The following is a 139,688-nucleotide window of genomic DNA, read 5'->3' on the forward strand; positions in this document are numbered from 1 at the left end:
TCCTGCATCCTGCACAGGAGACTGGAATAGAAAACACTTTGACCCGGGTCTCCACTTAGCCCAGGTGGAGCCCTCCACTGAGCGTGACACCACTGGGAAATGGGCTTTCCCTGGTCTGCCACTCCAGGGAACAGCCTTGCATTTTCACCATCAGCCATAAAGGCGGCCCTTACGTAAGCCTCCTTGCTTTGGGGCTTTACACGCAGGAGAGGAGGGCCAATTTCATGCAGCCGTCAAGACGGACTGCGCCAAACTGGGCTTCCTCCCTCTGTTTCAGACCAAGACTCAGTGAAACATCAGGACACCCCAGTCCCATGACAGGAAGGAGACAGGAGCATCAGAGAAGGGTTACAGTGAACCCCTGGGCCTTCTGCCATCACCATAGGATCAAGGGCTCAATGTACTCTGAGAAAGAAAGTGGGTACCTGATCCCACAGTGCCATGTGACTAAGTCATAATGATTTGTGGTTATGGTCAGCACAAAGGGCCCCCTCTCTGAAGTTCACTGGGCTTACTGTCCATATTAAATACAACAGAAAACTTGGAACTCACCTTTTGGAAAGGCAGCTATAGCAGTAGAAGAGTACATTTAGACAGCCCAGTTTGGAGGAAGACGTTCTAAACATAACAGATCCATCTACATGCATGGTAACAGTCATTTCCCCAAGTCCCAGCAGCCTGGAGGACAGGTGACGCATCACAGTGGCACTAGGCTCCGTGCGCCCCAGCCTGCTCTGAGGATCTCCACACCCGGTCCCCCAGGCCTCCACACCCCCACACAGCTGTGCAGGGCTCTGCTCCCACGGCTGTCAGGTTCCCCACTGTTGCTGTCCATCCAGCCGCTGCTCTGCCTGCCCCTGTCCTCACGTCACCACCACGCCCTGCGGTTCCCAGAGGAATGTTCCTGCCTCAGAGGAACATGCTCTTTCCTTCAACCTTCAACCTTAGACACACCTTAGACAGATAGGTCAGGACCAGAACACCTGAGAAAACTTCCCTGATGGCAAGACCCGAGTGCTATGAGAGGTCACACACCTTCACTCTCTCCAAACCCCGATGGGAGTTCCCTGCCTTCCAGGCATCCAGTTAGGTGACATTATTTACTGCTTTATTTTTTACCCTCAAGTCCCCAGAACCTAGCCATCACTAACAAACTCTTCACAGACATAAGATTCCTGGTGTCTACACAGGCAAGCATTAAATGTGATTTAGAGTGTGAGTTCTGGTGCCAGGCCCACTAGGTTTGAAGGTCACCTTTACCATCACTTAGCTTGAGGTAGTTAACTTCCTGGATTTCAGCTTCGTCATCTATAAATGAGCGCACCACACGTTTCTTCCAAACGTTAAATGGCAATATACGCGAAGTGCCCAGCACAGTCCTGGTTCACATAAGACTCCAAAAGAGCATCAATGCTCTGTCCCGGGGCCACCTGGAAAGAGTGCAGATGAAACCCCCACTACAACTACCCGACGCAGAGATGCACATTTTAGAGAACTGTATTCTGATGTATATACTATCTCCTTTCTTTAGCACTGCTTTCTTATCTCATAATGCTTCTGTGGAGAGTGGGAATTCTAAAATTATGCTGGATTGTGACTTTGTTTGGGGGACTTCTGAATAAAAAGTATTCATAGGATGGTAGCTCTTAGTACCCAGGGGCCTTCAGAGATGATGTGGTCCTGCCCCTGACTTCAGGTAAGATCTTATTAGCCCCAGTGGAAGCCAAGAGAGCTCAAGAGACCTGGCTAGGGTCTCATAGTAAAGGATGAGGGATCAAAGGCAGAAAGAAGTTAGAATTAATCCAATAAAATTAGGACATTTGGTCACTTCCATTGTATGTGAGTGTCCATGGTTCTTGGTGTCAAACCCTCAACTTCCTAAGAACTAAGGGCATTTCTGTACAAAAACTATGCTTGTTCACTGCTGTCCCCAAAGGCCAGTTACAATTAGATGCTTCCTCCAGACTTTGCTATAAAAGGAACAATAATTATGATAATAACAGGTTAATGCCATTTTTCTATTTTCCTACTGGTTTTCTTTCTAGTTCTGAGAATTGCAAAATGACAGCGAGGGATGTATTTCAAGCTGGAAAAGTGACAAAGGAAGAGCGAACAGAAACAAACCCTCACCAGGAAATGAAAGACAAGTAAAGGGGCTTCTCTGGTGGCGCAGTGGTTAAGAATCTGCCTGCCACTGCAAGGGACACGGGTTCGTAGTCCTGGTCCGGGAAGATCCCACATGCGCCACACCTACTGAGCCTGCGCTCTAGAGCCCGCGAGCCGCAACTACTGAAGCCCGCGTGCCTAGAGCCTGTGTTCCGCAACAAGAGAAGCCACCGCAATGAGAAGCCCACACACCACGAAGCCCACGCACCGCAACGAAGAGTAGCCCCTGCTCGCCACAACTAGAGAATGCCCGCGCGCAGCAAGGAAGACCCAATGCAGCCAAAAATAAAAACAAACAAATAAATAAATTTTTTTTAAAAAAGACAAGTAAAGGACAAAGTGAGCTTTGGTGCCTCTCGGGACAAATCCCCGCCCGGGGCAGAAGCCCAGGCCCACGGGGAGGATGCTAAGACCCGGCCCGAGGGAGCGAGCTGGAAGGCAAAGGACCGGGAAAGAGTGACCTTCATTTTCAATCCAGCTGGGCGGCTGGGAGACAGAAGCAAAACCTCCGCCGCAGAGCAGCAGCAGGAACAGGACACATTAGACAGAGAACATATCATTGTGTGCTTGTCCTACCAGGCGCCCAGCAACACGGCAAACAAAAGACTGGCCTGCTCCCGGGTAAGTGTCCTCGGCACCGGCACCCGCTCCTCCCAAGAAAACCGAGGTCTGACTCCAGCGCCCCACACCATGACTTCGTTTGGACAGAGCCTCTCTGGGGAGGCAGAGGCGGCGGCTACATGCCCCATCACGCCTCAGTGCACAGCTTCACAAATGTCCCCTTGAAGTATCTGGGCCGTTTTTAACCAATGTTCTGCCCCAGAAGTGTCACCAGGTTAAGCCCATTAACTATTTCCTGGCAATAAAAATAAAATCTGGGTAATAAAATAAGGCCTAACCTTTCTTTTTCCTTTGTACTTAGTCGGGTTTCACTTGCTCACAGGGGGCTACGTGCTGAGGCCTCACACCCGGCTCTTCCGACCAGAGTTCCTAGGGCGGAACGACGGCTGCCGGTACCTCGCCTCAGGCGGGCGTGTGCAGAAGTGAGGCGAACGACACTGCATCCAAGATGGCGGCCGGGGGCCGTGTGCAGAGAGGCTGCGCGTGACGGTGCAATCCAAGATGGCGGCCAGGGCCGTGTGCAGAGAGGCTGCGCCTGGAGCTGATATCTGGAGCCGTGAGCAGTGCTGCTGCGCTGGAAGGGGGAGAAGTCTGTCCCGTCCCTTCTCCTCCCCGCTGCGGAGATCCCTATAAAGCAGCCCCACCCACGGCCTAGGTGGGGAACACTGTGCTCTAAAGCAGAGCTTGCATCTCTCCATTTTTTGACCAGATAATAAAGCTTTCCTTTGTTTCTGAACCAAACTTGGCCTCATTCTATGGGCTCGAGCGATACCAGGCAGGAGGACCCTTGTTGGGTCCTGACTCGAAAGGGTCAGTAACAGAAGGCACCTGCCGCATGTCCGCCTACTCTCTTGTTCTCTCTCGAGCCACCTTCTTCCAAGGCCTCTCTGGTTCTCTGCCTCTCCGTCGCCACCGCCAATCCCGTTTCTCAGTTTCCCCAGCCCGCACGCCCCACTCAGCCAAACAAAATCCTCATTAACGATTCTGATTCCAACTACGGTCCTGTTCCCAATTCCTACGTTTTTTGCCACAGCACCAAACAATTCCTCAACACTGGCTGAGTGTCCTACAATTCAACAGAATTCTGACATTATCTACCCCAGGTTAAGGGCTCATTCCCACCAGACTGCCCCCACTTCCAACACCAACAGCAAGTCTATAGATCAGAGGCTCCCATGACCCCCTCCTCGGGTTGGATTAATCTGCTAGAGCGGCTCACAGAACTCAGGAAAACAGTTTACTTATTAGATTACTGTTTTATTATAAAAGGATATAATTCAGGAACTGCCAGATGGAAGAGATGCACGAGGTAAGGCAGGGGGATGGAGGAAGAAGCTTCCTCTCCAGGCACCAGTCTCCCAGAATCTTCATGTGTTCACCTACTCAGAAGCGCTCCAGATGCTGTCCTTTTGGGGTTTTATGGAGACTTCATTATGTAGTCATGAATGGTTAAATTTCGGGCCATTAGTGATTGAATAGAGCCCCTCTCTTCTCCCAAGAGATTGGGTTGGGACTGAAAGTTCCAACCCTCTAATCACATGATAGGTTCTCCTGGCAACCAGGCCCCCTATCCTTAGGCTACTGAGGGCCTTTCCACAAGTTGCCTCATTAACATAACAAAAGACACTTTTTATCTCTCTCATCAGAAGAAATTCCAAGAGTTTTAGGTGCTGATCAGAAACAGGGACAAAGACCAAATATATATTTATTAAATTACAATATCACATTGATTCATCACCATTATCTCTAAAGCATTTAACCCAGGGGGAGGGGGAGGAGAAGAGCAGACATTCATTCCAGAACACTTACTTCCACAATGAGATATGTCTTTTAAAAATCAAAAATATGGGAATTCCCTGGTGGTGCAGGGGTTAAGAATCTGCCTGCCAATGCAGGAGACACGGGTTTGAGCCCTGGTCCGGGAAGATCCCACATGCTGCAGAGCAACTAAGCCCGTGCACCACAACTACTGAGCCTGTGCTCTAGAGGCCGCGAGCCACAACTACTGAAGCCCACGTGCTGCAGCTACTGAAGCCCGCACACCTAGAGCCCATGCTCGGCAACAAGAGAAGCCACCGCAGTGAGCAGCCCGCGCACCGCAACGAAGACACAACACAGCCAAAAATAAATATATAAATATGTGTATATATATTTTTTAATTCAAAAATATGCCTCAGGCTTCCCTGGTGGCGCAGTGGTTGAGAGTCCGCCTGCCGATGCAGGGGACACGAGTTCGTGACCCGGTCCGGAAAGATCCCACATGCCACGGAGCGGCTGGGCCCGTGAGCCATGGCCGCTGAGCCTGTGCGTCCAGAGCCTGTGCTCCGCCACGGGAGAGGCCGCAACAGTGAGAGACCCGCGTACCGCAAAAAAAAGAAGGGAAGGAAGGAGGAGTGGGAGAAAGAAAGAAAAAGAAAAGAAACAGTGCTGCCACTTTTGCTTAGTCGGTGCTCTGTCCAGATGATGGGCAGCTTGTCAACAAGAAGGCTTAAGCAGAGTGAAGCCTCTCTCTCTAGCTTGTATCAAGAGGACAACTTTCAAATAATGGTCATTCTTTTTTCCCAGCCAGCATCTCCTAGACGATTTGGTTTCTGCTTTTCTGTCTGTATCTAGAACTGAAGCCAGAAGGTAAGGCAAACCCTTCATCATACCACTATGAGCCCTTCCGTCTCTTCCTTTCCCGCCTGGGTCTTACCTTCCCTCCTCTCAGAGGCTGTCATTACTGGGATGACACCGACAAGCTAAGAGAGCTACTTTCTAGCCTAAAGCCTACCCATTATCATTATCATAATAACTAGAATTTTTTAAAAAAATCACTGTCACCTTCACATCATGCTGATGAATATCCCCAGGACATTCTAAAATTTTATAAACAGTAATTATCTGCTGATAGCATACCTGGAATTTGAGGATACAGGTGCAGTTACCCACTTTCATCACCAGGTGGCGCTCACACTTTATGACCTGTGGCCTGGGTACCTTCTAAACCCAGGGATTGCATTCGGAGAAGTGTACTATTAACGTTTTTAACAGAGGTGGTTGGTATCTACCATTCAAACATGTATGTTTCTGTGTGTATACATTTATAACAGTAATTTCCTAACTAGAACTTGCTGGAAGAAGTTATAGATTGTCCTATTAGAATCTCTTTATTAAAAACTTCTTCAGGGTTTCCCTGGTGGCGCAGTGGTTGAGAGTCTTGCCTGCCGATACAGGGGACACGGGTTCGTGCCCTGGTCCCGCGAAGATCGCACGTGCCGCGGAGCGGCTGGGCCCGGAGCCATGGCCGCTGAGCCTGCGCATCCGGAACCTGTGCTCCGTAACGGGAGGGGCCACAATGGTGAGAAACTTCTTCAAAGCAAAAATTAAAAGGAATCAAATTTATGCTCAATTAATAGGCCCCATACTTATCTAATACTTCTTTTATAAGACAACAATAACTATTGCCTTCAGACCATAGGACCAGTAAATGAAAACTGTAAGTGTGTGTTATAACCAGCTACATCTCAGCCCTCTCTAGAGATTAGTTCCCCAGAACTCCCAGCCTAGACTAGCAATAAAATTGGAAGCTTTACAAATAATCTTGGTTAACCAAAGCTGATGGTTTATTTCGACCTTCTCCTCTCTCATACTAGCTAAACTAAAAATGACTTGGAAACATAGCTAGTTTACCTCTTTCGCTTCTCTTCCAGCGGTGTAACCCTCAAACTTCTTTTTTTGCGGTACACGGGCCTCTCACCGTTGTGGCCTCTCCCGTTGCAGAGCACAGGCTCCGGATGCACAGGCTCAGCGGCCATGGCTCACGGGCCCAGCCGCTCCGCGGCATGTGGGATCTTTCCAGACCGGGTCACGAACTCGTGTCCCCTGCATCGGCAGGCAGACTCTCAACCACTGTGCCACCAGGGAAGACCCCGCAAACGTTTTTTGATGAGGACAAAGCTATCTCTCTTCACCCAAGGGATTCTGGTTTAACAGTTGTCTCGACTTGTTATTAAATTTCTGACATGCCCCAGTTCACTGAGACTCATTTGTTCTCTTCCTTCTTTTCCTCCCTCCTACCTGCCCAAGCATTCATGCAGCGTATTAATTTCTCAGGTCAGCCAAAGCAAGCAGGTTAAGGTAGGAACACAACAATTTCTCATGAGACGCACACAAATATCAGTATAAGGAATTCTGAGTCTTCATGCGACTGACCCTTCCACGATTTCATGTCACTACTCCAGAAACCAAAGGAAATAACAGGATGGTTGTGAATTGGTTTTATTTTTACTTTGGAGTGAGATCAGTTAAGAATGGGAATGAGGAAGGTGTGGTCAAGCTTGTACCTAAATGCGTGCTTGGATGTAATGCATAACCCCAAGAGAATTCCCATTTCACCCCCTTTCTCTCTCCCAGCAGCACCAGAAACAATCTGACTTCCTTCTCTGTGTCTGCTACTATCCATTCTTCAACTCAAGTTTCCACTTCCCTGTGGCCCATGCTGCAATGCAATGGAAGCTTACAGCTTCTCCGCCACCTTCTTGCCTCTAAGACAAACAGAATGCTTTGGAGGATGTTAACATTGCAAAGAGAGACAGGATTTTTTTAAGTGCAGGGAGAATTGCAATATGACCTGACAGTGTTAGAGTGGTTTTATTCCCATAGTGCCTCACAGTCTAAATGGCTCCAGAGCGATTTCTCCCAGCTCTTTCTTTACTCTTCTCTTGCCTCTTCTTGAGATCTGAACTTCAACATAACATCCCTTTTAATTCAGGGGCTGATGCTACTCAGACTCCGCCATCCTTCAGCAGACTTTCCCTTTGATTCTCCCAAATCTGTCTTGCAAATAACACTGTGTAGGAGGACACGAAAATGAAAAGGAAGTGGCCTTAAGTTATGTGGGGTACCAGGAATATCTGTTTGCACACTTGATCATATTTATACTCTCATTTACCGTGAGGTAGGTGTTTAGGACCAACATCATTCTCACCATTTCCCCCATTTTGTAGATGAGGAAGCTGAGGCTCAGGAAAATTAGATGATTTGCCCAAGCTCGCACGGCTATGAAGTGACAATATTAGAACTTTCTAATAGCCAGCTTTGCTCCTAACATCTCAGAGAAAACTTCAAACTGCCTTTATCTCAAAACAGTCCTACTTCTGGTATGAAGAGTTGCAGCTACTTAAACATCAGGTGTTTTCCTCTTGGCAAAGTGACAAGGAACAGGGGAGGGACATGCCGGAGGAAGGGGGGGAGGTAACCAGGTCAGCGGCATTGCTCACAGGCCACCTCTGCACGTATTTAATCGATTAACGAGCCGTGGGGCTAGCAAAAAGTCTCCTTTAAAAACGGACATACCGGGTTCCCTGGTGGCGCAGTGGTTGAGAGTCCGCCTGCCGATGCAAGGGACGCGGGTTCGTGCCCCGGTCCAGGAAGATCCCACATGCCGCGGAGCGGCTGGGCCCATGAGCCATGGCCGCTGAGCCTGTGCGTCTGGAGCCTGTGCTCCGCAGCGGGAGAGGTCACAACCGTGAGAGGCTCGCGTACCAGAAAAAAAAAAAAAACCAAAATAACCGGACATACCTTCTGGGCAGTTTAAGCAGCTTTCAGAGACACCCAGACAAGCCCAATCAACTTCAGGGGGTGCCCAGTAGATAATTCAAGGGCAGTACTTTAACCACCAATCAAGAGGTCTTTAAAAATAAGGTGTTCTTTATACAGTGGGATACCACACAGTGATAGGAATGAATCAGTACACAACTACGTGAATAAATCTCACAAACAGCAGAGGAAAAGAAAGAACTCAGACACCAAAGAACACATATCAGGTGATTCCATTTTATGAAGCTGGAAAAAGGCAAACCTAATCCATGGTGTTTAAGGGGTGGAGTGGGGATTAGGTTGGGTAATAAAATAAAATGTAGGTGTCCCTTACCGTCTTTGCTTCTGGAAACCCTGAGTAGAGGCCACGGGCCCCCGAGTCAGACAGACCTGGGATCAAATCCTAGTTCTGCAACTGAGTGATTTTAAACAAGTAACTTAAATCCCTGTGCCTCAGGTTTTTGCATCTATAAAATGGGACTAATAATACCTTCCTCAAAGGGTTGGTGTGAGAAGTAAATGAAATAATGTATGTGAAATGCCATGGCAGCGTGCGTAGGTGCCGTAATAAATGGTAACGACGAACATCCTACCCCGTCACCTGATGGTAAAGCAGGATATGCCAGGTCAGCAAGGAACCGGGTGTGATGGGGTGCAGCGGACAACTTCAACGGGGTAGTACTAAGGTTGGTGCTGTAGAAGAGGAGCCAGAGCCCAGAAGCTCCAGGCTGTAGAGGGATGTGCAGGCTTCCCTTCCTGACTACAGAATGAGAACAGAGCCAGAGAACTTGGGTTCCCTCTACCTGAGAGGGGGGACAGCTGTCCCTCCAGGAAGGCCTATCAGCTAAAAGATCTATGGCTCCTGGGAAAATAGAGCTGGGGAAGACTCTTTGATTTGCATTTTGTATCGTTAACTGACATCCAAGGGCATCCCTACAGGAGAAGCAAATCACGGTTGCCACAACATCGATGGACTTGGGGGCGTCACGCTGAAGGGGGAAAGCCAGACTCAGGAGACTGCATGAAGTTCTGAACCAGGCAAAACAGAAAGCCTGGGGCCAGAGGTGGGATTGACAGCAAAGGGCACGAATGTTTTTGGGTGATGACAGTGTTCTGTTACTTCACTGAGCCAGTGGTTACCAGGGTGTATGCATTTGTCAGAACCCACTGAACTATACACCTGGGATGGGTGCCATTTATGCAAATTATCCCACAATAAAGTTGCCTTTTTTAAAAATACATTTATTTATTTATGGCTGTGTTGGGTCTTCGTTGATGCACGCGGGCTCTAGGCATGCGGGCTTCAGTAGTTGTGGCATGTGGGCTCAATAGTTGTGGCATGCAGGCTTCAGTAGTTGTGGCTCACGGGCTGTAGAGCACAGGCTCAGTAGTTGTGACGCACGGGCTTTGTTGCTCTGTGGCATGTGGGATCTTCCCGGACCAGGGATCAAACCCGTGTCCCCCACATTGGCAGGCAGATACTTAACCACTGTGCTGCCAGGGAAGTCTCTAAAGTTGCTTTTAAAAGAAAAAAAAAATTGATATCTTAGTCCTTGTGGTTGTTCCACTCTGGGAGTAACTGGGGAAGCCTGTAGGAGAAGGTCAGGAAAGTCCTGGCCTCTATCATTCTTCCAGCACATTAATGTTTGCTGTTTGCTCAGTACCTTACAGTTAGCAAAGCACTTTCTCCTCTTTTGACCGTCACACCTTCCCTATGAGGTGGGCGTGATGATTAACCCCATTTTGTAGCTAGGGAAACAGAGACACACACATGCTAAAAGGGCTGGCCTACATCTTCTAACTCCGTATCCCAACGTCTTTCCTGGAAATGGCCTCGGAGATCACCTAGGTCCAAGAAAACTAAGGTTCAGAGGGTGGAAATAACTCTACAAAACTGCACTGTTCGTTAAGGAGAGAGGCCAAAATTGAAGGCGTGCCCCCTCCTACAACAAAGGGAATGAGGAATTGTCCAGTTGGGCTCACCCTGAATACAGGTGGCCCTTTCCTTCCCCTTCTGCAACACTTCCAGACCCGGCACAAAGAGACAGAGGGAAAACAAGAGCCAGGCTCCTCTGGGCTCCACCTCTCCCTGCATGGGGCTGCCACCGCCCTACCCCCTTGAGTCCCAAGGGTCTTGTTACTGTAACGAAGCACAGCACCGAGCCCATGCATTACCTCACCACAGTCTGGCTTATTTCCTAGCACGATTGTCCAGAGCTTGCTCCATTTCCCCCCTCTGTTGGCTGTGCACCCTTAGCCCATTCCTCCCTGCTGAAATCACAAAGCTCTGTCCTGAGTGAGCCTGCAGGAGCCTCCCCCTCCTTCCCGAAGTCCTTTACTTTAGAAAGAGGCCCATGGGGCAGAGCCTGTGTATCCTACCGCCCCTCTGTATATACATTCTAAAAGCATGCGTGTGTGTTGGGCCGGGGGAGAGGGGGTTAGAGCGAGACATATATGATAGTGTGTCCATAGGGGAAAACATCCTGGGTGAATCACAAGAGACAATTGATGGTGTGTAACTTTGGGGACAGGAATTGGAGGGTGGGAGGAGGGAGGATTCTACTTTCCATTTTGTTTCTTTGCTGTTCAATGTGAATTTTCCAACCAATGGACTTGGATTACATTTATTTATTTATGCCAGTGAGGCTAGTCTGGGCCGGGAAACTATGAGCCATTTTCTTCTTATACTTATCTGTATATAAAAAAAGAAACACGAGAAGGATTAATTTTTGAAAATAAAATAAGCACCTAAAACGCATCACCTCCCTTCCTCCAGGGTGACCAAAACACGCAACAATTTAAATGATAGAAAAACTATGAATAATTCACCCAAATGAGATGGAGCCAGAGAGGGGTGTAGGAAGGAGAGGCCCCAGGAGGGGGGCTGGCTGCCGTTCCTCAGTGGATGACCACTCCCCTTGGAGCCACTGTCACCCCTGATTTGCACCTCTGCTGGGGTCCTCTCCTACCTGTCATTTTAGCCATCCGTGTGCTTGCTTTACGCCCTGGCCCCCGACACTCCTCAGACAACAATTTGTTTAGGGCCAAGACTGTCGTACTCTTCTCTGAAGCTTTCAAAGCTTGCTGCACGCAGGGTAGAAACTGAAGAAACATGTATCGAATATACTGGAAGCCAGTCTCCAACAGGTGGGAGGGCCGTGGGTCTACCCCACTAGCTTCCCTACCACTCGCGCTCGGAAGCCCTCACCAGTTTCTCACGTTGCTTCGTAAAGGGCATGGCAACGTTCAAACTCCTTAACATGTTTACCGAGACCTTCCCTGCCCCGGCCCACACCTGTCTTTCTGCCTGGTTCCCAAGACAGTCCTGAGCCCCAGCAGTCAAACTGGTCCCTTCACTCCCAGAGGCCCCTTGAGGCTCCCTGGCTTCAGGCCCTTGCTCGCGTGTTGCCCAATCTCTACCACCGAAACCCGGCTCACACAGTCTACTCCCGGGAGACTCAGTGTGCTCCCGGCTGGGCCTGCTTCGTCTGCCAACCAACCTCGCCTTGCATTATGGTCATCCAAGCCTCCCCGACGGGAACGTCAAGATGTGCCTCTTACCCGGCCTTCCTCTGTGTCTATTACAGTGCTGGGCCCTGAAGAAAGGGAGAGGGAGGAATACAAATTCGAGGTAGAATTAGGCGAAAGGCTGGATCGAGACAGGGTTGGGTTTAGGGTTAGCATTAGCACTGGGTGAGTCAATTCCCGATCCCACCCACTAGGCGGCGCCCGCAGTCTCATTCCGGTCAAGACGCCTCCGCTTTTTGAAGTTTATTACCTGTTTTACAAGTTTCCTTCCTGCCCTACTGTCCCTTTAAGAAGGTGATCCAGGTGAGGCCTGGACTCCGCCCCGGGCTCTGGCCCCGCCCCCCGCCCCTGTCCGGCCGGCCCTGCTCTCCCAGTCCTCGCACCCAGGCCCAGCCGTCCGGGCCTCGGTCCCAGGTCCCGGCCCCGTGCCATGGAGCGGCGCTGGCCCCTGGGGCTCGGGCTGCTGCTGCTTCTCTGCGCCCCGCTGCCCCCGGGGGCGCGCGCCATGGAAGGTACCGACCCCCGCCCCGCCCCTCCCCCTCCTCCTGGAGTCGGCATTCCTGAGGAGGCCCTCTCCAAGAGCCCCTCTCCAGCGCTCTTGTTTTGCCCGGCTGCCAGGCGATCGACTGGCCAGGCCAGTCTTTGGTCTTTAACCCCAAACAGCTGCTTTCCCTGGTCAGTCACCCCCGCCCCGGCTGGCCAGCAGTTTTCTCCTGGGGGTGGGGAGTGAGTTTCTGGCAGAAGCAGCGTCCAGACCTCCTACCCCAGCAATGGTGGGGACCCCTCATTCCCAGGCAGCCCCGGCCTCAGGCGCCCAACCCAGAGATCTGAACCCTCTGAAGTCAGAAGTGGAAGTCGCTTTATGCCAACCTAGGCCGCTGGGGGATGGGTTAGGTACTCGGGAGGCAGGGGCTCCGGAAAGCAGGGGTCAAGCCTTCCATGTGGACCCTTGCATGCTCTCTGACCCTACTACCCCCGCTTCCTGGACTCTCCGCTCTGTCTCTACCCCCAGTCCACACCCCCAATCAGGGGCAAGTCAGGCCCTTTGCCAGGGGGAGGGAGCCCCTGCACCCAGGACCCCCCTCCCAAGTCCCCTGTCCACACCCAGCCCACTCATGACCCCCCAGAGGCTGAGCTCCTCTCTCGCCCATCCGCCCTTCCAGTTCTGCTGCTGATGGGTCCCCCAGGCTGCACCAGCCCCGCTGAGTGAGAGGCTGCCCGTCCTCTCTGGGGCTGCTCTTCCTAACGCTTCCTGCGTTGACTTTGGTCAAAAGTCCAGCGCTCCAACCCTTGCCCCACTCTGCTTTCCTCCCTTCACACTCGGGAGGAAGACAGACTAATCATCGTAGCCCTTCACTCCTCCTCCCTGGGCGGGTTTCCTCCCCTAAATCTCAGGAACTCATAGCTGTTAACGGGATGCTGAAGCCTTGGGGCTGGGGGGCCCAGGAAGAGGAATGTGGGTTGCACGTGTGCGGGGGGTCTTCTCCCCCAGAGATGACAGGCCCCCTTTCTCTCCACCTTCAGTCACTCTGATGGATACTAGCAAGGCACAGGGAGAGCTGGGCTGGCTGCTGGATCCCCCAGAGGATGGGGTAAGTGTCAGGGGAGGGAAGGACCTAGGGTGGCTCAAGGCTGAAGGCCAGTGTGAAATGGGGTGGTGAGGTGGGTGGAGGAACGTAGAAAAGAGCAGGAAACACTGGAAGTGTCTCCTCTGGGAGGGGGAGGGGAGGGGAGGTGAATCAGAGCCTCCTGAATGTGTGGAGCCTTGGGGGGGGGGGGTCAGGCTTCACCCCATGGGGACCGATTCAAAGCCTGGCTCCTCCTCTCCCTGCCCCAGCGAGGGAGGGCTGAATACTTGTGAGGACCTGGGGGAAGATGAGAGTGACACCTCCTGGGAAGAGAATGGACCATCCCTGGGATGGTTGAGAGCTGAGACCCAAACATAGAAGAGTGTCCTCAATCTGAGGTCCGTCCATCCCAATGGAGTTGCATAGACAGGTTTCAGGGGGTCTGGAAACCCCATAAAAGAGTATTCGAAGTTGTGTAGCTGTATGTGGACTTTTTTTTTTTTTTTTCCTGGAGAAGAGAACCAGAGTTTTCATCAAATTCTTCAAAGGGTCTTTGACTCTCCCAGAGTTAAAAGCTGCCCCATTAGAGGTCCCTCAGCCCTTGACACCTCCCCCGCCTTCCCCAGCCCAGGCACACCATGCATTTCAAGCCCCTTCCCTCCTTGGATATTCCGAAGACCCAGTGAGCGGAGGTAGGATCTTGTGAGTCCCATAGAGCACCTTTCTGTCACTCAGCAGAGCTGGCCCTGGAAACACAGGAGCCTCCGCAGGTGCTGCAGCCTCCAGGACTCTGGCCTCAGGCCTCTTCCCTCTGGTCCTAGACCCTGTTCTCTGGGTGTTCCCTTTTCTCTTTCCTACTCCAGGAGGAATCCAGCCTGTATTTCTGGGATTGGGGTTACTTGCTTTCTTTCCCTCGGAGTCCTAGGGCCCTGGCTCCACTCGGCTCTCCCATGGAGTGGCCTGTAATTAGAATGAATAGACTAAACCATAATGTATCCTACAGGAGGGGCTGCTCAGAAAATCCTGGATTAGGCCAGCTCTGATAGGCACCTCATCTCATAAAGCAGCTAATCACTCCACAGTGAGGGCTGCAGGTCCGTCTGCTGGCTCCCACAGGCCTCCCCTGCCACCCCACCCAAATAGCTCTTCCCTAATTGGGCTGCAGTGGAAGCAAGGCCCCTTTTGCAGCTCAGGCTAAACAGCTTTGTACTAGGAAAGCAAGGAGACAGCAGCAGTCACATTCCCACTGTCTGCCTTGTTCCCCCTCTACCCCTCCCCATCTTTTCAAAACACACACACACACACACACACACACACATTCAGATTCGCGCTCCCCAGAATGTATCTATGTAGTAGCCAGCATCCAAAGCGGTAAGTGAAAGGATCCTTGTTGCTGATCCTGGGCAGCTGCTTCTCCCCCATCTGTCACTGCTGGAACTGGGGGAGGCGAGTCATAGCTGGGAGTCATAGCTGGGAACATCTGCTGCCCCTGGTCCAGCTGCAGCCCTGGTGGTCTAGCTAATGAGCTGCGCGTGAACCCCGCACCACCTTTCCACCTGACCTTCACCCCAAGCCTTCCACTCCGGCTTCCCCATCACAGCTTCTTCCTAAGAACAGGCTCTAGGTGCCTTCTATCACTGCAGCCTGGACAACCCTTGTCTGATCTTTGAACTCCCTAACGTAGTACAAAAATACATGCCTCACAGCAACATATACTTCTGCCCCTGCCCCCATGCCACCCCAGACTTTAGTTAAGGGTGCTTTTTCTCACCCTCCAAAGCTGCGAGTAGCAATGAAAACCCTTGGGAAAGTGAACTTTCTATGGGCCTCAGCCTCTTCTTTATAAAATAAGGGAGTTGCAACCAAAATATCAATGGAATATTTTATAGAATTTGAGAGCTTCTTAAGTTCATCTGGCAGAGAATATACTTAAGAATGTCTGAGAATTCTTTTGAAAAAAGAAGAATGAAATAGGAAACTTGTCCTACCAGATATCAGAACGTACCATACAGTACATCAATTATAATTAAAACATTTGGCATTGCACGAGAATATTCAGGTCAATGGAACAGAATAGAAAGTCCCCAAACAAACCCGCATATTAGAGATTTTAGTATGTGATAACACTGGAATTGCAAATCAATGTGGAAAGTATAGACTAGTCAATAAACTGACAATTTGGTGTCCATAATTTTTTTTAAAAAAAAGGAAGAAGATAAAGTTACATCTTCACACTCTACAGACAACAAAATTAATTCTAGGAAGATTAAAGTCTAAACCTAAAAACCAAACCTAAAAGAATCTTAGGAGAAATATAGAAGATCTTTATAAGTTTGGGATGGGAGGGCTTCCCAAGCAAAATACACAACACAAAAAGGAAAGAAGATAAATGGTATTATGTAAAAATTTTAAAAGTATGTCAACATCACAGACATCATTAGCAAAATTAAATGGCATGACGGAGAAAATATATGAAATACGCATTTCGAGCAAATGATTAATGTCTATAATGTAAAAACGAAAAAAAGATCCAAATGAACACTCGGAAGATAGCAGTAGAATATCAGGCAAAGTTATAAATATGTAACTGCATAAAAATACAAATAGACAATGAACAAAAGAGAAACGCACAACCTCCTCCTCAAAGAAAGGTACATTACAATGGCCAGAAGCTGTTCTGTCCATAAGATTGCCAAAAGTAAAAAGCTCATTAATATCCCCTGTTGATGAGGTTTTGAGAAAATGCGCCCTCCTGCATTGTGAAAGTGTAAATTGATAAAGCCTCTGTGGAGGACAGTCTGGCAGTATCTTCTTATAAAATTTGTACTATATTTACCCTTTGATACAGCAGGTCTATAGAAATCTTACAGGAATCTGTACATGTTTACTTAAAAAGTAAACAATCACTAGAAGTTACTTAAATGTCCAACAATAGAGGAATGATTAAATAGATTATGGTACATCCATACAGTGGGATACTATTTTATGGATTGCTAAAAAAAAATTAGGTAGCTCCATATACTCTTGTGGACATCTTTCAAAGACTTTTTATTCGTTATAAAAAAAAGAAGTAAGTTACAGAGTAACACTTGTATATTTTTAAAAATTATGTTAAAAACACACGCACACGAAAAAAAACATTCAAATGTTTCTCTAGAGGCACTGAAAATGATCTGGAAAGTTTTACTCCAAGTTGTTAAGAATGGATGGGTGGATGGGAGGACTTTCACTTCTTGTTATATGTAAGTTTTTATTCTTTGACTTTTTGTAATAAGCACATAGAGGCATAATGATTAAGAGCATAAACTCTGGAACTTAGAGTGTCTGGGTGCACCTCCCAGCTCCTCCTCTTAATAGCTGGTGCCTTGGGCAATGTGTCCTTTAACCTCACTGTGACTCAGTTTCCTCATCGAAAGTGCTTAGAATAGTGACTGGCCCATGGTAAGTGCTACATTATTGCTGGCCGTTATTATTATTAAGATTAAATGTAAAAGAACTTAAGGATGGTCTGGATGGTATCTAGGGGTCCAACCAACTCTTTCCGTTGTTGATATTTTTTAATTTTTATTTTATTTTATTTAAATTCTTTTTTGCGGTACGCGGGCCTCTCACTGTTGCGGCCTCTCCCGTAGCGGGGCACAGGCTCCGGACGCGCAGGCTCAGCGGCCATGGCTCACGGGCCCAGCCGCTCCGCGACATGTGGGATCTTCCCGGACCAGGGCACGAACCCGCGTCCCCTGCAACAGCAGGTGGACTCTCAACCACTGCGCCACCAGGGAAGCCCCCGTTGTTACTTTTGATAGTGGCTGTAACTGGAAGGAATTTTGTAGAGAGTGAGATTCCCTCCTACAGAAGAGTTTTATGCTTGCTCTCACCCTCCAAAGGTCAGAGGCCTTAATATTAAACGCTGTCTCCTCGTCTCTGAACAAATAGGCAGAAAGTTTTTGTGCATGAGCTTTTGCTACAAAAATCTGCCTTTGGGGTACCTGACAGCTCTGCTGAGGGTAAAAATGGTGCTCATATTCTTGCAGTTGGAGGGGCTCATCGAAGGGTCCAGAGCTGGCCGGGGTTGTCAAGGGGGTGTTGTCTTGCCCATGCTATATCCGAAGAAATCTCCGACCCTAAACATTTAACCTACTATCCTGGGGCCATGGGGTGGGGAGAGGGCAGGACAAGTAGCGTGAACCTGGGCATCTCTGACACCAGCTTCCTCGCCATCCATTCTAGAAATTGAGCATTTGGGGAACAGGTGATGATGGCTTGGAGGCTGACACTCGTTTTCCTCTCGCAGTGGAGTGAGGTGCAGCAGATACTGAACGGGACACCACTGTACATGTACCAGGACTGCCCAGTGCAAGAAAGCAGAGACACTGACCACTGGCTTCGCTCCAATTGGATCTACCGGGGGGAGGAGGCCTCGCGTGTCCACGTGGAGCTGCAGTTCACTGTGCGGGACTGCAAGAGTTTCCCCGGGGAAGCTGGGCCTCTGGGCTGCAAAGAGACCTTCAACCTCCTGTACATGGAGAGTGACCAGGATGTGGGCATTCAGCTCCGGCGGCCCCTGTTCCAGAAGGTGCTTCTACCCCTCAGGGCCCTTTCAGCCCTGACACTGATCCTTGCCCCACTCCCTTCCATGACCCCATTCCACTCAGAAAAAGAGAAGGTGGCAGAAACAGGAAGAGAGCGTAGGTGTGGAATAGTGGAAAGAATGTGGGACTAGAAACCAGAAGGTCTGGATTTGAGCACCTTTTCAGCTGCGTCCTGACATGGGGCGTGTCACTTAACCTCTCTGGGCTGTTTTTCGTTGTCTTAAAGGAGTGATAATAATATTTTATTATTAATAGTATGACTGTCAGCCTCATCTACTCGAGAGGCTTTTACAAGCATCCACTGAGATAAGAGCATGGCATGGTGGAGGCAGGGGAGAGGTATTTGGACTTTTCCGTCCATGCTCACTACATTCGTGTGTGACACACGCCCATGAGTATCCCTAGAGTTGTGTAGGAAGACAGTTCTCTGCAGGCTACTTTTTAATCCCTTCCCTCTCTTTCCTACTCAAGAAAACATACTGGAATGCAAAAGAGAAGGGAACATATTAGAGGATGGACTCTCATTTTTTTCCAAAGAGCAGCTGTTGTAAAGTTTGTTATTAGTAATAAATTAATGGTGACGCACTTTATAACTGATCACCTCGTTGGCACCTTTGAATAGTGGAAATTATCTGGGCTGTAGCGTCCCACAGCTGGGCTCCAATCCCAGCCCCACCATGTAGTAGCTGTATCGTCTTGTTCGAGGTCTTCAACTTCTCTCAGCCTTAGTTTCTTTATCTGTCAAATGAGGAAGGTGATGCATCCCGCCTTGTAGGATTACTGCATGGACTCGACCGTGTAATGCACATACAAATGCTTGGCTCGGTAGCTCCCGTGTAATCAGCCCTCTGTTTATGCCTGTGTAAACTGCCAAGTATTAAGCAAACAGTCGTTTCTGTTACGTGGGAATGAAGCACGACTTTGCCATTTTTCCCTCTTCCGCACCCTTCTTCCCAGGTAACCACAGTGGCTGCAGACCAGAGCTTCACCATTCGAGACCTCGCGTCTGGAGCCATGAAACTGAACGTGGAGCGCTGCTCCTTGGGCCACCTGACCCGCCGAGGCCTCTACCTCGCTTTCCACAACCCGGGCGCCTGTGTGGCCCTGGTGTCTGTCCGGGTCTTCTACCAGCGCTGCCCTGAGACTGTGCACGGCTTGGCCCAATTCCCCAACACTCTCCCTGGACCAGGCGGGTTGGCCGAAGTGGCAGGGACCTGCTTGCCCCACGCCCACGTCACCCCTGGCCCCTCGGGTGCACCCCGCATGCACTGCAGCCCCGACGGCCAGTGGTTGGTGCCAGTGGGGCGGTGCCACTGTGAGCCTGGCTACGAGGAAGGCAGCAGCGGCGGTGTTGAGGGCTGCCTCGGTAAGGAGACTCCAAGAGGTGGTAAGAACCTGGAGGGACCACTCGGGGGAGGGTCTACCGGGTGCCAAGGGAAGAAAGGAAGCCGACGCTCCATCTCAGTTTTGTTTTGTTTTTTGGTTTTTTTTTTGCGGTACGCAGGCCTCTCACTGTTGTGGCCTCTCCCATTGCGGAGCACAGGCTCCGGACGCGCAGGCCCAGCGGCCATGGCTCACGGGCCCAGCTGCTCCGCAGCATGTGGGATCTTCCTGGACCAGGGCACGAACCCGTGTCCCCTGCATCGGCAGGCGGACTCTCAACCACTGTGCCACCAGGGAAGCCCATCTCAGTGATTTTTAAACGGAGTGTCCCAAGGCCCTAGGGAGACACATGCGGGGGTGTTCCCAGCACAAGCGATTTGCGGGAGGGGTGTGATTCTCCCAGTGAAACACTGGACAACCTTGGCTCTGTGTCATTCTCTCTCCAGCCTGCCCGAAAGGCTCCTACAGGGCGGACGTGGACACACCCAGTTGTCTCAAGTGCCCTCAACACAGCACAGCCGAGTCTGAAGGGGCCACCGTGTGCACCTGCGAGAGCGGGCACTACCGCGTTCCTGGGGAGGGCCCCGCCGCAGCATGCACGCGTGAGTCCGGGGCCGGGGCCTGGCCGCCTGTGACAAGGCGCAGGACCTTGGCTTAACCCGTGTTGGGGTCCGAACTTTCCAGAGCCTATCAGATATCAGGGACCATCCAGGGTGCCGGCCACTTAAAGGCCCCAAACGCGCACCACTGCTCTCCCTGGAGGAACACAGAGATGCGGTTAAGCTACCTTTTCCCCACTAGGAATCGAATCTCCGGGCAAAGGCCGCAGAGGACTTGGAGAATCGGGGTTGGGAGAAGGCTAGGGGCCAGCAGCTCCAGTGAGGGCCGTGCTGCTTCCTACTGATGGCCTGTCTTCTCCCACAGGCCCCCCCTCAGTCCCCCGAAACCTGAGCTTCTCTGTTTCGGGGACTCAGCTCTCCCTGCGCTGGGAGCCCCCAGTAGACCTGGGGGGACGCGAGGATGTCAGATACAATGTGGGGTGTTCTCAGTGTCGGGAAGCAGCGCTGGACGGGGAGCCCTGCCAGCCCTGCGGGGGAAGCGTGCGCTTCTCCCCGGGGCCCAGCGGGCTCACTACGGCCGCCGTGTGCGTGGATGGCCTCGAGCCCGACGCCAACTACACCTTTAACGTTGAAGCCCAGAATGGAGTGTCGGAGCTGGGTGCCTCCAAGCCCGCCAGCGCCTCACTCAGCATCAGCATGGGGCATGCAGGTGAGGGGTCTGGGGGGCCAGCAGGGCCTGGAGGAGACCGGAGGGCTGAGGACCCCAGGGACAAATTGACCAGCAGGAAGCAAGGAGCGGCTTCTTGAGTGATTTCCTCCCTCTGGACTCACAGTGACCCTGTCAGGCTTGTCCGTGAGGCTGGTGAAGAAGGCGCCACGGCAGCTGGAGCTGACCTGGGCGGCGTCCCGGCCTCGCAGCCCTGGGGGGAACCTCAGCTACGAGCTGCACGTGTTGAACCAGGTGAGCTCACGGCGGAGCACCTCCAGCGTTCCTCTCCTGGGGCGCCGGATGGGAGAAAGCTGCCCGCAGTGAACCATGTGGCTTTCTCAGGACAGAGCCCTCTGAAGAGCCCTACCCTGATCACTCCGCAGCCCACCCCTCACACGTGTTCCCAGGACTGCCCTTCTCCTCCACCAGGTCTGGTTTGGCACGGCCCAGGTAACACGAGTCCCCATCCACAGGATGAAGAACGGTACCAGATGGTTCTAGAGCCCCGGGTTTTGCTGACTGAACTGCAGCCAGACACCACGTACACCGTCAGAGTCCGGACGATGACCCCCCTGGGCCCTGGCCCCTTCTCCCCTGACCATGAGTTTCGGACCAGCCCACCAGGTGGGTGGGTTACTCTGTGTTCTGTCCCAAACACACATGCGACTGTCATCCCCCTGAGGTTTCTCAGACCCTGTTCCAGTCAGTGATCTTCCTTCCTCGTCCACGCACACACACACACACGCACACACATGCACACAGACGCACGCAGGCACGCACACACATAGACGCTGCCTGGGCGGATGGCCCCGTGCAGAGTCACACCACACCTCCTCCTCAGACACACATTCTGGTGCTGTATACCGCCAGCCAGCATCCTGTCCCCTCTCCTAACCCCTCAGGTTAGTGTCCATTGACAGACCAAGCAAGCTGGTGCCCCCTGGGTGGGGCCCTTTCCGCGGGCTCTCTCACCCACGCTCACACCTATCTCCCTGGTTGGGGAATGCACACCCAAAGCCACCGAGAGACCGCCTCACACACACACACACACACACACACACACACACACACACACACACCGTGTGCCCTGCCAGCCTCCATCATCCCTGGGGGCTCTGAGCACCCCCAGACTTCTTCACCCCATGTGCCTATAGTTTCCAGGGTCGTGACTGGAGGAGAGATCGTGGCCATCATCTTTGGGCTGCTGCTGGGTGTAGCTCTGCTTCTCGGAATGCTTGTCTTCCGTTCCAGGTGCTGTTCCTGCCCCCCCCACCCCACCCCCGCTTCCACCACCCTGGGTCCCTTTGCCCTGGCAGAAGCTGCTGAATGCAGCCCAGCAGCCCTCCCACCCCCTAGTACCAAAGTGTCCCCGCACCACCCGCTCCCCACCCCCTGCCATTTCTGGGGAAATCAGCTGCAGCACGTTTGGGCCCCGGAGGTGGTCCTGGGCCCCTGAAGAACCTGGTCCCCAACCCTCACAGGAAAGCTCAGCGGCGACGGCACCAGAGGCGGCAGAGGCAGCGTGATTGTGTCGCTGATGGGGACAGAGGTGAGCCAGGAGCACCTGTGTGTGCACACATGTGTGTGTTGGGAGGCGCCACTGGGACGGGACCAAGGGACCCACATTTGCTAGGACAACTCTGGGGGCACAGGTGGGCTCTCTCGTCCCCAGGGCTCTTGTGTTTTGCTACTTAATTAACTTTGGTTAATTAACTTCGTACTGACAGTCCCCCGGAGGCTCTGTGCAATCGCCCGTTAGCTGTCGGTGCCACTGCACCGGCACCCGGGCTCCGGGCAAGCCTTCCTCATCCTCCCTGGCTGGGTCTGTGGGCTGAGGCTGTCTGGGAGGGTGACTGCCCGCAGGCTCCCTGAAGCCCTCCCAGGCATGTGGGCTTCCTGCTGGTCACCTCATTAGGTACCCCACAAAAGGGGGAGTCTAGGGGCCGTCCAAGTAACAGAGCGGGAGCGAGGCTTGTCTGGGAATGTGAACGAGCTGTGAGTGACTGGAGGGAGTGACCGGAGGAGTACGGTGAGCAGCGGGGGGCGGGGGGGGGAGGCGAGGAATTAGGGTCAATGAGCCATGGGACGATTGGGCAACTTGAGGCCGTGAACACGGCTTTCGGGTCTGTGTTCCGGGCCCCAGCTCTGGGCCCTGGATGGTGAGGACACACGAGCTTTGCATGTAGATAGCAGGAGGAATGGCTGCGCTATGCAGACGTCTTTGCTGAGGATAGAGACTGTCTTTCACTTCAGCCAGGACAGGACTCCTCGGGGAACAGAAGAATGAACACCGGGGTCTGCCGGCCCCTCCCTCCCCCTCCCCCCAGTACTCCTGAGCCCTGGAGTTGGGCTGAGCCCTCTCTGTTCTCCCCGCAGAGGACAAGCTGTGGCTGAAGCCTTACGTGGACCTCCAGGCATATGAGGACCCTGCCCAGGGAGCCCTGGACCTCACCCAGGAGCTCAACCCGGCCTGGCTGGTTGTGGACACCGTCATAGGGGAAGGTGAGCCCTGTGGTCCCCTCTGCCTGTGGGGCAGCACACAGAGGCCAGCAGGCCCCTTCCTTCCGGCCCTTCCCAGTGGAGCCCAGCCGGCCTCTCCTCTGGCCCAAGAGCTCCCAGATGAGTTTCCTCCCTGCTCTACCCCGTGTCCTGCAACCACTGTGTTCATGTTTTAACCCCCTTATCAGGTGTCCTGGAGCAGCTCCCGCCTCCTGCACCATCTGCTTCTGTGGTTATGGAATTTCTGATAAAAAGCGTTAAACACATCATCTTTGTCAGGAGGGGGGTCGCTGTGCCCAGGCTCAGGCTGTTCTCAGATGGTTCCCGAAAATGGGAGGGATTCAGAGCCTCCCTAGCCGCACATTCCACCCCACCAGGGGCCCGGTGTCCTTGGGCTGCCCCGATCCCTTGGGTCACCAGGGAAAATGGATCTGAACAGAGAACAAAGCTCAGCAGTGTCTTTGCTGATTGTGTGGCCAAGTGACCGGAGGAGCTTGCGGAAGAGAGGCGGCAGTGGTCAGCCTCCCCGGTCACTTGTGTACTGGCCCTGACCAGCCTGCCCTTCGTGAACAGAACCCAGCCCCACTGCATGACCCCCACTCACCCAGCACCTCCTGAGTATCAGAGCTCTGCTAACTGGGGAGACAGTGCCGAACAGTTTGCAAAGCTGCACTCCTGTTCCAGACTCCCGGCCCCTGGCCCTGGGAAGTACAGCCAAGCCCTTGTCTCAGGGAGGAAGGTACACCATGTTTCTGATCCTCTGGTCCAGAGAAGAAAAGGGAACTGGAAGACTGGAGATATCGCTGCCTGTCCCCCTGGGGAGCCTGACAATGCACCTGGCCATGACCCTGTTTTCTTTCCACCCAGGAGAGTTTGGGGAAGTATATCGAGGGTCCCTGAGAATCCCCAGCCAGGGTGCCAAGACTGTGGCCATTAAGACCTTGAAAGACACATCTCCCGATGGCCAGTGGTGGATCTTCCTTCGAGAGGCAACTATCATGGGCCAGTTCAACCACCCGCACGTTCTGCACCTGGAAGGCGTTGTCACAAAGAGTACGACGAGGGGTGGTGTCCAAGAGCGTGCGGGGAGGGAGTGGTAGAGGAGGGGTGAGGCTACCGGAAGTGGAGGGAGATGTGCTGTCAGAGGCAGGAAGTGTGGTTCTGGGTGGAGACGGGGTGGAGGCTGCCGTGTGATGTGTGCTTTGTGTCTCAGGAAAGCCCATCATGATCATCACGGAGTTTATGCAGAACGGAGCCCTGGATGCCTTCCTGAGGGTAAGGAGGGCGGAGGACCAGCTTGGAAGGGGGATGAGCCACGGAGCCCCGGGCATTGGCTCTGGGTCCAGGAAGAGGAGACCCAGCCCATCCCCTAACTTGCCCACTCCCTGCTGCAGGAACGGGAGGACCAGCTGGTCCCTGGGCAGCTGGTGGCCATGCTGCAGGGCATAGCATCTGGCATGAACTACCTCAGTGACCACAGTTATGTCCACCGGGACCTGGCCGCCAGGAACATCTTGGTGAGTCAGAACCTGTGCTGCAAGGTGTCTGACTTTGGCCTGACCCGCCTCCTGGACAACTTTGATGGCACCTATGAAACCCAGGTTAGAGACTTGTACTTATCCCATACACACTCAGACACACACACACACTTACATGCCGTGCATACAGTCAGTATGTACACAGTACACGATGCACGCTCATGTGGACACAATAACTTCCCATGCACTTCTGTGCCCTGAAACACATCAGCCTTCTGCCCCACGTGCCCTATTAGGGAGGAAAGATCCCCATCCGTTGGACAGCCCCCGAAGCCATTGCCCACCGGATCTTCACCACGGCCAGCGACGTGTGGAGCTTTGGGATCGTGATGTGGGAGGTGCTCAGCTTTGGGGACAAGCCCTATGGGGAGATGAGCAATCAGGAGGTGAGCCCAGGTGTTTCTCACACATCTCATCCCCTCCCCAAATCCTCCACGGCCCTTTCCTGCCAATGGCCTCATTTCTTCTTTCTGACCCACAGTTTGTCTGCATTCCTATCCACTCTCGTCCCCTTCACCTCATGCCCTGTTGTCTTGACTATGGCCATCCTGGTCAGGGGGTCTAGAGGCTCCACTACAACGATCTCATGTGAACAGAGCTTCCTCGTGGCCTGCCGGGTTAGCTTCTTACCCTCTTCCTCGCTGCAGGTAATGAAGAGCATTGAGGATGGGTACCGGCTGCCCCCGCCCGTGGACTGCCCTGCCCGCCTCTATGAACTCATGAAGAACTGCTGGGCCCATGACTGTGCCCATCGGCCCCCCTTCCACCAGCTGAAGGCACAGCTGGAGCATCTGCATGCCAACCCCCACTCCCTGCGAACCATTGCCAACTTTGATCCCAGGTAACCACCCCGGGGAGGGCAGATCTAGGAGAACGGAAATGGACATTTGGCCACATCCACCAAGCGCTGGGCCTGTGGAGCTCCCAACAGAGTCCGGCATAGGAGGCAGCCCAAAATCTGCACCTTTGGGAAGACAGCGCTCTGATGGAGGAGATGCGGTGTCTCGCCCTCGATAGCTCTTGTTGGATGGAAGATGGGAGGCAAACACGCTAAGATGCAAAGTACATATAAGCAGCTGCCAACCTGATACCCGCTCCAGTGAGCTTGGTCACTTAGAATGGGGTAGGGAAGACAGAGAAACCAACAAGAGGCAGACGGGGGATGCGTGTTGTGACTGAGAGGGGCAACCTTGTGGGATCTGGGAAGGCGCCCGGATCCTGTAGCCAGCAAGGGTTGGGGAACTGAGGGCATGCCAATTGCAAATAGCGCAGGGTGCAGAGAAGTTTGGACTCTATCCTGAGCCTAGAGAACTACTGACCAATTTTTTAAAACTGTCTGTCTATGGGAGGGACATGATCATTGCGTTTTACCAAAAACACTGCCAGAATATGGAGAATCAACTGTTTGCGGCGGGGGGGGGGGGGGGGGGGGGGGGGTGGTAAGATGGGAGAGACGGGCAAGGCTTCAAATGCTTTATCGGGTAAAGCAGCCCTGGCGTGCTGGCCTCTGTATCAAACCACCATATATAAACTTGTTTCTGGGAGAAAATGTGCTCCGAGTTCCAACTTTTGGAACTGTCTTTTGGAGCACAGCTCCCTTATACACTGGAGACCGCATGTGCTAATCTTTCTGGAATGCTGGATATTTTCCCCCAGCAGATTTACTTTACTAATGGTTTCTGGCTCTGGCTGGCTTTAGGACAGGAACACTCATTGTATTGTGGGTGTCAGAGTGCAAGAATAACAGCCAGGGTTGGAGGTGGCGAGCAGGGGCCTGCTCCCAGAACTCGGGGGGCCACCCTGGAAAAAGCCGAGACCACACTGGCCTTCCAGGGCCTCTGCTCACCTCATGTCCCTGCTTCCTCTCAGCTGGGACAGTTGATACTTCATGTCTTTACTGGCCCCCATCGGTTGCCCAAAGCTGGCCACTGCAGTGCACGTGGGCTGGTGGTACCTTCCGTTTGGACCTGCAAGGCTGCCGCTTGCCCCAGGTCTGTCGGCGCAGCGGGACTGTCAGCCTGCCCCTTGCTGTTGCCAGGAAACCGGCCAGGAAGTGGGTTCACTGACAATGGCCGGGCTAATCCACAAAGTCTAGATAATCTCTGCGCTCAGACAGCCAACTTGAATGCTGCCTGCAGATGCAGAGAGGCAGAGCGCCGGTTTCAGGGAAGCCCTGCATCCCCCTGCATGGGACTGAGGCAGCCCATGTCCCACAGGGTGACCCTTCGCTTGCCCAGCTTGAGTGGCTCAGATGGGATCCCCTACCGGAGCGTGGCTGAATGGCTGGAGTCCATCCGAATGAAACGCTACATCCTACACTTCCACTCCGCCGGGCTGGACACCATGGAGTGTGTGCTGGATCTGACGGCCGAGTGAGGACCCTGGGGGCCCGGGCCGGGGACGCCTGCTGGGGTTTGAGGCCCAAGACTCACCGATTCCCTCTCCTTGCCCACAGGGACCTGGCGCAGATGGGGATCACCCAGCCGGCACACCAGAAGCGCATTCTCTGCAGTATTCAGGGGTTCAAGGACTGAGCCTTCCCCTCACCCACCCTGTCCTCAGGGAGCACGGATGGGACCACGGTCCCTCGACCTGTAGGACTTTGGTGCTGCTGCTGTCCACCCTTCCCTGAGGAACTGCCTCTGGAGCCAGGAAGCCTATTGTTTTAAAAAGGCGGCGGGGGGGTGGGGGGGGGCGGGGGTGGTGGGTAGAAGTAAAAAGATAATTGTGGGAGCTGGGGGAGGGTTTAATATATATTATATACATATACATATATATTTTTGTAAATAAACAGAAGCTGAATTTTCAACTTTACCCCAGGGTTTTTATCCCTCTCTCTCCTCCATCTCACCCTCAAGGGCTGTAGGCACAAAAGAGTCAACTGCTAAGAATTCTGGAAAACACCTTTTATTTGTAGCTGTAGCCACAACCTGGCAGGACAGGGGTGGGTGGGAACGTCCACAGGCTCCCAGCAGGTCAGGGCGTTTCCTGGCCCTCAGCAAGCAGAATAAGAGGCTGCTCGAGGGCCAGCTGAGGGCATCGGTGCAGCAGTGAAAGCAGCAGCGCTCAGTCTGGTGCCCCCTCAGGTGGGGTACCTAGACGATGGTGGGTGGTCCCTGCAGGATCGGGGAGAACTGGACCCCAGGGCTGGGACTCTGCAGCCCTAGGCCATGTTGGGTGGGGCCCTGGATCAGGGCACAAGGGATACTGGGGTGGGGTCCGGCATGGAGGGAGGGGCTTGACATCAAAAATTAACTGTGGGGAGGGTGAAGGGGGGAGGTGTTCTCATTGTGGGCGGTCTGCTAATGGGGAATGGATTTGCAGTCAAGAAGGGAGCCAGTCCTCACTCAGGTCTGGGCTCTGGTGGTGTGGCATTTTCGGCAGAGCACATGGCCATCCAAGGGGAAGCAGCCGTTGTCATCCGCCTCGATGGACAGTGGCTTCCCACAGTCCTGGGAGAAGGAAAAAGAGTGCACTGGCGGGGAGGCCCCCTAAGCACCCCACCTCCCCTCTTTAAATTAGGAAGGCCGGATGCTTCATGGCTCAGCCATGCTCTCGTTGTCTGTGTCCCCCAAATCACAGCCGCCTCCACTCCTATCCCCGCCTCCATCACCACACTTTCACTGTTGTCCCCTAGGACTCTCCCCAGGAGGACGGGCAGTGGGTAGAGCCGCTTCCGAGGCGCCCACCCCAATAAAGGATGTGCGGCCTCTCCCACCTGTCTCACCTCTATTCTGACTCTCCTTTAACCTCACTGAGACCCCCAGCCCTACTAAGACAAAACAACACGCTTCTCTCCCATCGGTCGGTCCCCTTTCCTGGTTTATCGGCAACTCAGTGACCTCACAGAGGACCCACACCCTGCTGTCCTGGAGTGACAGGGAAGCATCTCTGCTGGGCGGGCGTGGATGCCATCTCTGTCCACCCTCAAAATTGCAGCACTGATTTACTCCAGGGACGGGCGCTGTCCATCGCTCAGTTGGTGAGCAGCGTCCCACCACCTCCCATCCCCAGGGGGCCGGAGTGATGGCCGACCTCACACTTGTAGCACTTCATATGGAAGTTCTTGTCCAGAGCGACCACACGCACGGTCTCCTCTCGGCCAGGCTCGGGCATGATGGGCTCTGTGCAGACGGAGCACCTGGGGGCATACTGCCTGTGGGGCAGAGAGCCGGGTACGAGTCAGAATGGGGGCGAGGGGCACCGGCGCTGCCCCCAAGAGTGCAGGGAAATGAGATGGCAGACTGGTCCTTACCCCCTGCCACACCCACCCTGCAGCTCCTGCAGAAAGCACCCCCAGAGGATCCCATACCTGGGACCCCACACCTGGAACCCTGCCCCTCGCCTACCCCGCACCACGTGGCTGCCTCTGCCCAAATGCTGAGGGGCACAGAGGGGTGTGACGTGCTGGCCACCCAAGGCGGAGCCCTGAAACGTACACCTCCCACACACTCAGAGGTGGGAATCCGAGTCCGCAGCGTCCCTGCTCTCGCCCTTTAGCTACATCACGGGATTCTGCCAGTGGCCTGAGCAAGTCGCCACCTCGTAAACACCGTTTCTAAGGGGAAACCCGAGTTCCAAACAGCTGATCTCCAAAGGAACTTTTGGAATCCAGCCTGTGTGTGAGGTGAAGTCACTGCAGCACAAGTGCTGAATGCAAGACCACACCCAACACAAAGAGAGCCACGGGCCGGGGGAAGGGGACGAGCCAGCAGCAAGACTCGCTACCCAGGCCAAAGGCCGCCGGACAGCTCAGTCCAAAAGAACTGGTCTCTGCTGTCTACAGACAGGATGCGGGGACAGAAAGCAAGTCCAGGGGTTTGGAGCCGTCTTGGGGTCAGGGGGCAGCCTGGCTCCCAGAAATATGGGGGCTGGCGCCCAGAGAAGTGCCCGGCGGGGGGTGGAGGATCCTCACCTGTGGTAGTCGGGGACGCAGTGGGGCCGGTTGGCCGGGTCCACGATGAAGGCGGTGCCCTCGAGGGGGCAGGCGCAGACCACACAGGTGAAGCACTGCGGGTGGTAGGCCTTGCCTGTGGCCCTCAGCATGCGGTCAGTGATGGGCTGCCCGCAGGCGTTGCACTTCTCCAGGGTGTCCTGAGGAGGCAGCAGCAGGAGGCTGGCAGGGAGCTGGCACCCACAGGCTGGCTGCCAGGGCACGTCTGCCCCACGCTCGCCCCCCACCCCACCCCCCACCCCCAGCCCGGGCTGAGCCCCCGGGTGTCCCCAGCCCGACCGTGACTCACAGTATAGCAGCCCTCACAGTACGGCGCCCCCTCCAGGCTGTAGAACTGCTGCCCCTGCAGCCGCTGCTCACACTGATGGCAGGTAAAGCAGGCGATGTGGAACAGCTGCCCCAGAGCGCGCACCGCGGGTTGAGCACATGCCAGGGGCTGGTGACACCGGCCACAGGACTCTGGGAAAGCCGCGGAGACAGAAGGGAATGGGACGACGGGCATGAAGCTTGCAGGGGCTGAGCTGGCCTGGGAGGGGAGTGGAACCACAGACAGCGGAAAGCACGGGAACGGAGGAGATGTCCCTGCGGGTGGGCGGGGGCTCACCGCTGGCGGCCACGTTCTGCCTCTGAGGATGCTCCATGTCCTGCATCAGCTGCTGCGTCAGCTGCTCCAGCTCCTCTACCTCTTTCAGAGTCAAGGCTCCTGGGGCCCCAGAGGAGCGCACCTGCAACCCCAACACTTTCCTCACACTCTCTGAAGGGTCACGCCCTCCAAGGACCCGCCCCAGCGGCCTTACCCACTTCCTTCCTTTCAAAAAGGACCAGCTCCCCTCCCGTTTCCCAGATACTCAAGTTGGCTGGACCCAAAAGGCTGCTTGTCCTCCCTCCCCAAGGCCCAGCACCACACAAGGAAGGGGAAGAGGACGACACTTCCACCCGCTTTGCCCGGAGCCCCTGGGCAGTCACAGGCAGGCCAGAAGGACGGAGCGGACGCAGGCCACGCACACAGCAGCGCAGGTCACCGAAGCACTGAACACACCAGGCCACGCGTCAACTCCACAGAGCATGCTGGGACATGGCCCCCGTGAAGAGACCGGCACGCGATGGCGTGTGCACCCACACGCGCGCACACACCTACCCGTCCCGCCGGCTGCCGAGCAGCCCCTGTCAGCGTGAGGATACAACACAGGCGGGAGTCAGGTTAAACCCCAGGGCTGTCTGCAGGAGCCCAGCCCGCAGCTCCCACGAAGAGGTCCTGGGGTCCCTCCTTAGAGGGGGTTCCTGGACCACCTGACCCCGGTCCCTCCCCAGTAGGCCTCAGAGAAGAGCCACTCTCTAGGCCAGCCTAGCCCTCCTGTTAGGGGATCCTGAGACAGCTGGAGACTGGGGGTGGGGGTGAGGTTAGGGGGGCAGTGCCAGGAACCCTGAGATCTCCCGGGAGGAGGCGCTGCAGGGGCTGTCTGGCCTGTAGCAGCATTTCCAGGACGTGGTCCCACGGGAATGCTGGGTGGGTCTCCATTACTAAGTCCACCCGGGACCGAGGCCCCCGATACTGAATGCTCTACCTGCCCATGCCTTCACTCCCCTAACACCCGGAACTCAAAGCCTCCCAGCTCCCTCCTCCCGTGGCCACCTTCCCCTCAGCCCTGGCTCTACCACCCTCACACCTGTCTGCATGGAGAGTTGCATCCGCCCGGGGAAGCACAGATCCATTGATGCTCCAGCTCTCAGCCATTTTCCCCACGGACTCCTGCTACCTCCTGCCTGTAGCTGACTGTGTAAGTCCCCTGTAAGCCCCCTCTTCTATGTAAGCTTCACCTTTTCCTCTCCCAGTCATCCCTTCTCGGGGACAGACAAAGAGGACACAGCCAGTCCTTTCTCTCTGGTGCCACTTAAATGCCTCTTCCATTCTTTGGAAGTATGAACTATTCAAACATCAGCCCTCCTTGGGTACCCACGCTCCCCCACGACACACCAATCCAGCCACTGTTTTCCCTCTCTGCCTGCGAGCACCGATGTCCCAGCTTCAACATGCATGGCACTCAGACCTCTGCAACTCCAACAGCTCCAAACGTCCCTCCAGCTCAGGCACCTTCCACCATGGGACACCCTGGACCTGAGATTTATTGGTCTCTGCCTCCAAGACCCTGGGCGTGACCTCCCAACCATCACCTCCTCCCCCTTTTCCCATCCACATCTACTAAACGAACCTGCTCAGAAAGGCTTTGGTTCCTCTGACTCGCAACCCTCTCCACGCGCCTTCTGCATCCAGCCATTCTGGCTTGCCTCCCCTGAAGCCCAGCCCCTCGACCATCGACTCCTACAAGGCTCTCATGGCCACTCTTGCCACCTTCAGCCACCGTCGCTTATCTGATCCAATCTCAACCCTGGGTCACGCCACCACCGGCTTCCTGCTTCTGCCTCCCAACTGCGGAAAGTAGGTGGAGAGATCCCCGAATGCTGCAGAGGGAGTTCACCAAACACGGCAGCGCCCTCCGGCCCTCCAGCCTCAGCTCGGCTGCCTGGTATTTGGCTCCTGTGGGTTCCCAGTCGCCTTCCCCATGGCAGCTGTTCCAAACCCTTGCATCTCCTCCAGCCCCCGACTGCGTCGTCGCGCCCTGGCTCTCACGGATGACCTCACCTCCTACGTGAGCGAGGAGCTGGGAGCTGGCCGGCTCGAGCTCCCTCTCGCTCCTCTCTGCCCAAGACTGCGGCCACACCGTCCAGGGTCTCTGGGCTGGGAAAGCCCTGGGGGCGGGGCGGTCACCAGCAGTGCTCTGCTCCCCGCTCTCAGGCAGAAGAACCCCTCTTCCACGGGCTTCTCCCCCCTGGTTCCCACCCATACCCGAGCCCTCCTCCCCTACTGTCAGCCCTACACACACACACACACACACACACACACACACACACACACACACGCGCGCGCCTTCCTCTCCCTGCCAACCTCTGAGAACAGGCCTCTCTGGCAACTGCACTTTCTCACCATCCACTCTGCTCAACTCTGTCCCCACCACAGGACATGGCTTCCGAATCATCCAATCTCCGGCCTTATTTTAGTCATCACGCTTCTCAGACCCCCACTGAAGAGCTCCTCGGCCATCATCCTCTTCTCTGAGATGCCACCCCGACCTGTGACTCTCCTCCTCCTGCCGTTCTTCCCCCTGGTCCAAGGTTCTTCCCAGGGACCCGGTCCCTCCTGTGTAAGTGTCCCCGGGCCTTCAGTATCACCACACACAACCAACGCACGTATGCGCACCGCAAGCCCAGGCCCTCTCCTGCCACCCCATCCCCCACTGCTAACTGAATGACAGTTCCAGCTGAAAGAAGGTCCTCCTGGAACCTGTTGCCCGACGGCTGACAGCCGGACCCACCTCTTCCGGTCCACACCATTTCCCCTTCTGGACTTCTCTATTTTGTCAGCAACACTGTCATTCCCCAACACACCAGGGCTTTTTTTTTTTTAACCCCTCCCCCTCCTCTCGCAACTGCGTCAGTTACTGAGCCTGGAGGCTCTTCCTCTGTAAAAGCTCTCCTCTCCCGGCCTAATGTTACTGCCGCTCAGGAGTGAATCCCCACACGTCGCTGACCTCCTGCGTCTAGGCCACACCTCTGCTGGAAAAACTTTTCCAAAAGCACGGCTGTCACCAGACCTCCCCACCCAGACACACACCACCTCAGAAATCATTACTGCCTCTCCAGGACCCACAGGCTCCCTGGGTGCGCTATTTCATCTCCTTCCCACTAAGCGCCCTCCCACCTCTCTAAGCATGGCTCCGTAATTTCCCCACAGGGACCTTCCACTTGCTACCCTCCAGACACCCCTGGTGTATCTGTGCCCCTGAGCTTTGTTCATGCTGTTCCCACCCGAATGCCTGTCCCGCTCCTCTCTGGATTCTCAAGTCCCACCAGCCTTCAAGGCACAGTGGCACCATGATGCCTTTTCCTAACTTCCCAGCCTCAACACTGGCTCCCTGTTTGGAGTTCCTGTAACACAGGATTCTGCAAAACTCATTGGCACTTGGCATCTCTTCCTACCCTGTGCCTGTACACACACAGACATCCATGCGGTCAGTTAACTCCGTGGCTGGTTGGACTAGATAGATGACTGGCAGGGTCCCATCAACCCAGAAGGTCAGCCTCCTGAGCTGGAAGGCAGGAATGGTCAGGCAGGAGTGATAGCTGTTCTGCGCTGGGCATCCACAGGCAGGAGTGATAACTGTTCTGCGCTGGGCGTCCACGTGCTGGATACAGACCCACAGCACTTTCCACACTTTAGCTCACTTAACCTTCCCAACCATCGTTAAGGATGGATAGTGAACTGAGGCTCAAAGTTCACCTAACTTGCCTGGGGTCTTGGGAGCCACAATTCTATCCCAGGTCCACTGACGCCCTCGGGCTCAACCTCTTTGCGATCTCTTCCCTCCCGAGTACAGAGCACAGTGCCTGGCACTGAGCAGAAGCTGGCTGGCTCGGCCAGTGTTTACCAGTGACTCTTATCACCAGATGGGCCCTCAGGCAGTGAAAGCACTCAGAGGAGCAGAGATTAACTCAAGACTCCAAGAAGGGGGAAGATCTGAAGTTGGACTGGTGATGATCTCATCCCTCCTCTTCAACCTCCTGGGGCAGGGCGCAAGGGAAGGTCGACCAAATCCTCCTCCTAACTCAGAGCCTGTGTGCTCCCCCTGACTCCCAGTCGGGCCCCACCCAGCCCCAGACCCTGCCAGGCTCTCCTCCAGAAGCGCTTTCTCTTGCCATTGTCCCACCATTCCAACCGCAGAGGCTGAAAACTCCTATCCCACCACCCCACACCCACCCCACTTTCCGGGACCACCGTCCTCCTCGTTCTCGGGCTCCTGACTTAGCCCTGCCCCCAGCCCCCTGGTGTCAGCCTGGTCTTCCCACCCTCCCTCACCTGGTTTTGGTTTGGAGCCGGCGGGGGCACTGCGTGCTGCTTCTCCTGCACCTGGGGCTTCTCCTTCTGCTGAGCATAGGTGAAGCTGGGGGGCTGAGAGGAGCCTGTGCCAGTGGAAGAGGGAGCTTCAGGGGGCCCCAACTTCTGAGTGGGCTGTGACCCGGATCCACCTGGAGCTCCAGCGCTGAACTTGGAAGCCACAGGAGTAAACTTGGGAGTCACTGGAGAAAACTTAGGGGTTGGAGATGGGGCAGGGGGACCTCGGGGCTGGGTGTTAGCCAAAGGCACAGGCTGCGGCTGGGGCTGGACATGCAGCTGGACCTGAGGCTGGGCCTGGGCCTGGGCCTGGGCCTGGGCCTGGGCCTGGGGCTGGGACTGCACGTGGAAATGTGTCTGGCTCTGAGGCTGAGTCTGCAACAGAGGCTGGGAGCTAGCAGGGGACTTCCAGGGAGGCAGGGGTGCTGTGCCCCCAGTTGCAGGCTTAGAACTGGACTTGGAAACGAATGGAGTGGTGACCGGTGGGAGTACATATCCAGATGACACCTGCAAGGGAAGGCAGAGGGGAGAGAGAAGTGCCTTAGAGAGGCTACTGCCCTCCATAACTCCATCCCCATGCCCTTCCTCCCTGCCCTGCCTTTCCTACTCTCCTGCCCCTTACCCGGGCTTTGAAGGGATCATTCTTGGTCATGTCATCCAGCAACGAAGACAGAGAGTCGATCTCCAGATCAATACTGCTCACCTTCTCCCTGGGCTAGAGGGTCAGGGGTCAGAGCACCCATCCCAGTTCTCCACTGCCACCCCACCCCCCATGAGGGCAGAGATGCGGGGAGGTCAGCGGAGAGGACCCTCCTCTCCTTTCCTTGGGGTGTCCACTGTAGCTGCCTCTCCCAGGCCTCCATACCTGTGGTGGGAGCTGTATGGGGGCCTCAGGCCCTCCCTCCTCCACTAGCGGAGGCGGTGGGGAAGGGAAGATCTCCTCCTCCAAAGGCGCAGGGGGAAACGGTTCCTCGATCGGGGGAGGGGGAGGGGGGAAGGCACCTCCCAGAGCGCCCTCGGCGTCGTCGGCCTCCCCAAGCACAGGAGGAGGCGGTAGGGGAAAGTCTGGTGTTGGAAGGAAAGAGAGGGCAGTCAGCAGGGACCCCTCTACGCTTCCTTCAAGTTCCCTTCCTTGAAGCAGCAGCTCTAACCCCTAACCCAATAACTCTCTCGAGGGTCCTGGAGCGTACGGGAAGTTAACGGGGTGGGGGGCTGGGCGCAGGACGCCCTGGGAGCACTGGGTCAGGAAAGGCCGGGGCTCAGCCGAGGAGTGGTACATCTCCCATTACACTTCGGAAAACGGACCCAGAGGGGAAGATTCGTGCCCCACATTCCCGCCTCCCACCCCCAGGCGGGGGACCTGGAACAGTCCCAGGAGCCCTGGCCCCCAGCCATGAGCTCCACGATGAGGTAAGAACATCTGCTCGGGACTCGGTGGCTGCGCCCAGCCCCCTCCGCTGCGACCTCTCCAGACATCCCCAAATTCCCGAAACCACTCCCCCCAGGCCGGCGCCCGCCGAGGTCCAGCCCCCAAGCTCGGCCACATACCTTCCGGGGGCGGCGGGGGAATCTCGCCCACGCGGCCCATCTGTGCGCGTTGGGCCCCAGCGGCCGAGGGAGGCTCGCCGTCCCCGGGCCGGAAAGGATTCACTTTGGGCTTTGGGGCCACCACCGGGCCGAACTTCTTCTGCGGGGCGTAAAAAACTGGAGCCGAGACGGAGATCGCGCGAGGCGGGCGGGGGGCCGCCATGGCCAGGCCGTGCTGCGGGGGGTGGGTGGCCGGGTTACGCAGCGCCGAGCCGGGCAGAGGACCCCCTCGCCGGCCCGGCTCCCCTCTGCGCCCCCGTCTCCCGACCCCGTGGGCGGCCGCGGAGCGGCTCCCCGCGCCTCACCGCGGGTCGGAGCGTGCGCGCCGCGTCTCGGGTGGCCGCCTCGCAGCCGGGTCCGCGGACTCTGCGTCCCGGTCCCGAGCCGCCTCCAGCCCGGCGGGGAGGGACGCGGGAAGAGGGAGGGAGGGAGAGGGCGGGGAGAGAGCGGCGCCGAGACCATACAAGGAGCGGCCCGGGGAGGGGGCGGGGAGAGGCGGGGAGGGCGGACGGGGCAGGAAACTCCCCCAGGAAGGGGCCCTGATCCTGCCCCGGGGCCGGAGGCTTCAGCAAGGTCCTCCCGCCCCCGTCACCCCCCCCCCCCCCGCCCCAGCCGCCCCGGCCGGGCACGGACCGCCCCTCCCCAAACACAGGCCTCTGATGTCATTTCCTGACTTGACCCCCTCCACACTCCCGCGGGTGCCCGAGATCTGACTCACCGTCCCCACTCCGGGCTACGCCGGCGGAGGTCGGGCGGGGGCCCCAGAGGTGCCCAAGCAGCCCGGTGGCGCCTCCGCCCCGGCCCAGCCCCCTCCTCTCCGGGCCTGCAGTTACCTGCCTCCGCCACCTCCAGCGGCTCCTCCGCCTTCCCAGCCAGCCGCCAGCCCCGCGCCCCAAATCCCCTCCGGGTCAGCCCAGACAGGCGGGACTGGGATGGAACTGGGCTCCTAGATGGACGGGGATGGTGAGTGGGGGGCGTCCTCCCCGCCTACGGCCCCCTAGGCCCTCTGTGCCCTGGGGCAGGGGTGGGCGGTGTGAGCACGAACCTCAAGGATCCTTTGGGGGATCCTAACTTCAAATCCTGGGCAGCTACTTAAGGCTTCGAGGAATTCGCATCACCCACGACCCGCCTGCGGATCGGTTAAACATTGCAGGAGGGAGAGTCGCGGCGGGTGGGGCCGGGCAATGGAGGTGGGAGGGCGGGGCGGAGGCGAGAGCGGCCAGCGCGCTTGGGGCGGGGGAGAACGGACGTGGGCGCGGGCTGCCAGTCTGCGCCCGTCCTGACCCACCCCTCGAGGAGGCGGTGCGCGGCCGGGCGGCCCTCGGGGGATTCGGAGACTGCGCTCGGTGGAGCCCCCCATTGGTCCGAACGGATTCCTCAGCCTTCTTGTGCCCTAGGTCACAGGAAAGGGACAAACCTGGGTTCGTTCTTTCTTTCTCTTGTCTTTTTTTTAATTGAACATGGCAACTTACCGAATTGCCTCCTGAATTCTTACCGAATTGCCTCCTGAATTCTTCCACACTCACTACCTACAAACTATGAATTCACATGGCCTTTTGGCTTGTAAGTCCAGCGTATCACCCTCAGACGCTTCCTTTTCTCTCTGTCCTGCCAGACTTCACTGCCATCTAAGGCAGTCCCCTCGTGCACACTCTACTCAGTATTTCCTTCCAAACTGGCTACATCCTACGGTCAACGAGCATCTGTGCTACGCTCTAGAGATTGTCCAGACTCACTCCTTACATTTACCATGAGAAAACAGTCTGGGAACTTAAGAGGTGGGCCCAGGGTCACGCCCAGTAAGCTGCAGGATCTAGACTAGAACTGTGTCTCTTTGAGGGCTCTGATGTCAGAGCTCATTCCTCTCCACCCTGGTGTCAGGTGAAGCAACCCTGGGTACAGGAGAGCAACGTGAGGCAGCCGGAGTGCCCAAACTAAGGGACAAGTCTCTTTGTTCTCTCCGCATCATTTTCTCCATGTACAAAAGAGTGATGATATTTAATCCACGTACCTCATTGAATTATATAAAGAAATAAATGCAATATCATATCTGAAAATGCTGTGTAATACCCAGTATTATTATTCAATTCGCAGTTCTGACAGGTTAACCTAAGGCCATTTTCCCCATATGTCCCCTTCCAGGTTTCCAGGCACGTCTCTCATGAGCCTTGGTTTATGCATGCCGTCTCCTTCCTTCAACTTGATCAAATATTTAATCACACCTAAGACTACCTCTTTGTCTCCTTCTCAGACCCCACTGATCTTTCTTTTCTCTGGTGTCTTATTGCCTTTGTCACTGGTATTTCTCACAGCCACAAGCATGTGTAGCCATGTATAACATAAAGCATGCAGTGCAGACCTTCTCTGACACGTATAAGCTGGTCCTGGGCCTGTCCCTGTGAAGATCTGCTAGAAATTTGATACTAGGTTTCCTGTGAGACCAAAAGTCTCATCGCCAATCCTTCAAAACATACCCACTTAGGAAAGTTAGGAAGATGGATTCCAGAAAGCATCACGACAGTAAAAGCCATCTGCCCTCTAAATGTCTCCTTAAGGAATGTGCAAAATATAGTATATTTAATTGTTAGGTAGCTGAACCTATTTATAAATCAAGAATAGAAGAGTGCATAGGCAAGCGCAGTTTTACTGACAACTAAGAGCATTCGGGATGCAGAATGCTATTCGGGAAGCTAAGAGTTTTAAGCCAGGCATTCTAAATACAGGTAGAAACACACAGAGTATCCCAGAAGGACAGATTCACTAGGCCAGGATGTCTCAAGTGGAGTTGCAAGGTCAATGCTTTTAAAATGCGCACAACTGAAATAAGTTAATTAATTTAATTAAATGCACACAATGAATAAGAGCAGTCCTAATGATTTTTAGTTATTTTTCTTAAGTAAGCAATTCTAATTGATCTCCTCAGGTAGTGTGTGTAAAGTGTAGTGCATAAGTACACGTTCCGCCTAATCGTTTCCAACAGCTTGAGGCCAGACAGGAGAGAGGAAGAAAATGGGCAGTGACCTTTGCTACTTAAAACATCTCTACACACCTCCAAGGATTTATATCCACCAGGTGCCAGAAAGTCTTCTTCAAGGGCGCACAACATAAAGTACGAAGTTAGAAAGTAGTGAAGAAAAAGAAGAAGAAGAAAAAAAGGAAGGAACAAGGGCAATGGCAAAAAAATAAATTCTGAAATGAGAAGAGGGATGCGATCACGAGGTTCTTTCCATATGCTGGCTGCAGACGGACTGAGGGTCAATTATGTGCCGTGCTAGGCGCACAAAAACAGCAAGGACAGCAACCACCGTAACAACCACAATAACAGCACGCACTTAGATGAAGCTCAGCATGGGTTGCTAAGCACAATACCTATTACCCCACTTAATCTTCACAATAAACCTGTGAGGAATGTACATTATTATCCCATTTTTCAGTTAAGAAAACTGAGGCCAACTGGATGTTAGATTTTCCACCTCCTAAACTGCAGAAAGTTTCTTGCAATGCAAGTATTTTATTATTTGAATACAGCCCTGCCCCCTACTTACATCCTTGCAGTGCATCACTTGCTCCCTCAGGAGCCCCCGCTTGGTGTATCTACAGCCTCTTCAGGTCAGCCTCCAACTCCATCCCCCACTTTAAGTCCTTGGGCCACCATTTTCTTCTTCCATTACATCGTATCATCAAATTGTGTCTGTCTGTCTCTCTGTCCATCTGCATATGTGTATACACACACACGTTTTGTGTATGTGAGATATATATATGTATTATATATTTGTGTAATAGAACATTTCCAGAGCCTTCTCAAAGAATTGCTAACAGTGGTTGGTGTTAGGACATAGAATTGGGGGAAGGCAGAAGTCTTTTATAACTGTCTTTTTCTCTATGAATATGTATTACTCTTATTATTTAAAAAAAAGGAAAAGAAAGGAGACAAATGACAGAGACATCATCTCTTTTTCCTTATATCAGAGTGTTTTCTTGCACTGAATACTGGGTGCAAGTGGTCTACAGCTTTCCCAAATTTACTCCTCTCTTAGTCCCACTTGCATCTGCTTGTCAGGACAAAAGAATCTCTCATCCGTGGGACTGCAGGCATGATGGAGGGTAGGGTGGGAATGGAGGTGGGGGTGGGTGAAGTCCCAGCAAGGCCCAGGGATGTTTGTGGCAAAGCCAAGGAAGAGCAGCTCCCTGCTCTGCCCAGGGGCACCCACACCCCGCGCCCCACCCCTCCAGTCTACCCCTCATCCCCCTCCCTACGCCCACCTCCACAATGGAAGGGATGAACTTAAAGCCACAAATAACCCCCCTTTTCCTCCTTTCTTCCTGACATCAGAACATCATCGTCTGTGCACTTTTCTCTTCCATTCCCCAACCTCAGTTCAACCAATATTTACCAATAACGTCTATGTTATAGGCACCCGGGATATAAAGATAAATAAGCCCAGTTCTTTCCTTCAAGTTACTCGATCTAGAGTAAAAACACTTAAGTAAGTATTTTAGTACAATCAAGTAAGTGCTAAGATGAGATTACAAAGTTTTCACCCACCCAATAGTGCTGGCTTGGTGTGGCGACACTAATTACAATAGCTGGGTGGACTTCTCATTACTTAAACCTCATTATTATTATCCCACCAGGTCTGAAGCAGCAGTGAGGATTCCAGGACTAGGGGAGCAAAGCCTGCCTAGGGCGTTTAGGGAACAGAGGTCAAAAGAGACATGGGGGCTCCCCTGGTGGCGCAGTGGTTAAGAATCCGCCTGCCAATTCAGGGGACACGGTTTCGACCCCTGGTCCGGGAAGATCGCACATGCTGTGGAGCAACTAAGCCCGCGGGCCACGACTACTGAGGCTGCGCTCTAGAGCCCATGAGCCACAACTACTGAGGCTGCATGCTACAACTACTGAAGCCCGCGCGCCTAGAGCCCGTGCTCCACAACAAGAGAAGACACTGCAAAGAGAAGCCCGTGCACCTCAAGGAAGAGTAGCCCCCGCTCGCCGCAACTAGAGAAAGCCCGCGCGCAGCAACGAAGACCCAACGCAGCCAAAAATAAATAAAGAAAATAAATTTTTAAAAAGAGAAGAAGAGGCACGGAAGTCTCCATACACCCCAAGGTCTGAGCCAGATGGGCACCCAAAGAGCCTGCCAGCATCAGTCAGGCAGAGATGTGTGATGGTTACAGGGGCAGAACGAGGCAGATGGTCAGATGGCAAAGAGTCAGCAGCCAGGGGAGCTGGGAAGGGCAGACAGGAAAAGAGGCCCAGGGTACCAACAGTGTAGCACAGGCAGGTTGCTGGCGCTGAGGCCACCGCTAGCGGAGCATCTGCTGCTTTCTTTCCCCCTGAACCCAGGGGAAGCCAAAAAATCAGAGAGAGCCAGGGCTAGAAGCTAGATTGTTTGTCACTGAAAATAGCCGACTAAGTCACTATAGGAAGTAGACATGTCAGGGAGTGGGGACGTTAAATACAGATAAATAACCTAGTTGCCTCCCCACCCCAGTCCCTTTAATAAGGTGGTCCTAATGTAAAGAAACCCACCAGGCTACTGACGCAGGAAGTGAGTGCCCCCGAGCCAACCCTCAGAGCTTGCTCAAGGTTCCTCAAGCGCCTTCCTGCCACCCATTTAGTTGTTGCTGACCTTGCCATCCAGATATATGCTGCTTCAGAACGTGGCAAATGGGCGCCCAGTCTCAGAAAAAGGGACGGGGACCCACCTCGAACAGCAGGTGGCTTCATACCGAGGCTTCTCAGCATGCTTGAGACAGGCCTTCTGTTCCCATGCGTGAGATGCTACCAGAGGACACTTAGGCCACAGAGCAGCCTACCCATTTCCAGCGCAGCAGAGGAGGCCTAGCACGGTGCCTGCCACCAAGCCAGGACCTCAGATACACTTACTGACTGAAATAGAGTTCCAGAACCATTGAAATCTCGTACTAGATCAAGGGAGATCCTGCGTTTGATAAAGCTTAAAGGCTTTCTATAACATCTTGGATCATTCATTTGTTTACTCAACAAGTATTTATTAAGGATCTACCAGGTGTGGGACACTTTGGTAGGTGCTGGAAATGTAATACTGAGCAAAAGCTCTGATCTCAAGCTCTCACGGAGGGTCCATGCCCTCAGGGAGTTGGCCAGGGGAGATATTAATCAAATAATCACAAACAAAATGTAAAACTGCCACTGTTACCAGAACCTCAGGAGAAAGACTGATGGTGCAAGTGCTTGAGCACGTAACTACCTGGGAGATGTGTCCTGGCTGGGGAGCTCCAGGGAGGGATGTGCAAGCTGAGATCTGAAAGATTAGGAGGCCTTAACCAGGCAAAGTGGGAGGGGAAGCATTCCACGCGGAGGGAGCAGCATTTGCAAAGCCCTGGGATGGCTCTGAGCACAGCCTGTCCCTTGCTTGCACTGAAGGAGGCAGGCACGACTGGGGTGTCTGAGAGCGAGGTGTAGACACAGGCTGCGGCAGAGCTGGACAGGTGGCTGTGCAGGTGCTGATCGTGTTAAAGCATTTTGACTTTGTCCTGAGAACAGGGAGGAGTTGCTGCAGAGTTTCAGGTTGAAAAGAATGGCATGAAAAGGCTTGAGAGCTTTGAAAATCTCCCAGGATTTCCAATCTTGGGACAGTGTGGAGAATAACAGAAAGGTCCAGTACAGATGTGGACAGACCAGTTCAGAGGCGATGGTGGAGCTCTAGGTGCAATGGGGAGGTTTGTGGAGGTGGATAGATTAGAGGGCTAGAGAGGACATGAAATCATCGACGGAACCGAGTGATGGATTGAGTTTGGGGCTGGGGGTTGGTAGGCGGGGAGAAAGAGACATCAGGGATCCAGCGCAGCTTCTGGCTCAGAAGGTGGTGCTCTCTGCTGAGAGGAGCAGGTCTGGGAGGAAGACTGTGTGTTTTGCTGTGGACGTGCTGAGAAAAAGAGGGTGTATGGTAAGCAGTGGGATATCCAGGTCTAGAGCAGAGAAAACAGGACTGTGCTGAGAATCCACATTTATGAGTCATCGGCCTCCAAGTAGTGATTCGAATCTGTCATTGGATGACAAAGTCACCTAGCGAGTATTACCTGAGAAGCTGAGAAGGCTTAGGATGGGCTTTGATGGATGATAGTGTTTGATGGATAGTTGGAAGAGGTAGGCCTGACTCTCACAGTAAGGAAGCCCTTCCGCAGACTCCATAGACTACGCTTTCCAAGCCTCCATGTCTCCTCCAACAGGAGTGAAGAAAGGACCCCTCTTTCCCTCTAATCCTCTTACACTCACTGCCTTGCCTCCATGTGCCCTGCCCCGAGACCACCAGAACTAATTACATTAAGCCCCTTAACCCCGATTTGTCAGTCAGCCTTCCCCTCTCTACTTGGTCCTTCTCATCAGTATACTGATAGGCTATTGTTTGCCCCACCTTAAAAAAAAATTTTTCCCCTCCCTGCCACTCCATTTCTCTGCTCATTTTTGCACAAAACTTGAGTTTTCTATACTTGCTATCTCTGGTTTCTCTTCTCTCATTTTCTCTTAACTTGCTGCAATTATCTTTTTTTTATATAAATTTATTCATTTTTGGCTGTGTTGGGTCTTCGTTGCTGTGCATGGGCTTTCTCTAGTTGGGGCGACTGGGGGCTACTCTTCATTGCGGTGTGCAGGCTTCTCATAGCAGTGGCTTCTCTTGTTGCGGAGCACAGGCTCTAGGCGCACGGGCTTTAGTAGTTGTGGCACACAGGCTCAGTAGTTGTGGCTCACAGGCTCTAGAGCGCAGGCTCAGCAGTTGTGGCGCACGGGCTTAGTCGCTCCGCGGCACGTGGGATCTTCCTGGACCAGGGCTCAAACCCGTGTCCCCTGCATTGGCTGGTGGATTCTTAACCACTGTGCCACCAGGGAAGTCCTGCAATTATCTTTTACCCCTACCACTTCACCGAAATTACTCTTCTCAAGGTCAGCAATGACCTCCATGTTGCTAAACACAATAAACGCTCGGTTCCCACTTTTCTTGACATATCAGCTATATTTGATTCAGTTGTTTGCTCTCTCCTTTGTGAAACAGTCGTTGGTTACCTCACTTTCTGCATATCACATACTCCTACTTTTCCGTCAACCTCACTGGTCCATGTTTCTCAGTCTCCTTGTTTGTCTACAACTTCTCTGCTAAGCCTCTAAATGTTGGGGTGCCCCAGGGTTGAGTCCTGGTACCTCTTCTCTTCTTTTACTCTTTCTTTGCTGATTATACCCATTCTTAAGCCCCTAAATGCCATCTATATGCTAATAATCCCCGAATTTATATCTCTGTGTTGGACCTTTCCTATGACCTAACAACACATATATCCAAACTCTTACTCGCAATTCCCACTTGATTATTTTTTTTATATTTATTTATTTATTTGGTTGCAACGGGTCTTATTTGCGGCTTACTGGCTCCTTAGTTGCGGCTCACTGGCTCCTTAGTTGTGGCACACGGGCTTCTTATTTGTGGCATGCAAACTCTTAGTTGTGGCATGCATGTGGGATCTAGTTCCCTGACCAGGGATCGAACCCGGGCACCCTGCATTGGGAGCATGGAGTCTTAAACAACTGCTCCACCAGGGAAGTCCCTCCCACTTGATTACTGAATAGACATTTCAAATGAAATATGTCCAAAACTTAATTCCTACTCTTTCCCCCTAAAACTGTTCTACCCATAATCTTCTTCATGTCACTACTAGAAATTCTATTCTTTGGCTCAGGCCAAAAACTTTGGAGTCATCATCAACACCGCTCTTTCTTGGGCGCTCCAAATCCATCACATCCTGTTGATTCTGTCTTTAAAACATTTCCAGAAACTGCCCACTTCTCACCATTTCCACCACTGCCTTTTTGGTCAAAGACTCCATCATTTCTTCTGACTTACTGCAATAGCTCACATCCCTACAATCTATTCTCAATACAGCAGCCAGTGTTATCCTTTCATCTTACTTCAGAGCATGTTATTCTGATCAAAACTCTTCTTCCCTATTTCACTCAGAATGAAAACCACAGTTGTTTTTTTTAATATAATGTCTTTTTTCATTTTCATTATTTTGGAAATAATAGGTAGGCATAAGTGCTTTGATGTATATTTTCTATAATATACCTATGTCATATATATTAGCATATATATAAACATATATATGTGTGTATATATATGAAGTAAATATTTTAAGTATGATTCAAATTTTCAATGTCTGTTTTAAATTGACTGCAATTTTTTTCTTTGCCTTTTGACCCCCTTCACCCTTTTCTCCCACTCCTTACCCCCCACCTCTGGCAACCACCAATCTGTTCTCTGCATCTGTGAGCTTGTTTTTTGTTTTGGGTTTTTCTTTTTAGATTCCACATATGAGAGAGTTCATATGGTGTTTGTCTTTCTCTGTCTGACAAATTTCACTTAGCATAATACCCTCAGGATCCACCTATGTTTCCACAAATGGCAAGCTTTCCTTTTTTTTGGCTGAATAATATTCCATTATATATATATATATATATATATATATATATATATATATATATATACCACAATTCTTTATCCAGTTATCTATTGATGGACACTTAGGTTGTTTTCATATCTTGGCAATTGTAAATAATGCTGCAATGAATATGGGGGTGCAGATATCTTTTCGAGCTAGTGTTTTCATTTTCTTAGGATAAATACCCCAAAGTGGAATTGCTGGGTCATATGGTCGTTCCATTTTTAATTTTTTGAGGAATCTCCATACTGTTTTCCATGGTGACTACACCAGTTTACATTCTCACCAACAGTGCTCAGGGGTTTCCTTTTATCCACATGCTTGCCAACACTTGTTATTTCTTATCTTTTTGATAATAGCCATTCTAACAGGTATAAGGTGATATTTCATTCTGGTTTGGATTTGCATTTCCCTGGTAATTAATAACGTTGATCATCTTTTCATGTACCTATTGGCCACCTGTATGTCTTCTTTGGAAAAATCTCTATTCAGATCTTCTGCCCATTTTTCAATCGAGTTTTTTGTTTTCTTTGCTATCGAGTTGTAGGAGTTCTTTATATATTCTGGGTATTAGACCTTATCAGATATATGATTTTCAGATATTCTCTCCCATTCCAGAGGTTGCCTTTTCATTTTGCTGTCTGTTTCCTTTGCTGTGCAGAAGCTTTTCAGTTTGATGTAGTCCCACTTATTTATTTTTGCCTTTGTTGCTTTTGCTTTTGGTGTCAGATTCAAAAAATCATCTCCAAGACCAATGTCAAGGAACTTAAGACCTGTGTTTTCTTCAAGGAGTTTTACGGTTTTAGCTCTTACATTCAAGTCTTTAATCCATTTTGAGTTAACTTTTGTGTATGGTGTAAGACAGTGGTTGTGTTTCATACTTTTGCATGTCACTGCTCGGGTTTCTCACCACTATTTATTGAAGACTGTCCTTTCCCCACTGTATATTCTTAGCTCCTTTGTCAGGGAGCAAAGTTACAGCAGAGTACAAGGCTCTCCCCAGACTGGCCCCACCTGTTCTCTGAGCTCATCTCCTATGACTCATTCTGCTTCAGCCACACTGCTCTCTCTGCTCTCCTTCCAATGTGCAAAGCACACTCCCACCTCTGAGCTTTGCCCTTGCTGTTCCCTCCCCCAGACATCTGCCTTGATCACTCTAGAATCTCCTTGATCACTCTATTATCTCCTTTTTGTCTTTCTTCAAATGTCACCTTCTCGGTGAGGCCATCCCTGACCACTGTATTTAGAACTACATATACCAACACGCTTTACTGGTTATCCTCCTTTCCTTCACTTTTCTTCATATCATTTATCACCTTAAATATATTATTCAGTCCTGGGTTTCAGCACCAAAACCCACTACATCACTTATCTAATTCGTTTATTGCTGTCTCCTTTCCACTACTTCTCACTAGACCCTAAGCCCCATAAAGGCATGAGTTTCAGCCTCCGCCACCTAGAATAGTACTGATATATAGTAGGAGCTCAATAAATACCTGTAATATGGAATGAATGGATGGATGGAATGAACTAACGAGCAGTCAGAAAGGCAGGTATAAAACCAGGAAAGAGTGGGGACAGGGGAGTGGTCAACAGTGTGGAATGCTCCTGGTGGGCAAAGATTAGAAATGAACAAAATCTACTGACATAGAGGATATAGGAGACCCCTGTGCGAGCTGTTTCAGGGGAGTGAAGATGCCAGATTGGAGTGGGATGAGGACTGAATGGAGGTGAGGAATTGAAGATGAATGTCAGCAGCTCTTTCAAGAACGTTGGCTGTGAAGGAAACTTGAGAGATACAGGGAGAGAAAGACCAGGTGGCAAATTCCAGCTCTTACCTCAGAATGCAGAAATTACTCCTACTCCTTCCCTAAACCCGGTTTTCTGGTCACTGTGGCTAGAAGAAGCGACTGCCTGATGTTACCTATTTGATTCTTCCTTGCTCTGTCAGTGGCTCTGGGATTTATGAGTGCTGAGAACTCACTTGATCTCCAAAGATCCCATCTGGTCCAGCTCTCTGGGATTGATGAACTCCGGTGTTGATTGCCTACCTGGCCTCTGACTTATGGTTGCCCAAACTCTAGGCCTGCTTCCTTGGTCCTGGCATCCTGCCTGGTCTGCTGCTGCTTGTGACCAGGACATGATGACGGTACCCTGAGCCCCTGCACATGCTTTGGGGCAGGAAGCAGTAAAGCACTGACACCGTTCCAGGTCCTCTGGATTAAACCCTCCCCTTCTCTAAGAGAGACGTAGGAGCCCATCAAACCCAGAACCCAGGCTTTTCTCATCAGAATGTTTGGATAATACCCCCAAATCTGAAGTGATTCTGTTCCAGACTTTCCCACAGTCCTGTTTCTCCAAGAAAAGACAAGGCAAATGCATTCCCTTGATAATCGAAAGAATAGACTATTAGAGTCACCAGGGAAACATTTGTTCCAGCATTCTTCTCTGCTGAATGGGAGCCTTAGGACTCTTCCTGCGAAATGTGTACTCAGTCATGCTGACCCGCCCATGGAAGCTTTAGCTCATGCATGGAGGTGTGTATCTGGGGACAGAACCAAGGTGGGCAGGGGTAAGTGCGGAGCCACCACTGCCCACGTTACTAAGCTTCCTTATCGTACTCCACACTGGAATGAGCTCACCTTAAATCCCTAATATTTTGCAAAGGTTTCAAACCTCATCTAAAAAGTCAAACGCACAATAACCTGTGCTGGTGTAAAAGGTTTTATCTTCCTTGGTGTTCAACAGAACAGAGGTTGATCAAATGAGACCTTTAGGCTCATTTGAAACCAGAGAATTTCTGCTATGGAACGTGTCATTCTGCATAACTAGCTGCCCTGAGAAGTCCTTCCTTCCTCAGTAAACTTGTTCTGCTCAGGAAACCCCCTGCCCCAGCATAAGAGCCAGGAACCTCATTTACTAATTACATTGGGAATCCAGAGGATGGTGGGTGTGCGAAAGAGAGCTCCACAGACCACCAGCACAGATTCTGTGGCCACTTCCTACTCTGTGGAAATACAACTTACACACTACCGACATTCCCACCGTGGACCCATCCATGACTTAAGTCTGAGTCTTCCTTGATGTGTCAGCAACCCACCCCCCAAGCCCCATTCTTCGTCTTCCTGTTCACTGGGTATTGAGGAAATTAATCCCTTTTAAAAGAATACAGACTTCCATCACCTTTCTCAGACTCTTCTGATTTCCACCCAGACCCCACGCTATTCCAGGCAAGTCAGGGCCAAACAATCTACCCCAGCCCTTTTACCGAGCTCCTCTGGTATCAGCACACCCACTTCTGGTGCCTTAAGCAGATAGGGCCTCCCATGAGCCACTAAGGGCTTCCCGCAAGCTGACTAAACTTGGAAGCAGCCTGAATCACCTACTTGTTGTGTCGAGATACAGACTCAGATACGATACACAGATGTTTCTGTGACAGTACAGGTCTTTGGTGTCATGTTTTAGAGCTGCCTCTCCAGTTTTGGGGGGCAGGCCTGCCTTTGGTGTGTCTCTTTCAGTCCTGCAGATAAATAGGGACATATCTTTGTTCTTGGGGACCCAGTCTTCAAAATGGGATGATGAGTATCTTGCTTGGTCCTTTAAGTTGGTACTATTAAGCTCTTGCAGAATTAGAGACTTCCACCACCACTGTCACCACCAAATATGTATTTAGAGGCCAGGGGTTCTTAAACTTTTTTGTGCCCTGGATCCCTTGGCAATCTGGAAAATCCATGGTTTCCCTCTCAGAATGATATTAAATGCATAAAACAAAATACAGATTACAAAGCATACCAATTATATAAAAACATTATAAAATTGTGGTATAGTAGTATATCTGCTTCTTTATAAAAGCATTAAATAAGTAAACGTAGAGGCAGGTTCAATACTACTATAATTTCAAAGTAGTGATGAACATAAAGAACGTTGTAGAAAATCTGCAACAACTGTTGTATAATAGAAACACCTGCAATTTTCATGGCTGATAAAGACACAGTGCAATACCTCTAATACGACTATGGTTTGCTGCCTACATACCTAATTTAAGTGGATGGGGAATTTCAGTTACAAGTTAGTGAACATAATTTTTTTCCCCATCCAAGGTTATGGATTCTGGATTCCGTCCATGAATCCTGGGACAAGAGTCCCCATTTTAGGCAGTACTGGCTCTCAGCTTGGTTTGTCCTTCTGTCCAAGACCTGTCCACGGGAGATTAGGAGCACGAAGCAGCAACCACAGAGAGGATGGGAGCATAATTTCACCTTGGTGTTGTGTCCCAAAGAGAGCCAATAAGGAAGTGCCAGTGTCATGCTGGGGCATTCTGCCAAAGTCCTATATTTTTAGACTTTGGAAATGGACTGATTAATATTGTAATTTCATTGAGAGTCAATCTGTAACTGATGAGTGGAATTGGACGTTTGTAAAATATAAGCTTTCTTCAAGGAATCCCATAAATTATTTGGGATGGAAAGCCTGACAAAAGGCAGGAGAAGAATCTATGTGTGTGTATGTTTGTGTGTGTGTGATTTTTAAACAAAAATTGATACACTGTAATTCTTATAGCCTGCTTTTTTATAATATCACAATGTATCATGAATAATTTTCAACAAATACAGTTATAAGATAGTATTAATGGCTGCATGCTATTCTATTATAGGCATATAGCATAATTTATTTAATTAAGCCCCAGGTTTGAACGTGTGGGCTGTGTACAATCTTTATAATTTTTATGAAATTGTACGCTGGTGGATGCTGTAGATTTCATCTTCGTCCACATTCTATTTTTATTTTCTTAGACTATTTCTATAAATGGAATTGCTGTATCACAATTTAATAACAATAGTAATGCCTGTTTTGAAGATTTTTTGATCTGTACTGTCAAACTGTCCTCCAGAAAGGTTGTTCCTGTTCATAGCAGAACTAGAATCTTTGACCTTGGCTCAGAACACAGCAAAGAGACTGGAAGAATGTCTCTAAATGGTGAGAAGTAAGAAGATTCAGTACAAGAAGCAGGAAGGAAGCATGCCAGTGTTGTGCCTATGACAGTCTCCTTTTCTCTGATGCTGGAAATACCTTTAAGACAGAATATGGGATGGGACTGAGTCTTCTAGACCTGGGATCCCTTGTGTTGACTTGACTTAAACCATTTGGATAAATCCAGCCTTATACAGCTGTGCTAAGGGGACCCAAGGAAGGGTTTGTATCCATGTTTGGACCAGATTAATACTGAGAATAGTGGAATCAGAAAGCACCCCAAGGGCTTCCCTGGTGGCGCAGTAGTTGAGAGTCCGCCTGCCGATGCAGGGGACACGGGTTCGTGCCCCGGTCCGGGAAGATCCCACGTGCCGCGGAGCGGCAGGGCCCGTGAGCCATGGCCGCTGAGCCTGCGCGTCCGGAGCCTGTGCTCCGCAACGGGAGAGGCCACAACGGTGAGAGGCCCGCGTACCGCAGAAAAAAAAAAAAAAAAAGAAAGAAAGAAAGAAAGAAAGAAAGCACCCCAAGGGAAGAGCAGTTTCAGGTGAGAAGGCATGAGCAGAGCTGGCCACCTGGTCCATTACTGCTGACCTGGAGTCAGTGCCTTCTCTGCTCACACAATAGGGCTTTGGGAGCATTACTGTAGTAATGAAGGCTGTTTCTTCCTTTATCTTTTTTTTTTTTAACCATCTTTCCATTTTCTTTCTTTTGCAGCTAGACACTATATTCCAGGAGGGCAGAAACCACTTAGTACCTCTTTTGTATAACCAACAAAAGCTGACCTGGGGGTGGAAAACACTTTCTAATTCCCTCCACTGTCAAAATAAGAGAGCAGATCCTGCCACAAAGTGTACTGGACAATTAAAATCTAAGCCCACCCACCACTGACCTTTCTCTCTTCCCTCTCATGGTTCTATAGATGTAGACTTGGTTTGTTTCTTCATGCACAGAGACCAAAGATTATTTCCCTTTCCATCATCCTATCTCCTAGATCTGCGATTAAATTATTAGTATCTTCCCCTACATCTCTCATCTGGGATTCCACAGGAGGCAGTGGTTACCACCCTAAAGTTTAGCTTCCTATTCATAATCTAAAGATCAAAAACTTGCATCCGTTAAGACTTGGTCTCTCTCCCTGTTCCAGGTCCTCACCAGGGCCCCCTGGCCCACTGCCCTACTACTCCCTGTCCAACCTCAGGAGGGACATAAGATCAGGTGGGCAGCAAACAGATCCTAGATTAGCATTTGCTTCTGACATTGGTGCTCACCAGGTCGGCTCCCTCGAACTTTGGGGTACTGCTTAGATAAAAGGGTCTCCTTTTCTCATGCGACTTTTCTGGATTCCACTTCTTGCCTGCTGTAACTGTAGTGCCCACCTAACCCTTGCCACTTAGATGTCTCTCCGTCTCTTACCCAAGAGGCCCTTGGTACCTACCCGATCCGACCCCACTAGCCCGAGGGCAATCCACCCCGCTCTTGCCCGCCTCTGACATCCTTGCGCTCATTTGTCAGAGAAGGCCAAGGCTCAGAAAAGTTACACTGGATATAAAACTGTCTCCTAGCCAGCCTCGGGTCCTGACATTTTTATTTCCCTCGAGATGGGATCGAATTATCTTCTATCCCCCTCCCCGATCAGAACTGGAATAAGATTATCTGCACCATCCCCACACCCATGCCCGATTTTCCCGCGAGCGCCGAGCACCGGCAAGTCTAAAACACGATCCACTTGCGAAGACTTCGCGACCTGTTTGGGTGGATAAAACAGCGCACAGGAAACGCAGAGCAAACGGAGCTGCATCCAATCACGCTCCCGTTTGTGTCCCAGATGTAGCCCCAGGAAGAAAACAAGTGTTTGCGGAATTTAGCGGCCAAGGCCCTTCATCCAGGCTTTATTCTCACTCCCGCCCCACTTTGTCTCTAGACATCCCCAGCCCCGAGCCTCAAAATCAATCCCCCAGATCCGAAGGGTGGGCCCGGGGTTCTTTACCCGGCTCCTGAGACCCAAGGCGGGCATCCTCCGGGTCTCCAGCAGCCCCCGGGCGCGAGCCCAGCGGGGACCCGGCGAGCAGCCCCCGAGTGGCTCTGGGGAAGGGCGAGAGAGGCAAGCGGCGTCAAGGCCCCCAGACAGCCCAGCTCCCCGAGGGAGCGCCGCGGCGGGGTCAGGGGCAGGGCGGGGAGGCGCCGGCGCAACCAATCCCCGGGCCGCCCCCTCCACGCCGCCGCGAGCCGAGCCGGGGCGGGGGAGCCAGGCGGCGGCGGCGGCGGCGGCGGCGGCGACGACGGAGGATGCCGTGGGGAGGGATGGAGAGGGGAGGGGGGAGCGGAGCCGAGCGGAGACAGCCGCGGCGCTGCAGAGCGGCTGGGGCGGCGGCGCGGCTCCCGGTGCTCCCCCCGGCGCCCGCCCCGCGTCGGTGAGGGCCCGGCCTGGAGGCCCGGAGCCATGGGCTGCATCGGCTCCCGGACCGTGGGTGGGTACCACGGCGGCGCGGGCACGGGCGCGGGCGCGGGCGGAGGCAGGACTCGGCGGGGTCCGGTCCTCCTGCCCCTCCCCCACCAATCCCCGCGCCCCTCCAGGTCCCTCTCTCCGCACCGCCCGGCCCCGCCGCGCTCCCTCACTTTCCCTCTGTGCCCTCGCGGTCCCTGCCTTCCTCTCTCCTCCCCGCTCTCCCCTCGCGCCTCCGGGCCTCGCATCCCTCTGGACTCAGTTCTCTCCGTCTCCCTCCGGCTTCCTTCCATTGCCCTTGCCCAGGCGCGGTCCCTCTCCATCATCTCCCCGCCAACCTTCTCTCTCCTCCGTCGCCCTCCCCGACTCTCCCGTTCCCAGACCCTCCATCTCCAGGCCATCGGCCTCGACTCTGCCTTCCCCAGCGCCTCCTCGCCCCCTCTCCATTTCTGGAGCAGCCCCCGTTCTAAGGACCCCCAGTCTCGGTCTCAGCCCCGAGTCCCTTTCGCACGCCCCCGCCCCCGCTCCGCCTCCATCTGGCTTGGGTGTTTTGCCCCCATCTCTTTCCCTCTCCGTTGCCTTTTTCGGTCGTTTCTGCCTCCCCCGATTTGCTTTGTTCACGTGCATTTTCCCTCCGGGGCGGGGGCGGGGTGAGCCTGGTGCCTCGGGGAGGGGAATGGGTTCCACGGCCGGAGGCAATGGGGCCGGGTTGGGTTGGGGTGGAAGAGCCGGGGACGCAGGGGGGAGGCCGGGGGTTCGAGGGCCGGAGAGGGGTCGGGAGCCCGCTCCCAGGAGGGTGGGGCTGGCCGAGCGAGGGAACCCGGGGACCTGGCTGCACCTGTCGGCGGGGTCTGGCGGGGCGGGGCCAGCTCTTTATTTACCTTTGACCGGGGGAAGGAAGAGAGGCGCCTCGGAATTCTTCTCCCCTCAGCATTCGCCTTGCTACCCAGTGCCTTCTCCTGCACCCCGTACACCCACTCCGCTCTCACAGCTCAGCAGATTGATCCAACCCTCTCCCAAAACCCCCAATTTTTCCCATTCCGACTCCCAATTTCTCCCGCCTACATGCCCCAGTGACCTCAGGCTGAGAGAATAATTCGTATTATTATTACAAACAAACTCACTCTCCGGAAGCCTGATTTCTCTGAGACCCGATTTATTTCCATGGATACCCCTACTTCCTCCTCTGCTTTCACCTCTTCTCTGGGTTCTTTCCCTCCCCCTCCCTGCCCCCCACGGCTCTGACTCAGCTCTCCCTCTTCTACAAAGGCCACCTCCCCTCACCCCTCTCTCCCACTCTGCCCTCGCCGTCTCCCTTCCCCTCAGAGGTTGTCCTCTGCCTGCCCATTCCTGCTCTGTCCGCCCAGATGTCCATCTTTCCTCTTCCCTCCCAGCCACTGGTCTGACCCATCTCACCATTCCCCTGTAGCCCCAAGGGAGAGTGTGCCCACTTTGGAGGGGCCTCACCTCTCTCAGACCTGTCAAGCACAACCCCTTCCTCTTGCAGCAGCTATGCTGTTGCATGCCGAACGCCTTCTGGTGCCCAAGACCCCATTCAATTCACCCCTCCTCAAGAGTGGATTCCTAATCCTAAATTCAGAATCAAACAACTTTATGTGTAGAAAAGATCTATAAGGTCAGGTGGTTCACTTGGGCTCACCACCCAAGTGATTCTTCCCCAAGGCTTCCAGTTGGCATCCCCACCCCTCATGGCAGCAGTCCCCCTTTACGAGGAGCCGTGGCCTCGGCTGCAGAATTACCATCTTCCTAGGTCCTCCAGTTTGCCAGTCAGCCCTCAGACCCTGTCCACCCTCTCCCATTGTCTTTTGTCTTCTCTCTGACTCGAATTCCTATTCTTTTAGTTCCTATTTAAAAAGTTCCCTGCTCTCCTCCTGCTGTCCCCCTTCTCTCCTCTTGAATCCATCACTTGTCTCCCAAGGGTCAGGTAAAATGATTCCATCTCACTCTTTGCTTTCTCTGCTTTCATTGCTTCTACGTCTACACACCCAGCTCTTGCCTCTATCCCCACCAAATCTCCTTCCTGTCAGACAAATCCACCAACTCCTCTGGAGGGTCCACTAGGGAAGATGCAATCCTTGCACCTCACAAATAATAAGGCCAAAACTTAGGGAAGCTTGCCCCTTGAAAAGTTCTGCCCTTATTTGTAGGAACATAATAGAGGAAAAGCACAGCTCCCATGCACTCCCATACAGAAACCCTCAGAGATTCCTCAGGATAGAATGGAGACCTGTTTTCCTTCTAAAACCCAGCCGCTGACCCTTCCATTTAAACAACAACAAATGAGGCCATAGAACACTTTTTCCGAGTGTGCTATTCTTGACTGAGCTCAGCTTTATTATCTCTCCTAACAAAAATTTGGGGCGAGTGGGGATGTAAAAGGAAATAGGCAATCAGAAGAGGGAGTGGGAGTGGGAGGGCAGGGAGGGGTCTGGAGGGCCTGGCCCCCATCTGTGGCCTCAGCGTTCTGAAGGAAAAGGACGAGGACGGGCCTTCGGGTTGGGCCTAGGGAGGTGAAAGGGAAGCAGCTAACCATCTGTCCATCTCAGGAAATGAAGTGATAGCCGTGGACTGGAAGGGCCTGAAGGATGTGGACCAAATCAACATGGACAGCACCAGCTCGCTGCACGGAAGCAGCCTCCACCGGCCATCCACTGAGGTGAGGCCCTCCGTGCTCAGCCCCCCTCCCAGAGGACCTCGAAAACACCCCCAGAACCACCATGCATAAGCCTAGTCCTTCGGCCACCTTCCTAAATTCCAGGACAACCTCCCAGACACACCTTCAGACTGACGCTCTCACAGAACATTTCTCCTCCTTTCCTCAAACACAAGGCAAATGCTCCACGCGGAGATCCCAATTCCCTGTGTTAATCTCAGGAAAGCCCTCTCTACTTCCCACTCTTCTGGAAGCCCCTCTGAAGAAGTGCCCCGGGTACCCACTCCCTCTCCTCTTTCCTCACAGCAAACCCGGACTGACTTCTCCTGGGATGGCATCAATGTGAGTGCAGCTCCCCCCAGGCCTCTGCAACCCACCCTACCTCCTCTTCCTTGGCCTCTCCCACCTGCTGCCCCATAGCACACAGCGCCCCCTTCCTCCAGCGGGCACTGGGAGCCCTCACATTCTTTAGCCACCCAGAACTCTCAAGGGTGGTTGGGGGATAGGCCTCCTAGGGGCCCCCCGGGTATAATGGTAGCCTGATCACCCGCCCTAGCTCATATCCTTACTCCTGGAAACCATGGACTGTCCTCCACATATAAAGCGCCTCATATCCTCTGATTCCTCTGCCCCTCCTCCCACATTCCCTATCCCAGCTCTCCATGGAGGACACCACTTCCATTCTTCCGAAGCTTAAGCGAAACTCTAACGCCTATGGCATTGGGGCCCTGGCCAAGTCATCGTTCTCAGGTGAGACTCCGACCTGGGGATGCGAGCAGCCAGGAGACTCCCTAGGGGCTCATGCTGTCAGTCTTCCTGCCCCTTCAGGCCTGAAGAAGACCCTCATCCCCAGACCCCGGACCTGTTTGCCCTTTCTGTCAAGCCTCTCCCATCCTCCAGGCTGCCCCTCATAGACAGAGTCTTAGGGCATACCTGCCCCCTTCATGGGATGGAGTCCCACGGGACTAGGGTGGGGGTGATGGCGGGGGCAGGGGAGGGACAGATCTGGTGCGGGTATTGTGTGATGTTCTGGAGCACCTGGGGAATGTCTGGCCCCTCAGGGATCTCGCGAAGCATGAAGGACCATGTGACAAAGCCCACAGCCATGGGGCAGGGCCGGGTGGCTCACATGATTGAGTGGCAGGGCTGGGGGAAGGCACCAGCCATTCAGCCGCAACACAGCCACGAGGCCGTGCGCAGGGATACAGATGCCTACTCCGACCTCAGCGATGGCGAGAAGGAGGCACGTTTCCTAGCAGGTACTTGTTCCCCAGCCCCTCAAGAGACACATTTTCAGGATGGCCAGAGACCGACCCTTCAGCCTGATCCCCTATGGCAGGATTGGCTCTGTTCATGTGATACCATCAGACTTAATTTCCCAACTAGCTCTAATTTCGAGGACTCTGACTTGTTTATTCTAAGTACCCTCAAACTTATTTTTATTATCGTCTCAGAAGTTGAGGGGAGTTAACATGGGATTGTGGGTCCACCTGATGCCTTCTCTCCTACATGGTGGGACTGTCCAAACCCTGGGTTTCCTCAGTACAGGAGGAAAAAAAAAAAAGGCAGGTATCTTAGGCTTCAAAAGTCTGTGCTTCTACTCATGTTTTATGATGAAAATGAAAGAAAAGCCTTGGGGTTCTCTTCTAACCTTTGCCCATCAGCACACTGCAGTCATGCGTGCAATTACAGGTCACATTACTCGTGACAACCACCAGATCAAGGGACCTGGGTGAGGAGAGGGTGTGTACAGAAGAGCTTTTACAATTCAGTATAGGTACGAGGCAGGCATACGGTGTACCTACAACCCTGCCCGATCCCTAGTGGCAGAACTCAATAAGATACCTAGGAAAAATGATAGATCTGGAATAGACAAGAGGGTTCTTTGGTTGGTGGTGTGGGTGGTGGAAGAAATATCAGTGGGGAGGGGAGCCAAACATGTAGTGGGTAGTGAAGGGCAGCTAGCAATGTAAGCTTCAACTTACTCATGGCTTTGACCAACATGGGAACCCCAAGTCTACCCATCTTCATTCTTCTATCCTTCCTCCCTTGTCCTTCCCAGACCTTGAACTTGATACCACTGTGGACCTACAATCCCTCCCATTTAGACTCCTCTGGCCTTGACTACCTAGCCCTAGCTACCATTCCTAAAAAAATTCCCAAGCTAAACTTCTGGAAATCCCCAATTTCAATCCCTTAGGATATCTCACCAGAAGACCCCCTCCCAACTCTTTCCCCTAGGAATCCTAAATCTGACCTTCTGGGAAGTCCCCCACGATTTTGCCTTGTTTCGGGGCATATACCAAGGCTGTGCTGTCCAATACAGTAGCCACTGGCCACATGTGGCTAGAACTTGAAATGTGGCTAGTCCGAATGGAGATGTGCTGTAAGTGTAAAATATCGACTGGATTTCAAAGATTTCGTATGAATAAAAGAATGTAAAATACCTCAATAGTTTTATATGGATTCTACATTGAAATGATAATGTTTTATATAGGTTAGGTTAAATAAGATGTATTATTAAAATTAATTTCACCTATGTCTTTTCCTTTTTTTTTAATACGGCTACTAGAAAATTTTAAATTGCATAAGTAGCTTGCGTTATATCTCTACTGAACAGCACTGCACTGACGTCCCCCGCCCCATGCATGTGTCTAAGGCTTCCCCGAGCTATCTCGTGCTAACTACGTTTCTTCTCCCAGGTGTCATGGAACAGTTTGCTATCTCCGAGGCCACTCTCATGGCCTGGTCCTCCATGGATGGTGAGGACATGAGTGTCAACTCCGCCCAGGAGCCATTGGGCTGCAATTACAGTGACAACTACCAGGAATTGATGGAGAGTCAGGGTGAGGGATGGTTCCAGAATCCGACCCCAGAGGCCTAAGAGGCCTCCTCAACTATCCAGGCTACCTCCATGCACCTCTGTTCTAAGACTTTCTGTTCATATAGGCTTTCCTACTCCCCCCCCTCACCCACCGCCCCACATCTCACCCTCAATTCTCTGTGCTGTTGTTACTGCCTTTGATATTCTGTGACCCCACCAACCGCCATGATTCTCTTTACAGATGCCCTTGCTCAAGCCCCAATGGATGGATGGCCTCACTCCTATGTGTCCCAGGGCATGTACTGTCTGGGGTCATCGGATGCCTGGGAAGCAAGCGACCAGTCCCTCATTGCCTCTCCGGCCACAGGATCCTATCTGGGCCCTGCATTTGATGACTCACAGCCTAGCTTGCACGAAATGGGACCTTCCCAACCTGCTTCGGGATACCCTGCTCAGGAGCCTCCAGCTTTGCTGGGGGGAGACACTGACTGGGCTCCAGGGGTGGGCGGGGTGGACCTGGCCAGGGGCCCTGCCGAGGAGGAGAAGAGGCCATTGGCGCCCGAGGAGGAAGAGGATGCGGGATGCCGGGACCTGGAGTCGCTTTCCCCACGAGAAGACCCCGAGATGCCCACCGCTCTCAGCCGGAAGGTGTCTGACGTCACATCCTCAGGCGTGCAGTCCTTTGATGAGGAGGAGGGAGAGGCCAACAACTAGCTTCCTCCCACTGAATGCCCCACCTTCCACTCCCACCTGAGGGGCGTGGCTGCAACCACACCCTCCCTTCCCCCAGCAGTACGGCCGAAACCTGGGCAGAAGACTCTCACGAGCCCAGGAGTCCCGGCCAGCAAAACGGAGGGCCGGGGTGGGATTTTATCCAGGCTTACACTGTAGAGACCACAGGTCCAGGAACTGAGGCCCAGGCAAGCAGATGGCCATGAACTTCGCTTGGCTGCGGGCTTCTGGGTCTGTGGTGGTGGAGCTCCAGTGTGTACCCTGAGCACAGGAGCGCAGAGCGGCCCGTGGCCGGCCCCTGGATCTCAGTTCTTTGCTCCCTGATCTCGTCTTCCAGGAGCCTTGACTGTAGCTGCCTGAAGGCCTCCTTTCTCCACGTCACTCTTGCTTTGCCCAACTCTGTTTTCTCTGGCTGTGGCCCAAGCTCATCCCTCCTATGAGGAGCAGACCTCAGGGGCTGTGGGACTTGGTTCGATGGGCACAGGGGAAGCAACGTACAGACCCCGTCTCCTCAGAAGGAGGGGGCTCTGCCCTCAGAGGTAACTTGGCTTCTGAGATCAGGAGTCACGGAGGAGGTGGACGTGGCCGCCAGGATGCACAGGGGCACAGGGCCTGTCCAGAGACCAGGCGGTCACTGGTGAGACCGAGGACAAACATGGCCACTTGTTCTGGGGTCTTGACCATCCTGCGGCTGGAAGGAGGACCCTAAGGATATGGGAAAGGACCCCGCCAGGGCTGGCGGCTGCAGCTCTTGCTTCCCTTTTCTGCCTTCTTCTGTCTCCTGCTCTGGGAGCCCCGGGGCCCCGAGGCGGTGGGGGGGGGGGCATGACACAGGGTGCAGGTGTCTTGGCTAGACGGGGAGGCTGTGTCTCCCTCCATCTACCCCCAATTCTCTGGAGCTGTTTACACTTTTCTCTCTGCCTTTTCTACATTTTTATAACTTCTTGGGGATTCAGGGGTGAGTAGGGTGGAGGGAGGGGTCCGGTGCTGTCAGGCCCCCAGCTGGGGCAGGGTGTCTGCCAAGGAGGAGCGTGGGCTCTGGGCTCCCTTGGCCCCTCTTTACCTCCTCCCAGGACTCCCAGGAGGGCCTCACAGGTGTCCCCCCCTGCCCCCCGCCCTCCCCAGGCCTCCTGAGGAGAAGGAGAGGAGGATCTGGGTATTCTTCCTTCCAGGATGTTTTACAATGAGGCATAAGCCCCTGAAACTGCTTGCCCTCCGCACCCACTCTCCATTCTGGTGGGGACTTCTGTGCAGCACCTGGAGCCCCAGCACTCCTGTAAGACGTCCTGAGGGCAGAGGACAGGGTCGAAGGGTAGAGCGAAGAGATGGCAGCACACTGCCCCTCCCCTGCTGCAGCAGTGTCCCAGAATGAGGAGGTTGAGAGTTGGGGTGCTTCTGTCCATCTGTGACCCTGCCTCCATCAAGCCCACAGTGTCATACACTTGTGCCCCTGAAACGCAACCGAGGCCAGGTCCACATCTTCTGGGGAGGGGGAGGATGGCTACCTGAAGTTGGTTCTTGGAGGAAACAGGAGTAGGCATGGTAGCTGGCATGTCACCTTCAGCACAGGTAGCTGAAGTCACCTCATCTAAAACTGTTAAAGGGTTGTGTGTGTTCGTGTGGTCTCACTCAGGCCCTCGCTGCTGGCCTCGCCCTGCACTCCTGCTGCAGGTCCTTGGGGTTTTGCATGTCACAGTTCCCTCCTCTCACGGGGTCCCCGTTTCCTTATCTTGTGCAAACTGCCCTAAGGCATCATCCTTTTCTCTTAATCCCACCCCCTTTGTGTCCCATATTCCGCCCCCGGACCACAGCGGACATCCAGTCCAGGGAGCGGGTTCATGCATCACGGTTCCTTTTTCGCTCAGGGCTCTGTGGAGTTAGGAAAGGTCATCTAAAGCAGTGTTCTTTCCTCCCACCTTCACTGAGGAAGCCAAACGGTCCCTGCTGGTCCCTGCCAAAAGACGACTAAAACTCTGAAGGGTTCTAGCAGAGTTCGGACGTGAGCGTGAGCGTGGCCCAGCATCCCTGGATGCTGGCATCGCTGCTGACCAGAGGTCGGGCGGGGGTTGGGGTGGGGGGAGGCGTCTCCACTCTGAAGAGGGAGAAAACCTGAGGAGCTGGCCTGAGACCCTCTCAGGACTCTTCTGGAGGGAGGAACTGCCTCTCTGGTGCTGGGGGGGCCAGGGTGCATGGGGTTTGCTTATAGCCTATTTTAGGGGGAGGGGAGGGGCATGTGCAGGAAGAGGCTGTTGGGGGATGGGGGAGGGTTGCTTTTCCCTTGGGGTTAAAGGCTGTGCCGCACGTTTTACAGCAGTCCCAGAACGGGGCTGTTTTCATATCATGGTGAATGAAACTTCTCTTGCTAAATGATTTTCTTCTGGTGGGGGGGTGCCCTTTCATTTTGAGTTCACTTTATTAAAGGAAAATCCAAATCTTCCCTCCCTCCCCTCCCCCCACCCCGGCCCCCCCACCCACACCTTCCTTCTTATCCTTGTGTCAAGGAGGGAATCTTGGTGAATGCGTTTATTACCTCTTCTCACCCCCACCTGTACATCCCATACTCCGTCTTCCAGGTCTAGGGAATATCCATTTTTATGGCCAGTCTTAGCATGTTTTCTTAATGTGACATTTCCACCCCAAGCCCAAGAGAGATTCTATGACATATATTACAGAGAGAATTATATATAAATATATATATAAATATTATAGATTATATACACATGGGCTTGGGCTCGAAGGCCCACTGCCAGCCCCCCTCCCCAGGCTACAGCCTCTCTCTCTTGGCCTGGGGAGGCGGAAGGGCTGTATTATTGGAGAGGGCTCCAGGCTGTGTTCAATGGCACTAAACAATGTGGTGGCACCTTTGGCTATGAGTGTCTTATTTGGGGCATGATGGAGGCCGGGCACAGGGTGGGGAAGGAGGAGAATGCTGGGGAGGGGCACAACTGCAGAACTAAACGAGGCATAAAAGAAGGGATAGACAAAAGCCCTGGGGGTGGGAGCAAGGGTCTCTGGCCGCTCAGAGCACCGGGGACCACTTATAGAAAAGGCAGGGTGATGGCAGTCTCCCTGTCGCTGGTTTGGGGACGATAAGGATCTGACTTCCCAGGTGTGGGAAGCATCAAAAAGGTCTGCCATCTTGACGCTGAACCCCTAGAAGAGAAACACAAAGAACCAGTCCCTAAGAAGGTATAGTCTCTGGGTGAACCAGTGGCCCAGCTGCCCTGAGCTCCCACTCTTGGAAGGAGAAGCCCTAGCTAGAGCACCTCAAGGGCAGAGCTGACCCTTGGGCAGGACAGATCAAGGACTGCAGCGGAGAGGGAGTGACCTGGAAACTGGAAGCTGTGATGTGAGATGGGAGGAATTTCTGCCAGAGGGAGTTAAGTAAATCCATTGGCCACAGGACTGTTAGGTACTGCCCCTTTCACACAGAGCCTTCCTGCGACCTTTCCTCTTCCAGGCTGTTCCCCCATAGGCTCTTTATCCATGCCTCACTGCTTAAATGGAGGACAAAGGAGGGGGAAGTGGGATTGGCCTTTCCCCGCCCTAGTAATGGCTCTGCCCGGGGACAGATAGTGGGAGCCAGGATGGAGTCTGGAGGCAAATTTCAGGGAATGGCTGTGGGCAGGTGGAGAACGGGGTGGGGGGCTCTGAGAGAAGGGGCTGTGGACAGTTTGCAGGTACATCAGTCCATGAGGCCATGAGGTGATCCCATCTCCTCCTCCCACATGGCACTGGCAGGACAACAGTCATCCTGGGCCTGCCTTAACCCCGCCCGCCACCGGGGAAACTGACGGGGGATGGGCAAGGCCAGGAAGACACTGGGACAAGAACACTGGGGAGTGTGGGGGAGTGAGGGGGGCCAGGCAGAGGCAGGCATTCCCCACCCGCACACAGGCAAACTCAAGAAGCCTGTGGACTACCAGGGGCCCTTCGCAGGGGTTACAACCACCGCCTGTCTGGGGACGGGGGGGGCATGCCCAAATGATTGACCGAGGCTACTCCTGCCCAGATTCTGGCTCCTTCTCCAACACGATCAGGATGACATTTTAAAATTCCTAGCAGAGGCCGGATATTGGTGCGATCTCTCCGGCTTCAGGAAATACCCTCTTCCACACAGGTCCACCCTCTAGCCTGGGTCTCTGGATGGTCTTTATGCCGCGGTCTGGGAGGCACTCAGAGGACCATTTCATCTTCATCCTCATCATCAGTGGATCGCAGACTGGGGCCCTGCAGGATGTCAGCCAGCTCCCCCTCCGGCCCCGGAGCCCCCGCCAGCTCCAGTTCCTCCAGCTCACTCTCTGCCTTGGCCGGAGCCCAGGAGAGAGGGGGCTCTGGGGAGGCGGATAGCACAGGGGTCTCTGGGGAGGCAGGGGCCACATCCCCTGCCCCAGTGGCCCCACTTCCATCCTGAGGCAGGCTCCAGGCCTCTGCAGCAGGGAGTGGGCCCCCAGGAGTCTTTCGAGTCGAAGTTGCACTCCGGAAGCTGGCAAGGGGAGGGCGGAGCTGCACCCCAGACTTGGTGTGCCCCTCAATGGCCTTCTGCAGCTGGGGGGCAGAGGGAAGGGGAGAGAGGGTACAACATGGGGAGGAAAAGAAGAAAGGGGCAGTGAGAGAAACAGACACGAGAGAGGAGCAGACGATAAAAGGAAAAAGCATGGGAAAGCAAGATGCACGGTGAGGATGGATCAAAAGGAGAAGACAGAAGAAGGAAAAAAGGGGGCATGATGGACGAAAAGCCCCACCTACAGAGCAGTGAATCTCAAGACCCCTGACACAGGACCTCCTTCGGCCCCTTCCTAGCAACCCTCAGGCCTTCTTCAGCCACTTCCCATCTCCTCCCCCTTCCATGCACCACCACAGCACACCCCTATGAAGCCATGACTCGGGCCCTGAACCCCCATCCCAAGCCCATGCTGTCCTTAGAAGGGCACAGGGCTGCACTTCCGCCCCCCTCCAGTCTCTGCATGAGAAACAGGAGGGGAATCTGGAGGAACTTCCCGGATGTTAAGGCCACCCCTGCCCACTCCCCAACCCTGTACCCTGTGCCCCACTCTTCCTCACTGCTCAGATGGGACAATCGCTCTTACCTCCTCCAAGGCCAGCACCCCCGTGAGCTTCCCCATGCTGGTCACGTACGCAAGGTGGAGGCCAAGCAGGGAGAAGAGCGTGTGAGTCTGCGAGGAAAGGGTGGCAGGTCAGCATGCAGAGGCCCCGCACCGCCCGGCCCTCCCAGCAGCCCTGCTCGGTGGGCGGTGGGCATCGGGCAAGGACTTGCCTTGTGCAGCGACGTCTGCTCCACCAGCTGGAAGGGGGACTGGTCAATACAGCAAGAGTCAAAACAGACAGGCTGGCTCAGCTGCTCTCGTTCCCAGGCCTCAATCTGCCGGAGAGGAGGGCCGTCACCCAGTATCAGAGCCCCCTCAAACCTCAGATCTTGACCCCAAACAGCCCTCCTCACCCTGGCCCGGAAGCCTGAAATACACAGTGAACCGTCACAGCTCCTCCAGACCACTAGCCCTCTTCCCTTTCCCCCAGGGAGCCGCACCGCTCTCTTCCCTCCTCCAGCCCCAAATCAACCTTCACCCTCAGGTGCTCAGAACACGCTCCTTCGTCCTGGTGCCCCAAACACTTATTTCCAACCCATCTCTCCAGCCTTATTTTCCACTACTCCTGTAACACCCACAGCTCCAGTGAAGCCAGATGTGCTTCCGCTTCTGCGACTGCTGTTCTGGGTTTCCCCAAGAACCCCACCCTGCGCCCATACCCTACGCCTGACACTCCGGGTCAGACGCGCTCTGCCAGGCTCTGCTTTTCAGAAACGGCATGGATCGTGTTCCATCTTAGGCTGGCGTTTGTCTTAATTCTGCCCCCTGGGCGGAACTCCTCCGGAGTGCTGTGTGGTCTCAGTTGCTGTGTGTCATGGAGAAACCAGCACACTGACCTTTTACACAGCAGATCATGGCAAAGACTTGTTTGATTGGAAGAGCTGTCCTGGGTCACATGGCACTTTGTTGACTCAAACAAGCCATTTCTGTGTGTTTGGTTTGGTTTACATTGTTTTGTCTATGACCGAAGCATTAAGGCAAAAGTTGAACTTTCCTCTGGATTTTAGATGTGCACGTCAAAAATCCCCAAGATTCTAAATAATCCAGTATCGCTCTGGTTCTCATAAGTGATTTTTAAATTTTCTGTAATCTCTTTTCAGGCAGTCCCTTCTGAATGAGGTACTACTTTGTTTTCCTGTTTGCCCACATCTATACGTTTCAAGCTTCAGAGGACGTCACCGAAGGCCATCCCCTAGTTCTCGTGTCCCGTGTTTGGTCCACAGTGCTGTGCTTTCCATCTGTCCCGTCCTGCTCTTTCCGACTGCAATCACACCTCCTCTAGACTCTCACCTTCCCTGACTATAGGTTCACACAAAATTCTCACAGGATGGATGACCACTTAGCAGGTATGTTGCAGAAAGGATTTACTTATAGGACGGGGGGCAGCCACTTGCCAACCCTGGTTTGGCTGGTCCTGTCCTCCGGGAGCATTCTATGATCATTTCTGGCCTCCCTGGTTACTTTTTTGCCTGCCCGTAGGGAACAACACTAACAGAACCATTTCCAGTACACATGCACCAAGCACTTCCTCGGTGCCAAGCATTATTCTAACTGCTTCACTCATTGAATCCTCTGCGACAATCCTATCATTATCCCCGTTCTACAGATGAGAAAACAGAAGCATGGAGTGCTTAAGTGTCTGCCCAAGATTACACAGAGGTGGGCTTCTGACCTTGACTGCTGATCGTGTTCCTGGGACCCCCAGCTTTTTTCTGCTCTTTCTTTGTCTGATGTGTTCCATGACTTGAAAAATCTCAGCATCAAATACAAACCAGGGCTCTAACTGTGTGTATCCCTAACAGAGCAGCAGAATTAAACAAGACATAGGACTTCCCTGGTGGCTCGGTAGTTAAGAATCTGCCTGCCAATGCAGGGGACACGGGTTTGATCCCTAGTCTGGGAAGATCCCACATGCCACGGAGCAACTAAGCCCGTGTGCCACAGCTACTGAGCATGCATGCCGCAACTACTGAAGCCCGGGCACCTAGAGCCTGTGCTCTGCAACAAGAGAAACCACCGCGATGAGAAGCCCACGCACCACAACGAAGAGTAGACCCCGCTCCTAGCAACCTAGAACTGAATTCTTTGACTATTCCCAGAGGTATCATCTTGATATTGTCAAGGGTCATCTTGATCTAGCCTGAAAACTGTGTTAAAATATCCTGAAGTTTGACTCCTATTGAATCTTATCCTTTCAAAAAGTCTTGGTGGTTCCCATGGGAGTTGAGAGCTGCTTAAAATCTTCCTTGAGAAAGATATCACCTAAAAATGTATGATCTATTTTCTTTTGATCCCTAGTTGCATTTTATTTCCAGCGGTCATTAAATAAGCTCATTGATCAGCTAGTTGGCTTTCTTCAGTGTATTAAAAAAGAAAAAAATTAAAGAAGAAAAAAATCAAACTATTCCTTCTGCCCACAAGCAGGAATCAGATAGGCCATAACTACAATTAAGGAGTGCCTTACTAGGGTGCTCAAACCAATAATACTTTTTTTTTTGCGGTACGCGGGCCTCTCACTGTTGCGGCCTCTCCCACTGCGGAGCACAGGCTCCGGACGCGCAGGCTCAGCGGCCATGGCTCACGGGCCCAGCCGCTCCGCGGCATGTGGGATCTTCCCGGACCGGGGCACGAACCCGTGTCCCCTGCATCGGCAGGCGGACTGTCAACCACTGCGCCACCAGGGAAGCTCAGCTACATACTTTTAAAGCTCTACCTTTCAGCCTTCGAAGCAAGCTGCGTTCTTCTACTAAGTGGAATGGTTGCTAACGGACGCTGTCGGTGTCTCTCCACACGCCAGGGTAGCTCTGATGGCGCAGCTCAGCCACCTGCTCCCACTCGCTGTGCCACGGTCTGTTCACTCGGCACAACCAAACCCACTCAGTGCTTGATTTTCCCTCTCATGGATTCTATAGGGGATAGTGATTTGTCCCAATGAGGCGCCACTGCCAAAATCTGCCCACAGTTTGTGGTTCTTCCCAGTCTCGCTTCCTGGAATCTTCTCATTGTCCACTGTCTCAGGACCCTGATCAATCCAGCAGAGTAACCTCACCAGACACTGAATTCCCCATCTTAGTTTCAATGTTGTTCTTCCACATTGGTTTGCGTAAGTGCTGGCTACCCGGTGCCATTTTCCTGCAGGTAAATCTCATCCATCCCGCATAGCCTCTGCCTGGTCTAGAACTTCCCTAATGTCTAAAAGCTCTAAGGGTCATCCTAGCACCATGGGCGCCTCTACACACAGAGGCTGAAAACTTCCCTCTCCTGAAATGACGCCGGTCCCCATGAGGACACCACCACGTTCCCCTACCTCCGAGCAACGTGCTCAGTACTGTCTCCATGGTCACACCTCATTTCCAACCTCTCAGAATGCTTTCCTGCCTAGACTCACATGTTACTCTTACAACAACACAATGGAGAAGGTCGAAAAAAGTGAGCAATATGTTCTTGTGACAAAACAACCCACCCCAGGTTCCTGTTTCCTTTACTTACCTCTTCAGGTGACATGTTATCCACTAAATCCTCTGAATCCTAGAGAAGAAAGACAGAGGTCCAAGTTCCTTCCCTTTTCTTCCAAGTGGAACCATAGCCATCTCTCCCTGGCCAAGCCACAGATGCCTCTTTCCAACCCACCCTCCCTTCCGTATGATGAAGCTTCTTCTTGGTGGGACCTCTTCTCTCCTGATTTAAGGATCATGGGTTTCTTGCTCCTCAAAGACAAGCTCCCTGTCCCATGTCCCCCGCCCCCAACACATCTCCTCTCACCTGGGTCATTTTCTTTGTGGGGCGAGCTCTGCCCAGCAAGCAGCGCAGCAGGGACTGAAAGATGGAGGGTCGTTGACCTGAGAGGAGTGGTGAGTGAATGGAAATGGAAAGAAAGCCATATCCATCCTGGGAGGAAATGGTCAGGGGCTTCAAGTGGTCCTGACACTTCGCCACAAAAGGTCCATACTTCTAGGTGCTTCACCTCCACAGGAACTCTCCCCTTCCATCCTCCTAATCCAGCCCTTGCCCCCATGCCTTGGGATGGTAACGTGGAGACTCGAAGAATAGAAACCCCCCTCCCACCATCCTCAGGCCTCACGCCTCCTCATAGTAGGAGCCCTTAGGTTGAGGAGTGCCCAGACACAACCACAAGGCATGAGGCAAGGGTGAGGTGCATGATGGGAGAATCTTTACCTTCAAGCTCCGGTGCTTCCAACTGCTGTTTGTGGCCGGGCAGGGGCCCGTTGGGCTCTTCAGGGGGCAGTGGAGCAGTAGGAAAGGGGTGAGGAGGAGGAAGAGGAGGCAGCTGTAAAGAATAGAAAAAGTTCTCAGTCCCAGAGAAGAGGCTACCTTTTCCTGTCTTTACCAGGTGGTGTCCTGGGAAACCCATCTAACTCTATTCAGTTCAGAAGTCCTTAGAGCACTTTGAATTCTCACGGTACCATCAGTTGCAACCTTACCTCCTTCAGTCCCTGGACCCAGGGGCACTTGTCTCTTTGACTTTGTCAATGATCAGCATCTTCCCTCTCTCTTCCTATTTTCCCTTTGCCCCATCTACCCTGTTCACCCGGCCCTTCCCAGCCCACTCACCTCGGGCTTCCCATAGAGGTCCTCATCTTCATCCTCATCCACAAAGGCAAAAGACTCAGGTCGACCCTGGACGCCACGGCGCCCCTCCCCAGCCTGCCGCACCTTCCCGTCGAAGGGCAGCTCTGACAACTTCCTTGCCATGTCCTGGGCTAACTGCAGCCTCCGCTCAGGACACAGGTGATGCTGCAGAAGGGACTGCAGTTCTGAACGCTCCACGGAGCCAAGCAGGATCATCGAATCTGGGGGAGATCCAAGCTCAGCCTGAGGGCCCGCTCAATTACGCTCCCACCCGGGCCTGCTCGGCAGGGTGGAGTCAGGGACAGAAGCCCAGCACCCAATCTTTTTTCAGCTCTTACCCTCTCTTCCTAAAAACTCATTGAGGATTGATCTCACTCAATCCCTATTATTTCACCCATTTAGCACTTAGAGCCCCAATTGATAGTACACTAATTGGTGATAATTTGTACTTATTTTGATGCAGCCCTTACATAGATTGTTTGTAAATAGGTGAACTTGGTATTAAAATAGGCTAATCAATACTGTCTCCAAAAGAAGACACATTAAAAGCCATTCATACTGAGATGAACGAGTATACTTTGAAAGAAGTCTACAAGGATATCTGATGTTTAATCACTTAAAGACTCTGGGTCCTCGTAGGTATAAACAGAATGCCTACTTTTCCTGGGAAGGTCTTTTATATATTTATCAGAATTCTGCTACTATAATTAACATTTTCATTAAGTTTTGAGGCCATAAGATTGCAGCAGTGTTACTGAGACAAATCTTACCATGAGGTCTTAGTCATTATTATGAAAACCCTGCAGCCCATCGGCTGTACCCCTACTCCAGTGAGAAACCACTGCTTTAGAGGCCACTGAAAGGTGTTTGGGATTTGGGAAAATATTAAAACTAAGCTAATTTGAGTAGTTTGGATACTCTGATGATCTGAAATTAGAGCTAACAAGTTAAATGGCTCCAAGTATCTCTAAATGATTCTATTACACTAATACAATCATTAGACACGTATTTATTTAATATCCAGTAAATACCTATAAGGAGGCAGTTTGAGTGAGACAGGTGTTATAGTCTCTGCCCTCAAGGGATACACAATCTACTGAGGAAGATAAGACATAGATATAGAAACCACAATAAGAAATAATACAAAGCAAGATTAAGTGCCAAAGGTGGGCAGAAAGGATGGTGAAGGAGGTGAAATCACTGCTCATTAAACACGTTCACTCCTTCATATGGAACAGTTTCATCTGCTCCTCAAATTGGGCATGAAAAATCAGCTATCACTTAGCTAGGTAGCAATGAGAACCACATAAGGGGCCGTAAGATTTATAGCCAGGCCTCATTATTCTCAGATTCCCTATTTGTGAATTCACCTACGGGCTTAAATATCTTTGTAACCCAAAATCAATATTTGCAGTACTTTTCCCATCATTCATAGACATGTGCAGAGCAGCAAAAAATTTGAGTTACCCCACGCACACATTCCAAGCTGAGTCTGAACAAAGTGATGCTCTGCCCTTTTTTTTTTCCAGCTTTCATATTGTAAACAAATGTTCTTTCGTGGTCCATTGAATGCCATGTTTTTTGCACTTTTTGTGTTTTGTGTTGGTGATTTTGCTGTTTTTTTAAGGGTTTTTGTTTTCTAAATTTATTTATTTTATTTATTTTTGGCTGCATTGGGTCTTCGTTGCGGTGCGCAGGCTTCTCATTGTGGTAGCTTCGCTTGTTGCGGAGCATGGGCTCTAGAGTGCAGGCTCAGTAGTTGTGGCACATGGGCTCGGTAGTTGTGGCTCACGGGCTGTAGAGCACAGGCTCAGTAGTTGCGGCACACGGGCTTAGTTGCTCAGCGGCATGTTGGATCTCCCCGGACCAGGGCTCGAACCCGTGTCTCCTGCATTGGCAGGCGGATTCTTAATGACTGCGCCACCAGGGAAGCCCAATTTGGCTGTTTAAAATTGCCCCTAAGCAGGAAGGCTGTGCTGTGCCTTATGGAGAAGAGAAGTGTGTTAGATAAAAGCTTTGTTCAGCCATGAGCTAACCTTCTGTTGGTCATGGTGAGTTCAATGCTGATGAATTAACAACAGATATTGAATAAGGTGTCTTTAAGGAGAAACACACCTAAGACAAGTGTCTGCTTTGATTACTTGAAGAAAGTGTTGTGACCAGAGGCTTGCAGGAACCTCACCCTCAATTTCCTCTAGGAGCAATGGTTCAGTATAGTGTACCTAATTCAGTGTTCTTGGAAACTTTATAGAACATAACTAAAAGGACTAATGAAAATCAATTGTATTTCTTTCACTGGCTTTTTAAACTGTCTTCTTGTGCTTGTGTTATGGCTGTGTTTTTCCTTCCTTGAAGATGACCATGTTCCCTAAGGCTGAGCGTCCTGCAGCAGCCTGAGTAGCCCCTCAGACAAGCCGACTCCACAGTGCCGCCTCCACTTCTGTGGAGCCCTTGTTCAGGTCACTAGCTCAGGAATCTGCTTCCTTCCCTCCCACTGACCTTTTGAATCGACCAGTGGTAAAGTCTTGACTGTGGTGGTCTGGAGCAAGTTTCGCAACTCCCCATAAGTGCAAGAAGCTGAAACAAACTTCACGTCCCGTACCATGATGTCCTCAACAAAGACTGTAAATTTGCTGCAGAGGGAGAAAGCACAGGCAGGGTTAGCCTTACCACGTGCCTGTTCCTTCCACTCCTCCCGTGAGGTCTGCCATGCATTTGATCACTCATAATATTTATGAAGTGCGTGGGAACATAAAAATAAGTAAAAAGCAGTGCTTCCAGACGTTGACCTTAACGTCATGCTCAATCTCAGAACCTCTCACACCAACCCCATCAAATCTGAACTAATTCCAGCTGGTGCCTCTGACCTGAGCTGGTTCCAACCAAGGTCAGGCAAGTAGGGTAGCTTCTTGACCTGGATGATGCTGTCATAAAGGGAGGGCTGCAGGCTCTGAGCCACCATGTTGGCCAAGATAACAGCCACCATCATGGGTAGGATGTGAGCGATCTGACCCGTTAGTTCGAAGCAAATCACGGCTGTGGAGACTGTGTGGGATACTGCACCAGTCAGCGCTGCTGCTCCTAGAATGAGACACACGAGTGTACCGGTGGGTTAGGGCTGCCTTTCTTGTCATGGGGGCTACATGGGGATGTGACGGGAGTGACACAGGGTGGGGACACATGATCCTGGGCAGTGCCAACACTCCTGAGATAACCATTTGTCAGGAGTAAAGGGTTAGAATGCTGAACTGTTAGAAACTCATCATTTTGATCTCATTCTATGACCTTCGGCAATTTACAAAAATTTTGTGTGTGGCCAAAGTTTCATTTATAAAATAAAGATGGTGATGTGGCATCTATTCCTTGCTTTTAAAAGTTTGGATCACTCTGAGCATTTAAAAACCCATTTACAGCGTTTTACCTTGGGCCTCAGGTTTTGTTCTGTTTTGTTTATAAGTTTATTTATTTATGGCTGCGTTGGGCCTTTGTTGCTGCGCGAGCTTTCTCTACTTGTGGCGAGAGAGGGCTACTCTTCGTTGTGGTCCGTGGGCTTCTCACTGCGGTGACTTCTCTTGTTGCGGAGCATGGGCTCTAGGCGCACAGGCTTCAGTAGCTGTGGCACGTGGGCTTAGTTGCTCTGCGGCACGTGGGATCTTCCCGGACCAGGGGTCGAACCCGTGTCCCCTGTGTTGGCAGGCAGGTTCTTAACCACTGCACCACCAGGGAAGCCCAGACCTCAGGTTTTGATGCCAACAATTTATGAGTGGACAGAGTCAAAATTCAGGAATCATGCTGTAGACTTGGATCAATGAGATGCTGACTCTACTATTTCTCAACTGTATGAATAGAACTTAATTCTACTGGGATCCCATGCTCTCATCTCTAAGATGAAAGGGGTCATTAGATAAGTTCTAAGGCCCTTGCAGATCTAAGTCATTATGATTCCATAAGCTCTTTGACGATAGAATCTGTCTTACTTGTTTTTGGTTATGTTTTCCCACCAACCGAAATAGTCCCTAGTGCATTAACTATATTTGTTATTTAAATATGGGAAGAGGGCTTCCCTGGTGGCGCAGTGGTTGAGAGTCCGCCTGCCGATGCAGGGGACGCGGGTTTGTGCCTCGGTCTGGGAAGATCCCACATGCAGTGGAGCGGCTGGGCCCATGAGCCATGGCCGCTGAGCCTGCGTGTCCGGAGCCTGTGCTCCGCAACGGGAGAGGCCACAACAGTGAGAGGCCCGTGTACCGCAAAAAAAATAAAATAAAATAAAATAATAAATATGGGAAGATAGTCTATGAGAAAAGATGCTGGGGAAGCCATACATCAAAATGGAACAAGAAAATGTCACAAAAGGGAAATATTGGGAGGAATGATTCTCCTGGATGGTATACCCAATATCCTTCAGAACATAAACTAACACAGGAGCTATACTGGCAAAGGTCCACCAGGGAGATTGGGGGGATACCTGAGAGGCATGAAGATGGGGACTAAGAGCAGATGACTCTTATTGATGAAGGAGGTTTTTGTAAAGAACTGTGATGGGGGAGTAAGGTCCCTGTATGCACCCTAAAGCTAGTTAGCTCTAAATCAAAGGGAGGCATGGCCGTAGGTGTTACGGGATTTCAGTGAGGAGGGGAGGGAGGGAGGAAGCATAATAATTCTGGGGTGTATACTGGTCATTTTGTTAGACATGGCTTTTGGTTGGAAGGGACTATAGATTTAACAGAAAAAGATTATCTCAGACTCTCAAAATGTCAGGGCTGTAAGACACCTCAGAAGTCATTTTAGAATAAAGAAACTAAGGTGGAGAAAGGCCACTAACTTGCCCCATGGTTGTCCAGTGACAAAAGACAGGGATGAGTCCAGAGCCCATGTTTCTTAGCTCTTAGTCATGTGCTCTTAAGTCCCGTTAACAAGAGCACATCTGCAGGTTAGGAGTATTCAAGCCAGTCACCTGCACTGTTGTTTCCACGATTCTTTGGGAAAAAAAAAAAAAGCCCTTACCAAGCATTCAGAGGTGGTCCTAGGTGCTCTCATCCTTGTTATCTCATTTAATCCCCATAATCCCTTTTCTACATGAAGAAACTAAGGCTCTTGGGCTTCCCCGGTGGCGCAGTGGATGAGAGTCCGCCTGCCGATGCAGGGGACACGGGTTCGTACCCCGGTCCGGGAAGATCCCACATGCCATGGAGCTGCTGGGCCCGTGAGCCATGGCCGCTGAGCCTGCGCGTCCGGAGCCTGTGCTCCGCAACGGGAGAGGCCACAACAGTGAGAGGCCCGCGTACCGAAAAAAAAAAAAACTAAGGCTCAGAGATGTTTAATAAGAGCTAATGAGAGTCAGAGCCAAGGGTTGATTATGTGAATAAAAGTTGAATTAAACGGCATTAAATTAAAACCATATTGTGTAGCCTGGAATACAGATATCATGGGAGAGTTCGAGTGTGGGTATTTGGGGTGACAGGACGGTGGAATGTGTCTCACCAATTACTGCATAGCCCCCAGGTAGGATCTTGTAGATGATGTCATCAAATAAGATGCCATCTGGGAAAAGAATGGCCATGATCTCTCCTACCAGCCTTCCAAATGCAGCTCCTAGGGAGAGACAAAAGGAAGGAAGGTGTTGAGAGATTCAAGGTCTTTATCCTCTTTTTTCAGAGCCATACCTCCTTGGGCATTAAGACTAAATACAAACCCCCAGCCTTGCAGGCCTTTCCTTATTTTCTCAGTACACCAGTAAGATCCCAGCAGCCATCAGATCTTACTGCAGCCATCAGTAAGATCCCAGGCTTCCCATCAGAACTTACCGAGCACAAACACAGGCATGAAGCCTCCGCAGGGTATGGGCATAGTGGTGGCCACGATGGACATCCAGAACTGGGGTAAAAAGAGGCGTCAGGACACCCTCTCAACTCTGCCCAATACACACACACACACACACACACACACACACACACACACACTCTCTCTCTCTCTCTCTCTCTCTCTCTCTCTCTCTCTCTCTCAACCTCCTTCCCACTATCCTCCTCCTTCTTGCTTCAAGAGTTACAGACATCCTGGGATAGCTAATCCTTCTGGAAGCCATCCTGTCTGTCACCCTTCCTCCAGAACCAAAAACACATGGCGCGCTCAGGCTAAAAGCTCACCAAAGCCGACACTATAAGAAGGTTCCTCCAGGCGATCAACCCAAATTGTTCCTACCTGGAGTGACAATATTTGCCTTTAGGCAATAAAAACAAGGAGTGAGGCCCCAGAGGACTCCTCTGTCACTGCCCCCCAAAGGGCCCTAGCCTACTGTATCCTCTTAGCCCACAAAGGTCACCTCAGCTAAGCAGCCTGAGCTCTTGAACGTGGAGGATACCTTTTCCTGGCCAGACTGTTTCTGAAAAAAAAGCCCTAGCTCTAAGTGGCAGAACCGTAAAGTCACAATGACTTACTGCATGATTGCTTTAACTTCAACATGATCATTTACAAAGCCATCTACATGGCAAGCCTCACAAGGGAACCTGGAGTGAAGAGAGTCCTGCCTGAGCCATTTCCTTTAACATCAAATCACCTTCAACAAAGGATCAGAGAATCAGATCTGTCCTGACCAACCCGCAAGAGCCCACTGAGAGAGCCAGCTAAATCAGCCAGCGTGATAGAAAGGACCTCCAAGGCCAAGGTAGTATTCCAACAGGAATTGGGATGATTTGAGCAAAAGCAATATATACATTCTGCAGCAAAGAACGCAAAGGAACTGAGAAACCGAATGGAAAAAGGAGGAGTGGTTGAACTTTCGAAATATCTGTAAGAGAAATAAACATATGAGACATAATATAACAATTAAGCAACAGGTTTACATATCATTTCCAAAATAAGTAAGCCGATCTTAGAAAAAGATCTCAAACTAATTTGGTGAAAGATGACAACAGCTAAAGGTCAAAAGAAAATTGCCAGGCTCAAAGTATTTACAATTTAAACACTGCACGAACTTTATTGTAAACTAATGAGAAATAAGTTTCCTAATTTTCTGAACTTTAGAGAGAGAGTCTTCTGAGCCAGGGCTGTCCTCAGGAGACAATCTCTGAGAAGAGGCAAAATACATATGTCGTCATTTCAGAATAGGACTGTTTAAAACAGTTGACAGCAGCAAAGTTAAACATACAATTGAAGAGGATACAGATTGCAAATTCTTCGAGTGTGTAACAAGAGTGTATCTTGTCGTGTTTGCCTTCTCTCAGCACTGGCACAGTGCTCAGTAAATGCAGGCAGGATGTAGGTAGGTAAGTTAAGTAAGTACGTAGGAAGGAAGGAAGGATGGAAGGAAAGAAGAGAGTTTGGTCAAACAGTATTCATGCAAAGCAGAAACACGTAGAGCTAATATTTGCTTAAAACATCCAACAGTAATGCTTTCAGGGGAACTTGTTTAAACTGCGGATGACCAGACACCACTGGAGGCTACCCCATCAGACTGTCTGGAGACAGAGTTCTAGGCGCTTGCTGGCGCTTAAGTGATCCTGACATACAACATTTTGAGACCCCTTGAACTATTCTGTACTGTCTCTTTGGAATAAGTACATGAAAGCCATAGGGATTTTGTAGGCTCAGGTTAATCTGAAAGCTCCAGTAATAAAGATAATAGGTGGCTGATTGGTCTGATTTCAGAGGATGAACTTCAGAGTATCCTCCAAGGTAAGTGTAAGAATAGCAACAGGATCAGGGGCCACTGAAGTTATCAACTCCTATAGCACAGAGAATGACACGAGACTAGCATTCTTTTTGAGCTGTTAGCACATGAAAGGGAAGATCCAGAAGCAGGGTAAGTGATCTGGAACACCAATAATTCCCAAGATTTTAGACACCCAGTTCTAGAGAACTGGGAAACTAGAGACCCCTTATCACAGAGTCTACTTTATTTAAACCCTTCACAGGAAGGAACCATAGGAAGATTAGGCAAGAATGCTACAGAGCCTCAGGCAGTACTGAGAACTCAGGGATCTAGGTAATAATGTTAGACTTATTAAAAAGGAAACTGAGATGTTGTAATTATATTCATACTCATTATAAACACTCCAGAGTTACAACATGGTGATGCCTTCCATGTCTTAAAATTGAGAAGATGGAAGTTCCCTTCATCAATGTTATAAAGAGCTGAACTGAGAATCTTATCTGTGAGCACTGAGACTGCCAGAAGACCACATAAGCTAAATTTCAAATCAAACTGTGGAAAAATAGTTCTAAGTCACTTGTATGTTTTTTTTTTTTTGCGGTACGCGGGCCTCTCACTGCTGTGGTCTCTCCAGACGCACAGGCTCAGCGGCCATGGCTCACGGGCCCAGCCGCTCGGCGGCATGTGGGATCTTCCCGGACCGGGGCACGAACCCACATCCCCTGCATTAGCAGGCAGACTCTCAATCACTGCACCACCAGGGAAGCCCCACTTGTATGTTTTAATGTGCCTACGCACCCTATTGTCCACACTTTGGAAATAACAAGGGTATGGTTATGCGTCCAATGATAAGACAGTGAAAATGCTGGAAGCAGTGATTACTAGGTAATATCATGGATTTATAGCAGTGAATGGTTTTACATTTAAAATATTATAGAATAGCATAGGCCTGCTTCAAACTGTTGGGCTTGAAATATAGCCCAAGAAATGTGAGTTTCTTCTTGATTCACTTATTATGTAGACATTGTTGAGGATGTAATTCAGTGAGAAATTAATAAGAATGACATACAGTTGAGTCCTGATATATAATCCAAGTAGGTTTCTCAGAATAAATTTTAACCTGTAAGGTGAAATCCAGAGATATACTTGGGAATCTGAGGAAATGAGGTCAAGTGGGAAGGAAATGTTGAAAATACATACAGAATTTTGTTTCTCCAAAAATTTTCAAACGCTTAACATTTCAAAAGTATATATGATCCCGAAGTTACCATACAGCTCAGTCTAGAGGAGTATCAGAAAAATACCATTGTTATCACTGAACAAGAAATTCTGAGATGCCATCAAAACTTGGACTTGGTTACTGCAGATGGGTTTGTATGCTCAACAACCAATCACAGGAAGCTGGGGTTTATAAATTAGAGAAGATAAGCTCTATAACGAAAGTCCCAAAATCAGACCCCTAACAAGACACTGAGAACTTCTTTATGATAAAAATATCAAATCTTTTGAAGGAAGAAATGAAAATGATCTAAGTAATAAAGTGGGTGTGCAAAATATGGAAGCCACAGACCCAATTAATCCCCCTGGAATGGAATGAAAAAGAACATACATAAATACAGCCTCCAGAAACCCCACAGCAAATCCTGAGAACATAAGTAACGGAATTGGAACCTGGTGTGTCAAGCACCTGGTATCTCTAAGGATAAGACCATTGACAAGCACATTAAATGAGCAGCAAAAAACCACGAAGGAAATTTGAAAATAATTTTTTTCAACCATAAGCGTTAGATTCACCAAAGATCAATAATCAAGTATTACATATTTGGCACACAGTAGGTGCCTGAGAACATTTATTGAATAAACGAACCCACTACAGCTATTACAATATAAATATAACTTAGTGACTCATATCCTGGGGAAATATAGATTCACAATAAATATCAAGAATAAGTTAATAGCAAGGTACGAAAAAACATGAAAGATTAATGTGGACAGACTTTCAAATGAAGGCCCTAATATATAGAGGAAAATGTTGGGTTATTCAAGCAAGACATACTATTAATAATGAGGCAATCATCAAAAAAGAGAAAAAAAAGGCAATCAGCAATTATAACAGATGTCACAACCAGTGATGGAAATAAAAATATACTTGTATAAGGCAGTAATTGAGAAGTCTATAAACACGTGATCCCTAACGGGCAAATATGCAAAAGAACTGTTATAAAAGAGATCAGCTTTTGTTTCCTAATTGAAGTTAGAAGAAAATGGTTTAAGAATGGCAAAATCCTCACAGCCTCACTACCTAAATAGAGAATAATAACATTTATAAGAATTATTTATAGTCACTAATAAAGTGGATTTAAATATTTTATCCCTTTTGTAATTCTAGAAAAGAGATCATCCACTAGACTGGGGGAAAAATGGATATGCAAATCATCTGAAAATGGATAATCAGATGCATGGAGAATGAAGTACCTAATTATCTAACATGTGGGGGGATTTGGTTAATTTATCTGAGGTCTTTACACAGTTATCTGTATTGCTAAGCTCTTGTCCTTACTTACTTGGCTGCTGTCTCAATAATTTAGCAAGCGGAACCTTTAGAAGGGTTATAATAACTATGGCAACATCACTAAGCTGACATGAATGGAACATTAACCCAGATATTGGTTCACTTCTCTAGATGAGAAACTTACTTACGTTCTGGTTTCCAAACTGTTTTTTTATTAGGTTGGACGAAGATCAAATGAAGTTTTACCGTTCCCTACCCTATGCACACCCCGGTTCCCAGGTTGAAAACAGAAGCCCAGGGAGCCAGGAATGTAGGGAGAGGTACCTTCATGATGAAGAAGAGGGTGATGATGATGACGACATTGACTTTTGGGTGGATCCACACAGCTGACTGGCCCAGGCTTTCAGGGTCCCCTACATGCTTTACCCACGTGTTGTTGTCAAACAGGGTACTGATGGCTTCGCGAGGCATCAACTGTGAGAGGAGGAAGCAAAAGGGAGCGGTTCTCCAGGGATGTTCGGTACTTCCGTTTTTTTAAGAGAACCAATTCCCCAGTTTCATTTTTCACGGGACCCTTTTGCTTTTTTCTCAGGGAGAGAGTCTATCCTTGGGCAAAAGCACATATGCTCAGAAGCCTGAGGGACACCTGTGCTCTTTCCTCTTTTCCATGTGGCCCCATCCTGGCTTTGTCCCAGTCATGTGCTCAGTGACCTGACTCCCACCCTCAGAGGTCACCCTTGGAGCTGACCTCTCCAGCCATGAATTGTCCCATTCCTGGTGGGAAGGTGAAGGAGGCGATGACAAAGGTAACAATTCCAGGATAGAGCAGGCGGCTGAAAAAGAAACAGTTAATCCTCACCCTAATTTAGCCAGGCCACCGTGGACAACTCTCTGGACTCTGGTAAGCCAAAGTTTTACTGTAGTCTACTACAGTAAAACTGGAGTCTACTGTAGTCTCAGGCCATTAGACAGAGAATTCTCTCCACCAACAAGCAGTCTTTAAAGGGGAAACTACACCATTCATCCCTGTACAGTATCAGGGCTTCTATATTTTATCACAAGCCACCTAAAGGCATCTAACGCCTTCCACAAAGATTAAAAGGGAGGAACTCTTGGAGAAACCACAAGGTAAACAGGCAGGGCAGAAGACGGGCGGTGACTCACTGCTTAGCCAGAAACCGGCTGAGGGCCTTGTGCTTTCGGACACCGAGCATGACTTGGCGATGCAGGTACACAAATACAGCTCCCAGGAAACCACAGCAAATCCTGAGGGTGTAAGTTATGCAGAAATGATACCGTCATCCCTCGGACCTGGCTACCGCAGGGAAACAAATACCAAGCACACACCTTCCCTTTCTACCCACCTCCCCCCAACAATTTACACTTCACCCACACCAACCCCACCTTCCCAACTTGGGTCCCTTCCAGTGCAAAGCCACGCCCCAGCCCTGGTTCCCCACTGTCCTCCAGAGCAGACAAACCCACTGACCCGATGGCTGCAAAGGCTGGGAGTTCCTGCAGGTCAAAGGGGAAATCCATTCGGAAATTGGTTCTGAAGAGAGCTGTGATGGTGACTATAGGATGGAAAGGCCAAGGATTATGGTGGGAGCATCACAGAAACACACCGAGAAGGAACGAGGGTCATAGGTTTTAAGGATTAAAGCTTCCTCCCATCCCAATGTCTCCTCTTCTATTTGATTTCCTTTTTCTAACACTCCTGGCTGAGACACTCTCCCCTATTCCATGACCTGTATCCTTGCCCTATACATACCCTTGGGCCTTGGTCTCACTTCTCAGATGATGCCATCCACTCTTTTTCTGCACTGCCCCACAGAACTTCCCTCCACGCCCCATTACCAGCCTCCCTATTTCACACCGCCTCCACCCCAGGGCTCCCCTGTTACCAGCATCCTTGTTGAACACGGCTAGCACTCGGAAAACAAAGGCGCTGAACGTGGCTGCAAAGAATCCTCGCCAGTAGTTCCTCACGGCAAAGTAGGTAGAGGTGACCTCGATGCTAAACAGCACTCCTGTAGGGGCCAGGAAGTAGGGTCAGGTGCAGACAAAAGTGTGAGGCTCTCTCCCACACTCCCACCCCGTGGACCCAAGGAGCTTTTGCTGAAACTTCAATCACAGGGGGAGCAGAACTGGGAAGTGATGATCTCTTAGAGTGTGCCATGCTCAAAACCATATACCTGCTCAGGCTAGCAGTTTTTTGCAGGCCAGGGATGTGGTTCAACAAGATACAGAGAGGATGGGAAATGAGGGGGTTTAACCCACAAAACCTGAGGGTCAGGTGGTCGTGCCCTTTCCATCCCTTAGAAAGCAAGGTTGGGTGAGATTCACAGTTGTCTGGTATCCACAGGGATTTGAAAAATTTCTGCAAGAAAAGTTACAGAAGAGAAAGCTTCCAGAGCAGGTGCTCACTGGAGTGCCAAGCAGAGCTCAAGATTTACAGGGACTCTCCTTAACACCCCCCTCAATCTCTCCTCCCTTCTCCCATGCACCACGTACCATGCAACTGTTAGGGAAGAAATAAGAAAAACGAATAGGAAAGGGCTTTGTGAGAGCTGACAATACTCGATATTGCAAGAAAGGAAAGAGGATTCATCCACATTTTTTAAAAAAATTAATATTAAAAACCTGACTGAAAAGGACCAAATCCAGGGCGAAAACAAAGAGGCCAGAAGAAGCTATAAACAATTATGCTTAAGAAAGGTGGGTGATGATCCCTGGTCAGGGAAGTAGATCCCACGTGCGTGCCGCAACTAAGAGTTCGCGGGCCGCAACTAGGACCTGATGCAACCAAATGAATAAATATTTTTTTAAAAAAAAAGAAAGGTGGGTGAGGTAGAAGGAAACCTAATTAAGAGTCCTAAGTTGTACTGTTTCTGAGAGTAGTTGCTGGAACACAAATGAGAAGGTAAACAGATAGAAAAATAGCAAGAGTTGGTGGAGACAAAGTAAGGAAGCTAATAAGGGTATAAAAGATAGACTTAAAACATGCAAAGAGGACTTCCCTGGTGGCACAGTGGTTGGGAGTCCGCCTGCCAATGCAGGGGACACAGGTTCGAGCCCTGGTCCGGGAAGATCCCACATGCCATGAAGCAACTGAGCCTGTGCGCCACAACTACTGAGCCTGCGCTCTAGAGCCCGTGAGCCACAACTACTGAAGCCCACGTGCCTAGAGCCCATGCTCCGCAACAAGAGAAGCCACCGCAATGAGAAACCCGCGCACTGCAATGAAGAGTACCCGCTGCTCGCCGCAACTAGAGAAAGCCCGCGTGCAGCAACGAAGACACAAAGCAGCCAAAAATAAATAAAGGAAAAAAAAAAGATGCAAAGAAAATAGTCTTTAAACATACCAAGAATCAGGGAATAGACTGTGATTAGATGCAAAGAAAAAACTTACAAGAGAATTACCTAACACCTGGCTAAGCCTCATTTTTATCGGAAATGAAGAAGGAAAACAAGGAAATGCAGCCCATAATTAGATGAATGGAGAAGAGGCCCAGACCTAGGAAAATCCCGTGAACTAGATAAGGTTCGTCTCCCCTTGCTCTCTGCGAGAACGGCTGCTGGCCAGCCCAAGACCCCCAGCCCTCTCCTCCGTAGGTGACAGTCAGAGATGATAGGAAGTCATTTATGCCAAGGGAGTGTGGTTACTTCCTCGTGGAGGAGCTGCTGCATTTGGACAGGGGATTCCTCATGGTTAGCTCAATGGCGCCTTCTCTGGGGAGGTATCCCCGATCCCCCTCCGCAGGTAAAAACAGTCCTTCCCTTCCCTTGTTCTCTCGGAATTCTGGACTATCAGAGCACTTAGCACTTTCAGGTATAGTTATTTATTTACATCTCTGAGTTCCCCCAGGATTGAAAGTTCCTTGGAACCCAACACCTAACACAGTGCCTGGTACATAATCAGGGCTCGAGGCCTGTTCTATGGATGCGCAGAAAGGAGAGGGGAGAGGGGGACAGGGAAGGAAGAAAGAGAGCAGAAGAGAACAGATGGGGGGCATTTCAGAAAGCAGGGAATCTGAGGGACAGAGCTTTGCTAACCACCTCTTGCCCTTGCTCCCCAAATCTTATCCGGTAAGGCAGCTGTTTCCTTGGCCTAAAAGGATTTGACACAGTGGGGAGTCAGGTAGAGCAAGTCTCTCCTTTTCTTTTCTTTTTTTTTTTTTTTTTTGTGGTACACGGGCCTCTCACTGCTGTGGCCTCTCCCGTTGTGGAGCACAGGCTCCGGACGCGCAGGCTCAGCGGCCATGGCTCACGGGCCCAGCCGCTCCGCGGCACGTGGGATCTTCCCGGACCGGGGCATGAACTCGTGTCCCCTGCATCGGCAGGCGGACTCCCAACCACTGCGCCACCAGGAAAGCCCCTCTCCTTTTCTTTACCAGTAACAAAACCAAAGTCGGCTTTGATTTGTCGGATGTAAACTATCCAACTCATGAATGGATTACGACCAGTTTTTGAAATCCTAGGCTAGATTTTCTTTCCTGCGATGTGGTTCTGGGACACCTTCTCTAACAGTCTGTCACTGTGTACTTCGGAACGAGAGCTCATTTTCATATTCGCCTGAGCCAGACAGAAAACGTGCTACTAAGAGGAAACAAAGCATTAAAAACACAAACAGCATTTGGAAACTCTCTAGTCTCCTAGGTTCCGTAATACTGCTCTCTTTCCCACCCTGAAGGCTCCTCTCTGCCTTCTCCCTGGCGCCTTTGCCTCTGCCCAGCCAGCGCCTTGTCCTTGGTCTCCAACAATTGCTACTCATAGACACACTTTCTCAATTTCATTCATGCCCATGGCTTCAACTACCACCTCCATGCTAACCTACTGGTTAACAAAGCAATGCTTTCAGCTCAGTTCCTGAACTTCAGACTCACCAAGCCAGCTGCCTGTTTGGTATCACTTGGAGACGCCACAGGAACTTCAAATGCAACGTATTCAAAGTGAAATGTATCCGCTCCCCCAGACCTGTTTCACTTCCTATATTCCCTATCTCTTTTTTTTGCGGTACGCGGGCCTCTCGCTGTTGTGGCCTCTCCCGTTGCGGAGCACAGGCTCCGGACGCGCAGGCTCAGCGGCCATGGCTCACGCACCCAGCCGCTCCGCGGCACGTGGGATCTTCCCAGACCGGGGCTCGAACCCGTGTCCCCTGCATCGGCAGGCGGACTCTCAACCACTGCGGCACCAGGGAAGCCCCCTATATTCCCTATCTTGCTTGCAGCATCACTAACCACGCCATTTCCCTCGTTGTAAAATTGGAAATTAGCGTAGATTCCTCCTCCTTTCTTACCTTTCACATCCTCACATAAATCAGCCACCAGGTCCCATCGATTTTATTTTCTATCACCTATATATATCATTCTGTTCTCTATCTCTTCTGCCTCTGCCCAGTTCGGTCTCTCATTATCTAGCACCAGGACTATGACAATAGTCTTCTTGTTAATCTTGGATAAATCCTGTTAATCCACAGGCCAGTTCTATCCTGCACAGATCTGCCAGAGTTGGCCATGTCACTTCCTTATTTGAAATTCTTCCATGGCTCCCCTTCACCTGTGACAGCGTTCCCCAAAGTCAGGTCCATGAGATACTATGAGTTCCATAAGAAGGTCCTTGCAAAAAGAATTCTGTGGGAAATGCTATACTTGGGATATTCACAATACATGTCAGCATATCAAACGTTCTGATAACTCTTCCAGTTTAAAAAACTACCTTTTGGGCTTCCCTGGTGGCGCAGTGGTTGGGAGTCCGCCTGCCGATGCAGGGGGTGCAGGTTCATTTCCCGGTCCAGGAAGATCCCACATGCCGCAGAGCGGCTGGGCCCGTGAGCCATGGCCGCTGAGCCTGTGCGTCCGGAGCCTGTGCTCAGCAACGGGAGAGGCCACAACAATGAGAGGCCCGTGTACCACAAAAACAAAAAAACTACCTTTTGAACCCAGTATTTTTCAACTTATCTTATCTTGGAACACTGTTTATGGGTTATGTCTGTTAACACCATGAACTGTGTTCCATAAAACACATTCGGGCTAATTCTAGCCTAGAGAATGAAATTGACATTCTTGTGCATTTCCTAGGAGGACCTTCATGATTCAGCCCCCAGGTACCTATCCAGACTCATTTCCTGTCATTCCTTCCCCTGTATCCTCTAGAAATGCACATATATGTTAATTTTAGTCCCTTACATCTTGACTTTGCAATGCTGTCTCCTCTCTCTCCAGAATATCTTCCTTGCACTTTGCCCAGGCTGCCACTGGGATGCTTCTTGAGTGAACTGTGATGGTCTGCTTGCCTTCCTGTCTACCCTTTCAGCCGTGGGTACCTGAGAGCACAGGAACCAGCACAGCACCCAGAGGGCTCACGGCAGAGGGCACATATGGAAGCAAAAACATATTTGCCATTTTAGCCAAACACTGAAGTAAATTTCTTTCATCGGTGTAAGGAATTAAGAGTTGACCATATAGTGAGTAATCTAATACTAATTTTTTTTATTTTAGAATTAGTCTATGTTCGTAAAATAAAGGCAATCAAGTAATGTTATCTGCAAATTCATTTAATATTTGCCACTTATTACAAACATCCTGAAAACAGCATTTTGACTTTTCAATGCTTAACGTTTTCTCAAGAGCCATGTTTTATCTGTAACTTTTCTATTTGCCTCTCCCGTTCTCTACACGGGATCATGAAGAACCTTCCTCATTCACCCCAGAAATTCCAGTTTTATGCAAAAAATTCATATTCTCTTCACTTTAAAAGAATCTGATTAGAAACCAAAAAAAATGCTACCTTTCTAAAAATGTTCTTCAGACCTTCTGGATTTGTAAGACAAAAGACCAAATAAAGGTGAAAGCGGGTATAAATGCAAGTGTGAACATTTAATGTGTGCAGAAATTCAAACACACGACCCTTCACTGGCTGGTGACTATGACTTTAATGACAAGAGCTGACAACAAAAGTGCAAACAGGATGCCAGCTGACGTGTTCGCTGACATTGGTGCAGTGTCAGTTCAAGTGAGCATGGTACATTTTCATTAACTGTAAACGTTTATCCATATATCGTTCCTGAGCCAAGTCATCTTAGTTTCCTGAAGACTCCTCTATGCAAGGGCTGATTACATGTTCATAATTGAAAGACACCTCTAACAGCTGGTGCGTTTAAGAAGCATATGCCTTTCCTGCAGTTTTGCTTCTCAGATTGTCAACATGGTGTCTTTTTTATCACCAATGAATCCAATGAATGATCTTTATAATCCTTGCTCTGTTAATCTGGTTATAACTGTTATCAATGAGTAAATAAACACATACAACAGCTTTCTCTGACCATGCCCACTTGTTAGTTATTCAGGACAAGGAAAATAATCTGAAAGGTTACCCCATGTCGAACATTAGTAGAAAGAGCTAAACTCAATCTTAAATTGCTGGCAAGGAAAAACGACACTTTAACTTGCATCTGTAGTCCTCATTTAAAGCTGATTATTGGGACTTCCCTGGCGGTCCAGTGGTTAAGACTCCACGCTCCCAATGAAGGGGCCACAGGTTTGATCCCTGGTCGGGTGACTAAGATCCCGCATGCCCCAAAGTGCGGCCAAAGAATAAAAATAAAGCTGACCATTAATCTAAATAAGGCCCACCTAAACTTCTGTGTCCTTAACAACATACAACCAAAGGTAAGTCTTCCCTTGGAGAAGAAAATACACAGAGATGTCAATTATACTTCAATTAAAAACAACGACAAAAATGAATTATTCAAGAGCAAAAAACCAAGAGGAACATCCTTAGAAGTCCCCTGTTAGAAGATGTAGTAAGTGAAAGGCAAAAATATCCAACAATACGAAGGGTTTTAATATAAGTACGGGACCCATAAAGGCCGCCTCGGTTTTCCTTTCTGGCTCTACCACTTATTAACAGGATGACTGGCTCAAGTCACTAACTCTCTCTCTCTCTTCTTTAATGTAGATCTCATCCAGCTTTGGGCAGAAAGGGATGTAAAGTCCTTAGAACACTGCCCACGCATAGTAAATGCTCACTAAAAGCTATTCTTGCTTTACTCTTGTTTTCACTGCTCATAACAGAACTTGGGGATGCTGACAAAAACTGTTTTGGGATTAAGACCAGGCAAGTGGACAGACGTAGGCGGGGGTAAATCACTTGCCTCCAAGCGGTGTCCCAAAGCAACAGCCGACTCCTACTGCACAGCCCACGGTCAGCATGTCAGTGTAATAGTATGGCTGCTACTAGGGGAGACACAGACAAAGAGCCAGATGGGAAGGATGGGCAGGGGGGCAGAAGAGGAAAGGACAACAGGCAAGGGTGGGGAATAAGAAGGAGCGGCTTAAGTCACAGGGAATCACAGTGGCCCCGTCTCCCCCCTGCGATCCCAGGCCAAGAGAAACTCAGTTAGTTTGGCAAACTGGAAGTGATCTCCTAGCACAAGGTCAAACATAGAAAATGAAATAAATGTTAGGCAAATATATGGAAGGAAGGTCAGCCAATCAATGGTCACCAGAGAGGGGCTGGAGATGGGGACAATCACGGCAAGAAGTGTCAATAGCAAGAGAGACAGGAAAGGACTTCAGACAAACAGCACCAATAAAGCCGGCAAGAAATAGCCACCAGCCTCAAAAGAACAGACAGCTCTCTGGTAAAAAAAAAAAAAAAAAAAAAGAAAAAAGCGCAAGTGCCTGGAGTCCAGGGCCTGTGATCCAGGGTCACACCCTGAAGGCCCACCCACCAGTCCCTTCCGCGAGCACCCCTCTCCACCCCAAAGCTTGTGGCAACCGCTCCAACCCCTCGGGCCACCGGGGTAGGGAGGGAGTGGGACTTGCCTCCGACAGGGGCTGCAAAGCAGCATCCCACGCCCACCGCGCAGGCCGACACCAGGAGATCAAGCTGCCCAGGCACAGTCTGCAACAGAGAAGCTCGCGGACAGGGCGGGGGAGCGCTGGGGCGGGGGAGAGCGCACGAGACGGGGTGGAGGGGCAGAAACAACAAAGGGACGGGGCGGCACCGGAGGGGAACTGACACCCGGGCGGCTGAGGAGCGGACCACGTGCCAAGCCCCGATGCGGGGGGAGGGATCGGGGTGGGGGTGGGGGGCGTCAAGGAACGGGCACAGGCTAAACAGCGGCATCGCGTGGCTGCAGTAGGCGGGTGGCGCCACGTGTGTGGGGACGAGGGAGCGTGGGTTAGCGCAGTGCCCGGCTCAGCATCACGGCCAAGGCAGCCCTGCCCCACCCGCCAGCGCGCACAGCCCCAGCTCCTTTTGCCTTCTCAGCCTTACCTCGTACACCCCACAGAGCACGGACATGAACTTGCTGAGGACAGCGGCGCAGATGCTGGCAATGTGGACAAAAGGGCCCTGGGAGAGAGGAGAGGGACGAGGGGTCAGGGGCAGGGGGCCGGATGGGGGGCTTGGCGGCATTCTTGGACAGACATTGGTTGCTCCAGGCACTGTACCAGGGGCTGGAAATACAGACGTGAGCAAGATAGAGGTTCTGCCTTCGCAGAGCTTCATCCCAGGGAGGAAGGGGGGTGATACGCCAGCATATTATCATTTCAGAAAATGTCCCCCGCTCGCCACGAGAGAAAGCCCCCGCTCAGCAACGAAGACCCAACGCAGCCATAAATACATATATACATACATACGTACATTTGTTTCAAAAAAAAGGGAGAAAAAGGAAATGCTAGGAGCTAAGAAGAAATTGAGGGAGGGTCAGAGGAGAGCGAGAGAGACAGGAAAGCTGAGGGTGGGATGGGGAAGGTCACAACTGAGTAAGGCCTTGGTGGAAATGAGGCGTGAGCCGCATGGGCATCGGGAAGGAGAATGTTCCAGGCTGAGGGGACAGCAAGTGCAGGAGCCCCACGAGGGGGGCAAGCTCGCGCAGTTGAGTGGCAGGAAGTGCCTGTCACTCAAGCTCGGGGGAGGAGGGGCAGCCTGATCTCCATAGCCCCCCTAGGCCCCAGGAATAAGTCTGGACCTCATTTGCAGAGGAATGGAAAGCCATTCGAAGTTCCTGACCAGAGGGCAGACATTCCTGATTCCATTTGGAAAAGATAACTCTGGCTGCAGGGGGGGGCGAGAAGGTACAGGAGCACAACCTTGAAAAAAAAACAGCCTCTTTTACGTCTCAGTTTTCACAGAATGTGTCTGGATTGTCTCTAAGGCAGTGGTTCTCAACTGGGGGAGATTTTGCCCCCAGGGGACCTTTGGCAATGTCTGGAGACATTCTGATTGTCACTATGGGGGTTGGGGGGGAGAAGACTGCTGCTGGCATGTAGGGGGTAGAGGCCAGGGAGGCTGCTAATCATTCTGCAATGTACGGGACGGCCCCCCAGAACCAAGAATCACTCAGCCCCAAATGCCCACTGTGCCCAGGATGCGAGATTCTGCTCTAAGGTGCTCCCAGCGCTGATGAGGACCTTCCCATGTATCTCTTCTCCAGAATCCCCATGGTCCACGGCTGTCCCTGGAGCTCCCTCTAGACTCCGTGCCGCCCTCTGCCTGAGGACCAGCCCAGCTCACCCCACAGTAACTGGAGTCCTACCTCTTTCCCCACAGGGATGCCACTGCCCAGCCCCGCAGTCAGGGCCACAACCTTGGCCACGAAGGCCTTGAGGGTGAGATATTCCTTCAGGACAACCCCGCGCAGTATCGTCTTCATTTCAGGGATTCCGGAGCCTAAAAGGGTTTTTAAAAAAACAATTGTGTGCAGGTTCAAGCTGGAGGTTAAAGGTAGACGGACATCCAGATAGTGGACATGGGGGTGGGGCGAGAGGTCTATGGGGGGAGGACAGTAGCAACGCGGCGAAAGGACTGTCAGGGGGGTGGGGGAGGGAGGGAGGGGAGCGCGAGGTCTACAGGCCAATGAGATTCTGCTGGATTATGTTGATGGCATGATGGGGTAGGATCTGGGAAGTTCTCACCGACAGCCTGGGGAGAGATGAGGTGGCAGAAGAGGGCACTGAAGAGGATGAGGATGAGTGGGAAGCTGACCCAGACCAGGAACTGCAGAGGCAGGTGGGGCTGCATCTGGTAGTAGGTCCACTTGTAGGCTGCAGAGACAGGCGTCTGGGCTTAGTCCTATGTGGATGGCATGTTGCTGCCATCCCACACTCACGGCATGGAACAGCGTGCTAGGAGCGTGCTCCCGCCATGGCTGTCCCGTTCGACCTCAGAAATGGCACTGCTGTCATTTGACACAGTGGGGGGTCTAAGCTGGGCATGAGACGTGACCCGTTCAAGTTCCCACCACTTGTAGGAGGTCAAGTGGGCGCCAGTGCAGCAAACCACACTCTGTGGGCGCTTCATTGGAGGCTGTGGCTCACCCAACCAGCCCGGTTAACCCGGCACTGAGGGGCTCCTGGGACTCCAGGTGTTTCCAGTTGCCTGAACTGAAAAGTCCTAGGAGAGCTAGGACAAATTGGTCACCCTGTGAGAGGGGTCCCCACAGCTTGGCTGGTAGCAGGTGGGAGGGGCAGAAAAAATGGATCTGGGTCTGGGTCTGGTCTCATCCTGGGCCAGAGCTACACCTGATCTCCTCTGTGTACCATCCTCCTCCCAAAGCCCCCCCAGCTTACCCTAGGTCGAAACTCTAGAACAACTGCAGTATGGGGAGGGCTGAGGGCAAAGGACCAGGTTAAACCTACCCTGAAGGGTTTTGGCACTGACATAATCCATGCACCAGCTAACCAGAGCCATAAGCAGCCCCAGAAGCAGCAGAAAGATCCAGTCTTCCCCTAATTTTCTTCTCATCACGAGTCCCAGACGGTGGATACAACCTAGGAAAAGAAAGAAAAGGGGAGCAGGTAACCAGTCGCTACTGTGTGTGTGTGGCTGAGGATGGGACGTGCAGGGCCCTCGGGGTCTTGTCTCTATGTCTCTGAGTTTCTTCTCACTGCTCTGCCCTTCAGAAGGCACCAAAGTCCAGTTCCCCATTGGCTACTTGATTCCTTTCTAAACCCTAGTTTCTTGGGGCTGCGTGGGAGGGATAGTAGGAAGGCAGAGTGAGAAGGACATGGGAGCCATGTCTTCTCCTTAATACCTGGAGGAGGGCTTTGGTGTGCGTGTGGGGATGGCGAGCCAGAAATATACAGCAGGTCTTCTGAGCTAGTGTCCTAATCCCTGTACGTCCTTGCATTGCACATTCCTTTATCCCCCGGTCCCCATCACCTTGACATTTAGAATAGTGATCCTCTTCCGTGTTGTCCATGGAAGCACTGGAGTCCATCGTCTCGGGCATCCCTGTGTCCTGCTCGTTGTCTGAGAACTGTGCTTTGTGATGGCCATAGATCTGGACAGAGGGAAATGGGAAAGGTCTGTCTTGTTGAAGAGTTAAAAGAAATAGAGGGAAGCATACAGATCCACAGATAAAACAAACAAACAGCTTTTTAAAATCCTGGGTGTTGGGCTTCCCTGGTGGCGCAGTGGTTGAGAGTCTGCCTGCTGATGCGGGGGACATGGGTTCGAGCCCCGGTCTGGGAAGATCCTACATGCCGCGGAGCTGCTGGGCCCATGAGCCATGGCCGCTGAGCCTGCGCGTCCGGAGCCTGTGCTCCGCAACGGGAGAGGCCAGAGCAGTGAGAGGCCCGCATACCGCAAAAAAATAAATAAATAAAAATAAAATAAAATAAAATCCTGGGTGTTGAGGGCCTCGGGCAGGGTCACTCTGTGGTCATCCATGCCCTCCCTGCCCCACTCTCCGTCTGCACTTTTCCCACTCCTCACCCTTGTCTATCCATCCACACCCTTGCACATCTGTAGTCATCTTGGTCAACAGCAGCCTTCATCAAGGGGACCAATTTCTACTCTGAAGTAGGGATACAAAAACTGTGCTAAGGGCTTCCCTGGTTGTGCAGCGGTTAAGAATCTGCCTGCCAGTGCAGGGGACACAGGTTCGAGCCCCGGTCCGGGAAGATCCCACATGCCGCGGAGCAGCTAAGCTCGTGAGCCACAACTACTGAGCCTGCGCTCTACAGCCCGCGAGCCACAGCTACTGAAGCCCGCGCGCCTAGAGCCCCTGCTCCACAACAAGAGAAGCCACCGCAATGAGAAGCCGGCACCACAACGAAGAGTAGCCCCTACTTGCCACAACTGGAGAAAGCCCGTGCACAGCAATGAACACCCAATGTAGCCATAAATAAATACATACATACATACATCCATAAATGTATTTAAAAAAAAAACCTGTGCTGATACGGGACATCTGCATCAATTACATGTTTTTGTGTCACTGCTTCCTCTGTCTCAGCCTCTCTCGTTTCCCCAGACCCCTCACACTGATGTGGACGGGGTGAGGAAAGACCAGCAGGTGACTCTTCGTTGCCCTTGGCCTTGGTGTGTCTAGCTTCAATGAGGCCCCTCAGATGCCCTGCCAGGCTTAGACAAAGCCCATCCACCTCCCGTCCTGTGCTCAAATGCACAAACTGGACCCAGCCCGGATAAAGCAAGTCAGTCCACTTCCTCCTGAAGTAGAGCTTGCGTGTTTGGGGGGTGTGTGTGTGTGTGTGTGTGTACACGTGCAAGGTCTCTAACTGCCCCACCTCCACTGCACTAACTACGTCCTCTGGAGCCAGGGTCAGGCCAGGCCATGTTGCTGGTTCTGGGAGAGCCTGGGTGGAAGAGATCTGATTTCACAATACAAGAAGTAGAGTTTATGCCCGAGTCCTGGACAGGCACGCACTAATACCCTGCTCATGGCTCTTTCGTCTTCTGGGATGTGACTGAGAGAAGCCGTGTTTCCCTCTGTGCCCTACCTGGCCCCCGAGAGAAGACATTACCCACGGGGGGCCGGCACACTGGCTGCGTCAGCCCCCTTGGTTCCCAGGCTGGTGGAGACGAGAAGAGGGTGCTCCATGCCAAACTGGGCTGGGAAACACTGAAAGAGCCGGATCTGTGCTGGCTGGACCAGTGTCCACCAGTCGAGCAGGGCTGGGGGGGCAGGGAGAAGGCAAGCCCGAAAGTATTCGCAGCGTCCGGATTCCTTAACAAAAACACCCGTGTGGGGGGCGGGGGCTGGGGCTGGGGCTGGGAGGATGGGTGAAGCGATGCTGACAAAACACTGATGACTGATCACCGGGCAAGGGGTACTTGGGCATTCATTACACTGCTCTTTCTGTTTTTGTATGAGTGTGAAATTTCCATAATAAAATTTAAACAGAGAAAAACTTAAGTCCAAACTCCCCTTCTTTGCCTTCAGGGCTCTTTGGAGGCCAGCCCAACCCTACTTCCCAAGTCACCTCAGTATTCCTTTCCAACAGGAAGCTTCACGCTAGTGCACCTGGTTTCCTCACTGTCACCAGGAGTGCCATAACTGCACCTTTACGCAAGTTGTCGTCCCACCCAGACTGCCTCCACGGTGACGGTGAGCCCAGGGCCATGAGGAGAGGTCTTTCTGTCCAACCCCACACAGTGTTCCAGAGTCCCCTCCTCCAGGAAGCCCACTCTGACTCACCATTGGAGCCTCTGCTGGCTTTTGTGTCCCAAGTCCCCACCTGATTCTCCGGGGCTGCCCTTACCCACCACTCTCGGGATGGATCCGGACTGAGACGTGGATCCTCTTGACCCCCGACGCTGAGATCACCCAGCCCAGGCCAGCCCTCAGTTTCCCAGTCCTGTCTAGACCCCGTAAACTAGAGGAACCACAGTCCACCCCCTCGTTGGCTAAAACACTTTTAAATCTTGATTTCCTGGTCCTCCTGGCAGGTTCCATCCTGTCGCTCTCTACATTAGTGAATGGCTAATCCTAACCTGTGTATTTATCTGCAACAAGCTCCCAGCCTGTCATTCAGCGGTGCTCATCCCATTGCCCATTCCTAGACGTCTAGAAGCCCTGGAGGATATTTATCCCTGGACATCCCTAATTAGTTCACAAGCCCCTCTCTCTGGGTACAGATCTCTGTACCTGTCCAGGTGCCTGCCATTTCATCGATTCTTAATTAATCCTCCCACCTGAAAGTTGGATTATATTTCTTCTGCTCGTTTGACACTGGTCTACCTTTGATCACTGATATGCAATTGAGTCCATTTTCTCCACTCACCCCAACTCTTCTGCCTTCTGCAGAAGTGCTGATTTGTGTGTGTCCTGCCGAGGGTGGGGAGGGAGAAATCCTCCGGTGGTATCTGCGTGCGGGTGAGGGCGTAAGGACAGCTCACGCACACAGAGGTCGGGTGAGGGTGTAAGGACAGCTCACGCACACAGAGGTGTGGTCCCCTCTGCCACTCACCTCGTGTGGGTTATGTAAGCACGAGCTCGTCATGCATGTGTGGCTCTGCCCTCTCCCCCCAGGATTCGGGGGTTCTGTTAGTAAAGCTTGTGTTAAAGTACCCGTGTATCTCTGTATAAGGAGCTCACAAGGCTGAACCCAGACCTTCGAAGAATGTTCATATTTTGAACACATGACTGCGTACTTTTTCAAGTTAAAAAGATCACAGTGCTCCCTCTTTTCACCTGATTCCTCTTTGCCCCCAATCCATGGCACCACCGTCTCCTCGAATCCACCGCCCCCTCCCCTTAGGACTTTACCTGTGTGGGGCGGGCGTTGGGACGGGAGCCTGCATCCCTCCGGAGCCTGTGCTGCAGGCCCCCACTCTTGGAGGGCAGTCCGTAGCTGGTGCAGTGTTCAAAGGGCATGTACTGGTACTGGGGGGCGCTACCCCACCAGCTGGGCTCGGCCCCAAGCCTCTGGGACCCAGATGGCTCCATGCTCCCTCCCCCAGCCAGGCCTCGGCCTGCTTGTCCCTGCCCTCCCCCCAGTACAGCTCCTTAAGCCTGCCCTCCTGCCTGTCCCCAAGGCGTCTGGGGCAGCGTGCCCACCCCCAGCTATTTATAGCTATCTCTCCGTCACATGACCCCCCCCCCCCCCAGCCACATCTGATCTGCTTGGGGTCGAAGCAGGTGTGAGAGCCGTGTGGGGGAGGGGTTGGGATGAGAACCTGTGGGACAGCCCCGCAGGGAATTCCCTCAGCAGGGCCAGCACTGTCCCCCTCCTTAGTCACTAGGAGGCTCCCAGCCCCAAGCCACTGGTCCGGCTATAAACATTGCCCAGACCAGGATGGAAAACGGCTTCGCATGCTCTCAGACCTGTGTGCTGCCCCGGGTCTGCATCCTCTAAGCAAGCCACCTCTTTTCTTCAGTCTGTGGGGACATGAGGGCTGAGGAGCTGGACGGAGTGATCCTAGGGTCCCGAAGCACCGGGGGGCAGCTCACCTGGCAGAGTACCCGGCGCCTCTCTGCCATCTTTCCCTGCGGGCTTGTTCCCAGCTCTGTGTCTTCCTGAGGTTTAGTTCTCATCTGTCGAACCAGCTCTCCCCCAAACCCAGCCAGTGTTCAGCTTTCTCCTCCAGCTCTGCCTTTTCTGTCTGCCAGAGGCTGCTGGTGATGCTTTGGGGTCATCCCCTTGCCCACACCTTCATCACCCCCTGGGCGTGGGACACAGGGGTAATAGCCTCGCGTTCTGGCATTTCTCCCACGCCCCAGACTGGTACACGTCAGCCACACCAGCAGCCTGGACGTACAGGGAGGGACTGAGCCTCCGTTTAGACCGTGAAGCATCCCTCGGAGGTCTATCAGGGCAGGTTAGATAACGGGGGAGAAGGGGAAGTGGGCCGGGGGAACGAGGGAGGCCGAGGAGGGAACGGAAAGGGCGTTTCTCGTGATGAGCCCGACACACATAAAAGACGACAGGGAAGTACTCTGATATTCTTCCCTTTTCAGGTCAATAAATAATTTTTGGCCAAGGCCAAACTACTCTATCTGGCATCACACTTTTTTTTAAACCAGTTTTCCTAGTACAGTCCTTCCCCTCTGAGCTCTTCACTATAGAAAAAAATTGGTAAACGTGAGCCAATGTGTGGTTTAGGATCCATCACCAAGTGAGGTCTGTCCCAGGACAGCCAAAGTTCAGGGACTGCAGGGTAGGGACACCAAACATCTGGTCTACAGTTACATTTTGTTCTAGGCTAAATGGGACTGTCCAAAGCAGGTGGGAGAATGAATACCATTAAAAGTACCTTTTCTAACATAAATCTGAAGGCCTATAATCTACCCACGAAGATTAAAAATGTGTGATTTGAGGGCCTGGAGGTTCTGTAACATCTCACTCCTCTGCAGGCAGAATGTAAGAAAAGAGATCTAAGGGGATGGTGTGAGATGAAAGAAATACTTTCTTAATTAAGAAAATAGAATGCCGAAGTGCAATTATATTCTTTGCGGGGGGCTTCAGAAACAGAAAAGGTTTTCATGCCTTTGTGGAGTATGGCTCCCCTGAAGGTAGCCAGTTTCTGTAGGGGCGCAATAATCCCAAGAAACAAGTATCTAGGGCAATTGCTATTTCTTCACCGCTCCTGAGAAAATCAGGTCCTGGTTGTGGATTCCAAAATTTGAAGGCAGAAGTTGCTGGCTCTGAGAAAACCCTCATACCCCACCAAGCCCCCTAGAAGAACCAGCAGCAATTCTAAAAACCAGATTCTGAAATCACGAGGGTCGAGGAAATCTATAGCTGCTAGCGCTGGAGGGCAAGGATTTGAGAGTAATGATCTTGAGTCTGAGATTAGAGCTAGTTAAAATCTCATGGGTTATCAGCCTGCAAGAGAAGAAAATAAAATGTAAACAGTGCCCCCCTCCATCCCAACACCCCATGGGTGACAGTGCTTAGGCTCTTATTTGGAAGGCCAAAGATGGGTTTCTGGGGAGTTCTTTGAAAAGCTCCTAAATTTGGAAACGAATTCATAAGCATGCATTTATCTATGAGATATGTATACCGTATATGTATTCTTTTGGTGTTTTAAGTAGACTTTCTTGAGGTCCATGAGACTAGAAGGTTAAAACCTATAGGCTTATAGAATTTCTATTTGAAGGAAGGTTGTTGAAATGACCATCTGGGTCACAGGTGCAAGGGGACGTGTGTTAGGGTATAGGTGGTCGTGAACAAGCCAGCCCCTTGGCATCCCCACATCAATTTAAGCAGGAACTTTCTCCCCGGGTTAAACCCTTGTTTTCAGACTCCCACCTCTTCAAGTCTGGCCTCTCCAACCATTGGATGATACACCATTACATTCTCTCTAAGGCGCTTTCGGTCATGACTTCCCCTCTGCACATCCAGCCTAGTGTGGAACCCATGACCACCTACTTTCTGAAACTTCACCTAGGCAACTGCAACTTCCTCTGAACACACTTTCCCTTTGCAGTTGTCCTCACTGGCAGTCATTTCTCCTCTACTGCTTATTGGACCTTGCCTTCCAGATCCTTCAAAAATCCCTGGTCCCTTCCCATACCTTGCATATGAGGCCTCCCCGAGAGCGCTGGACCGGGCTCTTTCTTTCTCCCCTTCTGTATTTTTGAACACGATACAGTACACTTTTCCCTATTCTCTACCCCAGAAGGGCTAAGATGGAATAGTCTTTGGTCTCAGGCTCCTTCTCCCAGCTCAGTGGGAAAAATCTCTGGCCCCAAAAAGTGAGGAGGGAGAAAATCTCATGCTAAGAAAAAAGTCACAGAAGCAATATTGTTAGCAGAGAGCATGAACTCAATTGCCAGACTGTTTCCCATCCTGGCCTCCGTTTCCTCAGAAAGGCAGTAACTTAACAGGGTTACAGAGAGAAAAGAACGCACGTGAAAGTCATAGTGCCGGCCCCAAAGTGAGCTCTGAATGTTAACTTGTGTCATTAAACTGAAGTTTATTCTGTGAGATGGTTAACAGCCATCTCAGATGTCCAGAGAGGTAGGTGTACACATGCAGGTGGGCTACGGGGTTAACAGATGGTTAACAGATGTGTAATGTGTTAACCCTGTGGGATCCACCATGCATCCTCGTAGGGTAGCGTCCTTCATCCTTTTAAGGTAGCAATGATTTCCCTGTGTTTAGATAAGGGTGAGATTGGGTACCTTAGCCACGGTCTCTGATACCTTAAAAGGCCAAGCCACCATTTGCCATCTATTTAATTCTAGAGTCCACGTCCTTAAAGCTACATCTTTTTTTTTTTTTTTTTTTTTGATAATTGAAGTCTCTGAGCCTCATTTTCCACTTTTGAAAAAGAACCAGGGAGATGACGCCCTCCTGGCCTGTGGGAGGATGGTGTAAAGCTGCACAGCCCCTGGGAGATGCACCGAGCCCTCGGGCAACTATAGCTGTTATGAACCTCTTTGCCTCAGACCACTTTCCCCTTCTGCTCATATCCCATCTGCCCCATTTCTTCCTGTTTTCCTCTTCCCTATTATAGGAAACAGGATGGGGGAGGGCAGCAAACGGCCACCCCCAGCTCAGGGATGGGGTATAATTTTAGAAAATCCCCTGGCAGAGGGGACAGAGCTCTGAAATTCAACCTGATACCCTTATTCAAGGGTGGGGCAGGAAGGACGTGGAATCCAGCTCAGCATATGCTGCTCTTTAATCCCCAACACACCGGCCTCCCGAACTCTTTCCTTCCACTATTCCAGTGCCCCTCCCTGGGGCTGTGTCTCCACCTCCCACCCCTGGAGAAGGTCCCCGGGTCAGTGCCCCTCCTCCACCCAGTGATGTTTCAGCCCAGCTTCATCCCTGTTAACCCTTCCTCCTCTGGACTCCTGGACAAGCTTCCTTCCCCCAAGGTCCACAGCAGCTTCCTACCACAATGCTCCAACAGAACGTGTTAGCCCCCCGTAGCCCATCTGCATGCGTACACCCACCTCTCTGGGCGTAGACACATCACACACCGAGAACTCCCAGGTTACACAGCCCACTGCTTAGACCTCTTCCATGCTGCCCGAGAATTCTCTTACGACCTATGCCCACCCTGGAAAACCTTAAATCCAAATTGGATCACGTGAGATCGGAAATTCTAGGATCCTCACCCTATTCTAGCTCAACCTGTTTCTCCAGCCTCCATCCCATAATCTAAGCAATCCAGAACTAACACCGCTTGCCAGTGACTCTTCCATCTCTTCTGACCATGAGGAGTCCCAGTGCTGGTAGCCATATTTTGGGGTTGCCTGTGGCCACGACAATGGAGATGGGCTCATCCAAGGTGTGGATCTGGTTGTATAAAAAAGATCTGGCAGGGCTTCCCTGGTGGTGCAATGGTTGAGAGTCTGCCTGCCAACGCAGGGGACACGGGTTCGTGCCCCGGTCCAGGAGGATTCCCGCATGCCGTGGAGCGGCTGGGCCTGTGAGCCATGGCCACTGAGCCTGCGCGTCCGGAGCCTGTGCTCCGCAACGGGAGAGGCCACAACAGTGAGAGGCCCGCGTACCGCAAAAAAAAAAAAAAAAAGACATCTGCAGATGAAACATCTGTAGTGAAAACAAACACTTCATTAATATAAAAACAAAACTTCAGGGCTTCCCTAGTGGCGCAGTGGTTGAGAGTCCGCCTGCCGATGCAGGGGACACGGGTTCGTGCCCCGGTCCGGGAAGATCCCACATACCGCGGAGTGGTTGGGCCCGTGAGCCATGGCCGCTGAGCCTGCGCGTCGGGAGCCCGTGCTCCGCAACGGGAGAGGCCACAACAGTGAGAGGCCCGTGTACTGCAAAAAAATAAAAATAAAAAAGATCTGGCAGCAAAACAAGAGGTGTTCGGCTCTGGGTATGCCTTGTGAGGTGGTGAGGAACGCTGTAAGAAGCTAAGGCAATGGAAGTAAGTGGGCTTTAGACACAGATTATCTACAGCTACGGAGACGTCAGGCACACATCGGTAATAAATATGAGCGTTTATTTGGCACCAGATGGCAATACAAAATCCTGGCAGTGGGAAGAGGAAAGGTTCTGTCACCCAAACACTTCCATACGATACTGAGCTAAGGGCAGGACTCGGCAACAAGTCCCCGAAGCCCTGCAGAACGAGTATTCACTGAGCACCTGAGCCACGAGAGGCTGAGCACTGTGCCCGGAACCACACGAGGTGTGGAAAAAGTCCTACGTGTGACTTCTGTCTTCAGGAGCTAATAATACGAGTGGATAAAACAAAACGTGGGAAAATACAGAGTACAAATACTAAATTGGGTATTTTGCCAAAAGGGAAATTTTGTCAAAAAGTAGGAGTCTAGCTAGGGTCGCTTCCTTCCTTCCGCAAACATTTATTGAAGATCCAAGACGTCAGGCACTGGGTACACATTAGTGAACAAAAGAGACAAGGTTTCTGCTCTCATGGAGCTTAACGTGGAGACGGGAATGAACAAGTGAAGCACCCTAATTGATGATTACGCATTGTGATAAGTGCAATAAGGGGGATTAAACAGGACACAGTAATAAAGAAACACGATTCTTAGAGAGACAGAATGGCCTGGGAAGGCCTCCACAGCAAGGTGGCATTTAAGCTCAGACTTGAAGGATAAAGAAAGAAGCCACCAGAGACAAGAGTAGACTCAGTGGACCCAGGAGTGTCTGATGGCCTCAGGCAGCAAAGGCCTCAGAATGTCTGAGAAACTGAGGACAGCAGTGGGTTACGGGGAAATCAGCACTTAGTGAGGCCCTGCAGGCCAAGGTAAAGAGTCTGGATTTTATTTGAGGTGTGATAGGAAACCAGAGGGTTCCAAGCAGGGGAGTAACAGCATCAGATTTATACTTAAAAACCCAAACCAATGGGCTTCCCTGGTGGCGCAGTGGTTGAGAGTCCGCCTGCCGATGCAGGGGACACGGGTTCGTGCCCCGGTCCGGGAAGATCCCATATGCTGCGGAGCGGCTGGGCCCGTGAGCCATGGCCGCTGAGCCTGCACGTCCGGAGCCTGTGCTCCGCAACGGGAGAGGCCACAACAGTGAGAGGCCCGCGTACCCCAAAAAAAAAAAAAAAAAAAAAAAAAGAATAGGGAAGTTTCATAAAAGCACAGATAAAGATGGCTTCTAGGGTGAACAAATAACATATATAGCAGTGGTCTCCCTGAAATGGAAAGTCATAACAGGAAGGGGAAATAGGCCACGTAAAATCAAGAGGGGATTTAATACTGAAGCAGAAAGAGGGAACAAGGTACTAGACATCGCATCCTTGAGCAGCCAAATGATCCAATTAAGCAGTATTTCAGACAGAGCTGGGGGCAGCAGTAAACAGGATGAGACGAAGGGGGAGAGGGGAGAAACAGGAAGCAGGGAGATAACCAGGAAGCTTTTATAGAGGGGACACTTCACAGGAAGAAAAACGAGGATAAGGTGACAGATTACAGAGTATGAGCAAGCCCGCCACTTTTATCTACCTCTGCCGACTCCCGCAGGGCTCATTTCAGGTGCAAAGCTCGGAGAAAGGACAACGGATTAGAAGATCTTTGAAACGTCTATGGGCAAAGATCAACAGGCGACAGATACAAGGCATCCAAACCCTAACCCCTGCTGAACGCTGGATTCCCTGAGCCCCAAGGAGCCAAGAGTGGAGTTGAGAAGACAGTCCTTCCGGGGGGTGACGTTCTGGAACCGAAGGGAATGAATGCACAGGTACGGGCCTACCCACAGCAGCAGAGTGACTCCTGTCCTGCTCGGCCTTTTGAAACCAAATGAAAAAGGTCTATGTTAAACCAGGACACCTTCCAAACTCTCACTCTGAGACAAATGGGGCGGGGATGTGACAGAAAAGATGGGAGATGACCTCTGAGACAGCTCAACTAAAGTAATAAAAGCAATCACCAAACGCTTCCTACAAGAGCCCTGGGGGCAGAAACTGAACACAAACATGGAGGAAACCCACATGCCCTCTCCCCATCGAGACACTATGTTCGTAACATCACTTGCCAGGTCCCTCAACTGAGGCCAAACGCTCCAGGCAACCAGTCCAGCCGGAGCTGGTTCCACAGGGAGAGAGCCTCCCACGGGAGTAGCCGGCCTGTAGTCCGAGGTCAAAGATGGAGACGATGGGCGTGTGAAATGAGCCTGGGATATTCCCAATCCCTGAGGGGGAGGGACAGAAACCGTGCGTCCTGGAGACAGGAGGCTCTATCACACCTCCCATGGTCCAGCGGCCTCCCTGTGGCACAGGTGATGGGAGGCGGCATCACGTGGGAGGGTGTCCCGGGAAGAGATAGAGGTGGTGGCACAGAGTGCTACAGTACTCGGACATCTCCTTGCATCGGTGGAACTCCGTGCCCGGGGCGTAGCCTTCACGCTCCTTGATGAGCGCGTTCACCTGCAAAGGCAGAAACCCAGGGCTCACGGCTTGAGAATCAGGTGTTTCCATGATCCCAGAAGAGGAAGGGTAGGGAGACTGTGAAAAACAGGGCAGGGGCGGAGGAAGGTAGAACAGCGCGGGGACGCAGAAGGTTCCTGGCGCCACTGAGCCGACTCACCTCCACGAGCATGTCGGCTACATGCTTGTCACAGGCCCTCTCACAGAACACCTGGGCGAGGGCCTCCACGTACCAGGAGCCCCGCTTGGTGTTGCGCATGGCAGCGGTCCCTGCAACCAGGACAGCAGTGAGCACACAGGGAAGGTCCCGGGCACCCTCACACAGCTGGACGGACCCGCCGACACCCGCTCCCTCCGCAGTGGCGCAGAGAGACGCCACCTTTTGGATCTCTCCTTTGGAACTCACGATACCTCTGAGGCAGGCGTAGCCACAAATCATGTCCGAGCGAGTGGGGAGTCGCATCTTCAGCCCCTCCTCTTTACTGGCATCGCTCTCCTCGCACTCGGGGGATCGCTCATGGTTCTTCCCGTCTTGCTGGTCGACCCCACGATCCGTTTCATCTGTACAAAGGCAGATGGAGTGGACAGAGATGTTATTTCCTCTCTTGGGCCTGTCACAGGCAAGCCCGAGTTCCCTGCAACCTTGACTGGGAAGAACCATTTCCAGCTGTTGCCTCCAACCTGTGGCTGATGAATTAAAAAACAAACAAACAAACGGACACCATTACTCCCATTCCTCTGCCAGAGTACACCGATCACACAGAGGGTGCCCATGACAGGCCGGACACCGTGCCCAAGCACATGCACTTATACAGAGTCCGAGCTCTGTCCACGCTGTGTAAGACAGGACAAGTGCTGAATCAAATACTCCTCGTAAACAGAATGAAAAGCCATCTGTGTCCATGATTCACTTGTTCAATCGTCAATATTCCTGGAAGTCAAAGTGCTCCTTATTGCAATACACAATAAAATATTGATATATTTAGTTTTATTATGTAAAAAAAACAAGAAACCAAAAATATGATTACTACACTTATGCCATATGAAAACTACAACCTCAAATCTATCAATAAACAAATTATAAAACTAAGCATGATCAGCTGTTTTCCGGGTGTTTTGGGTATTTTAAAATCACTTATTATTAATTTCATAAGCCACATTGTAGCTGGCAGGCAAAATTTAAGAGAAATTTAAAGAAACTTAAAATTGGGATAATTTGACTATTTTCTCCTACACAATGTAAAAAGAACACTATTATTCAATATACAGATTCTCAACATACCCTGAGCACACATCCAACCTCCTGACCTAGGCCTTATCTACCCCAACACATGTTCTCTGATGCTGTTGTCGTGGGGGCGGTAGGAAAGACACAGGACACACGGCCGTCACGCCGAAGGTGAAGGAGCAAGTATGCTTTCTTACACCTCCCTCTCCATAGGACCCCCAAGACAGCCTGAAACGGGAGTGAGGCTTGAAGGTCTGTGCAGAAAATGACCAAGATTCACTGATCCAATAAAAATTTACTGAGCAACTTCCATATGCCAGGCACTGTTTTTGTTTGAGGCCCTATGGATATAGTGAAGAAAAAGTCCCTGCCCTTCTGGAGCTTACACTCCAGTTTAGGAGCCAGTCATCCGGGGTGGGGCGGTCCTTCTAACAGGCATCAATTATGTTAACTGAATAGAGCGGAAGACAGTTGAGCTCGGGCTTTCAAAGGAAGAGCTGGCTACCAGTCATGCCTTGAAGGATGTAATTGTAGAGAGAAGATTCACGTTAGCCCAGAAGAGAGCAATTCTTCCCTATCCAGGTCTAGTATTTGTATATAATCTCTGAACGTAGGAGAAAATGATCATGAACATGTTTATTTGCTTTTACTTTGCTAGTGACACCTCCTAAAGGAAATAGGCCAAGCTGAATGTGTCCCTCAAGAGAAAGGAGCCTCCTCCCTTGTCTTTGTGTCTCAGATCTATTAACCAATAAATGTTTTTTTTCACAGTATCCCCATATATGTTTTTTATATTATTGCTACGCTTTTTAGGCAGATTAATTTCCATCCATTCATTCAATATTTATGAAGTGCTACTACATATCAGGTAGTGCTCTGAGCCTGGGGATACAGCAGGTGCATAAAAAAGTAAGTTCCTGCCTGCACATACTCTTTTCTTAGCACTTTTCCCTGCCATGGTAATCGTCCTGAAAAAAAAAATTTATCGCATCATTTCTTACTTAAGCTCCCAATAGCTCTGTACTATTATCTGTCAAAGTCCAAAGTCCAAAATCTGAGCTGTAGCTAAAGGTATATGATCACGTGGTCAGCCACATCCCATTACATATGACTGATGCAGGTACGCAGTTTTTAAATTAGATTCGGGTATACTTCTGGCTCAGCACACCTTTTTTTGGGTGGGGGACGGGGATATCTTTTTAATCTTGGTATGCTTGTCATTGCATTCCCCCCTTTTCCCTGAAAGGATCTATCTGTTACTCCACACCCATGTAAAAAATGTATTATTTGAATGCTTGGACAAAGTGACCTTTAAATCAAACTACAAGCCCCTTAGGGGCACGGATCACGTCCTAACAGTCAGAGCTGGTACTTTCCGCGGATTTCCTATGGGCCAGGTACTGTGCTAAGGAAGTCCTTCATACGAACCATTTCACTTAAGCATCACAACAGCCTGACCTTATGAAGTAGGTCTGATGATTATCTACATTTTATACTGAGGAAACTCAGGTGCAGGGACATTGAGCAACTTCTCAATGAACCTGACATAACTAGCCAGTGGTAGAGGCAGAATTTGACTCCACATTGAGAGCTTTTAGTTATTACTGTTTTCCTCCAAGATGAGAGGCAGGCCTCCAGTCTTTTGAGCCTAGTCGGGGAGTCCTGGCTCTTCAAGGGGTAAAAGAGACTGCGTGCAAGAAAGAAGAGGGACGGCAGCAGCTCACGGAAGAGCACGAGCCAGAGGCTGACACGGGGCTTCTGCACTGCTTTCCTGCGTGACACGTGAGTGCCACAGAGAAGGGAGGAGACGAGAACGCAGTGTAGCTGAGATGAGAAGTAAAAGGAGAAGGTGGAAAGGGGGAGGAGAGGTGGAGAAAAAAAAGAGGAAGAGGATAAAGTGAGAGGGCTAGGAAGCAGAGACAGCCGGAAAATCCTTAACTGGAATGAGTAACCAAAAAAGCACATCAGTGTTAATAAGCACAGAAAGAAGGAAGCGTCCTCAGGAAAGAAGGCGAAGACACCGGCAGAGAGCGTCTGCAGGACAGGACGTGGCAGGTGCACAGGGCTGACCAACCTGAGAGCCAGGGGCTGCCCAAGTCCCAGCACACCCCATGCATTGGGAGACACTTACAGAGCAAGAGAGGCGGTGGCAGCAGTGAACAGAAGGAGGTGCCCAAGGGATCCGATAGCACCTGAGAGGAGCAAACAGGAAAGTGAGAGCGGGTGGGAGGCTGCCCAGGAGCCACACCCAGGTGCTGGTCTGCCAGGGCACTCACCTCCACGGCAGGCCTGGATGAAGAACATTTTCGGTTTGTTCTGTAGGCTCGGGCAGTTGGCATTGTCAAACAGCCGGAAAACCTCTTGTAGCTGCCAGAAACAAACAAGGGAGAAGGGAGGTTGGTGGTCAGTGGGATCTCCTGAGTCCTACACGCAACAGCAGCCATCACTGGAGAGAGGGGCAGGCGGGAGGTGAAGCGGCCCAGCTTGCAGAGCTGCGGCCGCGGGACGGCACGCACCTGAAGCAGCGTGCCGTCCACGCCATAGACACCGCCCTCCATGCCGTGGGAGAGGAGCGCCACTATGCAGGAGTCCATGACACGGTGAGCGGGTAGCTGGGCAAAATCCCGGAGCTTCTCTTGCATTTCCTAGAAGAAAGACAGCTTTCAGCATTGTTCACTAGTCAGCACCAATGTAAGCTTTTCTTCAGTGTCTGAAACCCTAAGCTATTAGAAGGTACAGCGTGTTCCCTACATTCCTGTGGTCAATGGTAAGTGAAGTCAGAGATGCACCAGAAGACTGCATGACTTCAGACAAAATTCTGAATATAATTTTACAATTCACAGGCTCACTGAGGTATGCTAAGAACTCCTGGATCAAAGCAAGTTATTAAGGAAGCTACTCATGCACGAGCTAGCTAACTTTATCCATTCTCCCATCATCAACCTCATCCTTCTTCAGAGCGTATGCCCTTGTATATAAATGGCACAAGGGGGACCGCCGGGTAAACTGTAACAGCTACAAGAACTGCTGTGTGACAGAGGGCTCACAGGATCGTGAGAGTAGAGAACAGCAGTACTCCTTTGCTGTTGTCTGTCTGAGAATTCAAGTTCCCGGAGACAGTGATGATGCCTGTATAAAACGCTTTGTCCATGGAAGAACACACTCATGGAGGATTCTGTACAGGGTCATAACTACATATATGGGCCAAGGGATCAGAGAGACCTCAGCTGGATCCCTAGGTTCATAAATTAGAACAAGTTATTTAGCCCCTCAAGCCTCTAGTACCCATTTTGTAAGACAATGAAGCGTACATTTCCTCCAAGTTTGTAAAGATTAAATGAGATATGGCATAGAAAGGACTTATCACTATGTCTGGCACATACTGCAAAGATCTGCCATTACAATGTGCTTGTCTAATGAAGGGTAACAATATTATTTTTTTCAAAGAAACCGTGTAGTCTAACTTAAGAATCTTTTTGATCTTGCACTAGACTGCCATATATGAATAACACTCTAACTGAAGCATTATACCTAACAGTACAATAATACGATACCAACTTTTAAACCTATGTCTCCCTCTACAACTCAAGATGTCTGGATTGTCTCTGAGAGGAGCAGAGAGAAAACAGGCTCATTTTACTATGAACTTGATCAAAATATAATGAAGAATATTTTATCTAGGCAGAACAGTTACAGTACACGTATATCTAACAGTCCATACACAGCCCCCAGTAAAACACACACTTGTGTAATACATTGCGGTGGTTCTCCAAGTGCGGCCCCTAAAACAGCAGCATCGGCATCACCGGGGAACCTGTTAAGAACTGCAGAGTCTTGGCCCCCAGCAAACTGTGTTTTCACAAGCCCTCCAGGTAATTCTGATGTGCTAACGTTTGACAACTGCTTATCTGTTTGGAATAGTTCTGTTTGCACATAACTGAGATTTAATAAGAGACTTGAAAGTCTGCAATTTCACTGGGAATGGAGAAACTGGATGTGCTGAAAGAGCCTGTGTATTTTCTGAGCAAAGAGAACCCGACCATAATACTGGAGATCTTAAGGTAATAAAAGATATCCAAAATTCATTCATTTTAAGAATATATCATCTCAAGAGCCCACTGCCCCTCTGGAGTTGACTGTAACAGAATTTAACATGTAATAGGTGAAGTTCATTTTGCTCCAAGGAGGGAATAAATATACAGGTTAGGCATTATAAGGAGCATTTTGCACTTAAGTGAGATTACTAGGTCAGTAAATAAAAGACAACAAAGCCCGAAGTTAAGAACACATGGGCTTTGTAACTGAATTTAATAAGATTAAACCATTCAATCAATGGGGGTTAGTCATTTGGGGAAATTTTTCCGAAAGTAGCGTAGCTTAAAATAGGATCTCTAGATCTATTTCTGATAAACTTACAGAACTTCTATAAATAGCAGGGCTCTTAACACTTCCAAGTGTTTTTGGCTGGGGGACACAGAAGAATAACCTGTGAACTCCCTGAAATGATACCCCAAATTTTACTGGCAGCTGTATTTTCCAGAGATGACCCATGGCTTACCCCTATACCCTCAAATCCGTATGTGACCAAATGCAAGTTACAAACCAATACCACGACATGGTGAAAGGAAACCTGCCACTTTAAAGTGTATCTCATTTCCTAATATACAATAAACTGTAATTCTAGAACTAGTAAAACTCATGAGGTAGATGCAAGAAGAAAAGACTCTGATGATGAACGGAAGCACTGAACACCTACATGAGCGGTGAGGATAATAGCGTGCTCTCCAGCACTGTCAGGCGAAATGGTTCTCTGAGACTACACTGTCTCCAATTTTTCAATGGAATTATCTCTAAAGCAAAAAGGAATAGTATGGGGAGAAAAAGAGGATCTAAATTTTCTTGGTTCTGTCTCTTTGCTCACCAAATAATTATATAAAAGACTTGAGGGACTTCCCCTGAGGTCCAGTGGTTAAGACTCAACGCTTCCACTGCAGCGAGCACAGGTTCAATCCCTGGTCGGGGAACTAAGATCCTGCATGCCTTGTGGCATGGCCAAAAAGTTTAAAAAAAAAAAAAAAAGAATCGAGCCCCTTGAGATGTTCTATCAGAAAGATAGTATCGTGTACAGATGCCTAGCGCACCAAATTATCACACCCACTGTCGCTACCTGGTTTTAACTGCATCTGAAAGTTCAATTGGCCACTGTCAGAAATTGATCCTGCAATGTCCTCCTCCTGTTTCTGAATCTCCAGAGCTGAGGACTAGCATACATGGAGGGCGATATCCCAAAGGTTCAGTCCTAGCCCTTTTGCTTTTTCTCAAAGATCATAATCTCTCATTACTTGAAGTCTTTTTCCTACACAAGTAGTTCCCAAATTTACATCTTTGGCCCTGACTTCCTCTGAGGCCCTCAATTCCTTACGTTCTCCATCTTCTTCCATAGGTAGTTATTTAATCACAAAGCACTGACAGTACAATCATGCCATTATACTATTTTTCACATATATTCTTTTCCTTTTGGTCCACTATCCCGTCCAGGCCCCCACCATCTCATACTGACATTATGATATTAACCCCAAACTGTATTCCCTGCCACTGGTCTCTACCTCATTCATTACTGTCATGTTAATCTTCCTGAATCATCACTGTGAATGCGTCACCTTTCTATTCAAAAACCACTAACGATGTGCTAATGTCAACACAAGGAAGTCCAATTCCTTTGGGAAGACATTCAAGGCCCTGTGCATTCTGGTCGCTTTTTCTCCAATCTCGTTGTGGGAACTCCTGTGCCCTAGACATTTGGTTCATCCACAAGGTCCCTAACACACACATTTCTAATCTGTATGCTGTTCTCCCTGTGTAGGACCCCTTCACTCCTCCTTTCTTGCCTCAGTAGCTTCCATCCTTCATGGGCAGCTTAAGTCTTACATCCTCCACTTATCCTTCTGACCACATCTACCCAGGTGATGGTTTCTTCCTCTTAACTACTGTAGAAGACACTGTCTCTAGTCTTTTGTTGTCCTTAGGAAATAAGGGGATGTGCCCCCTTTTTTTTTTTTAAACTGATGTCAAGACTCCCTCATCTAACTGAGGTCCCTTGAACTCAAGGTCCACATTAAAAAAATCTCTGGCAGCTAACATAGTTGCCCCCCGTTATAAGGTGCTCAAAATTGAACTCCACTGCAATTCAAGTTGTAGAACAACGTAACCAGAGAATCAGAATCCAACAGGTCCTGGAATCTGCATCAGGGAATGGCATTTGTGAAGTGGGCCCATAGGCCCATCAAAGTTACCGTCTCTAAGATAAGAATCAGTAGTACACAGCTGACCTGGTGCTTAGTGATGTATCTTTAACTATCAAGCACATAAAATCCCTTACCAACTGCAAAAAATTTGGAAAACCGTGACATAATAAATTCCTAGTAAAAAAAAAAAAGGACTAGACCAAAAGCTGTAAAGAAATGTAAATCACATTCATTTTGTTAAGTGACCTTCTAATAGGATTCGCTCTGTAAGAATTACAGCTGTTGTCCCACCTTTATTCCCTTCATGCCCAGCAGCTCTCTCAGGAAAGCATATGACCTATGTGAATACTTGATGTAGAAAGGAGCTGTTCCAGCCATGGCTTTGAAGCAAGGGTGGGTTTACTTCTTTGCCTGAAGTAATTATTATTACCAGCTATTATTGGGAAGCTGGTAATAGCATGTAAAGAACAACATTCAGGTCCCTACCAATGAATCTGGCCTTACCCCAAATTTAGCAAATACACAATTATTCTCACAGAAGCAAGACAGCTGAGAAATAGAAATGAAGACCACAGACAATGCTGACCATCCTACCTCAATAGACCAAAGAGAATCTTCTAGAAACCTTAATTTTACCATGGATATTCCCAAAGGCAAGTTTAGGAAAGCACTATTATTCTGAATCAAAATAAAGAATTAGTATTAATTTACCAATGGACTATTTTCAACTTCAAAACAGAACTACCTAAAGGTAACAAAGTCAGTGGTACAGCTCGGTAACTGAGGCTGAAGGGGACTAACTCCTAACAAGAATGCTTATGACCTGCAGGAACCTAGCTCAGAAGTAATCTACGCTAAGATCTGTCTTGTGGCCACACAACTGATAAGAATAGGTTATGTTAGGGACTTCCCTGGTGGCGTAGTGGTTAAGAATCCGCCTGCCAATGCAGGGGACATGGGTTTGAGCCCTGGTCTGGGAAGACCCCACGTGCCGTGGAGCAACTAAGCCCGTGAGCCACAACTACCGAATCCCGCGCACCTAGAGCCCGTGCTCTGCAGCAAGAGAAGCCACCGCCATGAGAAGCCCGCGCACCGCAGCGAAGAGTAGCTCCCGCTCGCTGCAACTAGAGAAAGCCCGCGCGCAGCAACAAAGACCCAACACAGCCCAAAGAAAAAAAAAATAATAGGTTAATTCATGAAATGACCACAAAACAGTATTTACCAGGACAATTCTAGCAAACTTTCATTTGTAGGAATTTTATCTGCCAACGTAATCTTGAGAACTGGACTCCTAGGCAGCAACGTCAACCAAGAAGGCACTGTCCTGTGTAACCCTGACTTATAAATATCTTTTCTTAGTTGGTTGGGTGCATATCAGTATCTCACCTCCTGAGGGACTGGGAATCAAGTTGCTGAGCATGTAAAAGTGAGAACCCGACCCTGGACTATTCTTACTCAGGGAGCGCACAGCCACCCTGAGAAGTCAACACCCAGGCAGCTGGCTGGCCTGAATCCTTTCTCTCTTTTCTTTTGTTTTCTTTTTATTATTTATTTTTTGGCTGTGTTGGGTCTTCATTGCTGCGCACGGGGTTTCTCTAGTTGCGGCGAGCGGGGGCTACTCTTCTTTGCGGTATGTGGGCTTCTCATTGCAGTGGCTTCTCTTGTTGCGGAGCATGGGCCCCAGGCACACAGGCTTCAGTAGTTGCGGCAGGCGGGCTCAGTAGTTGTGGCTCGTGGGCTCCAGAGCACAGGCTCAGTAGCTGTGGCGCACGGGCTCAGTTGCTCCACTGCATGTGGGATGTCCCCTGCATGGGCAGGCGGATTCTCAACCACTGCGCCACCAGGGAAGCCCTTTTTTTTTTTTTTAAAACTAGATTGCAAGATGGGCGGCAGAACACAGCAAGTTGAAGGTAGGGAGAGAACATAACTCTAGCGAGGCACAACCCAGCAGGCAGAGGAGCATGGACGTTCCTGGCCCCCAAGTGTTGCCCCGTTCTCTAATGCACACGTCAGCGTGTCCTGCCTCGGGTACCTGTGCAGTCTGGTCAAGAAGAACATGAACTTTGTAGCCCAAGAGCTTGAAGAGGGTGACTAGAGTGCTGTGGTCCACATCCCCTCCAGAGCGGAATTCCAGGTCTTTCTCGCCAGTGAAGTGCACGTTGCTCAGCACCAGTGCCAGGCCACGAGGCCGAGACTGCAACCTATAGGCCTGGGGAGGGGAGGCCGATTAGACCGTGAGCTTCTTGAGGACAGAAACTATGCCTCCCCCACTAGGCGAGGCATTTCAAGAAAACACAGACATCACGTTCTTCTTCTTAATCCCACCAGGTCAAGTATAGAAATACCCACAGAACACATTCAATCAGCAATTACTTTCTGACTAATAAAGGCAGGAAAGAAATGCATATACACAACCTAAGTTCAGATGCCCAGGAAGGTTATCTCATTTCCCAACGCTTTTCCTCCTGCCATTTTGCAAGACTCACCAGCTGGTAGTGCGCTTGATAAAACTCAGGAGTGCAAGACTTCACCTGAAGGCCGGGAGGCCCATCTCCATGGTCTAGGGAGCGTTCCACTGTATCTGCGGCACAGAGAGCAGAAAAGCTAGCGCACAACCTACACAGCAATCCTAGTGCTTCACTGTAACTTCAGGCACCCTTTTCGTAATTACTGGCCTGGCTCACCACCCTTGTCTGTAAGCTCTATGGGGGCAGAGACCCTGTTTGCTTTTGCTCATCACGGGATCCTCTGCACTTAGCCTGCGTATAGTAGTAGGTGCTCAACTCAGTGAATGACTGAACGGGGTATATGATAAAACCCTTGTTCTAATCACTAGGCTACTCAATCAGCAGGGTAGAGGCCCATGATGTAGTCTTTCCTCATCGTAAAATAACTAAGCTTGGGCTTCCCTGGTGGCGCAGTGGTTGGGAGTCCGCCTGCCGATGCAGGGGACGCAGGTTCGTGCCCCGGTCCGGGAGGATCCCACATGCCGCGGAGCGGCTAGGCCCATGAGCCATGGCCGCTGAGCCTGTGCGTCCGGAGCCTGTGCTCCACAACGGTGAGAGGCCCGCGTACCACAAGAAAGAAAAAAAAAAAAAAAACAAAAAACTAAGCTTTACAGAGGAGATAGGCCAATTACGTGCAGGAACTTCCTACCTGCACAAGTTGCTTCAAGGGCCGATCACCATTAAAAAACCATCTATGACGGAAGAAGAAGAACAGGCCCAACCCAGAGCCCATCTGAACTGTCCTGCTGGCCCCAACAAATTCACTAAGGAAACCGTTCCAATATGAACGAAAATAGGGTTCACACTGGGGCAAAGTCAGACGCCAGTCAAGGAAGCGGAAGTTGATCTGCGGGACCCATTTTACGCCATCAGTTCTCACCTGGGGACAGGCGGCGCTGCTTGCTGGGGGGGCAGGACTCACACACTGGGAAAGGGAGACGCAAGTGGTAGTCGCAGCTCAACTGTAAGAAAGCAGGACCCCCCGTACCAGGCCTTAGGGAGCTGGTCCAGCCCCAATAATACAGAAATCTAGTCCCGTTCCCCACTTCACCACAGTCTCAAAAATGCCCTTCCCAACACACCACGTGTCTAGGGCTCCATACCGGTGGGAGTATGTGCTGAAGACCAGCCAGGGTTGTGAGCAACAGGTCCTCCAGGTGACCCTGCTTGGTCTCCCTCAGGGCCACACAGAAGGCATCAAAAGCCTGGGGGCCCCTCTTGGGCAGCAAGTTGAGGAGTTCCACATTCTGGCTGAAACTGCACACCTTGGCCTACAATACAAGAATAAAACATGACATCACATTTACTTATCCAGCTGTAATTCTGTTTCTCCAGAGGAGCTTCCTAGTAACAGCAGCACCCATCTCTAAAACTCCTTTTACAGAAAAATATGTACGTGGGAAGTCCTTCCCCCATTATTCTTTTTTTTTTTTTTTTTTTTTTATGCGTTACGCGGGCCTCTCACTGTTGTGGCCTCTCCCGTTGCGGAGGACAGGCTCCGGACGCGCAGGCTCAGCGGCCATGGCTCACGGGCCCAGCCGCTCCGCGGCATGTGGGATCTTCCCAGACCGGGGCACGAACCCGTGTCCCCTGCATCGGCAGGCGGACTCTCAACCACTGCGCCACCAGGGAAGCCCCCCCATTATTCTTGAATTATATGTGTCTTCTGTTAAATGCTCTAGGGTAGAAGAGCATTTTCATTTCCTTAGTAAAGCACTACATCTTTTTCACACTTTACTATGCTCTGTTCCTCTTCCTACCACTAATATATTTACTTGGTTTTTCTCTTTTGCCTTCAGATACCTGAATGTGCTCCCTCATTTCCAAGGTGATAATGTCCTTCTCCAGGAGATGTTCTAACAGTTCGCTCAGCAACAGCTGTTTGGCCAGCACCACTCGGTTCTTTTTTAGAGCTTCCTGATGGTCAGGATGCATGCCATACACTCCCAGTATCCTACAGATAAAAGACAGAAAAGCTGTCAAGTACAAGATCTGGCACAGAGAAGTGGAACGGAAGAGGTGTGGGTAGGAGAAAGATAAAGAACAGGACTTACGGTAACTAAAATGAGACATATTTTATTGAACGTGCTTAAAATCATAGAAGTATTAAGCAGTAACACACTGATCATAAGGAAATGATATACAATCCTTTATGGAGGATGTTCAACTGAGACCATCTTCTGAGATGAATGGTCTGACGAGGGGAAATATCTATCGTGACAAAAATAATACACACATGAGTAGACATACAAGAAGGAATATTCCTCCATCTGACCGACCAATTTTCATTAAGGAGTATTCCAGAAAACATTTCACACTATTTATCTAAGCTGCTGACAGTGATATGAGTCTAAAATAATCCTTTTTTTATATATATATAAATTTTATTTATTTATTTATTTATTTTTGGCTGTGTTGGGTCTTCGTTGCTGCGTGCGGGCTTTCTCTAGTTGCGGTGAGCGGGGGCTACTCTTTGCTGCAGTGCGCGGGCTTCTCACTGCGGTGGCTTCTCTCGTTGCGGAGCACGGGCTCTAGGTACGCGGGCTTCATTAGTTGTGGCATGCGGGCTCAGTAGTTGTGGCTCGCGGGCTCTAGAGCACAGGCTCAGCAGTTGTGGTACACGGGCTTAGCTGTTCCGCGGCATGTGGCATCTTCGCGGAGCAGGGCTCGAACCCACGTCCCCTGCATTGGCAGGCGAATTCTCAACCACTGCGCCACCAGGGAAACCCCTCAACTATGGTTTTTAAAACGGTAAGCTCCTGTGACAAAATAACACTAGAAATGACCAGGATCCTATAAGAACCGAATTAAGTAAAAAATCTGACGGTAAGTCACAGTAGATAAATGCCAATGATGAAAACAATCAACATAACCTGAAATCACTCAAAGAGTTAAAGCATGTAAAGGCGAAATTATTTTGGGAATTTAGTTTACGAGGGATGTCTTCATTTCAAGGATTCCTTAGTTTTGCTATGCGCTTAGAAAGAGTTCAGCTTCTGTTGATGAACTCAAAGAATCCCATTTCCGGGTGAGAGGGAGACACACGAGGGAGGAGATATGGGGATATATGTATACGTATAGCTGATTCACTTTGTTATAAAGCAGAAACTAACACACTATTGTAAAGCAATTATACTCCAATAAAGATGTTATAAAGAAAATAAAAGAATCCCATTTCCAGTGTGTAATATCTATGTGCCTAATTTATATAAATCCAGGGTGTGGCAGCCTTCTTAGTCACAGTTTCCAAGTACATGACAACAGTAAAGACCTGACGGCAGTGAGAAAGGAATATGGTACCAGCTTCAGATTATAACTTTAAAAACCTATTTTAAAATGCATTCTGGGGGTTTCCCTGGTGGCGCAGTAGTTAAGAATCCACCTGCCAATGCAGGGGACACGGGTTCGAGCCCCGGTCTGGGAAGATCCCACATGCCGCGGAGCAACTAAGTCCCTGTGCCACAACTACTGAGCCCGTGCTCTAGAGCCTGCGAGCCACAACTACTGAGCCCATGTGCCACAACTACTGAAGCCCGCACGCCTAGAGCCCGTGCTCCGCAAAGAGAAGCCACGGCGAGAAGCCCGTGCACCGCAACGATGAGTAGACCCCGCTCGCCGCAACTACAGAAAGCCTGCACAGCAACAAAGACCCAATGCAGCCAAAAATAAATTAATAAAAAAATTAAAACAAAAACAAAAAGAATCACCTTGGAGCATACCAAAGCAGTTAAGAATGACAACATGTATGAACTCTGGTAAAAATAAGTGTTAATAGTTCAATCGCAAAATAACATCGTAGCTGGATTCTGGGTATTTCCTCAGGATACACACCAATGATGGGGTGGGTTTACTCGACTTTTTTCCCTTAATTTACCAGTAGCATTTTCTCCTTAAAACTTTCTCCTCCCTTGGTTTCCATGACACCATTTTCTCCAGTTTCCCTCTCTGCTTACTAGGTCCCCGTTTCCTTCACAGGACCTTTGGTCTGCCCTTAAATGTTGACATTCCATTAGGAAGCCCCCTCAAAAAGCCTCTCCCTACTCAGTATCATCCACACAATTCACTAATCGACTCCCCGTTCTTAACTCTAAGTTGTAGACTTGAATTTTCAATCAATAACTTATTAGGTTTAATCTGAAGCAGTATCCATTCTACACACACCTGCTCCTTGCAGGATTCCATACTACGGGGAGAGTCTCAAAGGTGGACTTTCCAAAAGTAACCACAATCACCTAGAACTTTAGGACACATTGGGAAAGGGGGGAGCGGGTGGAGGAAAGGACACAAAGAAGATTCTTAAGTCTTGACTCTGTGTCCTTCTGCAGGTTCTGGTTCCAAAGTCCTCAATTCATCACCTGGGTCTGGACCGGGAGGCATTAAAATATGTTATCCTGGGTGATGTCTGCCATGATACGATTTAACTGGGACAGAGGCTGAGACACTCGGAGCCTCGGGAACTTCCTTGTCTCAGAGTACACCCAAACCCCAAAATCTGTGTTGACTGCTGTGAAAATCTGGTCATTACACCCAACGCAATACGGATCATGATATATTCAATCCGAAACAAATGCACATCGGGCAGAATTCCGAGATCTGCAGGTCTCATCGGTTTTTATGAGTACAGAGTTTAGTTCCTCAAAAGGGAACCGAGAGAAAGAAAGAATCAAGAATCTTTTAAGAGAAACCGAGATTTAACAGGACTGGAAAGAGCTCGCCTGGTTCAGAGCCTCCGGGATTGGAAGAATGGAGGCTGGGGAGTCTTTGCTCGAGAGGGACGAGGCCCAGAAGAGATTCGCCCGCCCGCGCTCCCCTCGGGGGCTCAGCCGGCCTCCCACCCTTGGCTGGAAGCTTGGACACCGCGGCTTCCAGGGGCTCCGAGGGGAGGGGCGCCAGGGCCATACGCCTGAAACCCACGTCTCCCTCCCTGGGTCCCACTACGGACCCCTGGGACCCTCCCCACTCACCTGCGCCCCCTATCAGAGGTCATCAGCCCCTTTTGCTGGAGGGCGGACCGGCGGCCTGCGCTCGGCGCCGCCATTTCCCGGGCTGTGCGCGCACCGCCCACAACCCAAACAAACCGCGAGCCCTCTCGTCCACCGCATCCCTCCCCCGTCCGCCGGCGCGCAAAGCGCCTGCGCGCTGCTATCCCAGCTCCGCCCCCACGCGAGGCCGGCCGCGCCGTCGCCGGAGCGCGCGCAGGCGCAGAACCCACGCGGCGGACTCGCTGTCCAATGGGATGAGCGAGCGCGCTCGGCGGAAGGGGAAGCGAGGAGCCGCCCCGCCCTACTTGGCCATCCGATTGGTCGTCGGTTCCCGCGGAAATCACAGTTCCCTCCCCGGAACCGCCCACCTCTCCTCACCCGCCTGTTGCAAGAACTGTATGGAGATGGGTGTGGCCGGACTTTTCACTTTATTAAAGTTAACTGTTGGGACCAGGGTAAGGAGGACAAGGACAGCACTAGAAGGCGCTAGACAGATACCCGCGCAAAGAATGAGCGTGGGTCGGCGATGGTTGGCTCAAACCTGCATCACAGGCACAGCACATGATTAGAGAAGCTGGTGTTCTGTTTGGATCTGAGGAAGCAGGGCAGGGGGTCCTCGGGTAAAACCCAGCGGGGTCAGGCGCAGGGGTGAGGCTGAAGCTGTTGCAGACAGTGCAAGTGTTTCCAGTGCTTCATAATAGATGATGCAAGAGGGATCCTTAGATGCTCCACCACCCCTCGCCAAGGACCTCGGGTTTTCTCTTTTCTGACCATCATATCCACCCATCCTCAGAATCAGATGTCCCTACCCCTGGGGCAGTTTACTCCACTGCTTCTAGATAGGATGGGACCCTGCACTGGGGACTGCTGTCTAGCCCCCCGGGGCAGGAATTTCCCATCTGGAGCAGGGGCCATCACAGTTTTGATCAGCTCTGCTCCTCTAGGAGGCTGGGCACACTCCTGGTCCCACTCAGCACTCCCTGTCTGCAGACACAGCTGGTCCCCCATTCTGTCTACACGAAGTCTTCTACCCCTCACCAGCCATTGACCAAGACAGAAATTGAGAGATGTGTGCATGATCTGGCTTCTGTTGCCTTGTATTGAAAACACAAGGGCTATGGGATCAGAAGAGCAGAATTCAAGACATTTGTGTGTTATTTACTAGCAGTGTGCCCCTGTGCAAATTATCAATTTTTTCTGACCCTTAGGATCCTCGTTTTTCAAATGAGGACAATAATACCTCATTTTTGTGATCTAATAGAGGCAAAGCACCTGGAAGAGAAGCAACAGAGCTGTCACTCAGATATTGTTTCTTTTCCTCCTTCACTAGATTCTCTGGAATCTCCTCATCTCACCCTCAGTCTAACTCTGGAAATACCAGGTATGGGGTAGGTCACTGAATATTGCCTGAAGACTCAAATTGTGCCGCCTACATCCCTGGGATGTGCCACTGTAAAACTGGGAAGGGCTCACCATAGCCTCACTCCCCTCTGGGTTAAAGTCATCATTTGTGACATCCAGGTGGAGACACAGTTCCTGACACATAACAGGCACTGGGAAGCATTGTTCGAATGAATGAGTGGGTCTGGTGCAGAAAGACGACATATCCTGGGAAAGTCCTTTAGGGGGGTGTCCAGTTGTTTCCATAGAAAACATCATCATCGAGGTGACCAAAGCTGACATCGTAGGCAGGGGGTGGAGTAAGAGGTTCCAGTTTGGGGGGCGCCCACAAGCTCTGCAGATCAGGAACAGTGGACGCAACTCGTGGTCCCCGAAGCCGCAGGCTGACTGGAGGTCTTCCAGGGCTTCCTGAGATCACAGACCCCTCTGAGCCCACTCGCCTGTCCAGTCTGGCTCTCCTGGGCTCCTCTGGATGGCTAGGCTGTCTCACCTCAAGTTCTGGGGGGATTACAACACTGGTGTAGGAGGGTGGTTGATCCACCCCTGGGGGGTGGCACTGTGATTCCAACACTGTGGCCTCTTCGTAGGTAGGCACCTCAAAGGCTTCATTGTCCCTGAAGGGGCGGGGGGGGGGGAGAAATAAGGTCATTAGTGGCTTCCTGAAAGAAGCCTTTTTTCCCTTTTCTATCTTCTACCAGCAAAAGACCCCTCCACTAGCCCCTGACCCTGATACCAGTGACAAGGGGAAAGCAGAGGCTGTCCGCCTAAAGTCTAGAGGGACATAGGGAGAATGGGTCCACATGTAATCCTCCAATCCTGCCCACCCCTTAACTCACCGTGCATTGCTTGAGGCCCCTGGGCTCTCGGTCTGCACTGATCGAGACCCCCATTCCAAAACACAGGCCAGGAGGCAGGCCAACAAAAAGAAGCCACCCAAGGTGAGAAAGAAATAAGCAACAGGGGCGATGTCCGGCCGTATCCCCAGCAAAGCCAGCCCCAGGAGGAAGGAGGTGCAACACAGGAAGAGAAGCGGCTTCTCCAGAGTCCCCCACAATTGGCTTGGCACCATGGCCCCTCCCCAGGCTCCTGCAAAAAGACACACAGCTGTTGTGTCTAAACTAGCAATTGGCATCACCGCTAGGTTAGATTTCAAAGTAAGCATATTAGACACCTTTGTTTGGGTTTGTTTCTTCTACCTCAAATCAAATAAATGGCCCAAAGAAGTGATCTGCAGGGTCCCCTTCAGCTCTGGGATTCTCTCTAGGATCACACTGTTGTCCCAGGGTATCAGTATGTGTGGAATAGCCAGGAACCAGCCCGGAAGTTCTGACTCCCAGCCCTCATGTGAGTTTACTATGTCAGAGCCCTACGTTCCTTACTTTTAACTTCTTCCCTATGGTCTCCCTTCCGTCTCTGTATTTCTACCCATTCCAGGATCCAGTCCTAGGCAGGCCCTGCCTGGGGCCTCAGGACTCACGGCATCTCTGGAATCCAGGTGATAGACGGGCCCCACCCTTTATTATTGCTTGCAACGAACGTCCACCCCCCACCTGCCCAGTCTGAGTCCCTCAGTCTGACCTTGTAGGGCACCGCTTACCCTGTTTGACCCATCTTCCATTTGCTCCCGTCAGCCCCACGCTCCAGTTGGAGGGAGAAAGTGCACATAGACACAACAAAGCCACAGGACACAACTACCTGAGAATCTTACAGACAGAGGTCTAAGGTGATAGAGGTCTAGGGCAATGGACAGAGGCCCAGGTGATTCTTGACCTCTCCGTGCCCCATGGCTGTCACGGTCCCCCGCCCTCTACCGGCCCTCACTCGGTAAACTCAGATTTCAAGTTTCCTGCCTGGAGTTATTAGCACAGGGGCTGGGAGGCTGGTGGGGAGAAGCCTTTTCATTCCCCTGCAACACAGCAGGAGCACCTAGGCAGCCACTACCCCCAGCCAGCCTGTCAGGAGTTCCTTGAGCTCTGCAGAGGAAGGAGTCACCGATTCTACAAAGGGGCCAGACCGCCTCCTTACATGCCAGCCCCAAAGCCACGACCCTCCTGCCCCCTCTTACAGCGTTAGGAGTTCCTCCCTCACCTGTCTCACCAGACTGCAAGGTAGGTAGGTTGTACGGGGGCGTGGGAGGAGGCGGGGTGGCGCCCACTGGTTCCACCCACTTTTCTGCCCCAATCCTGCGCGAGATTCCTCCTCCCCTTTTCTGCTGAAGGCTGAACTCCTATTACTGCCCCACCTTGATTTTTCTGCCTCTTATTTACTCCACCCATCCCCTACAGCGCCCTAAAGAGAGTACTCCCCAAACTCACCCCCAGTGATGTTTGTACTTCGGACCAGAGTGAAATTCACATTTCTTCTCCCTTCTTCTCAATGCGCTTGGTATCGCGAGCAGTTCGCATTATATTTAGGTAATACGTTTTGTGCCTGGGAGCAGAGGCCACGGTTTATTTGATCTCTGCGGATCACGCAGCGCTTGATCACTGTGAGCACTACCGTGGACATGGAATGATGTGTCCTATTTCTGCTGCCAAAGTACCATTTCTGTAAGTTCCTTGTTTTCTGCAGACCTGTAAGACGTGTTGTGTATGCTTCTTGGCCCAGTTAACGCTTGATTCTTCACAGGCCACCTCCGAGGTGACGCCTGCTGCAGAGACTGTCTCCACTGCGTCTGCACGGCGTTCCTTCCTCCCCTGCCCACACCTTTTCCTGCTATATAGTGACGTTCTGTTTACATACCTTCCTTCTGAAACTGAGCAGGACCCTGAGGAGCCCTCCTGGGTACAAAAGCCTTTCTGGGTCCCCTGTTTCTTGTTGGTAGGAAAAAGCCTTTAGCCTCCGAGACTTTCCCTGAGTTTCAAAGGGCAGATTTAAACAGTTTCTAATTACGGAAGGAAGGCGATGTAGACACAGTGGAGGAGCAGTCAGGAAACAATAGTTCTGCGATAAAGCCAAGTTCCGGTTCCTCCTCAAGGGATATAGTGACAACATACCCTTGAGTTCTTCTAAGGGAGCTAAGGCCTCCTCCCAGGTGGAGGATGGTAACTTCAGGCTGTGCACAGAATTCCTGGAGCACCGCCCTGTTACCTTACCACCAACCAATCAGAGGAAGGTCGCACACCTCACAGCCCTCACCTCATATTTTGCCTTTGAAAACTCTTCCCCCAAACCATCGGGGAGTTCAGGTCTTTTGAGCAAATGCTGCTCTTTCTTCTTGCACAGCCCTGGCAATAACTTTTCTCTGCCCCAAACGCTGACGTTTGGGCTTCTTGGGCCTCACTGTGGAGCGGACAAGCGAACCTGTGTTGGGCAACACTTCTGTTGTGAGCTTCTCAAGGTGAGTGATTAGTGTCAACCATCCTGAATCTTTGAAGCTAACACAGTTCCTGACACGTGGTAGGTGCTCACTGAACACAGCTGAGTGCTCTCATTGGAAGGCTCCCGTTCCACCTGGGCTCACCACACACTGGAGATCTGGAACCCACTCTTTTCAGTTATGGATCTAGTCGTAAGTCTGGGTGAGGCGGGTGCTGGAGGCGTACTTTGTTCTTGAGACCGGGCTGGACTCTGTGCCTTCAGAATGTTACTAGTGGACAAACCGAAGGGGTAGCAGTCCTGGGGGCACAGCCAGGGCTACTGCAGCGGAGGATGTGTGGAGTTGGGGGGTGCGGAAGAGAGAGGAGGAGAACAGAAATGACATGGATGAGTGAGTGTGCCTGGGGTTGTGTGTGTAAGTAGTGGTGGGGTGTCAGTGTCGATTCTCTGCCCCACACTGACAACGGAGAGGGAGGTGATCGACGTTACAGGAAGGCTATGATAGTCTAAATGAGCCGTGTCTCTCTAGGAAGTGGGAATGCAGGGTGGGAGTGTAACAGGGAAGAGAGCCAATTTTGACTCCGTGTGGGATCTGTTTCTTTGACTTTAGCCTTTCTCATTGCTTTTGTTATTATAGTCATACATAATGGCCTGCCTCTGGGAACCCTACCCACCTGTGAATGGCTGCAAGAGAGAAGAAATTAACACATCCCCTCCCCGAGGCTGGCCATTCCAAGCGATGTTTTGCGAGACTGATAGTCCTTTTTACTTTACTTCCTCCCCGCCTCTCTCTCTCTATTCTACCTTTTTACTTTACTTCCCTCTCTGATTCTATAAAAGAAACTGGCATCCAGACCCCAATAAGATGTTTTTTGGGGGGACCCTAGTCCGCCATCTTCTCGGTCTACCGGCTTTCCGAATAAAGTCGTGTTCCTTGCCCCAACACCTTGCCTCCCGATTTGTTTGCCCATCGTGTGGCGAGCACAGGGAGCTTGGACTCAGTAAGAGGAGGAGAGCTGGTTGTTATGCAACCGGAGGGAAGGGGTCAGGGCACAACCTTTGAAAGCATGACATAGCCCGAGGACATGACATAGAGCGATTAGAACCAAATGGGTCCAAGATGGCGGACAAAACTTCCACTAGACCTGAGCCTCACAATACACTCACTGTAACACATCAGCAAGTTAAATGACACCACCCACAGGCGCCATGACAGTTCCGAGACCCACCGTAAGGATCAAAAAGTGGGCGGTGGCCCAATTCCTGGAAATCCCCGCCCCTTCCCAAAATAGCTGGAATACTCCTCCCACTCATTAGCCTAGGAAATTACCCACCCCTACAAAAACTGACAACCCCATACCCTGGTGCCTTTCTCACCTTCTGAGATGGTCCACAGTCTATGGAGTGTTTCTCTCTAAATAAATCCACTTCTTATCTATCTGTCTCTCACTGAATTCTTTCTGCGATGAGACATCAAGAACGGAGCTTCATTAAGTCCCGAAACCAGGTGTGTGATCTCAGTTGGAAGACTGGGTTCTGGCCGGGTTTGAGTTCCAGCTGCATGGGTTCGAGTCCCAGTCTGAGGGGCATGGTTTCAGTTACAGCCGGCCCTTTAAATCTGCGGGTTCCGCATTGACTCACATTCATCCCACCTCACACAGAAAATATTCATTAAAAAAAAATCTAGAAAGTTCCAACAAGCGAAACTTGAATTTGCTGAGTGCTGGCAACTGTTTATATAACATTTACATTGTATTTACAGCTATTACAAATCATTTACATTGTTGGGTATTATAAGTAACATACAGATGGGTTTTTTTTGAAGCTGTGGGGAGGTAGGAGTTAATTAATTAATTAATTAATTATTGCTGTGTTGGGTCTTCGTTTCTGTGCGAGGGCTTTCTCTAGTTGTGGCAAGTGGGGACCACTCTTCATCGCGGTGCGCGGGCCTCTCACTATCGTGGCTTCTTTTGTTGCGGAGCACAGGCCCCAGACGCGCAGGCTCAGTGCTTGTGGCTCACGGGCCTAGTTGCTCCGCGGCATGTGGGATCCTCCCAGACCAGGGCTCGAACCCGTGTCCCCTGCATTGGCAGGCAGACACTCAACCATTGCGCCACCAGGGAAGCCCCATAGAGATGGTTTTAAAGTGTACAGGAGGATGTGCTGAGTTGTATGCAAATACTACACCATTTTATATAAGGGATTTGAGCATCCCCAGATTTTGAGCATTTGTAGGATTTCACTCCAGTGTGTACTCTATGATATCCAATGAGATGCGAGCTTTGAATGAAGGCTTTTCCACATTCATCGCATTTGGGGGTCCTGGAACCAATCCCCTACCAATACTGAGGGATGACTATCTTGTTTCCACCAATTTTCTTACTATTCAGCTCATAAGGAGAAAGTATGGCTGGGATCAGAAGGACCTACAGTGAATATATTAATAGAAGGAAATTGGCCAAGAGTCACTGGTATGCAATGATAACTAAGAAGGCTTAGTTAAGGAGTGAGCTCTGGGGGGTCTGGGGAGTGTCGCCTGAGAGGTAAGAGGGCCAAAGGGTGAAGGCCTGAAAGTCTACAGTGTGAAAAGTCATGCAGCCTGGGTGAGGTGGGACCTTTGTAGCTTAAGGCTTTTGGTTGCTAGAAGGAGCCTGCGCTAGAGAGATTTGTTAAGTAAGAACTGGATCCAAGTCATAGAGGCTGGACTGCTGTCTGGTTGTGCCCTACAATATATTCTCTATTTCAATAATTTTAAATAGATTTTCTAAAAATTCCATTTTTTAAAAAATATAAAATGTTGCAAAATATTTAAACGCTAAAGAAAAAATTGTCCACAATCTCATTACCCTAACGTGGCCACTTAAAATTTCTATACATTTCTTCCAGTCTGTTCACACACAAATCAGAATATACTCTAGTTGAGATCAGAGTATGTTCACCATTTTGTTATCTTTAAAAAAACTTAAAACATTGTAACAGAATTGCCTTTTGATATAGTTTTTATTGTAGTAATTTCTAACAGCCAATAAGATAATATTTTATTGAATGGATATACCATAATTTAACAGACCTTTATATTATGTTATTCAATAACATCGAGTTTATTTTATTCAATTTTTCTTTTTTTTTCCTCTTGGTCATCAAAAATAATGCTTTAAGAGACAAAAAAGTAGATTAGTGGTTGCTAAGGGCTGGAGAGAGGGAGGAATAGGAAGTAACTGTGAATGGATTTATTGCTTTGGGTTAATGAAAATGTTTTCTAATTAGGTAGCAGTGATGCTTGTACAACTCTGTGAATATACCAAAAAAACCCCACAACCCATTGAATTTTACACTTTAAAGGGGTGAATTGTACCTCTATAAAGCTGTTTAAAAAATATAATTCTGAAAAAAGAAAAAAAAAACCCACAACAAAAAATATAATTCTGGGCTTCGCTGGTGGCACAGTGGTTAAGAATCCACCTACCAATGCAGAGGACACGGGTTCGAGCCCTGGTCTGGGAAGATCCCACGTGCCGTGGAGCAACTAAGCCCATGAGCCACAACTACTGAAGCCTGTGTGCCACAACTACTGAGCCCATGCGCCTAGAGCTCGTGGTGCTCCACAATAAGAGAAGCCACCACAGTGAGAAGCCTGCACACCACAATGGAAGAGTAGCCCCCACTCACCACAACTAGAGAAAAGCCCGTGCGCAGCAACGAAGACCCAACGCAGCCAAAAAAAAAAAAAAAAAAAAATATATATATATATATATATATATACATATATATATATAATTCTATCTTCTTGGGTGTAGTTTTTCCTTCTTTTGGGGTTATTTCCTCCAGCTGAATTCTAAAGAATGTCATTATTGAGATGAGCATGGTGAAAGTTTTTATTGCCCTGAATGCATGTGGCCAAACTCCTTCCCAAAGTTTTTACTTTCCTTTTTTCTTTATCAACTTAGTATCCTTAGCAGAATATGAATTCACCACTTAATTCAATTGTCTTTCCGCTTTCTACTTGCCAGCTTTCCACAAAGCATCTGGCTAGAGGTTGGAACTCTCCTCTTGGCTGGTCTACCATGTTGCCTCATTTTGGAGGATCATGGTGCAGGGAAGTGGGTGGTCAGGGGAAAAGGGAGAAGTGCAGGTAATCCACAGACTTCCTGGGAAGGGTCACGGGTGTCTACTGCTGTGTGCTTCTGTGTCTCCAGATTTCTGTGGTTTTGTGTTTCTGAATCTGGATCTGTTTTATACTTACAGCCAACATGTGTGGAGTGTTTTGTACATACTGCTCATTGTGCTAAATGCTTTACACAAATTAGGTAACTTAAAATATAATGTAATAAGGGGTAGTTATTATATCATTTTGTAGGTGAGGTCAGAGATTTGAGAAAAATACATAGCTAATCGAGGGTGGGTCAAGATTTGAACCCCCAGTCCCAGTCCAGAGCACTGGCTCTTAACCACTATGTCATCCAACTCTTAACACTTTTTTTTTTGGCTGCCTAATTTAACACAACACCTATGACATTCTAAGATCATTACCCTGGTCTTCCCTGGAGGAGTGGTTAGATGCCATTTCCCCCATTGTTTGTCATTTTAAGAAAAGACTGATTTTCAGATAGCAAAAGAGAATATCAGAAGATAAAATAAGGTTATTGGCCTATAAAGCAAGATTAGGAAATTAAGATTGTAGGCTCTATCAGGATGCTCATCTTTTATGAGCTAATTAAGACTGATTATTAAAAGTAACATTTTAACTGAATAGCTCTTAGAAGCCTCACGTGCACGTGACTTCTTCTAACACAGTGTCGGTGGTAGAAACAATTTGGTCCACATCCACAATCTCATTTGATCCTTAATAACAATCGTGGGGTAAATCTGATTATCATTTTCATGTTACAGAGGAGGAAACCAGCTCAGAGAAAGCCCATGATTTGTTTAGTTAGAATCAAACTCAGAATCTTGATCTTTTAACTCTGTTGAGGGTTTTTTCTTCTGTGTTAGTTGCCTTACAGCTCCTCCAAATGTGTAGGAAAGGTGGTTAAATGATATAACAGGAAGTAAATCAGAAACATTGATATTTTGGGGACGGAAATGCTTTCAAAGAATCCTCAAGTATGTAAGGTTAAATATTACCCTCACCAGCTAGTTGTAACATTGTACAAAGCTCACTGGGAATGAACTGAGTGAACAATGGTGTTCAGTGCTGTCAGGTATTCAGCACTATGCCACAAAAAGCAACCCTGAAATTTAAGAAACTGAGTGTGGTTTTTGCCAAGTAACAAAAAGCATTTTTTTTATTAGAAAATTCTACAGATAGTGGCAACAGTGTCCCACATAACTGTGTCCCCATACATGAGAAAATAGGGCTGTATTGTGGTTAATCACATATTTTTTGGAGTTGGCCAAACCAGGTTTCAAATCTCAGCTCTACCACTTAACTGTGTGACCTTGGGTAAGTACTTAACCTTTCTGGGCTTCAGTTTCTAATTTGTAAATTGGTGAAAATAAGCCCAAGCTTATCACCCCTTTCCCACCCCGCTCCTGCAGCCCGGCTATGACCCAGGAGCTACAGCCAAAGTCTGAGTGTAATGGCCACACCAGGGACCTACCAACAGGGCCACCATCCTGTCACAGGGACTGGATTTCACTGTGGAGCACTTGTTTGTAACTTACATTGTACATCGTCCTCTGCTAATCTCTAAAGTTATCTATGCAGGAAATGTAACACTTTTGATCTTGGTCTCCAGGATTTTCTGAGGTGAATAGAAAGATGACAGCCTGACACGCTGTATGAAAGAGTTAATGATTTAGTTTAGTTTAGTTTGGTTTTGCGGTACGGGGGGCCTCTCACTGTTGTGGCCTCTCCCGTTGTGGAGCACAGGCTCCGGACGCGCAGGCTCAGCGGCCATGGCTCACGGGCCCAGCCGCTCTGCGGCATGTGGGATCTTCCTGGACCGGGGCACGAACCCGTGTCCCCTGCATCGGCAGGCGGACTCTCAACCACTGCGCCACCAGGGAAGCCCAAGAGTTAATGATTAAACACAGTATCTGAGATAGTATCGATGTGTGAAAGTATCAATGTGTGGATATTAACAAATTTTTTTTTTTTTTTGCTGTATACGGGCCTCTCACTGTTGTGGCCTCTCCCGTTGCAGAGCACAGGCTCTGGACGCACAGGCCCAGCGGCCATGGCTCACGGGCCCAGCTGCTCCGCGGCACACGGGATCCTCCCGGACCGGGGCACGAACCCGTGTCCCCTGCATCGGCAGGTGGACTCTCAACCACTGCGCCACCAGGGAAGCCCATATTAACAAATTTTTTTAAACATAAACCTTAAAGATATAGATTACTAAAGATAATTATTTTAGTTAAAAAAATAATCTATACTCATAGTATACATTTCAAGTTAAAAAGGATTAGAGGGGCTTCTAATTTCATTATACTTTATTATATATCTATCCATCACTTTATCCATCAATATATCTTATTTTTTGATACATTTCAAAGTAGGCTGCAGACATCAGCACACTTCCACCTAGCTACTTCAGCATGCATAAAAGTAACAAGAATTAAATATTAGTTTACAGTTAACTTTTTTTTTTTAAGTAAAATTTGCATGCAGTGGATTGCACAGATTTTAACTGGACCATTCCATGAGTTTTGATAAAAATTTACATTGGTGTAACCCAAACTCCAATCAAGATAGGAACATTACTATCACCCCAGAAAGTTCCATCATTCCCCTTCCCCTCAACCCCATAGGCAAAAGATGTTCAAACATTATTAGGGAAATGTAAATTAAAGTCACAATGAGATACCACTACACACCAATCAGAAAAGGTAAAATAAGAAATTGTAATAACACCAAATGCTGGTGAGGATGTGGAAAAATTGGATCACTCATGAATTGCTGGTGTGAAGGGAAAATGGTATGGCTGCTCCGGAAAAGTAGAGCAGTTTCTTTACAACACTAAACTTCGCTTACCACATGACTCAGCAATTGTACTCCTGGGCATTGACCCCAGAGAAATGAAAATTTATGTGCACACACAAACCTGTACATGCATGTTCATAGCAGCTTTACCTGGGATAGCCCCTGTGATATTGTGATTGATAAGATACATATATATTTATATACACATATTTGGATATTCAGATGACCAAAATATATTCTCATATATATGTGGTTTTAGTCCACAGTTCCTGGCTCACAGCTTCCAAAAGCCTTGTAATTTCCTAAGCGTTGACAGTGATAAGTGTGTCTTTTGTGAATGAAGTGACTTTTAGAAGCACCTAAAGATCAGGGGCCTGGTTGCCAGGAGAACCAACCAAGTGATTAGAGGGTTGGAATTTTCAGTTCCCCTCCCTGATTTCTGGGGAGGAGAGAGGAGCTTGAGGTTAAATCAATTGCCATTGGCCAGAGATTTAGTCAATCATGACTATGTAATGAAGTCTCCATAAAAACCCCATTTTCGGAGAGCTTCCACAATGGGAAACCAGGATGCTTCCATGTGCCACCATGCTGGTCCCCAAGCTCCATGAGGACAAAAGCTCCTTTGTTCAGGACCTCACCCTATGTATCTCTTCATCTCCATGAGGACAGAAGCTCCTTTGTTCAGGACCTCACCCTATGTATCTCTTCATCTGGGTTTTGAATCATATCCTTTAATATACTTTTATAATAAATCAGTAATCTAGTGAGTAAATGGGTTTTATTGAGTTCTGTGAGCCGTTCTAGCAAATTAATTAAACCCGAGAAGGGGGTCATGGGAACCTCTGGTTTATAACCAGTCTGTCAGAAGCGCAGGTGACAACCTGGACTTGCACCTGGAAGTGGAGGGTGATCTTACACGTGGAATGTAATGCTATCTCCGGGTAGATAGTGTCGGAATTGAGTTGAATTCTCGAAAACCCTGCTGGCATGCGAAAATTGCTTGCTGGTGTGGGGAAGCCTACACACACACAAACACACACACACACACACACACACACACACACACACGTTGGAATTTGAAAATTTTCAGCCCCAAAGTGGAAACAACTTAAATGTCCTTCAACAGGTTAAACAAACTGGCACATCCATACCAGGAACAGGACTCAGCAACAAAAAGAAAAAAGGTACAAACTACAGAGACATATAGTACCTTTGGGTGGACCTCAGGGGGTTATGCTGAGTGAAAACAAGCCAATCTGATTCCGTTCATACAGCCCTCGTAAAATGACAACTATGTGAACAGATCACGGTTGCCAAGGGTTAGGGAAGTGGGGAGGGAGGGAGGGAGGTGGCTATTGCTACAAAAAGGGCAGTATGAGGGATCCCTAAGCTGGAAGCATTCTGTGTCTAGACTGTGGTTGCGGTGACATGAGTCTACAGGTGATAAAATTATACGGAATTAAACACAGACACACAAATGTGTGCATATCAAACTGATGAAATCTGAATGAGGTTGATGGATTGTATCAATGCCAATTTTCTGGTTGTGTTATTGTACCAGACACGCAAGATGTCACCATTGGGGAAACTGGATGAAGGGTATATGGAATCTCTGTATTATGCCTGACATTTGTGTTTAAAAAAAAAGGGCATTTCTCAAAGCATACACAAAAAAGTGAAGAGTGGGAAAGGGAGAACTCTTCACTTTTCATTTCACACCTTGCTCTGTTTTTTGTTTTTGTTTTACCACATGCATGCAATACTTTGTTGTCTTTAATTACCACTTGTGTTTTGGTTCTGTAAAAAAATATCACTTTTGGGACTTCCCTGGTGGTCCAGTGGTAAAGAATCCACCTTCCAATTCAGGGGATGTGGGTTTGATCCCTGGTCAGGGAACTAAGACCCTACCTGCCGTGGGAAAACTAAGACCACGCGCCACAACTACTGAGCTCACGTGCCTCAGCGAGAGAGCCCACGTGCTGCAAACTACAGAGCCCATGGCGCCCTGGAGGCTGCACGCCATAGCTAGAGAGAAGCCTGCACACCACAATTAGAGAGAAGCCCGTGAAGCTGGCGCACTGCAACAAAGACACACGCAGCCAAAAAAAAAAAAAAATATATATATATATATATAATTTTAAAGAATTTTACCTAAAAGAGTTGTGTTTTAGAAGCATAACATTATTTGGTAAGCTTGGAATTTGAATTACAACACAAGGAAGTGGTTCAGTATTGAATTCTGAGATTGACATAATTGCAAATTTTATATTACAACTGTTGATCAGAAGGAGAGGAGAGGAAGCAACTAAGTATGAAACGGTTTAAATTATAGAAAAGAGCGTTCCTTAATTGAAATAAAATATAGCTGCATTTGGAGGTTTTTCCTTTTCTCGCTGTGATGGTTAGTTTTATGTGTCAAGTTGACTGTGCTAACGGATGCCCAAAGAGCTGATAAAACATAATTTCTGGGTGTGCCTGCGAGGGTGTTTCCAGAAGAGATTAGCATTTGAATCCATAGAAGAGGTGGTTCTCACCAATGCGGGTTTTCATCATCCAATCCATTGAGGGCCTGAATAGCACAAAAAGGCAGAAGGGAGAATTTGCTCTGTTTGAATGGAGACAGCCATCTTCTCCTTCCCTCGGACATTGGCTCTCCTGGTTCTCAGGCCTTTGAACTTGGACTGGAACTGACCCCAGCTTTCCTGGGCCTCCAGCTTGCAGATGGCAAATGATGGGACTCCTCAGCTTCCGTAGTCATGTGAACCAATACCTCACAATAAATCTTTCTATATATTTATAAACATCCTATTGATTCTTTTTGGGAGAACCCTAATATAATCATTTTTTATTCTATTTGGCATAAGTTCAGACATTAAAATCTAGATCACACGTGCTAAGGATTAGTCTAGAAATTGTCTCATTCCTTCAGTGAAGATTAAATTCTTCTATTGGATTAGAAAAATAGGACTTCCCTGGTGGCGCAGTGGTTAAGAATCCGCCTGCCAATGCAGGGAGCACGGGTTTGAGCCCTGGTCCGGGAAGATCCCACATGCCACAGAGCAGCTGAGCCCGTGTGCCACAACTGCTGAGCCTGTGCTCTAAAGCCCATGAGCCACAACTACTGAGCCCACATGCCACAACTACTGAAGCCCACACACGTAGAGCCCGTGCTCAACAAGAGAAGCACGCACACCGCAATGAAGAGCAGCCCTGTACGCCGCAACTAGAGAAAGCCCGCGTGCAGCAGTGAAGACCCAACGCAGCCAATAATGAATGAATGAATAACTGTAAAAAAAAAAAAAAAAAAAGAGTACTACTCTTAAGAAAAAGAAAAATAGGATGCTAGAGCCTTTAAAGAAAGAGTGGCCAGGACTGGGAAATCTGCCTCTACAATAAGAGATTATACCACATTAGTCTGGGATGACAAAGAAGTCCAGACCCATCGAACGCAAGGCATTCTGATGATCATACAGTGGGCACAGAAAGAGCAGGGACTTTGGATTAATAACTGGGGGAGTGGGAAAGCTATTGGTTTGTGTGGGAGGGAACAGGGGTCATAATAGGCCGGGAGAAAGGCCTGAGTTTTCCTTGGGATCTGCTTTGTGGGTGAGGGGAAGGAACCATAAGGGGACGAGCAACGTCTTCAGGCCATGGCAGCTCCAGCCAGTCTCCTTGCCTGGCCTTGTCCTGGTTAGAGTAGCTGGACTCCGTTTACATATCTGGATGCAAGCTCAGTCAGGCTCTGGCTCCCTCCAGCCTTCATACCCCAGGGGTTTCTGGCCCCAGCCCTGTCTCAGGCACCACGGCTGGTCAGAAGACAGTGCCCAACTGGTTAGGGGCAAAATCCATCCGGCTTAGTTTTCTGTCTCTGACAGACTCAGGAAGCTTCTGTAGAAGAGAAAGAGGGACTGTTTCCTGCTCCCTCCACATAAGCTGCCCCAAGGTGGGCAGGGGGCTGGGAGCACACAGTGAGCTGCTCTTCTCAAACACCTAGAATGGCCAGGTGTGATCGCAGGAACAAGAACACAAACACCAGGGAAGACACAGACCCAGAAATATGATGCCTGATGGCATTAGGTTTATTTTGTGGGAAGCAGAGTTTGGGGCTCTCGAAAGGCACTCGTGAGGCACAGAAGTAATGGCAGCCGTGAGACTAATGGTAGATGGTGTACTGCAGAGCCCCTCGCCGGCATCCCCCAGGGCCGGAGAGGAACCTCTATGAGACAGGAAACCAGAGTCCCAGGGCCCCACGGTGGCGGAGGGGTAAGGAGATAGTCTGCTTTTTTATACCAGTAATTCTGCTGCTTCTGGGCTTCCCTAAAGTCTGGCAGTCGCAGCTGGAGGCACAGGGCCCATCCACTTCTCTCCTGGATGGAGAAAATCATGCCAGAGGCTGGCCGCACAAGCCCCTGGGGGTTCTCTAGGACGAGCTCCGCCTGGCTTCAAGGTACAGAGGCTTCCTTCTCTCCTGTGGGAGAAGGTGGCCCCCTCCCCATTCTACCTCAGGCACACCTGTGTCTGTATGAGGCTCCATTACTGGAAGGGCCTAGGACATTCTTTTTTTTGCTCTGAATCCATCCTTCTGGGCAACTGGTATCACGCAGGGGTGGGGTCAAGGGCAGCTCAGCATGAACCTGTAACTTACCCAGAAGGTGTGCCAGCAACTCCATCCGGTCAGAGCCAAACAGCAATGTAGGTTTCATCATCCAGGTGGGCCACAGTGACAGGCAGCCCAAAGGCCTGGAGAAAGCAGTTGGCGTGCAGGAAGGAGGGTGATGGAGCAGGTGGTTATTGGGCTGCCGTTGAAGGCTGCACGTCAATACTGGTCTGAGGTCACAGACACAAAGCAGCTAGAGGCGTCCGATAAGAGGCTCCGGGTCTCTAGGGAGAGTTTTGTGTCTCCCCTCTCATCATCTAGCTCCCTCCCTTCCTTTCCTGGGGTCCAGGGAAAGGAAGGAAGAGGGTGAGGGTGGCCTGGGAGAGCCAGGAGGGCTCACGGTTGGTGAGTAGCTTTTGGACAGGAGCATGGGGACCCTGTCTCAGCACTGAGGCTGGGGACACACAGAGTTGCTCACCCCGTATTTGCAGGCTGCATCAGTGGTCTCCTTGAGCTGGTTCTTCACCTGTGGTGTTGAGACCCTTTCCAGAAGTTCCCGGGCTCGTCCCGTGGACATGCCAGCCTTCTCTGCAGCCTGAAGGGATGGGGTAGGGAACACAACTGTGTCTGCATTAGTGGGGGAGGGGAATCTCAGGAAAAAGCTGGTTTTTTAAATTTTGTGTCCCCACGTTATCCTGCCAATGCCTTTACCCAGCCATGAGTGGAGGTCTATCCTTGCCAACAGGGGCTGTTTTTCCCTTGAAAATCATGAGATGGGTGGAAAAAGTGGGTGGCAGAGGCATAGTTGCAGAAATTTAATGCCAGAGGGCATCTTAGAGACCAGCTTCCCAACCACTTTGTCAACAGATGAGCCTCAAGTCCAGAAACGGTACATATCTTGGTCAGTGTCGAAGAACTTGTTAGTAGCAGAGCCAATGCTAGAATCTGAGTCCCCTGACAGTAAGTCTGGGGCTCGTGCCTTCCTACTTCTTAGAACTCCTGAATCAAGGGCCGGGCTCTAATTCCTATAGAATTTCCTGCGGACTCTGGACAAGGCACACGGCTACAGCTATGAGTGTCTGGCTTCGAGAGAACGTTGAAGGCTTCAGTTTGGAGTTTGCTGGGATCGGTGGCTCTTCGCTTTAGCTGCACATATGAGAATCTCCTGGGGGAGCTTTTGAAAATCCCAGTTTGCATGTCAACCCTGAGTACAAGTACATCGGAATTTCTGGGCGGTGGTGCGCAGGTGATTTTAATATACAGCCAGGGTTGACAACCACTGGGACCTGACCTCCACGACCTGGACTGGGAAATGCAAAGTCATCCATGACGTTGCTTTGACCACATGAGGGAATTGTGTTCTGACCAAGGGTTCAATAATAGGGCAGTGGTTAACTAAACAAATCCACTGAATGGAATGCTATGTGGAAACTAACAAAGAGTTTTAAATGGCATGGAAAAGGACTGTTAAATATTAAGTGAAAAAGCAAGCCTATGTATAGACTTTGCGAGAATAAAAACATGAAGGATTATTGGCATGCTTTGTATGTTTAACTTTTTTGTGACTTGTCGTTTTATCTATTACATTTGAATATGCCTCAACTATCTTTTGTAAACTTAAGGGAAAAAAAATATGGTGTTGAATTTTCTGATTCAATCCTGCAGAAACACTTACTTCGCGGGCCTCTCACCGCTGTGGCCTCTCCCGTTGCGGAGGACAGGCTCCGGACGCGCAGGCTCAGCGGCCATGGCTCACGGGCCCAGCCGCTCCGCGGCATGTGGGATCCTCCCAGACCGGGGCACGAACCCGCGTCCCCTGCATCGGCAGGCGGACTCTCAACCACTGCGCCACCAGGGAAGCCCAACACTTACTTTTTATAGCCCTATCTATGGCTGGCACACATTTTAACGTTTTGAGCTATTTCCATTTTTCTCACTCAGGCTTCTGTGTAATTTCGGCTTGAGTCAGTTATCTCTTTTTGTCTTTTTTTTTTTGCGGTACGTGGGCCTCTCACCGTTGTGGCCTCTCCCGTCGCGGAGGACAGGCTCCGGACGCGCAGGCTCAGCGGCCATGGCTCACGGGCCCAGCCGCTCCGCGGCATGTGGGATCCTCCCGGACCGGGGCACGGACCCGTGTCCCCTGCATCGGCAGGCGGACGCTCAACCACTGCGCCACCAGGGAAGCCCTCTTTTTGTCTTTTTAAAGCCTGCTTTTAAAGTCTCCTGGATGTGATGGTGAGGTCTGTGCTGGAGTCTTTGGGGCCAAGACTTGCCAGTACTTCATCTGCAGGTGCCAACATTTAACACCTCTCCCACTGGATTCTTGCACCAAATACGTGCTACCCATGTAGAATGTTGCACTTCCTCGTTCAACCATGGGATAGTCTTTCGCGAGTCCTCTTACTTCCAACCCTTTAGTAATTTCGCCTATCAAAGATCCTTTCTCCCCTATGACCTCTTCTACCCAATAACAAAACGATGTCCTCTTTGCCCCCGGATGTCAACTGTCCTCAGACTCCCCACGGGAGGAGTGGGGACACTCACGGCCAGGATGCTCTGGGGCTCCGTGATGTCTTCGTCCTGGAAAAAAGAGGACGCTCAGTACAAGGTGTGGGGGTGTGATGGAGGACACTAGGTCAGTGAACGATGGGGAAGGCAGGACCTGGACTGAGCCTAGGGCAGGGTCATCGAATCATCCAGGGTCTCCCTGCAAGTGGGTTCCCAGAGCCCCGCCCTCACCCGTGACCAGACGCGCATCCACAGTTCCCTGGACACTTTCTCCAGCAACTCTGGGTGCTCCAGTTTCACGATGGTGAGGAAGCGCATGGCTGTCAAACTTCCTGTGGGACAGAGGCACTCAGAGGTAGGGCTCCTCTAGCTTGTTTCCCCATGGAAGACCAGCTCTTTCCTGCTTCTGACACCCCCCAGTGCTCCAACGCCCTCAGGCTCCCACCCACGTTTCTGATAACCCGTTTGTCCTGCTCTCCCTCCCCTGACATCCTCAAACCTTCTGCTCCCTTAACTCTGATCCTGAGTTTTCCCAAGGCTTGTTTCACTTCATGGAATCACCCGAACCCCTCCTTTCTGGCCCTGAAATCTCCAAATCCACTCCTCTCTACTTGAGGCCCCATCTACATCCCATTCTCTTCACCTTTTTCAAAGATCACAAAGAAGAAATCCTTGGGTAAGTGGATGGGAACCTGGAGATACTGTCCCAGGAGCCTAACGTCATTTTCACGTATAGGGCTTTGCGGGGAAGCAAAGCTGGCGGCTGGTTTCCTGCAAGCAGAAAGTTGGGCTCACTGGTGAGGGACGACCTAAGGGTCCCAGGACTGGGGGACCCCTACCGGGGCTTCAGGTAGAGGGCATGTTACTAGCTGCTGCCGCCAATATGAAGACCCAGTGGAGGGCCACTCCCCTGGGCCTTTGCAATCAGTCTTCCCTCAAATCCCTGCCGAAAACGCTGCTGCCTTCATACCGCTGTCTTTCATGATCCCTGCAATTAAGGTCGGGCGCAGCTGCAGGCTGACGTTCCAGATGTTCTTATACCGGCACAGGACCTGCAGCGCGGGGGCGAAGATAGAGAGTGAAAATGGCTCAGGGAGGGGAAGGGTGCTTCACGGCAGTCATCAGCCAGAAGCTATAGGCGCAGACAAGGGGTTATGAGGACGTCCTAAATTGTTTGGTTTGAAAGGGCAAAACCCTCTCCACTGCTAGAAATCGACTCCAGGACCTTTGCTCCTGTGGACAGTTTTTAATCTGTTCTTCACTCCACACACACCCCCACCAAACGGAAATCGGAGGGCTACGAAGAGGGCTTATATCCTGATTCTCTGAAGTTGATCATCTTCTTAACCACTGGGGGAAGCCCCTGCCTTAGGCTATAAGGGTTCGACCCGGAGCCAGCGATCGTATCCGGTTTACCAACAAAGTGACCTTCAGCCTGGCTCTCTATCCGCTTGTCCTAAACCGCGTCGGGCAGCGCCAGGACTTTCACGAGATTGCGGTCCCTACGCCCTTCGCTCGCCCTTCCCTCTGCCCTCGTCCTCCAAGCCCCGGCCGAAGCGGCTCCCCCGGCGTCACCTCGAAGGCCAGCCAGGAATAGGGGGACAGCACATCGTAGAAGAGTTCGAGAGTCCGCGGCAGCGGTCCCATGGTGCGGCTGGTCTCAAGCGAAGCCACCGCGGCCCCGGAAGCGCGCCGGCTGGTACTTCCTTCCTCCGGCGCCCGGCGGCTCCGCCCCCGCGCCCGGCCTCCCCGGAGGACCGCCCCGCCCCGCCCCGCCCCGGCCGCGCAGCCTCGCAGGGGAAACCCGCCCCCGGGACAGAGTCAGGTGGTTGGTCGGAGTGTGGGGGGCTACCCGAGGGCGGCCGTGGAGGGCGAGGGTGAGGGGCGTCCCCTGGGGAGCGCGCCGCTGTGGTGACCCGCTCACCTCGTGGTCACCGCCCTGCCCTGGGGTGGAGTGTGGGGCAAAGGGGCGTGGTTTGAGATGCGCTTGCCTCTTGTTTAGCTGTGCACCTCTGGCAAGCCTGTTGACCTCTCTGAACCACAGTATCCTCGTCCCTCGTAAAAACAGGCATAAAAATACGGGATATATAATGATAACCCTACCTATAGACTTGTGAGGAGTGAAAGAGTTCCTATTCACGTTAGTTATTAGTGTTAGTTGGCAGTTACAAGAACTTTCTGGGACTGGGGCAGAGTAAGAAGTGCCCCAATGATACTTTTGTTTGTTTGTTTTGTTTTTAATTTCTCAAGAGTTTAGGACGATGTCTGGAATATATTTGGTAATCAATACATATTGTGAGTGAGTGAAGGAGAGGAGACCTTATTGCAACGATAATTGGAGGGATAATGGGAGTGGTCTGCCCTACTTTTACCGGTAAGTATGTCATGTTGTCTTATACTGGGATTACATTTAATGCAAAGAAACAGAACTTTCTAAGTTCCATTTAATTTTATTAAAATTATTTTTAATATTACTAATTTTATGAATTTTAAAACATAATAAACATTCCACTTCTCATTTGTGTGCGTTGGAAAAACAATCCTAGGCCTTCAGAATACAAGGACACAGTGGAAACCTTTACATAGAGTAAAATAAAGAAAATGGAATGAGAAATGAGGTTATCTTCACTCACTTTCACATTAAACTAATTTCTTGATGATCACTGAAACTAAAAAAATTATACTTTGTTTTCCTCCAGTAATACTGATATTAATTTAAAAGTATCCAAGAGCTAATTTAGCCCGGTAATAAGATTTTATTTTGAAAATACCTTTATATTTGGAAATAATTTTAGACTTACAGAAGAGTTGTAAAGGTAGTACAAAGAGTTTCTGCATATCCTTCAACCAGCTTCCCCTAATGTGAACATTTTACATAACCATGGTATAACATCAAAACTGAGAAATTAACACTTAAAAATTAACTAGATTACAGGCTTCATACTGCACCCGTCTTTCCACTAATGACTTTTTCTGCTCCAGGAACCAGTTCAGGGTACCCCACAGCATTTAGATATCATGTCTCTTTAGTCTCCTCTTTTTTTTTTTTTCCTCAAGTTTTTATTTATTTATTTATTTTTGGCTGCGTTGGGTCTTCGTTGCTGCACACGGGCTTTGTCTAGTTGCAGCAAGCGGGGGCTACTCTTCCTTGCGGGGTGTGGGCTTCTCACTGCGGTGGCTTCTCGTTGAGGAGCATGGGCTCTTAGGGGCGTGGGCTTCAGTAGTTGTGGCTCACGGGCTTCAGTACTTGCGGCACGCAGGCTCAGTAGCTGTGGCGCATGGGCTTAGTTGCTCCTCGGCATGCGGGATCTTCCCGGACCAGTGATCTAACCCATGTCCCTGCACTGGCAGGTGGATTCTTAACCACTGCGCCACCAGTCCTCTTATCTATGAAAGTGTTTTGACTTTTTCTTGTGTTTCGTGATCTTGACACTTTTGAAAAGTATTGGGCAAGTATTTTGTAGAGTGTCCCTCAATTTGGGTTTGGTGTTTTCTCATGCCAAGGCTGGGGTTATGGATTTGGGGGAAGTATACCACAGAGGTGAAGTGCTCTTCTGCACTCGAGTCAGGGGGTTTCCAACTTAAACATGATTTATTATCAGCGATGTTAACTTTGATCACTTGGTCACTGTTGATCAGTATTTCCCTCCTTTCCATGTTCTATTCTTTGGAAGGAAGTCACTAAGTGCAGCCCACTC

At 50.5% G+C, this 139,688-nt stretch overlaps 7 protein-coding genes across 15 annotated transcripts; 2 read left to right on the plus strand and 5 right to left on the minus strand.

Annotated features, from left to right (window-relative positions):
• Positions 1–12,266: 12,266 nt before the first annotated feature.
• EPHA1 (EPH receptor A1) lies at positions 12,267–27,537 on the plus strand. Of its 2 annotated transcripts, none has more exons than XM_032642423.1 (18): positions 12,267–12,407; positions 13,420–13,487; positions 17,755–18,036; positions 19,010–19,418; positions 19,882–20,037; positions 20,360–20,704; positions 20,829–20,956; positions 21,178–21,328; positions 21,859–21,955; positions 22,186–22,253; positions 23,081–23,206; positions 24,071–24,256; positions 24,417–24,478; positions 24,598–24,804; positions 24,978–25,127; positions 25,389–25,582; positions 26,958–27,113; positions 27,197–27,537. In XM_032642423.1, exons 1-18 carry the CDS (start codon positions 12,326–12,328, stop codon positions 27,273–27,275), a joined length of 2,946 nt encoding a protein of 981 aa, XP_032498314.1. In that variant the 5' UTR covers positions 12,267–12,325; the 3' UTR covers positions 27,276–27,537. The 2 variants fall into 2 exon arrangements, with proteins under 2 accessions (XP_032498314.1, XP_032498316.1); XM_032642425.1 differs by having other exon boundaries at positions 20,630–20,704; positions 27,197–27,420.
• A 95-nt stretch (positions 27,538–27,632) lies between these two features.
• ZYX (zyxin) lies at positions 27,633–37,418 on the minus strand. Of its 3 annotated transcripts, XM_032642428.1 has the most exons (11): positions 37,276–37,418; positions 37,064–37,176; positions 36,192–36,405; positions 35,509–35,708; positions 35,266–35,358; positions 34,608–35,150; positions 30,300–30,420; positions 29,985–30,154; positions 29,657–29,835; positions 28,777–28,897; positions 27,633–28,193 (listed from the first exon to the last, which is right to left on the minus strand). In XM_032642428.1, exons 3-11 carry the CDS (start codon positions 36,391–36,393, stop codon positions 28,089–28,091), a joined length of 1,734 nt encoding a protein of 577 aa, XP_032498319.1. In that variant the 5' UTR covers positions 36,394–36,405; positions 37,064–37,176; positions 37,276–37,418; the 3' UTR covers positions 27,633–28,088. The 3 variants fall into 3 exon arrangements, with proteins under 3 accessions (XP_032498319.1, XP_032498320.1, XP_032498318.1); XM_032642429.1 differs by lacking the exon at positions 37,064–37,176 and having other exon boundaries at positions 37,276–37,404; XM_032642427.1 differs by lacking the exons at positions 37,064–37,176; positions 37,276–37,418 and adding an exon at positions 36,536–36,694.
• A 15,562-nt stretch (positions 37,419–52,980) lies between these two features.
• Positions 52,981–61,428, plus strand: FAM131B (family with sequence similarity 131 member B). Of its 2 annotated transcripts, XM_032642430.1 has the most exons (7): positions 52,981–53,140; positions 55,683–55,792; positions 56,096–56,131; positions 56,446–56,539; positions 56,851–57,048; positions 58,492–58,635; positions 58,855–60,225. In XM_032642430.1, exons 1-7 carry the CDS (start codon positions 53,113–53,115, stop codon positions 59,325–59,327), a joined length of 1,083 nt encoding a protein of 360 aa, XP_032498321.1. In that variant the 5' UTR covers positions 52,981–53,112; the 3' UTR covers positions 59,328–60,225. The 2 variants fall into 2 exon arrangements, with proteins under 2 accessions (XP_032498321.1, XP_032498322.1); XM_032642431.1 differs by lacking the exon at positions 56,096–56,131 and having other exon boundaries at positions 58,855–61,428.
• Positions 61,429–63,358: 1,930 nt separating this feature from the next.
• Positions 63,359–95,001, minus strand: CLCN1 (chloride voltage-gated channel 1). Its single transcript, XM_032642426.1, has 23 exons — positions 94,727–95,001; positions 91,375–91,495; positions 90,852–90,983; positions 90,129–90,257; positions 89,750–89,883; positions 88,486–88,563; positions 87,359–87,437; positions 81,108–81,233; positions 80,693–80,777; positions 80,368–80,469; positions 79,952–80,036; positions 79,528–79,677; positions 74,848–74,917; positions 74,525–74,635; positions 71,911–72,124; positions 71,543–71,676; positions 69,026–69,264; positions 68,630–68,741; positions 68,216–68,292; positions 67,943–67,981; positions 64,624–64,728; positions 64,436–64,522; positions 63,359–63,893 (listed from the first exon to the last, which is right to left on the minus strand). Exons 1-23 carry the CDS (start codon positions 94,904–94,906, stop codon positions 63,522–63,524), a joined length of 2,961 nt encoding a protein of 986 aa, XP_032498317.1. The 5' UTR covers positions 94,907–95,001; the 3' UTR covers positions 63,359–63,521.
• A 4,852-nt stretch (positions 95,002–99,853) lies between these two features.
• Positions 99,854–117,380, minus strand: CASP2 (caspase 2). Of its 5 annotated transcripts, XM_032643646.1 has the most exons (11): positions 117,224–117,380; positions 114,063–114,213; positions 113,363–113,530; positions 113,140–113,221; positions 112,239–112,333; positions 111,785–111,961; positions 106,024–106,152; positions 105,784–105,874; positions 102,691–102,840; positions 102,440–102,549; positions 99,854–102,279 (listed from the first exon to the last, which is right to left on the minus strand). In XM_032643646.1, the coding sequence occupies exons 1-11, from the start codon at positions 117,295–117,297 to the stop codon at positions 102,148–102,150; spliced, it is 1,359 nt and encodes a 452-aa protein (XP_032499537.1). In that variant the 5' UTR covers positions 117,298–117,380; the 3' UTR covers positions 99,854–102,147. The 5 variants fall into 5 exon arrangements, with proteins under 5 accessions (XP_032499537.1, XP_032499539.1, XP_032499536.1 ...); XM_032643648.1 differs by lacking the exon at positions 111,785–111,961 and having other exon boundaries at positions 117,224–117,364; XM_032643645.1 differs by having other exon boundaries at positions 99,854–102,840; positions 117,224–117,362.
• Positions 117,381–117,700: 320 nt separating this feature from the next.
• On the minus strand, positions 117,701–119,726 carry TMEM139 (transmembrane protein 139). The gene is made up of 2 exons (XM_032643092.1): positions 119,479–119,726; positions 117,701–119,256 (listed from the first exon to the last, which is right to left on the minus strand). The coding sequence occupies exons 1-2, from the start codon at positions 119,709–119,711 to the stop codon at positions 118,863–118,865; spliced, it is 627 nt and encodes a 208-aa protein (XP_032498983.1). The 5' UTR covers positions 119,712–119,726; the 3' UTR covers positions 117,701–118,862.
• Positions 119,727–132,937: 13,211 nt separating this feature from the next.
• GSTK1 (glutathione S-transferase kappa 1) lies at positions 132,938–137,699 on the minus strand. The gene is given in 10 exon segments (XM_032643895.1): positions 132,938–133,252; positions 133,531–133,576; positions 133,578–133,625; positions 133,961–134,077; positions 136,027–136,062; positions 136,222–136,322; positions 136,634–136,717; positions 136,720–136,761; positions 136,961–137,042; positions 137,566–137,699. Coding segments are annotated over 10 exon segments (678 nt in total). The 5' UTR covers positions 137,638–137,699; the 3' UTR covers positions 132,938–133,202.
• Between the last annotated feature and the right edge of the window lie 1,989 nt (positions 137,700–139,688).

The sequence above is a fragment of the Phocoena sinus genome, chromosome 9 (assembly GCF_008692025.1).
Source record: "Phocoena sinus isolate mPhoSin1 chromosome 9, mPhoSin1.pri, whole genome shotgun sequence".
NCBI classification, from domain to species: Eukaryota; Metazoa; Chordata; class Mammalia; order Artiodactyla; family Phocoenidae; genus Phocoena; species Phocoena sinus.

Excerpts from the sequence above, each read along its gene's own strand:
- EPHA1 (XM_032642423.1), top strand. The coding sequence starts at position 12,326 with ATGGAGCGGCGCTGGCCCCTGGGGCTCGGGCTGCTGCTGCTTCTCTGC. Across the intron at positions 22,254-23,080 it reads TGTCGCTGATGGGGACAGAG|AGGACAAGCTGTGGCTGAAG; the intron begins GTGAGCCAGGAG and ends TTCTCCCCGCAG. Across the intron at positions 25,128-25,388 it reads GGGAGATGAGCAATCAGGAG|GTAATGAAGAGCATTGAGGA; the intron begins GTGAGCCCAGGT and ends TCCTCGCTGCAG.
- ZYX (XM_032642428.1), bottom strand. The coding sequence starts at position 36,393 with ATGGCGGCCCCCCGCCCGCCTCGCGCGATCTCCGTCTCGGCTCCAGTT. Across the intron at positions 35,709-36,191 it reads TCCCCCGCCGCCCCCGGAAG|ACTTTCCCCTACCGCCTCCT; the intron begins GTATGTGGCCGA and ends TTCCAACACCAG. Across the intron at positions 28,194-28,776 it reads TGAAGTGCTACAAGTGTGAG|GACTGTGGGAAGCCACTGTC; the intron begins GTCGGCCATCAC and ends TCCTTCTCCCAG.
- FAM131B (XM_032642430.1), top strand. The coding sequence starts at position 53,113 with ATGGGCTGCATCGGCTCCCGGACCGTGG. Across the intron at positions 53,141-55,682 it reads CATCGGCTCCCGGACCGTGG|GAAATGAAGTGATAGCCGTG; the intron begins GTGGGTACCACG and ends TGTCCATCTCAG. Across the intron at positions 55,793-56,095 it reads TCCACCGGCCATCCACTGAG|CAAACCCGGACTGACTTCTC; the intron begins GTGAGGCCCTCC and ends CTTTCCTCACAG.
- CLCN1 (XM_032642426.1), bottom strand. The coding sequence starts at position 94,906 with ATGGAGCCATCTGGGTCCCAGAGGCTTGGGGCCGAGCCCAGCTGGTGG. Across the intron at positions 72,125-74,524 it reads TGGGGGCTATGCAGTAATTG|GAGCAGCAGCGCTGACTGGT; the intron begins GTGAGACACATT and ends GTCTCATTCTAG. Across the intron at positions 63,894-64,435 it reads GGGTGCTGGCCTTGGAGGAG|CTGCAGAAGGCCATTGAGGG; the intron begins GTAAGAGCGATT and ends TCTGCCCCCCAG.
- CASP2 (XM_032643645.1), bottom strand. The coding sequence starts at position 117,297 with ATGGCGGCGCCGAGCGCAGGCCGCCGGTCCGCCCTCCAGCAAAAGGGG. Across the intron at positions 113,531-114,062 it reads AAATGAGGGAGCACATTCAG|GCCAAGGTGTGCAGTTTCAG; the intron begins GTATCTGAAGGC and ends CTTGTATTGTAG. Across the intron at positions 112,334-113,139 it reads GCAGCGCCGCCTGTCCCCAG|ATACAGTGGAACGCTCCCTA; the intron begins GTGAGAACTGAT and ends TCTGTGCCGCAG.
- TMEM139 (XM_032643092.1), bottom strand. The coding sequence starts at position 119,711 with ATGGTGCCAAGCCAATTGTGGGGGACTCTGGAGAAGCCGCTTCTCTTC. Across the intron at positions 119,257-119,478 it reads GGGGCCTCAAGCAATGCACG|GGACAATGAAGCCTTTGAGG; the intron begins GTGAGTTAAGGG and ends CCGCCCCTTCAG.